Raw genomic sequence first — 144,179 nt, 5'->3', positions numbered from 1 at the left:
CGATTACCCATTAAATGACAAAACACGGGTATAAGTTTCAGTTTATAAATGTTTTAAAATTTTCAAGAGTTATGTTTTATTAGTTTCGGCATATTTACAATTGGATGTGTGTCCAGCTATTCTTATTGCCCTAAATAATCTCGTTGTACTCTCTCATCTTTCCCTTTTATCTCTCGATTCTCACCGATCTCTCTTACGACTCTCTCCTCTCTCACCCTTCTCTCTTTTTAAACTCTTCTCTCCTTCATTTTTTATTTTTCTCTCGGCTGTTTGTGGGAAGTTTTATCGTTGGTTTTTGTTTTTCCGGCCAGTATCACCGTTTTTCCGATTGCTTGTGGTTCATGTTGAATTGCACACACACACACACATATATATACGTATATAGATATGTTGCGGTTTGCTGGTTGTTTCTCTCCCTTCCCCGTTCGTCTTGAGTCCCCTGTTGCCGCCTGTGTTTCTCTTGTTTCCGGATGTTACTGTATTACTTTTCCGGTTTTAGTCACACATGTATTGTGCTGGATTTAAAAAAAAATCTCTGCAGAATTGTATTGAATATTTTAATGAATTTAATTAAGATGCGCGCAAGAAATTAATAGTTATCGGTGAAAGTTTGCGATGGAAACCCGACTTATACGGGCACCCGCGAATTTTTTCCACAAGAAATAGGTACAAATGATTTGAAAACTGGATAAAATGATCAGAAATTGGATATATAGGGTCCATAGTGGCCTGTTGAGGTTGCGTGGGCTGCTAACTCGGTTGCGTGCACTAAAAAACCGATTACTCCAACAGGTCAAAGACCTAGCTAGTCTCCGAGTTCCGGAAGAGGTTTATGGGATGGTAGATGGAGCCGTATGGTGTTGATAGCCTGATCAGCTGTCTTCACATATCCACTATATATCTGATTTTGGTTTTTTAGTTCCCGTGGCAGAACAAATGGTTTTATGGGTCCAGGAATGGAACAGTAGTTTTGGAAATGAAAATAACATGCTAAAATTGGACTCTGGTATTTACACACAGCACACGACTGATATTATTATTTTACAGAGCATGCTAATTGTTGATATCAAGTTTATACATGTTTTACTTGTTTTGTAACAAGTTATGATTTATGTTCCTATAATTGTTTAATCATGAACTGTTTTACTTGTTATTCATATAGTGGTACTACTGAGCAATTGATTGCTCACCCTTGTAGAATATTTTGTAAATATACTCCAGATGCCTAGGAGTCCCTTCCGTCATAGTCAGGGCAGAGGTCTAGTTCCTTCCGTACCAGGCTCATCTGAGGTAGTTGTGCCAGACCAGATGCGGTCTGTTGAGTTGCTATATTAAGTTAGTTGTGTCAAGATTGTTTGAATTAAGTTGGTTTGTAATAAGTGTTGTAGCCTAAATCATATTTAAACCTGGAAAAGATTTTAGGAAGAAAGGGGTCGTGTTTATGTTTTAATATTGAGTTAGATTATTTTATGTTTGTTGATATTGTTTTTAGTGACGTCAAATCCTGACCCCGGGGTTGAGGCCGTCACAGGAAGCTGCTGTATAGACATTCTTCTTGAGTTGCTTTCCTAGTCTGCACTCTTGAAGTTGCATCACCAATAATAAGTTTAAATGGTGATATCTAGTCAATTTTCTCTGTTATGATAGATAGCTCTAGATGAAGAGGCCTAATTATTGTCTTGATGTGTGACCGAGTTTTGATTAGAAGAAACTCCCCCTGAGTTCGTGGATCTTTGGCTTGAAGTTGGGATCCTTTCTGAGTGTGATATGTATTGCCTTTCAACTCCTATTGATGGCTCAATGGATATTGAACTTTGCCTCTCAATGGATGATGAAAATTATCTCTCGACGGATGATGCACTTGGTCCTTCGATGGATGTTGAATTATGTGCTTTATTTATTGCTAACTTTTCTGCATTATCCTTAGAGATTATTTCTTGATCAATTTCATCTTCACTATCATCATAAATCATCTCAACATTGTCAAATTTGAGGCTTTCATGGAAACCTTCATCTTTCAGTCCTTCAATCTTCTTATCATCAAACACAATATGTACAGATTCCTTAACAATGTTGGTTCTGAGGTTGTAGACTCTGTATGCTTTTCCAACTGCATACCCAACAAAAATACCCTCATTTGCTTTGGAATCAAACTTTCCATGCTGCTCAGTTTGATTCTTTAGAATATAGCATTTGCAGCCAAAGACATGAAGAAATTTTAATGTTGGCTTCCTATTCTTGAACAATTGGTAGGGAGTCATGCATTTTACTTGATTGACCAAAGAAATATTTTGAGTGTAGCATGCAGTATTTACAGCTTCTGCCCAAAAATATTTGGGTAACTTTGATTCTTCTAGAATTATTCTTGCTGCTTCAATAAGAGATCTGTTCTTTTTTTCCACCACTCCATTTTGTTGTGGAGTTCTAGCTGCTGAAAATTCATGCATGATTCCATTTTCTTTATAAAATAACGTCATAACAAAATTATTGAACTCAGTTCCATAGTCATTCCTGATTCTTCTAACTTTGAGATCAGGATGATTGTTGACTTGTCTTATGTGATTGATAATTATTTCACTAGCTTCATCTTTAGATTTAAGAAAATATGTCCAAGTGAACTTTGAGAAATCATCAACAATAACCAGACAGTATCTTTTCTTTGAGATTGACAACACATTGACTAGTCCAAACAAATCCATATGCAATAGTTTTAGAGGTTCTTCAATTGTGGATTCAAGCTTCTTTTTGAATGATGCCTTGATTTTCTTTCATTTCTGGAAGGCGTCACACAATCCACCCTTTGATAATTCCACTTCAGGAATGCCTCTTACCAAATATTTCCTAACTTGTTCATTCATAGTCTTGAAGTTAAGATGGGATAGCTTCTTGTGCCATAGCCAACTTTCATCTTGACTGTCACGCCCCCCAACTTAAACAACAAATTAAATATAGCTATTACAAAATTTTAACAGAAATAACACAACCAAATCCAAGATCTTACAGTTTAGGGTTTGGAACAGCCCAACACTACCAACTATTACATCTGATCTTAAATACCGAGTCCTCACACAAACTACTATCACTTATCTGCCTGAGCTCGAACATAAGCATCAGCATCACAGGTCTTACGGGCAGTCTGCTTGAATCTAACCATAGCTGCTAGCTGTAATATCAGGGTAAATCAAGGAGTGAGCCAAATGCTCAACAAGTGCTAACAGTACGATACAAAACATAAATCGAGATATACATTAAAGAATGACAATGGAAAGACATAACCAATGATAACGAGAGATAAAACTATGTGTGATGGCATCATTTTGCTTGTATCAAAACAATTTTAAAATCATCTCTTAATCAAAATCATTTTATGACGCTACGGATTACAGCCGGTGATCAGCCGCGAAGTAATCCCGAACCTCGCTGGGTTCTAAAACATTAATGGGAATCCCTAGGCAACTTTGAAGCCTAATATAAGTGTGGAAAGGACTCGCATCTCAGTCCAGATCCACTATTCAAAGAAAACATTTATCCCCCTTTGGGACTGAAAACCCACATTTTATTTATTTCAAAAACTGATGCCGAATTATAACAAAATCTCTTTTAACAGTAAACATTTTTATCAAGGGATTATAGATCAACTTGAAACATGGGAAATATGGTACTAAATCTCAGGGCCATGATTCACCAAACTTTACTCTATTAGGGTAACTAAAAGGTTTTCATATGTCAAAATTTGGACAAGGAAATTTAGTGAGGCTAATGGATAATATGAAGGGGTAATGCCAAACTGGGCTTAAAGCAATGGTTTCTCGTCAAGGTACAGGTGTTGGATCATCAAGAAGATAAGCTTCATGAATACTAACGGTGTTAAGGTATGAAGAGATGATCTTTAGCTCAGGATATATCAGAATTGTCAAGCTTTAGCATAAGAAAGAGGGTATCAATCAATGAGGAATCACTTTGATAAATATCTGGCTTTCAGGATTCAAGGTAAGTTTCTATAGGGATTCAAGTATCAGGATGAGATATCAATACTTAGGAATCATCAGCATGTTAATCAAGAGGATCAATCAAGTAATATAACAACTCTTCATTTTATCATGGCATTCAACTATCATGAAAAGACTTTTAAATTACTTGCAATACGTACTCGAGGGTTCATGGCATCTCTATATAACTCAAAGATAAACAAAAGATACGCTTGATTTAAATATATCAAAATGACTCAGGATAATTGCATCGATATATATGAACTATTTACAGTGAACTCAAAAGACAGGTTGAATCACTTGCCTTGAGAAAGGCTGGTCTGGTCTGACTGGTAGGAGCAACAACTGGAGCTTCACTCGACCTTTATGGCAAGTTTTCCTTCGACTCGAGATCCTACAATAATAATGATAATCCTCATTATAATATATTCTCACCAACTTAATCTATTTACAACCCGAAATTTAACACGGATGGCACTTAGGCCTATATGCACTTAATTTTATATTCACTTTTAAATTACAAATGTTCACACATAGCCACATAATCACATATCATATATTAATACCAAATAACACCATATATACCATAATGTAACACTAGGCTTGGATGATCTCGACTCACAACTTAAGTCACTTAGTCGCTAAACTAGACAAAGTCTTCTAATTTTGGCTTCCTAACTCGATGTGCCTTTACCAAACTATCCAAAACCTATTGACCCTCACTTGTGCCTTTTATTCTTCTGACCTTATACTATCTTACAACTATGGGGTTCGACCTAATACTCACTCCTAAGTGTTCTAAAACTATGTGATAAGTGAAAGTGCTCACTGGTGCAAATTTCATAATGACAACTATGGTTTCTTGAGTGCATTAGACACTCTTAAACTACAAGTCATCAAGTTTTTGAAACAACAAGATATACATTTTTATAAAAGATAACCACGAATTATTACCATGCATCAAGGAGCATTAATCAATATTAACACCTTATTTCTACTGAGATTGAAGCTCACTAACAAAATCTTTCCAAATGATCAAAATCTTATAACATTCTAAGAGAAATCCACATGCATGCATGTGTTCGGGTTTTGCAAACCAATATAACATATTTTCTACATATATTCTATCATAAAATTGACATGCAAGCCTAGCATAAGATATACCTAGATGATCACTTAGCATGCAAAGAGTTTTATCAAATATTCACCATAAAATTTAAGCCATTATCACAAAAACATGCAAATATCGAATTAAGCAACAAGAATAGTCTTAAAGACCATTCATTCGGCTCCCATATGGTCATGGCCGAATGAAATGGAAGGGAATGGCCATTTAATCATCAAGAGTTTCCCCTCAAGACTTGGCACTTCTCCATTCCTTGTAGTCCTCTCAAAAACAACCTTAAATCTATAAGAATCAAGATTGTATTTTGAGTTCCAACTAAAACCTTTACATGCAACCTTTAAACTTAAAATTTCTACTCAAAACTCTTTGAAATATGAGTGATCATGGTATGGGAAGTAACATTTACTTGTATAGAGAGTGGAAGCTTGGTTGAGGATTGAAGAAAACAAAATGGGGAGGGGGGTTTCGGCTAAAAGCCGAGAGTGAAGGGGGAGGAGGGCCGAGAGTGAGAGAGGGAGGAGGGATGAGAAATTGTGGTGGTGAGTGGAGTGAATGATCATGTCTTTGCTTGTTTTATGGTTTTTGTGTTGCCAAAAGTGAGGGGAATTAAGAATTGACATGATTAGCCTTCCACTTAAACTTGGTTCAATTTGCATGCAAGGGTAAAGAAGGTATTTGGCTTAGGAAATAAGAGTTAGTGGGGTGGTTATTGACTCTTTAGCCCTTTTGGATTGAATAGAAGGGATTTGCATGCAAGGATAACTATGTAATTTGCTAATTATAACAATTAACATTTATAAAGATTTATTTTTATAAAATAAAACACAAGTTCAAAAATTATAAAATTTATACCATAAAATAACTTGGATTTTTGGAAATTTTATAAAACCACTTTTGAATTTTGTGAGCAAAATAACTTTTAAAAAGAAATTTACTCAAGGTTTAAAATATTCCTTATAAATCAAAAATAAAAGAAATAAATAAACTTTTGCTTTGAAAAATCATATACCACATAATGAAAATTTAAGACGCAGAAATTCTCATTCACACAAGCATACAATAGTTGAATATATTGACGCAGAAATTCTCATTCACACAAGCATACAATAGTTGAATATATTTGCATTCGGTTTTATAATTACCCCAAATTCACAATTAATATTACACAAAAATGCCGGTTGTAACATCCTCTCCCCCTTAAGGGATTCTGTCCCCAGAATCTAAGAGAACAGATGAGGATACCGGGAACGCATATCAGACTCTAACTCCCAAGTCGATTCTTCGACCTTAGGGTTCCTCCAAAGTACTTTCACTAGCTTTACTGACTTATTTCTAAGGCTCTTCTCTTGCCAGTCGAGTATTTTAACCGGTTGCTCCACAAATGACAGGTCTGCCTGAATTTCTACAGGTTTATATTCTATTATATGGCTAGCGTCAGGATTATACTTCTTAAGCAACGACACATGGAACACATTATGCACATGCTGATACTGAGGTGGTAAGGCCAACTCGTAGGCCACCTTCCCTACTTGATTCAAAATTTCAAAAGGACCTATATATCTAGGTGCTAACTTCCCTTTCTTTCCAAATCTCATCAATCCTTTTCTAGGTGACACCTTCAACAAAACAGCTTCGCCAATTTGGAATTGAACATCCTTACGCGCTGGATCCGCATACTTCCTATGTCTATCTTGAGCAGCAAGCAACCTTTTCTGAATTAACTTGACTGAATCATGCAACTGTTGTACCAATTCCGAGCCGAGAATTCTTCCTTCTCCTACTTCATCCCAACTTGTTGGTGATCTACATTTTCGCCCGTACAAAGCTTCGTATGGTGGCATGCCGATACTGGAATGATAGCTGTTGTTGTAAGAGAATTTAATCAACGGCAAGTGATCGTCCCAGCTTCCTGTAAAATCGATTGCACAACTGCGCAACATGTCTTCAATTGTTTGGATTGTCCTTTCGCTTTGTCCATCAGTCTGCGGGTGGTACGCCGTGCTCATATTCAATTTCTTGCCAAGACATTCCTGAAATTGCTTCCAGAATCTCGAGTTAAATCGGGGATCTCTGTCTGAAACTATTGATACGGGTACTCCATGCCTCAGTACGATTTCGCGCACATATAGATGAACCAACTTGTCCAGTGACGACTTCTCGTTAATTGGAAGGAAATGCGCTGACTTCGTAAGGTGATCAACTATAACCCATATTGCGTCATGCCCGGATTTCGTTCGCGGTAGTCCCACTATAAAGTCCATAGCAATATTTTCCCACTTCCATTCTGGAATCTTCAGGGGCTGAATTAATCCGCTCGGTCATTGATGTTCTGCATTCACTTTCTGACAAGTATAACACTTCGCAACCCATTCTGCCATGTCTCGCTTCATATTTGGCCACCAAAAGTTCTTCTTTAAGTCTCGATACATCTTGGTACTTCCCGGGTGGATTGAAAATTTCAAATTATGGGCTTCATGGAGGATCTCATTCTTTAATTCAGGTACATGAGGAATCCATATTCTGGAAAAGAACCTTAGTATCCCTTGCTCATCCCTTTGAGTATTAATCTCCTCTCCAGATAACTGATTCTTCTCTTTCTCCATTACTTCTTCTTGACATTTCTTTATCTTTTCCACTAGTGTTGGCTGAAAAGTCATTGCGTGACAAACTTCCTCAACTTTTCCACAATCACAAAGTTCCAGTTCAAATCTCTTGATTTCTTCATATAACTCCTTTGGTGTTGTCATCTTATTCAATCTCTCCTTCCTACTCAGAGCATCGGCCACAACATTCGCCTTTCCAGGATGTAATTTATCGAACAGTCATAGTCCTTGATCAATTCCAGCCATCTCCTCTGCCTCATATTGAGCTCTTTCTGAGTAAAAATGTACTTTAAACTCTTGTGATCCGTGTAGATTTCACACTTCTCTCCGTAGAGGTAATGTCTCCAAATCTTAAGTGCGAACACTATGGCGGCTAGTTCCAAGTCATGTGTCGGGTACTTTAACTCATGCGGTTTGAACTGTCTTGACGCATATGCGATCACTTTACTGTGTTGCATCAACACACAATCCAAACCCTTATGTGAAGCGTCGCTGAATATTACAAAGTTCCCTTGATCGTCTGGAAGTACTAACACCGGAGCTGTTACCAATTTCTGCTTCAACTCTTGAAAGCTATCCTCACATTCTGCACTCCATTCAAACTTTTGATTCTTTCTGGTTAACTTGGTCAATGTCGTGGCAATTTTCGAAAAATCATTGACAAACCTTTTGTAGTATCCTGCCAATCCTTGGAAAACTTCGCACTTCCGTAGGAGTCTTTGGCCTCTCCCAAATCATAATTGCCTCAATCTTTGCCGGATCTACTTTAACTCCTTCATTTCCAATGACATGCCCCAAAAATTGAACTTCTTTTAACCAAAACTCACATTTGGTAAACTTGGCATACAACTTCTCTTGAAGAAGTATTTCCAATGCTATCCAGAGGTGCTGCTTATGTTCTTCTTCCGACTTAGAATAAATAAGGATGTCATCAATGAATACCACGACAAATTTGTCCAAATTCTTCTTAAATACCCGATTCATCAGATCCATAAATGCGGCCGGAGCGTTGGTCAATCTAAACGGCATTACTAGGAATTCATAATGCCCATATCTGGTCCTAAATGCGGTCTTGGGAATATCTTCTTCCTTGATCTTTAATTGATGGTATCCCGATCTCAAATTAATCTTCGAAAAGCATTTTCCTCCCTTCAACTGGTCAAAAAGGTCATCTATTCTTGGTAGCGGGTAGCGGTTCTTGATTGTTGCCTTATTCAACTCCCGATAATCTATGCATAGTCGCATACTCCCATCTTTCTTCTTTACAAACAGAACAGGTGCTCCCCATGGCGACGTACTTCGCCGTATCACTCCCTTATCCAACAATTCTTGTAGCTGGCTCACCAACTCTTTCATTTATGTTGGTGCCATCCTATATGGGGCCTTTGAAACTGGTTCCGTTCCTGGAGCAAGGTTGATCTCGAACTCGATTTGTCGATCTGGTGGTAAGCCTGGTAGTTCGTCGGGAAACACATCGGGAAACTCGTTAACTACAGGAATATCTTCTAAGCTAGAGCTGCCTTTTTCTGAATCCACTACATACGCTAGGAACGACTCACAACCTTTTCTAAGTAGCTTCTTGGCCTGAACAATTGTAAGAAATAGTTGCTTTTGTCTCTGCCCCTTGAATACTACCTTCTTTCCATTCTTCGTCTTTAAATACACCTTCCTGGTCTTACAATTAATCTGAGCACTATTTTCCCCTAACCAATCCATTCCTAAAATTATATCAAACTCTCCCAACTTGAAGAGTATCAAGTCGGCTAAAAACTTATACCCCGAAATATCAATCTCACACTTTGGACAAAGTTGATTCACAGGAATCCTTTCTTGGTTCGCAATTACCACATTTACTACCTCACTCATAATCATTTTATCACAATGAAGCTTATCAACAAAAGATTCTGATATGAAAGATCTTGTTGCTCCCGAATCAATCAATACTTTAGCTTTGACATTATTGAGTAAAACTGTACCTGCTATCACCTCCGAATTCTGAACAGCATCCTTCATCTTCAGATCAAATGTCCTTGCTGTTGCTTGCGGGGTTGGTGTAGGTGGTGGAGGTAATGCCAATACCTCAGCTGGCACGCTTGCACTGGTACTTGCCACGTTCATTAAAGCTTTGACTGGTCCGGTTGCCTTGCACTCCCTAGCCATGTGTCCAGTCTTCCCACACTTGTAACACGTAACTCTTGGCTTCGGCATCTTGCACTCATTTTCCAAATGTCCCTTCTGATTGCACCTATAACATGTAATGCTCAACTTATTACATAATCCAGGGTGCCTTCTTCCACAGTGCTTGCATTCCGGTCTCTGGAACCTGTTTTCTCCAACTTGCCCTTGGCTTGCCTGATTGTTCCCCTTCGATTCTTGCCTTTTACCCAAATTTCCTTTCTTTTGAAAATTTCCGCCCTTCTGGAATCCGATCCTCTTTATATTCCGATCTTGTGAACTTCCCACTTCAGACTTTTCTCCATAAAATGGAACCTTCCTCTTCTTGTTATCCCTTTCCTTCCTTGACTGCGTCCCATTATTCTCAATCAGAGCAGCTTTCTGTACTACTCCCGCGTAAGTTTCAAGCTCAAACATAGCCACTCTATCTCTGATCCAAGGCTCCAATCCTTGTTGAAATTTCTTTGCTTTTTCCTCCTCAGTGCTGGTATACTTCGTCACAAACCTTGACAACTCAGTAAACTTCTTCTCATACTCCAGTACAGTCATGTTCCCTTGCTTCAACTCAAGAAATTTAAGTTCCATCTGATTCTGCATGTACTTAGGGTAATACTTGTCCAGAAATAATTTCTTAAATCTCTCCCAAGAAACCTGCTGAGTGACTTCCATAGCTTTTACTGATTCCCACCAATAGATGACTTCACCCTTCAAGAATTAAGTAGCATACGGCGTCTTCTGATCGTCTCCTAACTGTACCAACTCAAAAGCCCTTTCCATCTCCTTGATCCATGTGTTAGCTATCACTGGATCAGTGGTATCATGAAATGCAGGTGGGTTCACGTTCTGAAAAGCCTTGAAAGTGACAACTTGTCTAGGTGGTACTGGTGGTTCAGGTGGTTGGTGTGGTTCACGGTTATCTTGGTTTTCAATTCGTTGTTGAAGAGTTAGTTGTTGTTGAGCTATAGCATTGGTTTGCTGTTGCAAAGTTTCCAGTAGTCGAAGAATGTTTGGGTCTGTGCTGGATGTGGTTGTTGGGTTCTTCTTTTTGGGAGGCATGATCCTGAAATAAGAGTTATGTCAAAACAGATATGAATGATAAAATGATTCGAGGGTATCGCATGGCATTCTTGTTTACATATGGGGTCAAGTTTCCAAATTAAGCAGATATGGTGATGCATATAAAAACGTAAACTAACATTTGAGAGCAAATGGAACAATAGAACATAATTATTGAAAGTTAAAGGTCACAATACATCTGGATTAGGACAAAGTCTGATTCTAGGAATAACAGGCTTATTTAAAGGAAACAACGGAAACAACTGGGGGTTCCACAGAGTCTGATAGTACAATAACATGAAAGGTAAACAGAAAGGACTAAGGCTCCACTCCATCTGAATGGGGCTTGGTAGTCTTTTCCTCTCGAAGCGTCTTCATAATGCTCTAGAGCTCATCCGCCACCATCTGAATGACATATTGGCTGGTGCGGTCCCGGTGTGCTGGCATCTCCTCAAACTTAGTGTTGATGTACTGAACCAAGGTCTCAAGTCTTGCAGTCATCTGCTCCTTAGGCTTCCCTTCGTAGTTTCGGCTGTCCGGATACACGTTCTTCGGTCGGTCTATCAGTCGGTCGTACTTGCCCTGAAGCATGTCGAACTCGCGCCTCAACTCAGCATACACAGTGAAAGCAATAGTGTCGTCCGACCCAGAGGATGACGAGGAATGCACCCTTTGCTGACAACCAATAAGAGGAGTATTAATAATAAATTTACTTAACCTACTCTCTCGCATATTATCTATAACCTACACACATATCCTATAACCTATTTGGGCTGTCCAGGGACTCTAAACCGTAGCTCTGATACCAAAACCTGTCACGCCCCCCAATTTAAACAGCAAATTAAATATAGCTATTACAAAATTTTAACAGAAATAACACAACCAAATCCAAGATCTTACAGTTTAGGGTTTGGAACAGCCCAACACTACCAACTATTACATCTGATCTTAAATACCGAGTCCTCACACAAACTACTATCACTTATTCTACCTGAGCTCGAACATAAGCATCAGCATCACAGGTCTTACGGGCAGTCTGCTTGAATCTAACCATAGCTGCTAGCTGTAATGTCAGGGTAAAGCAAGGAGTGAGCCAAATGCTTAACAAGTGCTAACAGTACGATACAAAACATAAATCGAGATATACATTAAAGAATGATAATGGAAAGACATAACCAATGATAACGAGAGATAAAACTACGTGTGATGGCATCATTTTGCTTGTATCAAAACAATTTTAAAATCATGTCTTAATTAAAATCATTTTATGACGCTACGGATTATAGCTGGTGATCAGCCGCGAAGTAATCCCGAACCTCGCTGGGTTCTAAAACATTAATGGGAATCCCTAGGCAACTTTTAAGCCTAATATAAGTGTGGAAAGGACTCGCGTCTCAGTCCAGATCCACTATTCAAAGAAAACATTTATCCCCCTTTGGGACTGAAAACCCACATTTTATTTATTTCAAAAACTGATGCCGAATTATAACAAAATCTCTTTTAATAGTAAACATTTTTATCAAGGGATTATAGATCAAGTCGAAACACGGGAAATATGGTATTAAATCTCAGGGCCATGATTCACCAAACTTTACTCTATTAGGGTAACTAAAAGGTTTTCATATGTCAAAACTTGGACAAGGAAATTTAGTGAGGCTAATGGATAATATGAAGGGGTAATGCCAAAGTGGGCTTAAAGCAATGGTTTCTCGTCAAGGTACAGGTGTTGGATCATCAAGAAGATAAGCTTCATGAATACTAAGGGTGTTAAGGTATGAAGAGATGATCTTTAGCTCAGGATATATCAGAATTTTCAAGCTATAGGATAAGAAAGAGGGTATCAATCAATGAGGAATCACTTTGATAAATATCTGGCTTTCAGGATTCAAGGTAAGTTTCTATAGGGATTCAAGTATCAGGATGAGATATCAATACTTAGGAATCATCAGCATATTAATCAAGAGGATCAATCAAGTAATATAACAACTCTTCATTTTATCATGGCATTCAACTATCATGAAAAGACTTTTAAATTACTTGCAATACGTACTCGAGGGTTCATGGCATCTCTATATAACTCAAAGATAAACAAAAGATACGCTTGATTTAAATATATCAAAATGACTCAGGATAATTGCATCGATATATATGAACTATTTACAGTGAACTCAAAAGACAGGTTGAATCACTTGCCTTGAGAAAGGCTGGTCTGGTCTGACTGGTAGGAGCAACAACTGGAGCTTCACTCGACCTTTATGGCAAGTTTTCCTTCGACTCGAGATCCTACAATAATAATGATAATCCTCATTATAATATATTCTCACCAACTTAATCTATTTACAACCCGAAATTTAACACAGATGGCACTTAGGCCTATATGCACTTAATTTTATATTCACTTTTAAATTACAAATGTTCACACATAGCCACATAATCACATATCATATATTAATACCATATAACACCATATATACCATAATGCAACACTAGGCTTGGATGATCTTGACTCACAACTTAAGTCACTTGGTTGCTAAACTAGACGAAGTCTTCTAATTTTGGCTTCCTAACTCGATGTGCCTTTACTAAACTATCCAAAACCTATTGACCCTCACTTGTGCCTTTTATTCTTCTGACCTTATACTATCTTAAAACTACGGGGGTCGACCTAATACTCACTCCTAAGTGTTCTAAAACTATGTGATAAGTGAAAGTGCTCACTGGTGCAAATTTCAGAATGACAACTATGGTTTCTTGAGTGCATTAGACACTCTTAAACTACAAGTCATCAAGTTTTCGAAACAACAAGATATACATTTTTATAAAAGATGACCACGAATTATTACCATGCATCAAGGAGCATTAATCAATATTAACACCTTATTTCTACTGAGATTGAAGCTCACTAACAAAATCTTTCCAAATGACCAAAATCTTATAACATTCTAAGAGAAATCCACATGCATGCATGTCTTCGGGTTTTGCAAACAAAAACAACATATTTTCTACATATATTCTATCATAAAATTGACATGCAAGCCTAGCATAAGATATACCTAGATGATCACTTAGCATGCAAAGAGTTTTATCAAATATTCACCATAAAATTCAAGCCATTATCACATAAACATGCAAAAATCGAATTAAGCAACAAGAATAGTCTTAAGGACCATTCATTCGGCTCCCATATGGTCATGGCCGAATGAAATGGAAGGGAATGGCCATTTAATCATCAAGAGTTTCCCCTCAAGACTTGGCACTTCTCCATTCCTTGTAGTCCTCTCAAAAACAACCTTAAATCCATAAGAATCAAGATTGTATTTTGAGTTCCAACTAAAACCTTTACATGCAACCTTTAAACTTAAACTTTCTACTCAAAACTCTTTGAAATATGAGTGATCATAATATGGGAAGTAAAATTTACTTGTATAGAGAGTGGAAGCTTGGTTGAGGATTGAAGAAAAAAAAATGGGAAGGGGGTTTTGGCTAAAAGCCGAGAGTGAAGGGGGAGGAGGGCCGAGAGTGAGAGAGGGAGGAGGGAGGGAGGAGAAATTGTGGTGGTGAGTGGAGTGAATGATCATGTCTTTGCTTGTTTTATGGTTTTTATGTTGCCAAAAGTGAGTGGAATTAAAAATTGACATGATTACCCTTCCACTTGAACTTGGTTCAATTTGCATGCAAGGGTAAAGAAGGTATTTGGCTTAGGAAATAAGAGTTAATGGGGTGGTTATTGACTTTTAGCCCTTTTGGATTGAATAGAAGGGATTTGCATGCAAGGATAACTATGTAATTTGCTAATTATAACAATTAACATTTATAATGATTTATTTTTATAGAATAAAACACAAGTTCAAAAATTATAAAATTTATACCATAAAATAACTTGGATTTTTAGAAATTTTATAAAACCGCTTTTGAATTTTGTGAGCAAAATAACTTTTAAAACGAAATTTACTCAAGGTTTAAAATATTCTTTATAAATCAAAAATAAAAGAAATAAATAAACTTTTGCTTTGAAAAATCATATACCATATAATGAAAATTTAAGACGCAGAAATTCTCATTCACACAAGCATACAATAGTTGAATATATTTGCATTCGGTTTTATAATTACACCAAATTCACAATTAATATTACACAAAAATGCCGGTTGTAACATTGACTTGCCTTGCTGAGAAGAAAAGTGACATATTTTGCATTTGATGAGTTGAAGTCATCTAGATACACATTTCTTTTTCTCACTCCAGTGAGAACCACTTTGTTGCTTTTCTTGTTGGTCACAACACAAGCTTCAAAGTTGAATGTTACTGAGTTGCCCTTATCACAAAGCTGGCTGATACTCAACAAATTATGCTTGAGTCCATCCACTATGGCAACTTCCTCAATGATGACATTTTCTTTAGAAATCAAGCCATATCCCAAAGTATACCCTTTGTTGTCATTTCCAAAAGTGATACTTGGGACAGCTCTTTCCTTGAACTTAGTGAGCAGGGTGGATCACTAGTCATCTGTCTTGAGCACCCACTATCTAGATACCAGAGATTCCTTCTATTTCCCTACACACATCAAAATCAAATCAACTTGATTTTTCCTTTTTCTTAGGTTTCTTACGTTTATCCTCCTTTTAATTAGGTATCTGAGATTCATCCTTAGACATTTGAGTAGAACCCTTAAAACCATTCATCATGACAGAATTATCATGCACATGCTGGTTAACGTGGAAGGGCATATTTTGTGCAAACATGTTATTCCATTAAGGCATGTTAAATGGCATTTGAGGTATACTAAATGCAACATAGTAAGGATTTTGTGCAAATGGCATATTAGCAAATTGTGTATTCAAATTGTGTGCAGACATAACATTCATAGGCATTGTGGGCATGTTAGGAATCGATGGAGGTGTAGACATGGGTGCAGGCATAGCAAGTTTGTAATTAACAGACAAATGATAAACACCACAACACTTCACACAGATTTTTCTAGGTGCATATTTATCAGGTTTGTAGTTGTTATGTTTGTTAATTCCTACTTTCCCATTCCTATTACTTTTCCTTTTAGATTCTGCTTTAACCTCAATCAATCCAATTTGTCATTCAATTGCTTGATTGACAGATGTCCTACATTAACCCTCTTGTTTCCCTTGACTGGACTTGTTTCTCCTGTAACGAAGTTCTTGGAAACGGATCCATATTTCTCATTTAACTTAGCTAGCTTCGATTTTCTAACTAGATTTCTTTCACTCGACGGATGTGGTTCTTTGTCTTTAGATAGATAATTCTTTTGATCATTGGACGGATAATCTTCATTATCCATCGAATCCACATATGTTGAAAGTCCTTCTTCCAAGTTAGGATTTAGTTTCTCCTTGCTCTTTTTCCAGGCTTCATCACAGAAAGACTCTATACCTTGAACTTAAGTAATTTGAGCATGGAAATCTCTAGATGATTTCCACGCCTTAATTACTTCATGTTCTCATTCAAGCTACTTTCTTAAAATCTCCTCTTTCTTTAAGGATTCAGTCAGTTCATCTTTTGCAATCTTGCATTCTATTTTCAGTTTCTCAAACTCAACAAATTGAGCTTCTAGCACATTGTTTCTTTCACTCAAAAACAAATAGTTCTCTTTAATATTCGTGTTTTCTTTAGTGAGTGATTTGAGTGTAACACGCAGATTATATAATTCAGTAGACATGTCATTTATAGCACCATTACACTTAGCTTTAGATAAATGTGCTAGATTAGTGGTGATTACCAGATTTCTGGATTAATTGACCTATGTTTCATCTGATTTGGCCATAAGTGCTGATTGACATAGTTAGTATCTTCATCCTCATTTAATCCATCAGCAGCCCATTCATTTTCCTGAGTAAGAAAAGCCCTTTCCTTCTGCTTGAGCAACTTAAAATATTTCTTCTTATAATCCACAGGCTCAAACTTCTTTCTAACAAAATCAGGCTTTTTGCATTCTCTTGCAAAATGACCACTCAAGCCACACTTGAAACATTTACATTTTGACTTGTCAACCATGTTTCTTTTTGGCTTGGATGCTCCAAAATTCTTCTTAAATTTAAGCTTGGAAAACCTTCTGGATAGAAAATCCAGATGCTCATCTATGTCATCCATATCATCTTGACTAAAATGGTCTTCATGTTCAGCTACTAGCCCTTTTCCTTTTCCTTCATAAACTCTAGGGTTTGGTGCAGATTCCACAACTTCTACCTTCATCTCTTTCTCTCTCTCTTGCTCAGCAAAAAATGCAATGGATCCCCCTTTCTTCCTTCCTTTTTCCTAGTGCTCATCCTGCTCTATCTCAAGCTCCTAGGTCTTTAGAATGCTATATAGTCTTTCCAAGGTGAATTTCTTGTAATCTTGGGAATTTCTAAGAGAGACTGTCATAGGCTTCCATTCCTTTGGTATAGATATAAGGAATTTGAGATTGGAATCCTTTGTTTGGTAGATTCTTCCATGCATCTTTAGAGCATTTGGCAGCTTTCGAAATCTACTAAAAATGTCAGTTAATGTTTCACTATCTTCACAATGAAAGTACTCATACTACTGAATCAGGAGTTACATTTTTTCCCTTACTTGCTCAGTTCCATCACATATAACTTGAATTGTATCCCAAACATCCTTAGCAGCTTTGCAATTGATGATGTTGTCAAATATGTCACCATCCACACCATTAAACAAAATCTTCATGGCCTTTTTGTCCTTATCGACTTGCTCAACATCTGGATCTGACCATTTGGCTCTAGGCTTTGAGATAGATGGCTCATTTCCTGTGGCAGCTCTCATAAGGACATGAGAGCCTTTCTCAATACAATCCATATATTCTTCATCTTGAGAGAGGAGATGCAGATGCACTTTCACCTTCCAGCGGTGATAGTTGTCTTTGTCTAGAAATGGAATTTTTACTCCAACATCTTTTCTGCTCATTTTGTTAGTTGTTGTGATCTTTAAACTTTTTTTTTCTTCAAGAGCTTGCTCTGATACCTATTGTTATTCCCAAACAATCTAACAAAGAATTACATAAGGGGGTTGAATGTAATTCTGATTTCTTTTTCGATTTCAAGAACTATTCTATCTCAAATATGTAATAGTGTTTGATTAAGCAAAAGTGCGGAATGAAAATATTAATGCAATCAAACATAAAGTAATTAAACACAAGTATTTAAAAACTTTCTGGTGGATTGAACTTTTCCACCAGAGATATATATATCTCGAGAACTCTGTGATACAAATATTGTACACAGCTGCTTACAAGTAGAATTACAAAGAATAGAGAAATTTTTCACAGATACAGCTTTTTCTATATCTCTTGTTGATTTCTTACTTACTTAATTTTCTACTTGCTACTCTTGGTTTATATATCACCAAGTTACATTATAAAAAGACAAACTAATAAGAAAAAAATGTCTTGGTCTAATTACATGCTTCTTCATTTCTCCATCTAGCATCTTTGAATATCTTCAAGTTAGCATTGAAATGGAAATGCTTCTTTATTCTCTAAGACCTGTAAATAGGCTTCCACATTTCATTTGCATCTAATTAACCCATGCGACTGTCAAGTCACTATCAAATACAATTTGAATTTAAACATCGGTTGAAATATCATTGGATCATCTTTGAAAGTGTGTTGGATTATCGGTCGAAACATCAGTAGATCATCCATTGAATGTGACTTGGGTCATCCGTCGAAACCTTGTAGAATTATCCGTTGAAAGTCTTCCATAGCAGGTAACTCCATTTCACTTATGCAAGATTACAAGGCATTTAATATATACAATTAGCCAACCTACTTTGTATATCAATCTAGTAGTCAACATGACTTTGAATATCCTACAACTTCTAGATCTCTAAGATATTGTAGTATACAGAAATGTGTTACAAAACTTATTAATACATAAGCTACTCTCTCAATGGATGTTAAAGTGATCATCCGTCGAGAGCTACAAGAACACTAAATAAAATCTACTAAGTTATTTTGGTGAACCTATCATCAAGCCTATGACATATTCCTAAAAACAACAATTATGATCCTTTACCAAAATTCAATAATATTTTTGTTTTAAATAGAACTGCTAAATTGAATATGCATACATATTATAGAGTTAAAGGTGTTAAGACAAATCCTGATGGAGTAAATTCTGAGGGATCAAATCCTGATAAAAATTCTTCTACTACAAAAATACATAAGATGTCCAAAAGGATCCAACAACTATGGGTTCTTAAAAATTCTAACTGATTTCCATATTTCTGATTATAGGGAAACAAGAAGAATATGCTTGTCTTGGACAGTGGATGTTTAACACATATAACTGGAAATAAATCCATGTTATCAGAATATGAGGAGAAGGCTGGCCCAATGGTTTCCTACGGTGATTGAAATGTAGGAAAAACAATGGGATATGGAAATATAATCATTGGAAATGTCATCATCTCAAACGTAGCTCTGGTAAATGGACTAAGCACAATTTGTTGAGCATCAGTCAAATTATTGACATAGGTTTCTATGATGTGTTCTATGATACTCACTGTGAAGTAGTTTATAAGATCACAAAGAAGAATATTTTCAAAGCTTACATACATGGAAACATTTAAGAAGCCAAACTTTATGCAAATACTGATGGTCCTGAAACTTGTTTGGTAAACAAAGCATTAGTAGATATTATGAAAAGATTGCACTTGTGGTCAAAAAGCTTAAATCAAGAAAGAAGGCAAATCCTGATGATATTATGTCAAGGTTGTGACAAAACATAAGTTGAGGGGGAGCAACGTAAATCTATCAGGAACTGAAAGTACTGGTATAGGGGGAGTCTTGCATGGAACTAACGTTGTAATTACATTACTAATAATTTGTTAATTTCTAATAGATTGATCAATGGTGAAGAGATTCTTAATTTTGCTATTAAATTTATTAATGCAAATGTAGTTGAGGTAGCTTTGAATTTGCATGCGCTGAATGGAAGGACACCAGTTATGACTAATATTGCAACTCTCTTTGAATGGATCAGAGAGATTGATCATAGCATTGATTTCACTAAGGCTCAGAAGATGTTCAGAACAAAGCTAAGAAAAGAATGGAAAATCTATTTTGAGTTTATAAATAAGGTATCTAACTTTGATGCCCTTCCATTATCTTCACTATAGATAGGTTACTCATTGATGTATGGTCATGCCTTTTGTTAGGTAATGAATACAACACTAGGGGGTGAATGTGTTTTAGAAAATTTTAGTGGCTTTTTGTTTTTCTTAAGCTTGGTGAACAAAGCAGGTATAGAAATGTAACTTGTAAAGATAGTATGATTTAAGTGAGATAATAATGCATGCAAAGGAAGACACTATCTTTCAAAACTTTACTTAATTTTATATTAAAATCAAGTATGTGTTTTGCTACAAATTTATGGGTTCTTGTTATATAAAGAACCCAACTTCTCTCTTGAGAGTTACAAGAAATTTCAGATCTATTTGTTACCACTGAAACAAAGCAACCAGTGTTTACTTTATAGAACAGTAAACACTGGTTATTACACAGCATGCATTAGCATGTACTAAACCCTATTTTTGGATAATCAAATCTTTATATTTCTGGCTTAGTGTATCTTTGCTAATTTTGCATGCCTGTGACTTTACTCTGTCAGTTAATCTTGGCCTTTGATCTTGTACTCTTCAAACTGCTTTTTGTAGACTTGTCAATCCAACTGATTGGATTGTTTGTTTATTGTTAATCTTGGATATTGAATTGTCTGCTCTTTGTACTTTGAGTTTTACCTCGAGATCTCCAGTTTGATATATAGAGAACTTGACATCTCGATAAGTATAATGGCTTATCGAGATCTCTCATTACTCTATAGTTTTTCGACTTATAGAGGTCTCTGAGTTCTCTATAGGAGAATTTAGCTTTTCGAGATCTCTCATCTTCATGTCTTCACTTTGGCTTATCGATATCTCTGAGTTCTCTAGTGACTAATTGACTTGTCGATAACTCAGAGTTCTCTAGTGATATCTTGACTTGTCGATATCTCAAAGTTCTCTAGTTGATATTTTGACTTATCGATATCTGAGAGTTCTCTAGTGATATTTGACTTGTCGATATCTCAGAGTTCTCTAGTGAAGAAATGACTTGTCGATATCTCCAATCTTCATGTCTTCAATTCGCGTCTTGTTGATATCTCTGAGTTCTCTAGTAGCTTTCCTGACTTCTCTATAAGTGATTCTAGAGTTCTCGAATGACTTCTCAATAACACTAATCTGTGAACTGTAGAGATCTTGACTTAAAACATTTTTCTCAAAACTGATTTATTCAACTCCAAGCTTCTTCATAATTCTTCTGAGGCATGATCTTCTTAATCTTCTTACAGATAGAATTCTTAGGCTTGACACTGTTTACAGAAAAAGACTCAAGTCTGCTCTTTGACATTTTTTACAGACTTTAAATGTTACAATACAAAATGTAAACTAAGAGTACAATATAATTTACTTAGGGCTGTCCATTTGACTTAGTCTTGTTATAGTACATGCATGTCTTGCACAACAATCTCCCCTAATTTTTGAGAAGATTGCTTAACACAAATTCATGCCTGTTAACAAGACTAACACCAAGCTACAATGGAAAATAAGACTAATACATAAAAAATTGACACAATTACACATTTATATATTAGGTAAAGACTGTTTTTGCTTCTGTTTCTTCTCTAATAAGGTCTTTTAAGTAAACAAGAATTTCAAGTTCTTCTATTATTGGTGTCCCTTCTAGAGCTTCCAGAAGCTTGAGTGTGTCTCGCTTTGGATAACCATTCAGCAAATCAATCCTAAATTTTGTGAATTTGACAGCTTTTACATTTAGAAATTTTCCACCCTTAGAAATTCTGCTTATTCCTTTTGCATTGAGTTCTTTCCGCCCTTACAATCAACCATTCAGCCAAAACAGATCTACATGCTCTTGTAGCAGTATCCTTATCCTTAGTAAACTTATCACTCTCTTGACTTCTGTGGAAGAGAGAGAGAGTCCATTAAGCTGCATCCAAGAAATGTGAAAGACCCATCTTCATAATAGATTCTTACTTCCCTTAGAGTTACAACCCAGACTCTAACTATTTCCTCAGCTAGTTATTGAAAACAATCTTCATCTGAGATGCACCAATTTAAAGGTAGAAAGTGTAACGACCGAGAAATTACGCTTGTATTATATTCTAATAAAAATAATTTATGTGTATTATTATGTGATTAAGTGTGTTTAGTCATAAAACCCTAACTGTTATGTGCTACGTGCTGTCTGTTTTGATTGGAATGTGTTTCGGGCATTTATTTAGTGTTTTATTGTAAGTTATAGGTTCTATATCAAAAACCGTAGAGCTCATACAGTGTTTTAAAAGCCCATATTTCAAATAAAATCCTTGGCCCTATTTTGCCAAGAACGGCTTATACCATATTGTTATTCTGAACATCTAGATGTTTTACAAATTTACCTCTTTCACGAAAAATGACTTTTTCGGACCTCTTCGGGAGTCAAAAACCCCACAAAAAATCACATTTTTATTTTTATATGATCATGAAATTATCAAAAATTATTTTTCTTTGCATTTTTGTAATATTCACAATTTTTGCGAATTTTTGGCATATATTTTTTATTTATTGGATATTTAAAAATTCATAATTGATACCCAAAAATTATAAAAATTGGGGCCAAATATTTTTATTAGATGTGTAATTAGACCCTTAATTTTATTTAGGGGTATTATTTTCCATAGTATAAATAGCTGGATTATTATTAATTTTTAGTTAATTAATTATTAAAAATCAGAATATTCAAGAAATTGAGTTTGTTGGTGAAGAGCAATCAGGGAATTAAACCACAAATTTGAAAGTAATTCTGTTATCCAATTTGATCATGTGAGTAACCAAAATGATCCCCTTGATCTCTACTCTCTATTCATATCATCAATTTCATGTGTTGTTGATTTGATTTTCAATTCATTTTTAGGGTTCATGTTCGAATTAAGGGTTTATGATACAGGAATTGTTTGATTGTTTTGATGATCCGGTTAGCTTTATCATAGTTTTAGGATTGATTTGGTATATTTATTTTGATTTTATAACCCCTGGAAGATAGTACCCGAGTTCATAGTTTTTAGTAAATTTTGATTTCGTTTTTGGTAAATTATAGACGTTTTTGTTGCTGTTAGTTGTTGGAATTAATTCAGGAACTTAAGAGCTTTGATTTCGTATAAAAATCATTGAATTTGGTGTACAAACGTGAAGGATCGTGTTTTCACCGGATTCTCGCCAGTTTTTGGTCGATTCTCGCCGGAGAAGACGACGCAGGCGGCGTTGGGGACAACAGGGTGCGAGGCTGAACTGCAGGAAGTATTTGGAATGAAGTTGCATCGAAAACGGAGCTTTTCCAGAAACCGGTCGGTGTTCTTCCCGACCCGGTTGGCTACCCATGACCCGAAATTTTAACCCATAATGACCCGGTTTTGATCCTCAAAACCTGAAACCTTTTCCTGATTCATGTTTCTGTAATTTTTATTATTTATTTATATTTGATAAAATCAAAAATCAGTTTTTAATAATTCCAAAAATCAATTAAACATCAGTTTTAAAAACTGAAAAAATGTTATAAATAATTTATGAATTATTTTATTAATTTAGAAACTCAAAATTAATTATTTATTTAATTATTTTATTATTTATCTAATTATTTTATTATCCATTATTTTATAATTAAGTAATTAATTAATAAATAAGGTTAAATGTATCGAATAATGTGATTAATAATTCGATAATTTATCGAATAATAGGAATAACTCGTAATTATACGGGTAGTAGTTCGATAAGTTGGAATTAGTATTCGAGCGTTCATTTATTTAGTTTGATTAGTTGGAATTAATTCTAAAAAATGGGGATTAATTATTTTAAAATATAATAATTCTTAAATAATTATTTAGAAATATAAATAAGGTTTAATTAGTTGTGATTAATTAATTATAATTGATTTATAATTAATTAAATCTTGTTTATTGCATAACAATTAAACAGTTAGTCCGATTCGAGTGAAACGAAGACTCTTAGACTCAGAAAAATGACCTGATTCCATTAAAAATAATTATAAATTATAATTTCTTTCAGAAGCGAGTCATCTTATGGTAATTAATTGCTTGTATGCCCTATTAGGGGTAGAATCGAGCCTAATAAATCTCGAAAAATTATAAATTGAACCAGATAATGTTTATTAATGCGAGTTCAAGTCTAGTATTGATCCTAAAAATAATTATGAGTCTAAAATCAATTATATGCCTTATATGTTATGTGCTTTACGTGATTATGTGAACTTTATATGTTATATAATTATATGTAAGTCAGGTAGAATCGTATGGGTAGACGATTAGGGCTTCGTGGTATCAATTCGAGATATGCGTATGAGATAAGTTATCTAAACAAATATCTTTCCTTGATAGATTCAGTACCAACAAGGCGAATCAAGCAAGAAACAGAAGGCAGTGAATCGTATGAGGTGAAGTGCGCGTCAGGCAACTTTTTCCCCTATTCTAAGTTCAAAATAGTGAAATATATCCCACTTTTGATATTAATTATATCTTGATAATTCTTGTTCACATATAGTGATACATAATTATTGATTCTTGTTTTTATTTCATTTCGATTCTTGATTTCTCCCAATTTATTGAATCCTCTATTCATATTCCAATATTGATACCCTTACTTACATATACTCTGATATATCCTGATGTTGGGATACATCAAAAGCATACCGATTGTTTCAGATGCTAAGCTATGGACTAGATGGTTACGATGCAGGCCGAGTATTAACCGGACCCTTAATTATGAGGCCATAGTTTCCAGGGTACCCCTTATATTGGTTGGGTCTATGTAGTTGGGTATAGATTCGCACTGTATCCTGGCTGATCAGCAGGTTATAGTTCATACGTTGGTTCTTGTTTCCAGTCTCGTTCATTTGGCACTCGCCAGTAATGGAAATTTATTATTCTATACAGAAATAGATGGCTGTTCAAATCAGTACATTATCGGTTCATTTATTCTTCTCTCTTTATACTATATACATTATTGCAGGCTTGTTGAGCAATTTTGGCTCACCCCCTTTTTATTGTTATTCACCTTGTTTTTCAATTAAAGTAGAGAATGAAACCCATCAGAACCTGAGTAGTCAAGAAGCGAGTCAAAAGCGGGACCCTCTAATACCAAGGGTATTTGTCCCTATCCCAGAAAAGAGCTTTGAATTGCCAGATCAGGTGTAGCAGGATGAGTAATAGTTGTAGTTTGAATAAAAGATGCTTAGTTTAAAATGTGAAAAGAATAATATTTTGTATAAAAGAGAGTTCTTGAGACAGCTTGTTTAGTTTGGTTTGTAATAAAGTTGGTTTGTCGTTCTTATTTTCAATCCTTAACCTTGAAAAGATCCTGAGTAGTAGTAGTTCGAGGTAATTATTTTATTTATATCTTGCTTGTACAGGTTTAGTGAGTAGTTAGTGTTAATAATGCCCCAAATCTATACCCCGGATTTGAAGGGTGTTATAGAAAGTCACTTTGCTTGAAACAGTTCCGGATGGCCCTCTCAAAAACTTGTACTTTTTCAGCATGCTTGACTTTCTTAGGTTTCCTCCCAACAGACTTGAAGTAAGTTTTAAGTGATGGCTTGACAGAAGGTAGGTTTGTGATTTTCTTGAGAAATGTTTGGCTTGAGGTGATTGGTATTTTTAGAAAGGTGTTAGAAGTTTGTTTGTATATTAATTTAGGCTTAGAGGTTTGAGGTGGTTTGATGATTGCGATTGTTGGCTTTGAAGTTTGAGCTAGATTTGTTTGGATTTTTAGAGTTTGTTGTGGTTGTGATCCATCTTCCTTTCTCTTCTTCCTTCTTTCTTCTTGTCATCTTCTTTCTTCTCTTCCTGCTTCTTATCCTTGCTACCAGTTTCCCTTGAGGATTGACTTGGATTTGATCCAGAAGGTTTTTGTTTATCATGCTTCTTCTCATCATCATCCTTGTCTTCCTTTAAATTGTAGTCTGTTGTGGGCAACATGGTATTAACATTTTGCAGATATCTCCCCAAGATCCTGATTATTTCCTCATCTTCAGGCTTTTTTTGATTTTGGTCTTTAGATCAGTTTCAAGGGTCATGATCAATCTCAAGTTATTCCTTACACAGATTTTAGGAACTGTGAAGTATCTGCACTTTCTGATTTATGGACAGATGTAGGCAATCCCCCTGTTTGAATGGAGATAGGCTTCAGGAAAAGGAGCTATCTGAGCATTTTTTATTTCCTTTAGCAGCTGGGTGTCCTCTAGAATTACTCTGTGCACTTTGTCAATTATCACATCCATCTCAGATGCTCTTAGTTTTTGAATATTGGTGAGTGACACCTGAAGATATCTGTCCAGACCACAGTCATTTACATTTTCTATGATCCTCTTTTCCAGAATGTTGTCAACTTTGACAAGCACCACTCTAACAAAGTTTATATTGTTGGCCAAAGCATTTTTGTATGTAGCATAATTGTTATGGAGAGACACCCTCAAGAATGTCAGAAGTTCATTAAATTAATTATCTTGATAAGGTCCTTATGCACCTTTTAATAGTCTTTCTTTTCTAACAACGTGAGTGATTTGAGCTGTTGAAGAGCTTTGACCATGCTGAGTTGTAGAGGTCACTTCTTTTGACTTGCCAGGATCCTTGGATTTTTGAATCCTAGCTTCTATATCCCCCTTAGTCTTGGTGACAGGCATGATTAGGGGATTTAGAAATACTGGCCACACAGACTCAGAAAGTGCAGTCAGTGGAATGTTTAGCTTTCCTATAATGGCTCCCAAAGCAACAGAGTTCTGCATTTGTAGGTGCTTGTGGGAGTCCACCAATGTTTGAATATTTTCCTGTTGACTCTGCACTAGTGTAGTGAGAGCATTCACTTGAGCTGTGAGGTTGTCATCTGAGGTTTGTAGAGTGGAGACTTGATTTTGAAGTTCTTGAATTTGAAGGTTAGTGGATGTAGAGGCAGGTGGATGAGAGCTTGATGAAGTAGAGGGTCCAAAGGTGTTTATCACAGCCTGTTTGATACCCTCCATAAGTAATACAAAAGGCACATATCTTGTTTAGTGAAGCTGGTCCAGCTTGATTTTTGTATCATTTAAATTTGTGATTTGTTGTTGAACCACTTCATAAAGAGCAATGAAAGATTGTCTGAGATTTTTGACATCTTTTTCAATAGTAGTCAGATCCATCCTTACCATTTCAGCAAAAATGTTTGAACTTTGAAGTGAATTTGACTTATGATGGTATAATCTCATCCATATTCTTTTTCACTAGTTTCCGCATTTTGTCTTCATGACCAACCAACTTGAGTTCTAGTGCTTTTACAAAGAGATGGAAAGCTTTGAGTTGAGCCTTGGAAACTTCATTGATTGCATCATATACTTCACCAGGTGTCAGGGCTTTAGCATTGCTTCCCAAGATATAGTTAGATAGTCTTCCCTGAATTTAGCTAAAACACCCTCCATCTCCAAGTTATAGTCCTTGTTCAGCCAAGCATCACAGTTGCCATCCTGTTCAGCTTCATTAACAATTTTATCTTATTGTGCTTGGACATCTATTTGATAGGAGAGCATGATGGCTTCGTAATCATGGTTAGAAATACCTTAGGTAAAAAGTTGTTGAGATATCTATGCAAGTCCTGCTAGATGATCCACCCTGAAATCTTCTATAGTAGATGTAGATGTAATTTTTTGTAGCCGGTTGGAGAGAAGGTGTGGTTGTTGTGGATATGAGGTTGAGGGTTGTGGAGTTTGATCAGAACCACCTGTGACAAAAGTCACAGTTTGACTCACAGTAGGTACTGTGGTTATGACAAGTTATTGTTTCACACTTGTTGTGGGAACCTCCAATTGAATTGGAGGGGATTTGATTGGGTTACTGTCATGTGTAACAGTCTCAAACCCTTGTGTGTCTTGCACCACACTGTCACCTCAATGTGTTATTTTTTCCTCCTTTATGAAAGGATCATTGACAATTGTACTCCTAACATCAACTATTAATACAATTTCTGCTAGGGTTTTGAGGGGAGTTGTTCCTGCACCAGGAATCTCCAATTAAATTAGAGAGGATTTGGATAGCCCCCTTCAGAAATACTACCCTCAAACCTAACAGTTTATGAAGACTGATTTACACATGAAGGTGCATTTGTGATCTCCATGGGGTCTTCAGTAAAAACTGATGAATCCCCCATGTTTGTGTTGGTGTCATCAAGGTCTACCCCAACATGTAGCCTCTCATCAACTAAATGTTGGTGTAACACTTGAGGATTGGATTCAAGTGTTTCTGTGGAGGAAGAAAAATTTTAGAGATAAGTAAATTTTGTTCATGAGTGAGTGTTGGAAGCTCCCCTTGAGTAAATGAGGGAGCTTCAATAGATGTGCTCTTACTATGTGTACCATCCTTATTTCTCCTACCATACACTTAAATTTGTTCAAATGTTGGCTGTACAAACTCTGTACAAGGTGCATTGGGGAGAATGCTCTTTTAAATAGAAACACCCTATTGAGAGGATGTTTCTAGAATTTGTTTTGGCCCCATACAACTGCATCCTTTTGGGAGGATACAGAGGTGGCTTGAGTGGATAGCTCAGTTTTCTTAGCCTTCTTTGTTTTTCTGATCAAAGGTAACTCAGGTTATACTTGTACCTCACTACTCTCATTCATAACAGTTAGTGTTATCTCCTTTCTCTTCTTTTTACTCACTTCACCCTTTTGAGAGGATGAAGTGGTTGGTTTCCTAGCTTCTTTAGGTATAAAAAAAAGGGTCTCAATGTTGGAAGGTCCCTGTTGGTGTTCCTGTGTTTGTACTTTTACAGGTTCAGGGACCATTGTTGTACTAGATTGAGCATTAGCCTCATGCCAGGCATGGGGTAAGGGTAAGTCCTAAATCTCTCCATCATGAATGGAGTGATTTTACGACTTACAGGTACCTTGTTCTTAGTAGTAAGTGATCTAAATAGAATTTTGGACACTTGCTTACAATTGCCTATCTGTGATCTATCTACAACATTTATCAAATGCATGTCATTCACTTTATAGTTCAAAGCAGACATAATGAATCTAGGAAGAAAAATTTCCTTACCTCTTGACTCCAATGGTATGGTTAGCCCGGTGCTCAACTCTTCCAGTATGTAGTGTCCTACATTGATCTGTTTGTTGTAAACCATTGAGTAGACCAACTTTTGGACAACACTAGATATGTTGTCAAACCCTGACTTCCTGCAAGTGAAAGCCCTTATCACTGAATCAAACAGGAAGGACCATTCTCTCCTCAGGTACTTTTTGTTCATGCTTGATAGATTGATCTTCTCAGAATAGTTGATGAAGTCCATTAATTCATACAGCTCATCCTGAGTTGGAGCCTCCACCAGCTTGTCAGTAGGTATTCCCAATGCCATATTGACATCATCCTCAAAGATCTCCAGCTGTTGGCCCTTGATTGTGCAGTTTATTACAATTGATACAGCCTGGTTCTCATGCCTAATTATCCTTGTTACTGCTGTGTTCCAAAAATCCCCTAACACATCCAAGTAAAGCACATGATTAGCAGTTTGAGCCCCTACAAAGTAAGTCTCAGACAAGAACTTGACAAAACTTTTGAAAGTTTCAAGCGCTTGGTTTGCATCTAAGAATGCAAGGAAGTTAGTCTCCTTTGGGATGAAGCATACAATATTATTTTCTGCCATTGTTATCAGTATGAAGTTTAGTGGGTAAGAAAAATTAGTGAGTAAGGAGTTGAACCAAGTTGAAATGAGAGAGAAATCGGTTTTGGATTGAAAAAGCTTGGTCACTTAGAGTTCTCGAAGGTGTAAGTATGTATATATATCGAGATATCTGGGTATTTATAGTAAAAGCAAATGACTTGTCGAGAAGTCAAAAATAAACGTTTGGAGTATACTTATCCAGAAGTCATTTTGAGATGTGAAAAACATATCGATAAGTCATTTTATTTATTCTTGTGGAGAACTGAAAATTAATTTATCGAGATGTCAAATAAATACCCAGTTTGTCCAAAATGGACTGAATTGTTTCCAATTTTTATTTGAATAAATCAAAATAAAATTAGAATAAATTTTCCAAAAGTATTTTACCAAAATAATTTATTAAATTAAATTATTTCAGTTCTGAGTTATTGATAAGTCTAAAAGTTATACTTGTAAAGAACTCTGTGAGTTCACACTACTAGAGAACTCTACAATGACTTGTCGATAAATCATAATAAAGCTTATCGAGAAGTCACTCGAGAAGTCAGTAAATTGACTTATCGAGAACACTTGAGAAGGCTTAAAATGACTTGTCGATAAGTCAGTTAGACTTATCGAGAACTCAGTTCTCTATATACTTTTGATCACTTTGATTCTGCCTTGTGTTAATTTCACATATTGAAAATGTAAATTAACAATTAGACAGTTTTCTTGGAATTGAAAAATTCCAAGTTGAATTTTTATTTTGAAAAATAAATATGCAGAGATTTCTGAAATATTTATAATTCATATTTCAGTTAATTTGTAATTAAATCAAATTAATTTTGATTCACTAGAAATTAATCTGCTGCAAAACATTAGCTGAGTTCTTTCCTTAGGATGAAGAATTAAGCATCCCAATTTCACCTACAAGTCTAGTGAAAGTTGCTTCATCCAAAGGTTTAGTAAAAATGTCAGCTAATTGTTTTTCTGTTGGAACAAAAATTAGGTCAATGGTACCATTTGCAGCATGTTCTCTGATAAAATGGTACCTTACATCAATGTACTTTGTTCTAGAATGATTAACTGGATTAGCCACTATAGATATAGCACTAGTATTATCACACATAATTGGAATTTTGTGTAACAGTAGGCCATAATCCATTAGCTGATTTCTAATCCAAAATAATTGAGCACATCAACTTTCAGCAGCTATGTATTCAGCTTCAGTTGTGCAAGTTGACACAGATTGTTGTTTCTTGTTATACCAAGATACAAGTCTTTGTCCAAGAAATTGACAGCTTCCACTAGTACTCTTTCTGTCAACCCTGCATCCAGCAAAATCTTCATCTGTATATCCAACAGCTTCAAAACCAATTCCCTTAGGATACTATAATCCCAAGTTTGGAGTTCCTTTCAAGTATCTGAAAATACTTTTCACAGCTATCAAATGTGTAATAACCCTAATTTTTGGAATTTTTGAAACCCTTATGAATAGTGTTTTTGCTGATTATGCTGAATAAGAAAACTTTTCATGCCACACTATGTAGGGGTTCTTTTATTGATATTCTGAGATCTTATTAGCACTCTATATGGTATATAAGTGTATGTAAAGATCGTCAGAATCCAAATTCGAACACTTTGATTTTTTCCCGAAAATCCACCAAATACAGAAAGAATTGAGTATAAGGTAACAGAATTAACAAGATTTTAATTCAAGGATTATAAGAGGAGATCATAAAAGGAATATAATGTATTGAGAAGGTTAAGGGAACCTAAGTAATAAGATCCCGGGTATGATCCAGATAATTAACAAAACAAAAAGGGAAAGCAACCAAAAAGAAGCGTTTCTTCTCCCCCCTCATTCTTGCTCTCGGCTTTTCCATGAAAAGCAAAGGAGATTTTTCAAAACTCAAGCTACACACCTTCAAAAATCAAGAGGTTTGTTTCTTTAGCTTCCATAATTTATAACTTAGATGAGCCATAAGTTTAAGCTCAAGATTCCATGTTTAACATAGCTAATCAATTCATCAAAGTTCTTGGTGAATAGTTTTTTCAAGAAACTAACTTTGTGTTTTCTTATGTTTTCTTCAAGATCCAAGCTTAGTAGATATAGTTAGTGGTTATTTAAGGCTTCCTAAGTGATTCTCCACTCTCCAAAGAAGGTATAACCCCTCCAAACCCTAACTTTACTTTGAGTATTAGGTTGGGTTTTGTTTGTTATAGTTCATGAGAGCATGATTCTTGTATGTTTAGAGTTTGGTTGGAATTATAATGATTTTGGGTTATAAATCTTGGTTGTTGGTTGATGAACCTTAAGTATAGTTAGTAGCTCTTGTTTGAGATTGAATAAGTTGGAAAAATCATGAGGTTATGGACTGAGTTAGTAAGGTTTGGATGAAGTTTGGTGGTATTGGTGGTTATGGGTTGATTTGTGGTTGAATTTTGGTTGATTGGAGTAGTTTAAACTTTGATAATCGCGTAAACATAGCCGTCGTAATGCCCGATTTACTTTAGACTGTTTTTGTTCTTAACATCAGGACCTGTGAACTCACTGTTAGGTTTTTACCATTGCCATTATTATATAGTTCATGTTACGAGCTTCGTTTTGATATGTGGTTCGCTTGAATCTGATGTACGGTTTAGGAGAAACGACCGTTTTAAGTAACGGCATTTCGCTAACGAACCATTACCCCTCGCCTTACTTTGAAACCTTGGTTAAGGATCTTAAATGACTAATTGGGATATGAAACAGTTATGTAAAGTGGATTAGGCAGTTGGTAGAGTACTCGCGAAAGAATCGCCTTAAAACCCTTAATGGTTAATTTATTAAAAATGGTGGAGCCGAGGGTACTCGAACGACTTATGTGATTTGTTAAGCGTAGAAATGACCATAAGCAAACGTTAGAGTTCAATTGGTTAAAATCTAGTTTCTTAAGCGACCGTGGTTTAATTCCGGCTTATGTTGTTGTTCATAGGTTACCGGACCCACTCTAAGCTTAAGTCTACCCCGGAGCACTCAGACAAGTTTTCTACCCGTTATAATGTTGTTGTGATGTATACATATGCATATGCATTATCTTGTGATAGATGCATGATGGTTAATTAGCAAATCTTGCGATATATTGAAGCATGTGATATGGCATATATGCATGTCTGTTTCGTAATCTTGATATACATCTGTTGATTCAAATGCTTATTAGTTGCATAATACCTATGCTAGAGATAAGCAGTAATTGTGTATACCCTTAGTATAGGGGGACCCAAAGGTGAACATTTTCTAAAACCGGGAGTCGATTTTCCCGAGTATATTATATATATTTATATATATATAGATATAGTTTACATAACTATGAATCGAATAAGGTTTATTCGATAACTTTATTTTTATTAATGAATATTATTTTGAATATTCATTCGAGGACGTATGACTCCGTTTATTTTATTAATGAATATTATTTTGAATATTCATTCGAGGACATATGACTCCGTTTATTTTATTAATGAATATTATTTTGAATATTCATTCGAGGACATATGACTCCGTTTATTTCATTTAATGAATATTATTTTGAATATTCATTCGAGGACTTATGACTCCTATTATTTACTAATTAATATTCTTTATTTTATTAAAGAATAATGTGTCGATAATCAAACTTATTTTTGATTATTCAATTAAAGATAGTATTTTCGTATAAGTATATCTTTGGTTATTTAATATTCATTTAAAGTATAAGTTTTAAAACTTCTACTTCAATTATTTTTATAAAGATTATTCTTTATGGGAATATTATTTAAATAATAATATTCAGATATTTTCTAATATATTGGGACTGATTTATTTTATTAAATCAACATCACTCCAAACATTCTTAAAAATGTTTTCGAGTCTTCAAAATGATTTTTAAAGGTTAGGGCGGATCCCAAAACTCATTTTTATATTTAAGATCCTCCTTTCGAAGGGGATTTAAATACTCGCTCAAAACCTGAGGGATCCGGCTCTGTGGTGTATTTTATATTCACAACAAGGTTGCTATTCTGATAAAAGAGTTTTTGATTACTTACCCAACACTCGGGAAGTAAAATTCTTGGAACAAGTTAATCCATTAACAGGCATCGCCTGGGAAATGTCGGTGAGTTTTCCTTTCCATCTAGATATGACTTCTTAGTGGAGCCGTATAAACAAGTTTCTACTTGGGGAAAGGGATAACGAGCTTTACGTTTCAGGGTCATGGATTTCATCTGAACTAGGAGTGGCATAAGTGGTCGAGTAGCGCCGGCCCAACCTTATTATATTGGCCCAAATGGCCCGGAAGTTCCGCTAAGACGGTCCATTCCTTAGGAGTCCAGTGTTCGGTTGACAAGTAAATCCGACAGGTTATCCTCTACATGTAGAAAATGGTGGGGTTACACTACTACGACTGATCATCGTAAGTGGTCTTCCTGGCGCGGCAAACTCCCGTAATGAGTTCATGATCCAATTGGATATTTCTGCAACACTACCCAGAGCACTTCGATAGAAACGCTACGCTTGGGCGATTGTTGAGTGTTGGCAGGGTCAAGCTTTCAAAATGATGTTTGCATCAAATGAAGTATCTCGTAACTTCATTTTATTTTGATGATATTTTAAAGATTGATTCTATACAAGTTTTGTCTTGTAGCTTAATCTATGGGATGAACTAATTATAACTTGAACGGTGGTAGTTCAAGTAGTATTCGGAAAAGATATAAGTATATTGGAGTATCTTGTAACTTCATCTTTTAACCTTATATCTAGTAAATGATTATCTTATGCATGTCAAATATTTACAGAAAAACATTGAGACAAGGGTAGATATATGAGATCACCTTGCAACGATATATTTATACAGTTATAAACAGGAGCCATGTGTGTATTATGCATGGAAGATTTTGAAAAGTATATATGTATATACTGAAAATTTTACGACTTGGTCGCGTTAAGATATCAGCTTGGTTCATTTCTTCTTGACCAAGACTTTCATGAGTACTATGAGAATGCTCATATATTGTTAATTATTATACATATTATTTCGGTGGGCTTGTTGCTCGCCCTTGCTTTCTTCTTTCATCACACAATAACAGATAGAAAAGATGAATAGGACCAAGCTTCCAATTCGCAAGCGGTTAGGAAACGTTCCGTAGTTTTCTGGAAGCGTTGATGCCGCTGTAGCTGAGGTAGAAATTACCAATAGGCTAGACTTTCAACTTCTGATGTACCAGACTTATGTATCTATATGAATTGTAATAATGGCAAAGAAATGTAAATTTATTCAGAAACCCTTTTAAGGTGTAACGGTTTATAATTGTGGAATAAAATGACTTGTGTTATTTTTGGTATTCATCTCTGAGACTATAACTTGTGGTGTGTGTGTGTGTGTGTATTGTGGAGTCACAGTACTCAGTAGTTGGTTGACTGTTAAGATTAAGTATTGATAAGGGAAATGGAACTCGTGACAACCCGAATCCCCGACCCCGGATTTGGGGGTGTTACAGAAATGGTATCAGAGCCAAGCGTTATAAACCTCAGAGATGATGTGGCGTTATGATAATAAGTTCACTAAGATAATAAGAACTCTTGCCAAGTTCATAGTCGGGCTACCTAATGTAGTACTGACAGTTAAAACCCTTATGGGAACCCTTATAAATATCATGGTAGTAACATAGTTCGTTCTCGTATAGGGCAGTGGGGCACCGAACCCTGAGGTTCAGGAGCATCAACATGAGGATGTTTTATTACATGCTGGAGATCAAATTGTGAATCCGATAGAGTACCCTAACGAGGGACCAGATGAGATTCATATTGAGAATGTTGCGGTTGAGGATGTTATCCCAGAAGGGATTATTGCTGAGGAGGATCTCGTGGAGGATCCTGACGAGAATGAAGAGAGGACCGCTGAGGAATTGATGACCGTAGTCAGGGCGACTACCAGAGCAAGAATGGCCGCGAGGGTGGCACTAGAGGATGAAGAGTTACCAAGGGCACAAAGGTTAATGAGGGCAGGAGGAGTGGGGCCTTCCACGGAACCAATTACACCTGTATCAGACCCTCTTCCAGAGGTTCCTCTAGACAACCATGAGGTTCCACCAATTCATGTTCCTTCCCCTGTCCAGAGCCCAGCACCTACTGAGGAAATGCCACCTTTATCTCCTGCACCATTGTCACCTGATACCGTGCTTGGTTATCCATTTGGATCCCCTGGGCCTGCACCACCTGCACCCCATGAACTGCTAGATGCTACCACTCAGGCTTCTCTTATCGCCGATTATTATATGACTTTGGGTGGTCTGTCTGAGGCCCGTAATGTTAAAAGTGATCTGTTGGACCGACTTACTGCACCAAGAATTGAGGGCGGGGTACTTCTGGCAGGATTAGCTTATAGCATGGAAAAGATTCAGGCTACCACCCGAATTATAGCTAGAGGCCATCTTGAGGGTCAGATTGAACCAGCTCTACTTGAGACTATCTTAGACCTCATCACCGCCTTAATGGAGCAGGTTAGGGATGTCGTGCGTGCCCGCATTTCATGATCCATAATAGTGTGCAGGGTCTGGGCAATCAGACAGGGGTTTCATGTAGCACCGCTTTTGGAGGATTAGCCTAAGTTATGAATGATTAGTTTTAATGACTAGATGATTATCTATGGTAGTACTTTTGGGATAGAAGCGATCAGATCAAATGATGTAATTCTCTTTAATGTGTTTAGTTGTTGTACCCTCGAACAAATGGTTAAGTATATATTCTTTAATTTCAGTTCAGATCAGTTTTTTTGTGATAAGTTCATATTTTTAATTACGATGTTAACACTTAAGAGAGTGTCATGAAGTTTATAGAACTTGAGAATTCATAATTTACAATCATGCAAGGACTGAACGAGGGAAAGATTTAAGCAAAGTAAGTAAGACAAATATCCAGAGATTCTCAAAAAATTTCCAAGCATCATGCCCCCACGAGGAATAAGATTAGGGGCAAACCTTGAATGTGATAATCAGGGAGGTCGTAATTAAGATATAAGGAACCCAGAATATAATGAAGTGGAAATGAGGATTTTAAATTAAAAGATGACCCCAATTATGGGGAGTAGGAAGAAATATTTAGACTGAGAAAATAGAAGTCGAGCAAGATAGGAAGAACCATGATGGTACTCCTATTGGGCAATCCATGGACCTGCCTATAACAAAACTTATACTTTTACCCCTAACTACCACCTTGAGGAAACAATGTGGTGGGAAATTCTTTCAGGACCTTTAAGTCGCTAAGCTCTTAGAATTCCCAGGAACAAGCGAACCCAGTAGAGGCGAGAGCCCGACTAAAGGAAATATAGGAATCATTTGAGATTCTAAATGAGTGTTGAAGCACAAAAGAGTGTTTCTGTCACTTACCCTCCTAAGAGAGAGACCACCCGCTGGTGAAAGACCAAGAAAGGCACGAAGCCAGAAGTTATAATAAACTGATTAAAGTTCAGACAATTGTTTTCGGGAAAGTACTTCCCAAGGTTATGGAGGTAGTGTAAAAGCTTTAGAGCCAGAACAAAAGCGGACGAGTATGATGAATTATGAATCTAAGTTGTAAAAGTTGTAAAGATTCGTTCGGAGGACAAGAATCCCAGAACGACGTGATGTTTGAAGTAAATAATTAGTGGGTTCATGAAATGATTGTAAGAGAAAGGAAAATAAAAAGAAATTGAAGTGGAAAGGAATATAAAGGCAATAGAGTTTGAGGAATGATAAGGGAGTTGGGTATGAGGAAACCCTAAAGAATCATAGTAATAAAAATAGAAAAGTATGTGATCGTCAGGATGATTCACTATGAGTTAAAGTTGATGGTTGAAGGCATAAGAGATGTACATATTGTACCCCCTTTAAGTTGGGAGAATTCGAGGAAACCTTGAGATAGTTCGAAGGATAAATAATGAGACGCGGATAGACTGAGGAGACAAGAAAGAAGGAAATTAGGAAAATTGGATGAAGAAGTGACCTTCAAGAATGTGAAGTGTAAGACCGGTGGCATGATACCCAGAAAGGGAAACGCCAGGTATGAAAGACATCCCAACATTGAGATGACTGTTGAGATAAATAACAAAAGAAAATGAGGATTTATTAAGAAAATGTTCATGTTGAACACGACCAATATATTCCAGAACATCCATGTTATCATTACCAAATTAGGAAAGAAAAGCGGGTAACCATTGTTATCTTTTGAAGGCCATATGTGTTGACCTCAGTTTGAATAAGGATGCTATTGTGAAATTGGTATAGACTATCTAGGTGGGAATGATTGAATAAGACACCCTTATCAGGGATATATGACTTGATTTATCCATGGAAGGATGCATGTACCTTTTTAAAGGTGGAATTAAGGATAGAACATCTGTAACTTAGAATGAATCCTAGGGGAATGCATAAAGGTTGACATTTCACCCTTAATAGGGATAGTATGAGTTTTGACAGTATAAATTGGAAAGGATTAAGGTAACAACAACCTTTAAGGATTAGTGGAGAAATTTTTCAGAACTATATAGACAATAATTCTGATATTAGTAAATGGTATCTTGATATGCCCTGTGCCTAGGGTGTACCTGATGAAGGATTTAAGGATAACCTTAGAGGTTTTACAAGGAAAAAGGTAATTTCAAAGTTCTCAAGAATAGAAATTTTGATAAAGAAAATATGACATAATTATAATAATGCCAGGTGGGCACGTGTTGAACCATAAGAAGTATAGATTGAATCAATGAAGGTCAGAATTATTAAAGCAAGAAGGGCCCAAGATAAAAGACGTCATAAGTATGATCGAGAGTCAGCCATGATAATGTTTACATCTAAAGACTAAGGCAATGACTTATGGAAAAATGGTGATTTTTTTTTCTCACCAGGACTTAAGAGAAGCATTTTCACATAAGCAGTGATTGAAGTGAGGTAGAAAATTTAGTTGGCGGTGGTTAAAAAGACATTGATTGTAAGGAAATTTTACTATCTGGAAAGGCCAAAGAGGTGGCCGACACTTTAAATGTAAGAGGATAATTATAGGCGCTCGTGCCAGAGGAATACAATGATGATGGTTGAAGCCGTGAAGGTTGTATTATGGTTTGGAAGATTGACATTCCTTTTGATGATTGTGCGATACTCAACCATGATAGTAGTTTGATAAAGATTTAATTTATGTAATCGCCGTGAGCGGGCTATCTATCTTAGAAGGTACTATCTTGAGATAGGCCAGGACCATGTTTCAAGTAGGACTAAACGAACCTTTGAGTTAAGTATTCTATTGAAGGCATATGATTAAGAATGGTATTAACCTGCTATCGTTGCTTTTATTGAAACTCTTTTGTAATTTTATCTGCTTCATGTCATACGTACGCCAAGTTCAGGAGTGTTCTTCATGAATCATGAAATGGTGATTATGTTTCCTCCTTAGAAGAATTCTATATGATATGTATGGACTCCGTATGGATTAGCTATTAAGATTTCATAGAAAATGAATGACTAAAGTGGGTCAGTGGTGGACCATAGTAATGCAGCAATGATTCTGCGAGTAATAAGCCGATTACAACCGTGAGAGTTGTAGTGTAATGAATGTTGAGATTGGGTACCACTAATCGGGTTGTGGTGATGTATAAGTTTTTTTTGATATAGACTAATTAAGTCGATCATCTACCTATTAAATTCTTATTCCTTCTTATCAATAGAGAGTCATATTACTATACGAGGAAGGTTGTGATGCAAGCATAGAATTCTAATAACGATGATGTCTAGAATGAAATCCCAGATTCGATTTTTGATGTCGACGGAGTTTCAAAGGTGATTGTTTATAAGCTCGAGCAAGAGCACGGGACCATAGAACGATGGACGGGATAGTAGATATTCGGGAGCGTGAAATGCGATGCTATAATACTTGATGTTGTTATGATATATATACACATATGTTTTGTTCTCCTATGACAAACCTCTATAGTTCAGAGGTAGATTCCAAGCCAGATATTTATGGCAGTATTTTTCATATCCAATTCTCTTCAATTCGTTCTTTTCTCTCCTTTTCATTTTGTATAAGCTGAGAAGAACAACCCTTCCAGAAGGGGAGGTATTGCCGAATGACTATCTATCTCTGTGATAGAAGCCTAGTAGGATACCACATGTTGTTTAATTGCTTGTCAAGTACTAAAGGCTGGCCACCTTCTGTACTAACTATGCAATAGAACAAGTGTTCATGATCATAGTGATCTCTAAATAAATTCTTTTACTTCTATACGATGGATCAAGCTTTCGAAGATGGAAGCAGCTAGAAAGGAAGTAGTATTAGTGCGGTGGTATTCTGAATCTAACGCGTTCGTGATACTAAGGTTGACGCAATTATTGAAAGGTTATAGAACGCTAACGAGCAAAAGTGTAATCAGTATAAAATTTGGTACGGAAGATAGTAACGATTACGAACTGGAAAAGAGTGGGTATTGAGAAGCAAAAGCTGTAGATCTAGATGAGATAATGAGAGTCTGTATAATAGACTTGAAAGAAATTTGGAATGGTCACTTAGCACAGATTGAGTTTTCTTACGACAATAGATCGTATGTCAGTATCGGGATATCGCCTTATGAGATCCTTGAGGGAAGACAATGTCGATCTCCCTTATGTTAGGATGAAGATTGTAGAGCGCAAGATGCTCGGACCCGCAGTAGTCCAAAGGACCAAGGATAAAATAGATCTAATCAGAGGACGGCTGATAGTAGCCCAAGATGGACATAAGAAGTATGTTAATTTGACACGAAAGGACAAAGAATAGGAAATAGGGGACCTAGTAATGTTAAAGGTATCCCTTGGAAAGGATTGATGAGGTTCAAAAGGAAAGGAAAGCTAAGCCTACGAATTGTTGGACCCTTTGAGGTATTAAGACGTATTGGGAAGTTAGCATATGAGCTAGCCCTACCCCCGAACATGTAGCACGTTCATAACGTGTTCCACGTATCAATGTTAAGGAAGTGTAATTCGGATGCCAGACAAATAGGGGCATATGCGCGCATAAACATGTAACCAGACGTAACCTATATGGAGCAACCAGGAAGGGTTATAGATCAAAAAGGGACAAGTGCTTAGGAGAAGGGATTATCAAGCTAGTCAGAGTTGGTGGTAGAACCATAATGTGGGAGAATTTACTTGAGAGTTAGAAAGTGCAATGCTAAGAAAGTATCCCTATTCATTTTTATCTGATTCCGGGATAGAATTCTTTTAAGGAGGGGAGACTGTAATAACCCCAATTTTTGGAATTTTTGAAACCCTTATGAATAGTATTTTTGCTGATTATGCTGAATAAGAAAACTTTTCATGCCACACTATGTAGGGGTTCTTTTATTGATATTCTGAGATCTTATTAGCACTCTATATGGTATATAAGTGTATGTAAAGATCGTCAGAATCCAAATTCGAACACTTTGATTTTTTCCCGAAAATCCACCAGATACAGAAAGAATTGAGTATAAGGTAACAGGATTAAAAGGATTTTAATTCAAGGATTATAAGAGGAGATCATTAAAGGAATATAATGTATTGAGAAAGGTTAAGGGAACCTAAGTAATAAGATCCCGGGTATGATCCCTCAAACGATAAACAAGAACGAAAGTTAAGCGAACCGTATAACAGATCAGCGGTCATTAGGCAAGTAATTAGGAGTTAATCAAAGAGGTTAGTGATGATGATGTCATCAAACCAATAAGAAGAGGACAAGCATGGGAAGATGACATAAGAATGATGACCTAATCATGACAAAAAGAAGTGTGTTGTTGGTTGATTTTAAGCCATTCATTTTTTTTACCATGGTAAAAGGTAATTAACAAAACAAAAAGGGAAAGCAACCAAACAAGAAGCATTTCTTCTGCCTCCTCATTCTTGATCTCGGCTTTTCCATGAAATGCAAAGGAGAATTTTCAAAACTCAAGCTACACACCTTCAAAAATCAAGAGGTTTGTTTCTTTAGCTTCCATAATTCATAACTTAGATGAGCCATAAGTTTAAGCTCAAGATTCCATGTTTAACATAGCTAATCAATTCATCAAAGTTCCTGGTGAATAGTGTTTTCAAGAAACTAACTTTGTGTTTTCTTATGTTTTCTTCAAGATCCAAGCTTAGTAGAGATAGTTAGTGGTTATTTACGGCTTCCTAAGTGATTCTCCACTCTCCAAGGAAGGTATAACCCCTCCAAACCCTAACTTTACTTTGAGTATTAGGTTGGGTTTTGTTTGTTATAGTTCATGAGAGCATGATTCTTGTATGTTTAGAGTTTAGTTGGAATTATAATGATTTTGGGTTATAAATCTTGGTTGTTGGTTGATGAACCTTAAGTATAGTTAGTAGCTCTTGTTTGAGATTGAATAAGTTGGAAAAATCATGAGGTTATGGACTGAGTTAGTAAGGTTTGGATGAAGTTTGGTGGTATTGGTGGTTATGGGTTGATTTGTGGTTGAATTGTGGTTGATTGGAGTAGTTTAAACTTTGGTAATCGCGTAAACATAGCCGTCGTAATGCCCAATTTACTTTAGACTGTTCTTGTTCTTAACATCAGGACCCGTGAACTCACTGTTAGGTTTTGACCATTGCCATGATTAGATAGTTCATTTTACGAGCTTCGTTTTGATATGTGGTTCGCTTGAATCTGATGTACGGTTTAGGAGAAACGACCGTTTTAAGTAACGACGTTTCGCGAACGAACCATTACCCCTCGCCTTACTTTGAAACCTTGGTAAAGGACCTTAAATGACTAATTGGGGTATGAAACAAGTATGTAAAGTGGATTAGGCAGTTGGTAGAGTACTCGCGAAAGAATCTCCTTATGTGATTTGTTAAGCGTATAAATGACCATAAGCAAACGTTAGGGTTCAATTGGTTAAAGTCTAGTTTCTTAAGCGACCGTGGTTTAATTCCGGCTTATGTTGTTGTTCATAGGTTACCGGACCCACTCTAAGCTTAAGTCTACCCCGGAGCACTCAGGCAAGTTTTCTACCCGTTATACCGTTGTTGTGATGTATACATATGTATATGCATTATCTTATGATAGATGCATGATGGTTAATTAGCAAATCTTGCGATATATTGGAGCATGTGATATGGCATATATGCATGTTTGTTTCGTAATCTTGATATATATCTGTTGATTCAAATGCTTATTAGTTGCATAATACATATGCTAGAGATAAGCAGTAATTGCGTATACCCTTAGTATAGGGGGACCCAAAGGTGAACATTTTCTAAAACCGGGAGTCGATGTTCCCGAGTATATTATATATATTTATATATATATATAGATATAGTTTACAAAACTATGAATCGAATAAGGTTTATTCGATAACTTTATTTATATTAATGAATATTATTTTGAATATTCATTCGAGGACGTATGACTCCGTTAATTTTATTAATGAATATTATTTTGAATATTCATTCGAGGACATATGACTCCGTTTATTTTATTAATGAATATTATTTTGAATATTCATTCGAGGACATATGACTCCGTTTATTTCATTTAATGAATATTATTTTGAATATTCATTCGAGGACTTATGACTCCGATTATTTACTAATTAATATTCTTTATTTTATTAAAGAATAATGTGTCGATAATCAAACTTATTTTTGATTATTCAATTAAAGATAGTACTTTCGTATAAGTATATCTTTTGTTATTTAATATTCATTTAAAGTATAAGTTTTAAAACTTCTACTTCAATTATTTTTATAAAGATTATTCTTTATGGGAATATTATTTAAATAATAATATTCAGGTATTTTCTAATATATTGGGACTGATTTATTTTATTAAATCAGCATCACTCCAAAAATTCTTAAAAATGTTTTCGAGTCTTCAAAATGATTTTTAAAGGTTAGGGCGGATCCCAAAACTCATTTTTATATTTAAGATCCTCCTTTCGAAGGGGATTTAAATACTCGCTCAAAACCTGAGGGATCCGGCTCTGTGGTGTATTTTATATTCACAACAAGGTTGCTATTCTGATAAAAGAGTTTTTGATTACTTACCCAACACTCGGGAAGTAAAATTCTTGGAACAAGTTAATCCATTAACAGGCATTGCCTGGGAAATATCGGTGAGTTTTCATTTCCATCTAGATACGACTTCTTAGTGGAGCCGTATCAACAAGTTTCTACTTGGGGAAAGGGAGAATGAGCTTTACGTTTCAGGGTCATGGATTTCATCTGAACTAGGAGTGGCGTAAGTGGTCGAGTAGCGCCGGCCCAGCCTTATTTTATTGGCCCAAATGGCCCGGAAGTTCCGCTAAGATGGTCCATTCCTTAGGAGTCCAATGTTCGGTTGACAAGTAAATCCGACAGGTTCTCCTCTACATGTAGAAAATGGTGGGGTTGCACTACTACGACTGATCATCGTAAGTGGTCTTCCTGGCGCGGCAAACTCCCGTAATGAGTTCATGATCCAATTGGATATTTCTGCAACACTACCCAGAGCACTTCGATAGAAAGGCTATGCTTGGGCGATTGTTGAGTGTTGGCAGGGTCAAGCTTTCAAAATGATATTTGCATCAAATGAAGTATCTCGTAACTTCATTTTATTTTGATGATATTTTAAAGATTGATTCTATACAAGTTTTGTCTTGTAGCTTAATCTATGGGATGAAATAATTATAACTTGAACGGTGGTAGTTCAAGTAGTATTCGGAAAAGATATAAGTATATTGGAGTATCTTGTAACTTCATCTTTTAAACTTATATCTAGTAAATGATTATCTTATGCATGTAAATGATTTTCAGAAAAACGTTGAGACAAGGGTAGATATATGCGATCACCTTGTAACGATATTTTTATACAGTTATAAACTGGAGCCATGTGTGTATTATGCATGGCAGAGTATTCGAAGATTTTGAAAAGTATATATGTATATACTGAATATTTTGCGACTTGGTCGCGTTAAGATATCAGCTTGGTTCATTTCTTCTTGACCAAGACTTTCATGAGTACTATGAGAATGCTCATATATTGTTAATTATTATACATATTGTTTCGGCGGGCTTGTTGTTGACCCTTGCTTTCTTCTTTCATCACACAACAACAGATAGAAAAGATGAACAGGACCAAGCTTCCAATTCGCAAGCGGTTAGGAAACGTTCCGCAGTTTTCTAGAAGCGTTGATGCCGCTGTAGCTGAGGTAGAAATTACCAATAGGCTAGAGTTTCAACTTCTGATGTACCAGACTTATGTATCTATATGAATTGTAATAATGGCAAAGAAATGTAAATTTATTCAGAAACCCTTTTAAGGTGTAACGGTTTATAATTGTGGAATAAAATGACTTGTGTTATTTTTGGTATTCATCTCTGAGACTATAACTTGTGGTGTGTGTGTGTGTATATTATGGGGTCACAGTACTCAGTAGTTGGTTGACTGTTAAGATTAAGTATTGATAAGGGAAATGGAACTCGTGACAACCCGAATCCCTGACCCCGGATTTGGGGGTGTTACAAAATGTGATTCTTTTGGATTGTATTGAAATCTTGCACTCGGAGATGTAGTAAACATGATGTCTAGTCTACTTACAGTTAAATAAAGCAATAATCCAATCATTCCTTTATAGCTTGAAATATCTACACTTTTGCCCTTTTTATCTTCATTCAGCTTTGTTGCTGTAGGCATAGGTGTAGATGCAGGTGAACAATCAACCATGCCAAACTTTTTCAAGAAAGTTTGGCTGATGAAGATTTCATCACTTCTTTGACATGCTTAGTTTGGCCGATGAAGATTCCATCACTTCTTTGACTGACTTGAAGTCCAAGAAAGTAACTTAATTACCCCATCATACTCAATTCATATTCACTCTACATAAGCTTGGAGAATCTTTGACAAAGCTTTTCATTGGTAGAACCAAAGATGATATCATCCACATAAATCTGAACTAGGATCATATCATCACCATGCTTCTTGTAGAAGAGAGTCTTGTCTATGGTACCTCTAATGAATCCATATTTAATCAAAAATTCTGATAGTGTGTCATACCAAGCTCTAGGTGCTTATTTGAGTCTATAGAGAGCCTTAAGTAGCTTGTATACAAAATTTGGAAATTCTGGATCTTCAAAACTAGGTGGGTGTTGCACATACACCTCTTCTTCCAACTCACCATTAAGGAATGCACTCTTCACATCCATTTGATATACCTTGAAATTTGAATGTGCAGCAAATGCTAAGAAAATCCTTATTGCTTCAAGTCTTGCAACTGGAGCAAAAGTTTCATCATAATCAATTCCTTCCTCCTGTGTGAAGCCTTTTACAACCAACCTTACTTTATTTCTAGTAACAATTCCATTTTCATCCATCTTGTTACTGAACACCTATTTTGTTCCAATAATACTTCAGTTCTTTGTTGCAGGAACCAATTTCTAAACTTTATTTCTTTCAAACTAATTTATCTCTTCTTGCATTGCAGATATTAAATCAAGATCAAGAAGGGCTTCTTCAGTTTTCTTTGGCTTAACTTGTGACAGAAAACATGCATGAAGACATTCATTTGCAGTTGCACTTCTAGTCCTCACTCCAGAAGTTGGATCATTAATAATTGCTTCTCTAGTATGACTTCTATCCCACTTCCTTGGGTGAGTTTGTTGACTTCTGCGTTCTGCTTCTTCTTCATTACTGGCATGACTTCTAGAAGTTTCTCCTCTTTCTCCCCCTGAGTTTGGGCTGTCAAATTCAGGTGTTTGAGATGAGCTTCTATTCTCATGATTCACTTGATTATCTGACTCTTCTATAATTCTGTGATTTGCGTTAATTTCAGCTTCATCATCAGAGTCACTATTAATGTTGAGATTTTCAAACTTAAGGGCTTCATCTTCATCTTCATCAAGACATTCCAAGCCTGGGCACTTGTCATCATAAAAAGTAACATCTATGTTTTTCATAATTTTCTTAGGTTCAATCACATAGACTTTGTATGCAGTTCTCTCCAATGAATATCCCAGAAAAATTGTCTCAAAAACTTTAGAGTCAAATTTTCCCACATATTCAGAGTTGTCCTTTAGCACATAGTACTTGCTTCCAAACACATGAAGATGTTTCACAGTAGGCTTTCTTTTAGACAAGATTGAGTAAGGTGATTTTCCAAGATTCTTATTAATGAGATATCTGTTCTGAGTATAGCATGCAGTGATCACAACTTCTTCCCAAAAACTAGTTGGCAATTTTGCATCTTACAACATTGTTCTAGCAACCTCTACTAGTGTTTTATTCTTCCTTTCAACTACCCCATTTTGATGAGGTGTTCTTGCAGCTGAGAACTCTTGAGCAATGCCCTTGTCTTTGTAGAATTTAGTTAAGGTTGCATTCCTGAATTCTGTTCCATTGTCACTCCTCAACCTTTTCAAACAAACTGATCTTCAGCCTGCTTCTTAATCTTCTTTATGTTCTCAAGTATGATGTGTGGAGTCTCATCTTTAGAATGTATAAATTCTACCCATGTATATTTGAGTAGTCATCCACCATCACAAGTGTAATATCCGGGACATGACGTGTAATTATTTTTATCAATAAATAATTTTTATGTGATTTTTGGTGAATTACTTGATGATTGGTGTGGTTATGTGGATGTTTATATGTGGTAAAGTCTAGGTATGTTAATTTTATTATGTCCATAATAAAATATTGATAATTAAGGTATTTTTCTGGTAATTTTTGGAGTATTATATGATTTTATATTGATTTATGAATTTATTAAATATTTTCTGAATAATTACAAAATTATTTTATAAAGCCGGGATTCATCCAACCACAACCGTTTTTACGTTTTTATAACCCGAAACTCTTTCAAAAACTCTTTCCTAACCTAATTTGGTAATTCCGTACATTTTCCATGTTTTGACTTTTTCGATCTGGATTACGGTTTGACCCGTTCCCGGCCCGGCGCAATATTTTCGATACGCTAACTCTTTTCGATAACATTATCTTCGTAGAAATCGTTTTATAAAAGCCCGGTTTTGATAATTATCCGAAATAGGATAATGCTTATCTAAAACAGGATAGTGCTTATCTAAAACAGGATAGTGCTTATCCAAAACAGGATAATGTTTATCCAAAACTATCGTATTTATAGTTACTTAGTGGCAAAGTAACGTATTTATCGATCCAACACGATCCTGAACATACTAATATTCCGTAAATATAAATAGCCCTTTTCTTATTTCATTTTACGCGTAAAATCATAATAAGACAGTACAAACCCCTGAAAACCAGAGAAAACCCTATTAAAATACCATATTCTTGAAAATCAATCGCACAAACGAAGGCGTTATCGAACTCCTATTGGGGCGTGCAATATATCAAAACGAAGCACTCGAAAATCTTTTTCTGAATCAATCATCTATTTTTGCACTGAAATCAAGGTATTTTTCTTATTTAGTTGTTTTAATTTGATGGCATAACCATGTAGGTCTTTTCTTCCTGGTCATTTTGGTATATTATATGTCAAATTTAGAGTTCAGTAACATGTAGAAAAGTGTGTTTGATTCTGGAAAACTGAAATTAGGGTTTATGTGTTTGAATGTTCTTAATTGGAATTTAGGCGTTTTTGATTCAAGGGTTATGGGTTGAAATTGATTACACCATGCTGTAGATCATTTAAAAACAAATCGAATGATATATAGCTAGCTAACAAATGATTCATGGATTGTCCCAATCGAGCCTCGCCGGAAAACTGCTCCCAGACGGCGGCGGCATTTTCAGGCAATGATTGCGGCCGTTTTGTTGATTGTTAGAATGATTTCATTGCATATTTGTGTTTCTGGCATCTCAAAGATCATCCCCCGTTAATTTGAAGCTATTCTGGACTGTATTGTTGTCGCCGGAAAAGCTCGATTCGTGGTTAATGGCGTCCGGGCCGGTAACCGGCGACGAGGACGACCAAATTACAGATTGACTCCTGTAGTTTGCCCCGGTTTGCATTTTAGTCCCTAATGTTTTAAGAATTTATAAAAAGTTGATTTCTGTTTTATTTATTTTCAAAAATTATATTATCTTTTTATATTTATTTTCAGAACATTTTTTTATTTATTTTAAAATGTTAAAAATTATTATTTTAATTCCAAAAATTATTTTTAATTCAAAAATAAATCTGAATTAATTAGTTAATTAATTTTAGTTAATAATTAATTAGTTAATTGGTCAATTAATTAGAAAATTAATTGATTACTTGATTTAATTAATTATTAATTGATTTTGATTAATTATTTAATTATATTTAATTATTTATTTTAATTTAAAAATTCTGAAAAATAGTTTCGAGCTATAAAATAATATTTTAAATTATTTTCAAAGCTCGATAATTATTATAAAATTATTTTAAAGTAAAATTCAGGAGTTCGAACCCTATTATTTAATTATAAAATGACTCGGAGTCCAATTTTAATTCCCAAAAATGTTCAAAAATTCGTATTAGATAATTGAAAAATCATTTTGACCCCGAATCTTCTTTGAAAAATTATTTCGATCAAATATCTTACGTGCTATGTGCCCTGTGTGCCCTATGTGACCTGATTGCTGTATAAAATGATTGTTTGTGCATTGTTTGACTATTTTTGCTATAACTTTTAATCCGTACATCGGATTTGGGTGAAGCGAAGGGTAGATAGAACTTGTATCGAATAGCATGAGATGAGAAGTAGTGTTGATAAGTATGTGTGATGTCTAACAGAGGAAGCGAGACATAGAAAAGGAAAGCAAGTGGTTAGTAAGTGGGAACCAATTGATAAGTGTTAGTGAAGTGAAAGCGAATTGATAAGGCAAGTGTCCCTGAACTTTCTTGTAGTATACTTGTGAATACTTTTGAACTCTTTTCATTATGTTACAATTATTCCCAGTAATTCCTATTCTATATTGCAAGTACTTTGCAGTACTTAACCCTAAACCCAGATTCTTATTGATCTTGAGCCGCGAGCCTGATTTCTTGTAAACCATTGATTGTTGAATTCTGAAATATGAACCACGCATATCCGATACTACTCCACAAATACATATCTACCACATACTGATCCTTGATATGAGATTGCTTAACAAACGAACCTTTATGCCTTGTATAACAGAAGACCATTCCTTATAACCTTTGAACCCTTTGTCTTCTATACTCTGATTCTTTCCCTGGATTGAAAGTCAATCTTCTTATTTACCTTTTTATACCTTCATGGTGTTGTGAATCACCTTATGCTTCAAGATAAATGTTGCTTTGGAATCTTAGTTGACCATGGGCTTCTTTTCAGCTTTGGAAATTGGAGTTGTTTCTGTATTTTTCTTCTCATTATCTTCACAAGCAATTTCTTTCTTTATAATCAACTATTCTTCACTGAAATTAACTTCATATGCCTTGAACATAGGTGAAACAACCTTTTTCTGCATAGCTGGAACATCTTCATTTTCTGTTGTTTTTCCTGTGTCACTTATATCTTTCTTCTTGCTGTTCAAGGCATCATAATCAAGACCAATAGCTATATTAGCACATGGCTTGTTTTTCTCATGGTATTGTCCAACCAACTCAGATGCATTTCTGAAAGATTTTAACATGACTTAATTCTTTTCCAGCTTTTCCCTCAACACAACTTCAATTTCAACAGCACACCTTAGCTTATTTTTCAGATTATCATTTTCTTGCTTGACTGACTCAAGCTCCACAAGCAGTAGATCCATCTTTTGTCTTTCAATCTCAAGCTTTTCATTATCCTTTGTTAGCCTACTGACTTCCTTAGTAGCTGCTACTAGACTAGTGTGTATATGAAACATGTCCACACTCATCTTTTCCACAGTCTCCTTATATTGACTAGCATTTAAATCAATAGTGGTTAGAGTTGGTACCTTTGATTTTGAAGTGGATTCTTCTCCTTGCTCAAAAGTCATAAGTGCATAGTTTCCAACTTCTTCATCCTCATCATCAATATTAGTATCTCCCTACTCTTTTCTTCGACAATATAAGCTTTTCCAGACTATTTCTTCAAGAGAGCTTCATAATTTGCTTCCAACTCAAGATAGGCCTTGTCTTTCTTCACCTTCTTAGGCTTTCTGCATTCAGTAGCAAAGTGACCCAACTCATCACAGTTGAAGCACCTTATCCTTGATATGTTAACATATCTTGTTTTATAGCCACTTTTGTCAACTGAATTGAACTGAGTTTTTTGTTTCCAATTGTTACTGTTGGAAGATTGTCCCTTGCTTCTCAAAAACCTTGGCTTCTTAACTTTAATATTTGAAAATTTTCTAGCCAAGTAAGCTATGGACTGATCCATTTTATCTAATTCATCCAAGGTGTAATATTCATCTTCCTCCAGTTCCAACACAACTTGCTTCTGAGGACCTTTGTTCTTCTGTTCTATAGCTTGACTAACTGAAACTTGATCATCTTTCTCATCTTCAGTTTCTTCTCTGTCATTTACAATTAAAGCACTTAAACCATCAACAACATGTCCATGATGTGATTTTAATGACTTCCTTTGCATCATTTCAAGTTCATAAGTCTTCAAGATTCCATATAGAAATTCCGAAGTTATTCTGCTCAAATATCTTCCTTCTTTAATAGCTAAAATTTTCTGTTCAAGATGGTAAGGAAGAGCTAGCAAGAACTTTAGGTTAACCTCCTCAACTTCATAATATTTATCATGTAGATGCAAGTCATTTATCAATTTATTCAACCTTTCAGAAACTTCAGTAATTCCTTCTTTAGGTTTAGCCATAAACCCCTCATATTGAGAAACCAGAATCCTCCTTTGGTTTGATCTAACCTCCTCTGTTCCTTCACACAAGATCTCAATTTTCTCCCATATTTGCTTAGTTGTGTCACATTTGACAATGTTATTGTACATTACATTGTCAAGTGACTCTATTAAGATTAGTTGCAAGCCACTGTCTAGCGAGACTTTCTCTTTCTCAGGCTCAGTGTACTCTAAAGGATCTTTAGGAGTATAATGTTCCAGAATGACCATGTCTCCATTTGTAGATTCCTCAACTCTTACCATGGGAGTCAAAGGACCATTTTTGAGGATCTGAATATCTAGTGGATTCGCCATCATGATAAATAGCAGCATTTTCTTTTCCATAATGTATAGTTAGATCTGTCAAAGGTGGAGATTTTGATGCTACTAAGTTTTTGTGTATTCATTCTTCCAAGATCTCTAATCTGTTTACTTTCAAATTTTGCTCTGATACCACTTGTTAGGTAATGAATACAACACGGGGGGGGGGGGGGTGAATGTGTTTTAGACAATTTTAGTGGCTTTTTGTTTTTCTTAAGCTTGGTGAACAAAGCAGATGTAGAAATGTAACTTGTAAAGATAGTATGATTTAAATAAGATAATAACGCATGCATAGGAACACACTAACTTTCAGAACATCACTTAATTTTATATTAAAATTAAGTTTTTGTTTTTCTACAAATTTCTGGGTTTTTGTTATATTAAGAACTCAGCTTCTCTCTTGAGAGTTATAATAAATTTCAGATCTATTTGTTACCACCGAAACAAAGAAACCAGTGTTTACTTTATAGAACATTAAACACTGGTTATTACACAGCATGCATTAGCATGTACTAAACCCTATTTTTGGATAATCAAATCTTTCTATTTCTGGCTTAGTGTATCTTTGCTACTCTTGCACGCCTGTGACTTTACTCTGTCGGTTAATTTTGGCCTTTGATCTTGTACTCTTCAAACTACTTTTTGTAGACTTATCAATCCAAATGATTGGATTTTTGTTGATTGTGAATCTTGGATATTGAATTGGTCTGCACTTTGTACTTTGAATTTTACCTCGAGATCTTCAATTTGATATATAGAGAACTTGACATCTCGACAAGTATAATGGCTTATCGAGATCTCTCATTACTCTATAGTTGTTTTGACTTGTATAGGTCTCTGAGTTCTCTATAGGAGAATTTAGGTTGTCGAGATCTCTCATCTTCATGCCTTCACTTTGGCTTATCGATATCTCTGAGTTCTCTAGTGACTAATTGACTTGTCGATAACTCAGAGTTCTCTAGTGATATCTTGACCTGTCGATATTTTAGAGTTCTCTAGTTAATATTTTAACTTGTCGATATCTCAGAATTCTCTAGTGATATTTGACTTGTCAATATCTCAGAGTTTTATAGTGAAGAAATGACTTGTCGATATCTCCAATCTTCATGTCTTCAATTTGGCTTTTCGATGTCTTGCACAACATGTTTGATTATGGTAACACTATTATGCAATTCCTGATAGCTAGATTTAGTGATAAAGCTGGTGGTGTCGGTTATAATAGGTTCTTACAATTGATTTTTACATATCTTTTACCTGGTAAAAGATTTGAAAAAGAAAAACTATTGATGATCTTTCAAGTCAATTTTAAATCTCTAACTGATTTAGAAAAAAGGAAAGATAATTTCAGGAGAAGTACAGTTTTACCAAAAGAATTATAGGTATTTTTGTCTAACAAGATGCCTCACAAGTAGAGTTTTTTAAATTCTGAAACTGTGGAACAGGGCACATCCAACCCTATTCCTAACCAAAGTGTATATTTTTCTTCACTTTAATCGAAGCACTTTATCACCTCTAGTTCTTCTAAAAAAGAATCAGTTGCAAAATTAAAGACAATTGCTAAGACTGTTGTGTCTCAGAGATAATCAAGTCTAAAGATTGTTTCGCATTCACCTAAATCATCAAAGAAACTAGGTGGAGTAAGGAAGAAAAATGTTTCATCATTGACAAGTAACAAGGAGAATGTAGGAAGAAAGAAAAGAAAGACTATAGCTTGTGTTAAGCTGGTAGATGAGCCATCGGACACTGAAAGTGACAATGATGGACCAATTATGTTCAAGATGCTTGCTATACCAGTGGAGGTTACTGGTACTATTACAGTAGAAGACCAAATTTCAATTACAGCTGTTAAGCTTAAGAAAAGGAGACTGATCAAGGCAGTAGAAAGAGATCAAAAGCAAATAGATGGTCTTCATGTATTGGCTGATATTGCTCTGGATCAGGAATCTACAAATCCTGATAAGTCAATAACAAATCCTGACAGGTCTCAAGCAATTCCTGATAAGATAGTGTTAAATCCTGATTAGACAATTACTGGTTCTCAAACAGTCAAAGTTGTTAAAATTTTTAAGGAATTTGGTCTGCAGAAGTCTATCAAGAGAAAAGCAAAGACTTCAACAGTTTATGTTAGCAAAAAACACCAAGCTTCAATCACCACAGAAGGGGTATAGTACACAAGAACCATCTTCTCAAAGTGAAGATGCACATGTTAATGCCCCTGCTACACAAGAACCACCTGCTCAAAGTGTAGGTGCAAGCACTTCTATTCATTTGACTATTCCTAACATTCCTCAAGGAAGTCATATTTATGTGGCTGACGATATTCAGAAGACAATATAGGATATGGAAGCTCATCAAACGCTCATTGCTCAATTGGATGTTGTTATCAATGATCCTATTTTCGAGGGAGTCACACAAGAACCTTCAGTTCAAAGGATTGAAAAAGCTTCTACACCTCATGTCACACAATAACCAACAGTTCAAAGTTTTGTTATAGACTTATTTACAAATCCTGATATGGGGTCAATTCCTAACAAGCAACACATTCATGACTCAAGGATAATTCCTGATGAAGCTGTTCCTGACTCTACACATCCTGCTATACTGGTTTATCTATAGAAAGAACTAAATCCATTTTGGTACAACCATTCAAGGCCATACCAATGGTTTCTACTGCTCAAGGTACAAATTATTTACAGTCTTCTTTATCTGATAGAATGATTATAAATAGACCTATTAATAGGGATAACTCTATTTATATGACTACAGACCACTCCTCTTTGTCACCTCTTATTTCTTCTTTTTCTACAGAGTTGAGCCTTTCTAGTGAGTTTGTGATAAAAGATTTAGAGAAAAATAGAATTTTTGAGAGGCAGTCTCCTGAACTGGCAAAAGGAGAGGTATAAAAGAGTGAAAACAGTGAGCTAAATATTACTATTGAAAGTAATATATGTTTGAGAAGTGATGAGATCACTTTAAAAGAAAAGAGAGATTTAGATACTTATGGTTATTTTCTTTCAGGATCTACACAGATTACTAAGCCTTCTAAGTCAAATCTTGATTTAAAGCTCAAAGGCATAGTTTCTGATACTGATTCTGATGATCCTGAGAAATTTTCTGGAGATAATGCATGTTATTCCCTAACAATACAACAAGAATTACAGAAGGTGGGATTGATTATAATTATGGCTACTTTTGAGATTTTAAAAATGTTCTAACTTAATATATATTACAGTGTTTGATTTGCAGTAATGCAAAATTAAAGAGTAATAGAAATCAAAACACTAAGTAATAAAATGCAAGCTTTAAAAATTTCTGGTGGATTTGAAAGTATCCACCATATATATATATATCAGATTGAGAACTTTGTGATGCTTTGAATAACACACAGCTGCTTTACAAGTTGAACAAACAAACTACAGAGAAATTCTTAACAAATACAGCTTTTTCTATCTCTCTGAAAAATATGCTTGCTTGGTTGTTTATTCTAATTGCTACACTTAGTTATATATCACCAAGTTTACATGACAGTAAGACAAGATAATAAAACAAAACTATATCTAGTCTAACTCCATGCTACTTCATTACTCTTTTCCAGTATCTTTGAATATCTTCTTAGTTGCATGAAAATGGTAATGCTTCTTTGTTCTCTGAAACCAGTAATTAGGCTGCCACATTCCTTTTGCATACAATCAACGCCTGTGACTGTCAAGTCACTATCAATTGCTCTTTGAATTTGAACATCCGTTGGAACTTCATTGGATCATCCGTTGAAGCTGCAGTTGATCATCCGTTGATACTTTGGTTGTTCATCCGTTGAAGCTTTGTAGATTATCCGTTGAAGCTTTATCTGAGCATCCGTTGAAGCTTTGTGAAACATCCGTTGAGACTATTTTCTTGAGAGTTAACTCTATTTCACTTATACAAGATTACAAGGCATCATCTATTTATAATTAACCAACCTATCTTGCATATCAATCTAGTAGTTAACATGACCTAAACATTTCTCAGAAATCTAGTACACTAAGCTTATACAAGTATGCAGAAATGTGCTACTACACATATTTACATAAGCTACTCTTTCAACGGATAGTGAAAGTGATCATCCGTTAAAAGCTCCAATTTCACTAAGTTAAATCTACTAAGGTGTTTTGTTTATCTTATCATCAGGTTCACAACATATTCCTAACAATCTCCCCTATTTATGTCTACTAGAATTGTAGCCATAGATTAAGAGAAACTTGATAATAACAAAAACACCCTAAATGTATAGATTGAGATATAGTAGATAAAACTGATAAGTGCTACAATTTTTATTGAAAATTGAACAAAGCAAGGTTTTCAAAGAGTTCTCACAATCACTATCAAGTGATTCTATTTCCTTGATTGTCTGGATTTCTTCCCAAGCTTCCTGTTATTCTCTTCTGTTTGATTCTGGAGTTGTCTGTGGAATTCAAGTTTATCAGCTTCAGATAGATTCAGCTTTTCTTACATTTTCAATAGAGTCTCATTGCTAGAGATACTCAATTGGTCATCCAGTCTGAAGAATCTTCTAACACCCTTGTCATCCATGAATTCCATCAGCCAATAAGGCCTCAAATGCACTATATTTCCTGTGAAGGGAATTGATAGAGTTTTTTGGGAGTTCATATTTGGCTTTATTACTCCTTATATCTTATATCTTCTTTAGGACCAGGTTCCTTGCAGTTACATTGAAATTAAAGTTTTTCTTGAAAGATGAGAAGACCTTTATCAGTACAAATTGGCTTTCTTGAAGAATCCTGTGAGGAGGCTATGTGATCTCTTTCCCTCCCTTGTACTTTAACACCAGTCTTTCAGGACGATGTCTATGAGCATCAATCCCTCTTACTTCTTCTAATTCATCCAAGTAAAGGTTTAAATCTGAAAACTCTTTGATGTCACAGATATATAAAAGATCTCCCTTGTTGACTATTAGTAGAGTTTTGGCTAAGGTTTTGGTTCTGAGAGTCACAGGCTTGACCTTCTTGGTTACTCTTATCTTTGTTTTCTTTGGCTTGTTGAAGATAGGTAAATTGTGTTCAGGAATTGGCAAACTTTCCCAGCCTATTGGCTCATCCTTGGGAATTATAGGCTCACCATGAAAATTCATTGTTGGATCCACCTTGAATTCCTCATGTACCACTGAGAGCTTGGATGTTTGAGTTGAAGTTGTAGACTGTTTGGGAATGTAGTCTTCCATCTCCTCATCACTGAAGTCCAATTTTCTTTTGGAATGGAGCTTGTATATGAATTTCCTTTTCTGTTGAGGTTCATTTTGCATTTGCTGATCTTGAGCTTCAGTAATCACATGTGCTTTTTCAGAGATTTCAGTTGCAGCTTTCATAGCATGAAGCTTGGCTACTATAGCAGCTTTCTCTTGCTTCTGTTTGAGATTCTTAGCATCTAAAAGGCTTTCCTCTTTTCTTGCTTAATTCTTCCTTTTTCTTCCTTTTTTTGCTGCAAACTGAGGATGTCCAGCCATCACACAGATCTCTTTTCTATTCCTGTAAATTTTCGCAATTCTCTTCTTTTGTACTGAATCAGATGGATCTTTGTAAAATTCTATGGACCTTGCCAACAGCTTCTTTTAATCTGGTTTTGGAGTCTAAAACATGAGATCTAAGGGATTCTTGTCTGATGACTTTGGATATTTCTTTTTAGGCTTCAAAATCAGATTGGCTTTCAGATATTTGATGCATGAAGTTTGGCCTTTTTCCAAGCTACCTAGACTCATTTTATTCAATGAGATTTGCTTGACTTGAGAGTGGTGTTAAAAAGTCTTGTCTGGAATCTGTATCTGACCAAATTTCCTCTGAATTTCTTCATCTATTTTCTTCCACTTGTTATCCAATTCCTTCTCAACAGCTGCAACATCAAGCATCTTGAAATTTGTCTTTGAATCAAGCTTAGCAGCTGCTATTTGGATCAGATCAATGTTGTCCAATACTAGTGGCTTTGGCAACATAATTTCTGGAACTATTACTTGACTGATTTGAACATTTATCACATGCTCCCCCTCACTGGTTGGCCCTCCTTGACTAACTGGGATGATTGAATCTTTCTCCCCCTTTTTGTTATCATCAAGTAGAGTGGAGGTGGAAGTTTGTGTAGCCACCAGCTTTTGTATCAACTGAGTTTGTTGTGCTTGAAGTAGATGAATAGTTGTGAGAGAAGCTTCAACTACTTTCAGTCTAGTGTCCATGGAATCCACTTTAGCTGCAAGATTAGAATTGCTCCTCAACTGTCTGTTGATGTCAAGCATTGTTGTATTTGAAAATGTAACATCCAATCTTTCAGAGACACTCTTCTTGACTTGGTCAATCTCTGTTTTGATTGAAGTAACATCTTGATTGTGTTGAAGAGCTTGTATTTGATGTAGTTGTAGAGAGTTGAGGTGTGCCTGTAGAAACTTCTTAGTGCTAGCAGTAGTAGTGGCTTGAAGAGCAGTGTGTGTCTGTTGAATGATGTGAAAAAGAGTTGTCTTGAAATGTTGTTCATCACACTCTTTAGAAAACACCCAAGGTGGAATGCTTGATCTAGAGCTAGGGCATGCTTCTCCCCCTATGTCCATGAACTCTTCTTCATCACCATCTTCATCTCCAAAGAACTCTTCAGACTCACCAGTTCGATAATCAACATCATCAGCTGTGGGAGGCATGGTTGTGATGGCATCCTTTGCTCTTTGCATTGAAGCAGATGTATGCACCAAGTTAAGCATCTTTTCTACATTCTCATTGCCTTGTCCAACCAAAAGTTGATATGCTGTGACAGGCTGAGTAAATGTCTCAGCATCCAAAGAGATGGAATCTATGATAACTTGATCATGCTTAAATAGTTTCTCTTTGTCTGCATCACTGGCATTCATTGACTCACTAACAATGATGTCCATCCTTATTTCTCCTATACATACGTATCTCTCATTTTCTTTAAGTTCTTGCATCAAGGGCTCCCCTTGGCTCACCACCCTCACACCCTCACCTTCACCTACTAAGGTGGGACTCCTCTCACTTTCTTTTTCCAGGCTGGAAGAAATAGCCTGCATTTGTTCACTCTTTTCCTCTCCTTTTGCCTGGGAGCAACCCAGCCTCTTACTCAAGTTACTTCCTTCCCTCAGTCGTAAGAGTGATTGTATTACTACTAAGTCATCTGCACTTATGACAATTGTTGAGATTTGAAGTGGTGCAGTAACTGTCAATGGATGAGAAACATCCGTCGAAGCAGTAGTTTTAAGTGGTAACGGATGACTGCAGTTAAGCACATCCGTCGAAGGACAATCACTTGTCAGCGAATGAACAATATCCATCGAGATAGAAGAAATGAATGAGTTTGGAGTGGAGAGTATTGTTGCATCTGTTGTTATTGATTTGAGATTTTGCACAGATGTTTCAGTAGACTCAGAAAGAAATGGTAAGTGAGCCAACAAATCATCTAAAAGTTGATGCTCACTTTCTTGGATTTTTGGCTTCTCCAAGAGAGTTAAATATGGAGAATTTGGAAGTGATGTATGAATCATATCTACATCCAGTGAGTGTGTGAGTGAATTTTGTGTATTAGGTGCTTCTATAATTAAATAATTTGGTTGTGACTCCACATTTGTTGGAGCCACATCAAGTTGACTTTGTGGTGGTGCATGTACTGAGTCTTTGACTGCAGTAGACACTGTGTGTGCACCATGTGTATCCCCATTTGGTTTAGATTTCTTCTTTCTGGCATATGTTTGGGGTGAGCTAGTGTCCCTTACCCTCTTGGCCTATGCTCTTGGTTGAGAGCTTTGTTCAATAGTTACATCCTTTGGGGATGATGCAACTAGCAATGAGCTTAAGTCTTTTTTAAGCAGTGTGGCTAGGTTGGGAAACACTCACCTCTCCAACCTTATTCTTAGGGATTCTTTGATGTTCTCCCTGTCCCTCACCCAACTCACTCTCCTTCACACTCCCCTCTTTGCAACTGGTTTCTTTTGAGAGAAACCAGAGGGGGCTTTCTTTGATTTTGATTTAGAAATTTTTTGTTTGGTGGCTTGGGTAGGCATCTGTTTGTTCACATTCACAGATGTCATTGCCACAGCTGAAGGCAAAGAAATAGGTTGAGAAGTAGTGGAGACATGGGTGTTTACCTCCCTTACCTGAGGTTGTTCCATGATGGGCATGTATACAAGTGGAACATCTTTGTGATGATTGGTCCTGTTAAGATCAGCTATAACTCTTCTCTCTTGGATCCAAAAAGCTACCTTGTATATTGGGTTCTCAATTGAGAGATTCTCAGAAAAATCTAGCATAATAGATATTTGTAGACCTCTTCCTAATATCCCCTAACTTACTCCATATCTCAAACATGACAGAAGTGCTAAAGTTGAAGTACTTATCATTAATAAGCATATAAAGCATGTGCACAAGTGAATTAGATACAACATCAAAATTCCTTATTTTACCAGAAAATACTTTGATAAAAGAGTCACACAAGAAACTCCATTCTTTTTCAAGGCCTAATCTTCTAACTTCACCTAACTCAGTTGCAATTAGAGCATAACCCATAGAGACTAGCATGTTACTGACATCACTGTCTATGTGTGGATCAAGTGTGTTATTTTCAGGAAATTTAAAACACCTTTCAATTACATCACAGTTGATACAGTTTTCATTACCTTTGAGAGTGAAGGTAATAGTCTTGTCATTGGAGCTGAATACTGTAGTAGTCCAGATTTCCTCAACAACTTCACAGTAGATGGTTGGGGATTTAAGTATTCCGTAATTCAATTTGCAGTTTAGCATGAAGTCCATCATCTTGTGATAATCTTCAGATGTCGGAATCTGCTTGTTCACCAAAGCTACAAAGATGTTCTTTTCATAGATAAATCTAGTTGAGGACATAAACTTGACTACAGGTTCCATTGTTGTGATTGAGTTTAGTTGCAGATAGAGTATTTGCTTTGGAGATGAAGAGAGTTAGAGAAATTGCTTTGAGAATGATAAAAGAAAAGAATAAAAATGATTTTTGCTTTTATACTATCTCAGAAATGAACTATCAAAAGTAATAAAGTAAAATAAAGTACCCAACCAAAATAGCCCAAAATAGCCGTTTAAAAATTATAAAACTGTCAAAATTCTAGGATTATCCGTTGAAATATACATACAAGCTGTAAGTAATTTCGATGGATAATGTTCAGAATCAACGGCTAAGATTGACACACTTTGATGGATAATAATAAATTACCCAGAGTAATAATTGATACTTCGACGGACGTTGTTTCAACGGATATTCATTCGCAACGGATAATGAACATCCATCGAGATACAAATTCTGACTTAGTCAAAATTTTATCAAGAAAGGAAACAACAATTTTAACTCTGGCTACATTATAACTTGCAAAATTATCAAATATGATGTTATTCCCTAACAATACAACAAGAATTACGGAAGGGGGGTTTAATGTAATTCTGGCTTCTTTTTCAAGATTTTAAAAAACTGTTCTTGCTTGATAATATATAAGTGTTTGATTTGCAGAGTGCGGAATAAATGATTTCTATGAATCAAAACACAAAGTAATGAAAACATAAGCTTTTAAAACTTTCTGGTTGATTTGAAAGTATCCACCAGATATATATATATATATATATAGAGAGAGAGAGAGTGAGAACCCTGTGAAGCTTGAATAGCTCACAGCTGCTTACAAGTATGAACAACTAAACTTGTAAAGAAATGCTACAGGATACAGCTTGAAAATGTTTCTCTGAAAATGTGTGTGCTTAGTTAGTTAGTTGTTGCTCTACTAGCTACACTTGGTTTATATACCAACTTCGAGTCTCCACAGACTTTTAAGTTCTTGACTCTCAGTGTCCCTGCTAGGCCGATGCCAGCTATCAGAGCTTCATATTCTACTTCATTATTTGTAGTCGGGAAGTCTAACTTCATAGCATATTCAATCAAGAACCCATCGGGGCTTTGTAAAACTAGCCCTGCTCCGCTTGAATTTGATTTTGATGCTTCATCAAAATAGAGAACCCAATATTCCTTATCCTTAATGGCCTTTTCTTTGCCTCCTTTATCACCTTCTGTGTCTTGAGGTATAGTATCTTCCTGCCCCCCAACTTCTTAGTTGGGTATGGTACATTCCACCACGAAGTCAACCAATATCTGGGCTTTTATTGTCGTTCATGGATTGTACTTGATGTCAAATTCTCCCAACTCTATTGCCCATTTAATCATCCTTCCACTAGCTTTGGGACTATGAATAATATTTCTCAAACGCTGATTTCTTAGCACTTCAATTTTATAAGCCTGGAAGTAAGGGCGCAATTTTCTTGAGGCCATTACCAAATCTAAAGCAAACTTCTCAATGGTTGAATAATTCAACTCAGCTCCATGCAGAATCTTGCTAACATAGTATATGGGTTTCTGGACTTTAAGTTCCTCTTTAACCAATACAGCGCTCAAGGCATTTTCTGAAACAACCAAGTACAAGTACAAAGTTTCATTCAGATCAGGCTTGGCCAACAACATGGCCAGGGCCATATATTTCTTTAATTCTTCGAATTCCTTCTAGCTTTCCTTATTCCATACGAAATCCTTAACCTTCTTCAAGGACTTGAAGAACGACAAGCACTTGTCCCCAGATTTGGTGATGAACCGCCCTAATACAGCAACTCTTCCAGTGAGCTTTTGGACATCTTTGGTGGCTCCATGTCCAAAATTGCCCTTATTTTATCCGGATTAGCCTCAATTCATCTCTTATAGACCATCAGTTCCAAAAACTTTCCAGATCCCACTCTGAAAGCACACTTCGCAGGATTTAACATCATTTTGTGATATCTCAGGACCTCAAAAGCTTCCCTCAAATGGGTTATATGGCCAGTTTTCACTAGACTCTTGACTAACATGTCATCTACATAAACCTCAATGGTCTTGTCAATAAGATCCTTGAAAATCTTATTTACCAACCTTTGATAGGTGGCTCATGCATTCTTGAGACCAAACACCATAACAAGATAACAATAAACACCAAATTCAGTATTGAACGATACCTTTGGGATGTCGTCCTTGTGCATCTTGATCTGATTGTGTCCACTAAATCCATCCATGAAGCTCAGCATCTCATGTCCAACAGTAGCATCTATTAATGTATCTATCCTTGGTAATGTGAAACAGTCCTTAGGGCACGCGTCATTCAGATCAGTGAAGTCAACACACATCCTCCATTTCCCATTAGCCTTCTTTACCATCACAGGGTTAGCTAACCATTCCAGAAACTGTATCTCCTCAATGAAACAAGCCTCTAAGAGCTTCTCTACTTCTTGTTTAATAACTTCTTGCCTATCTGGAGCAAATCTTCTTTTCTTTTGCTTCACTGTCTTTCGATTTGGATCCACGTTCAGCTTGTGAGTGATCAGTTCCGGGTCTATGCCTGGCATATCAGCTTCCAAACATGCAAACACATCACTATTTTCTTGTAAAAATTTCACCAACTTCCCTTTAAGGGGCCCCTCTAATGTTGCTCAAATGAAAGTCACTTTCTTAAGATCCTCGGGAGTCAAAAGAATCAGAACTAAGTCTTCTGCTGGCTTCCCTCTTTTCTCATCATTCTCATAGATATCGAGGTCTTCAATAGGAAGAACCTGCCCCCCAACTCCATCTGCCCTAAGAGAGGCCACATAACAACTTTTTGCCATATATTGATCTCCTCTCTCTTCTCCAATCCCATTCCGGGTGGAAAACTTCATTACTGAATGATAGGAAGAAGGGACTACCTTGAAGGCATGTATGCCCATTCTTCCCATGATCATGTTGTAAGTTGAACTAGACTTCACCACCACAAACTCCAACATCCGTGTCGTTTGTCTTGGTTCCTGACCTATGGTAGTTGGCAACTTAATTATCCCTTCCACGGGGCACTCCACTCCTTTGAATCCATATATTGGCATATCAGTTGGGGTTTATTGAGAATCATTGTAACCCATCCTTAAAAAGGTATCATGGAGTAAAATATCCACCAAGGCACCGTTATCTACAAGGACCTTCTTCACCGGGCTGTTCCCTATTATCGGTGTTATGACCAGCGGGTCGTAATGAGGAAATTTCACACCTTCCAAGTCAGAATCATCAAATGCCATTATCACTGCTGTCCTAGCCCTTTTCAGGGCTTCCTCAACAAAATGCATAACTTCTCTAGAATATACTTTCCTTGAGTTCTTGGATAAACCAGCAACAGTTGGTCCTCCAAAGATTGTATTTATCACAAGTCCCCGGGGTCGCAGTCCTCCAAAGATTGCATTTATCACCGGTCCCCTAGGATGGGGATTTCACCCCTGATCGTCTTGGTCTCTCCTACGATCACCAAAGTTGTTTCTCCCATTGTTATTCCTATCTCCTCCATTTGCAGTGTACTTGATTAATCTTCCTTTTCGAATGAGGAACTCTATTTCATCTTTCAATTGTCTACACTCATCAGTGTCATGACCAGCATCCTTGTGAAATCTGTAATATTTACTCTTATCTAGCTTGGTAGGATCAGCTTTCAGGGGTTTAGGCAAACGAATGTCTCTATCTTTCTCAATTTTCATCAAGATCTGGCTTCTAGGAGCATTCAACTTAGCATATTCGGTTAACTTTTGCCCAGGTCCCCCCCTCTTCGGGGTCGAATCAGTGTTTTGTTCAGTTCTAGGATACTTGTCCTTAGCAATATACTCCAGATCAGTCTTTCGCTTCTTGCCACGAGCGGGCTCGTTATTCACTACTATATTCCTCATGCTCTCCTCCACTTTGATCTATTTCCTGGCCTTATCTTGGAGCTGCAACATGCTTTCAGGGGGCGGTTGGCCAATGATATCTTGAAGAACATGTCCCTAGTTTCTTGTTGCAGTGCTATCATAGCTACCTTGTCATCGAGGTCAGGGACTTTCAAAACTTCCTTGGTGAAGCGATTCAGATAGTCCCTCAAGGACTCTTTTGCTCCCTGCACAATGCCCATGAGGGATGATGAACTTTTCTCATGCACTCTCCCACTGATGAATTGCTTAATAAAAGCCTGACTTAGTTCTCTGAAGGACCCAATAGAATTTGGAGGCAAACGACTATACCGTATTTGAGCCATTCCCGATAGGGTTTGAGGAAAGGCTCGACAGTTAATAGCGTCGTTCACAAGTTGCAACAACATTGCATTAGAGAATGTCCTGACATGATTAGCGGGATCTCTAGTACCATCATAAACTTTGATGGTGGGCATCTTAAACTTCCTTGAGATATGAGCATTCATTATTTCTTCAGTCAATGGTGGAGTAGGGTCATCAGGATCTCCCAGGGGAAGAAGATTACTTGGATCAACCTTTGGGACAACAACCCTTCTCTGTAACGGACCATCCAGGTCTATAATTTCTTCCCCTTGGGGGTAACTGGGGTCTGGAGGTCTGGTGCACCTCCAAGTCATGCTTCAGCCTTTGAATCTCAGCCTCGTAAGCCCTGATTCTCTCCTGCACTTCTTGGGGATTCATCCCTCGGGTGCTCCTACGACGTTGGTTACAATCAGGCATCGGATTTTTACCAACACGCCTCCTCCTTGGCCACATCATCATCCGAAGATTCAGAGTCTCTCTCAGTATAAGGACTAGAAAATTCTTGATCCTCCGTGGTAAGAGCCAAATCTCGTATATAGGGGGTGTTTGCCCCTGTGCTTCACTCCGTCCAACATGTCCACTTCCTCCAACCTCGGGGTACAGGGGCATCCCGTAGGGGGGATTAGTGGTAATAATAGTTGAATATTCATACCTTGCGGGCTGAGAGTTCACAGGTGCATGTATCTGCTGAAGTTGGGGATTCGTCCCTCGAGGAGCCGGAGGATTCGTCCCTTGTAGAGTCGGGGGATTCGCCCCTTGTGGTTGAGTTTTAGTTGCCCCTATCGGGGTTCCTCCTTGGGTGGAGGCATAGGATGAGTGGGGGGGGGTATCTCCACCATTGACGAAATCGTTTGAGTTGTCCCAACTGGTGTTCCTTCAGGGGCGTAGTGTCCACTCCGTATTCTTACCATGGTTGTTGTTATGGTTTCCCACAGACGGCGCCAAATGTTATGGATTAAAAACTAAGCCATATTAATTGTTGTATTTATTACTAAGGTTCGGGAGCTCAAGGCGTTTAATGGTTTCTCTCGTGTTTCGTAGCTTAACTATGCCTTTACGAGATGCCTACGTATCTCTGTGAGTTAGAGAATCAAACCAAAAACGTATTTCTGATTGGTGGGGGTGAGACCCCTTATATAGGTATTGGGAGTCCTTGAATTGGACTTGGGATAGGAGACTTGGTGGGAAAGTCTCAGAATTAGAATGGACATTGGAGTCCTAGGAAGTAGGAAACTGATTCCTTACCCTATTAGGTCCCTTGGAGGCTAATCCGCAAGGATTTATGTCCTCACTAGGACTCATCTTAAAAGCTGATTTCTCCTTTATTAATTAATTACGAAATAAATTAATATTCAGGGTTTTGGGCCCTCTCCAATTGGGTTTCATTATTGGACTGTATCTGGTCTAATTAATTTCAACACCAATTATATTCCTAGGCTATTTTTGGACCCCTATCAAGGGTCTTGGGCCCCTTCTAATGGGCTTAACAGCCAGCCCAATTCTGATACAATTAACACAATATTAATTACGCAATCAGGGTTTATTTATTCCCTACCAAAGATCAAATGTATAAGAAGATGACAGCTCTAGTTTAATAACCTCAAAAATTTTGGACTTTTTATAACCCTTATGAATAGTGATTTACTGATTATGCTGATTAAGAAAACTTTTCATGCCACACTATGTAGGAGTTCTTTTATTGATATTCTGAGATCTTATTAGTACTCTATATGGTATATAAGTATATGTAAAGATCGTCAGAATCCAAATTCAAACACTTTAATTTTTCCTGAAAATCAACCAGATACCGAAAGAATTGAGTATAAGGTTGTTAGATATATTTGATAATGTCATGGCTAATATGATTTATGTTTAGTTTTCAGATCTTACTTAAACAGGATAAATCAGTACTTACTGGAAGTCAGGACTTAAGGATATCGGTACTTATATTATCGGGAGATAATCATCAGAAGATGGATATCAGAACTTAAGTACTGAAGGACGTTCAGATAAGGACAGCAGCTGATTAAAGGAAAGAAGATCGAGATAAACATAAGAAGAGATATGCATGAAGAAGGAATTCTATGAAGAATAGAATACTTGGAAGAAAAGATATCTGATTGATATATTTTAGGAAGCAGAATTATATTCCATATCAATTAGCGATTATCTTGTAACTGTGTAGTATATAAACACAGATATAGGGTTTACACTAAAAGTGTTATCATATTCGAGAAGATTATTCATTGTAACCCTAGCAGCTCTCGTGATATTTGTTCATCACTGAGAGGTAACAGTTCCATACTGTAACAGAGTTTATTGTTTCAATAAAGTTTGTATTCTGTTACTTGAGTTATAAATGTTCGATTTTATTGTATTATACACTGTATTCACCCCCTCTACAATGTGTGTGTGACCTAACAAGTGGTATCAGAGCCTGTCTGTTAACACACAAACAATTTAAGATCCAAACACAATCATGTCTGAAACAGAAACTCCAACTAAGCCCACCAAAACTGAAGAACCTCCAAAGACACAAATTCAAAGTCGGTATGAGACCATCAGAGTTCCCATATTGAGACCATCTGAATATGCCATATGGAAGGTGAGGATGACCATGTTTCTGGAAGCTACAGATCCAGAATATCTTGATAGAATCAAGGAAGGACCTCACAAACCAACCAAGCTCGTTGTTGCAGTTGCAGGTGAAGCAGCAAAGACTTTACCAAAGGAGAAGAGTGAGTACACTGCTGAAGATATCGCATCAATTGCTAAGGATGCTAAGGTACGAAACTTACTGCATAGTGCCATTGATAATGTAATGTCAAACAGGGTAATAAACTGCAAGACTGCAAAGGAGATATGGGATGCTCTGGAAACAAGGTGTCAGGGAACTGATACGATTAAGAAGAACATGAAGACAATACTCACTCAAGAGTATGAACACTTTGACTCAAACGCTAATGAGTCATTGACTGATTTATATGATAGATTTGTCAAACTCTTGAATGATCTGTCACTGGTTGATAAGGAGTATGATCTTGAAGATTCAAACATTAAATTCCTGTTAGCTCTTCCTGAATGCTGGGATTTGAAGGCAATAACAATAAGAGACAACTACAATCTTGATGAAACAACTCTTGATGAAATTTATGGAATGCTCAAGACTCATGAACTTGAGATGGAACAAAGAAGCAAGAGGAAAGGTGGAAAGTCAAGAACAGTTGCTCTTAAGGCTGAAGAAGAATCCCCCAAGGCAGCTACCTCAAGGAAAGACAAGGGTAAAGCTCTTTTCACAAAGTCTGATACTGAGTCATCAAGTTCTGAAAGTGATGATGACTCAGAATCTGAAAGTTTGACTGAGATGGATGCTGATGAGGAGATGATGAAGCTGTGTGCTCTTATGGTGAAAGGGATCACAAAGATTGCATACAGAAAGTTCAGGAAGGGAAAGAAGTTTTCCAGGAAAGGCACAAGTTCTGATAAGAAGAATTTCAGAAGATCTGAGAGCAGAGGAGGAAAGTCTGACTGAGGAGATTATGCAAATGTCAAATGCTACAACTGTGGTGAAAAATGTAACGACCGAGAATTTTGCGTCGTAATTAAGAAAGTAAAGTATGTGTTATGTGATGAGATTATGTGATTAAGTGGTGATTATTTGTCTTATCTGTATACTAGAGTTAAAGAGCGTGGATAAAAACGTTCCATTTTAAAGAGTCAGCTTAGAAGTCGAGCTGTGGTTTCGGGCCGTCAGGTAGAACGGAACCCGTCCTAGTATGAAAATTAAATAATATGAAATGTGAATTATATGAGAAGTGAATGAATAAAGTATTTTGTCTTAAGAAACGTGTTGATTGGCAAAGATAATGAGAAGCGTAATCGAAACGCTGAGCGTCGGGCCGTCACGCTGAACGTGACCCGGTACGCGTAAAAGAGGATAAAGATTTATGAGTGATATATTCTATTATCAGACCTGAGTCGTTATGTGACTATATGCGTGTGATTGCTTGACTGTGTGCATGATTATATGTTCTGTGTCAATTTTTGTGAATTTTAAAGAAATTATGTGATTTAAGTAAATGTTTAATTAACCTTCGTGCATTTTTATAAAATCATCTGAGATGGATAAAAACATGGGAATTGTTCTGTTATCTTCATAGAGGTCCTAGAGACTTTTTAAAAATAATAAGTAAATTTAATTGTTGGACCTTGCATTTTTAAATCGATTTTATGTGGAAAAGGTATTTATTAAAGCGAGTTTGCGAAATTCATATAAAATCAACTGCTCGCTCAAATTCTTATTATGAGTAATGGATAAAAAGCTAATTTCGAGGGCTACGCGTTAAAAATGTCATTTTCAATAATTCTTGACTTTCCGAGAGAGAAATATTTTTATTTTGAATTTCGTTGCAATTAAGTAAAAAGAGAAACAAAATGCAAATTAAAAAGGGGGTTAGTAGATTACTATTTTACCCTTATTTGGTGGAGTATAAAACACTCCTTTCCCCCCCCCCATTTTCTTCTTCTTGCCGTGCACTCACTCTTTTCTCTCCTCTTTTTCTTTCACTCTCTCTCTCTCACTCGAACAACTCTATCTCGGCTCTCTCATCAATTTCTCTCGGTATCCTTCCTTTTTCCTTGATCAAACTCATCAATCATCCCTAATTCTTCATGATAAACACTTATGTGTAGGTAGAAGTATGTGCATGTGTGTATTGGTGCTTGCATGCCGAATTGTGTGTGTTTTGGGTTCGGTTTCAAGCCAAGAACCGAGGGCTTGCTTGATTAGTTCATGTTCTGTGATTAACGTGCTGAAATTAGATTGCATGTGGTGTTGTTGCATTGGTTTTGGTTAAGAAATCGGGGGCTCATGGTTGGACACCCTCGAATGAGGGCACCACCGAGATGCAACCGCCACCGGTGATGAACTCCGGTGAACCGGTGGTGAGCTATGATGTTAAAAAAAACTGAGCTCTAGAACCTTAAGATCAATTCTTTATGTTTGCATGTGGTGTTTTGATTGAAAAAGGCCGAATGTCCATTATAATTTTAAAGAAATCAAGTTGATTGTGGTTAATTGCATGATTTAATGAATTGATGTTAAGAAATAGGATGATTTGTGATTCAAGGAGTAAGAATATCAAGTTGCATGTTTTGTTTTTGAAAAAGGCCGAATTGACTTAATCTTTAAAGTTGTTTGATTTGAGTAAACTTGTTTAAAGTAATAATGGATTGTTATTAGCTTGAAAAGGAATGAAATTATTGATGCATGCTAAGTTAGGTTCGAATTTTTATGTTAATAAGAAAGGAAATTGATTTTTTGTGAGATAATCTTGGTAAACACTAAGTATGAATAGCCTAAAAGTGATTGCATGTTAGTCTTAAAAAGGATCAAGATGTGCATGTCCTTGTTTGGTTCTTGGATTGTGAATTTTGAATTTTTGCCGAATAGAAAAAGGGTTTAGAAGAGATTGATTTGTGATTAAGTGAATGCATGCATGTTGATTGAATAATTTGATTAAAGTTGAGTCATTAGGTGATGTTTGGCTTTGTGCTTCAGAAATCTTGATGAAAATGAGTTAAATGACTAAGTTAAGGTTTAAAACAAGTTAAAAATGTAATATAAGACTTTGCATGTCAAGATTGATCTTTGCATGTGTGTTTTCTTGATAAACCCGAATCGGTCTTAGGCTTAAAAAGAGAATTGAGTTGATTTTTGCTAAAAAAATCTTAGTGACTAATGAGAACTTGCTTGCATGACCATGATTGAGTGGTGTTTATGTTCGAAATTTGTTAATAAAGAAAATGGTGCTAGTTTAAATGTTGGATCATGCTAAAACTAAAGTTGTATGGTGTGATTTTTGAGAAATTTGATTGTATATGTATAATTATGGTTCGGATTTTTATTATTAAAAGAAAGGAGAGTGGTTCTTTAAAGGTTGTTGAATGAGATACGTGTTTATGTGAGTTAAAGTGAGTATTTGATTGATTTTATGGTGGGTATTTGCAATAAGGCCGAATAGGCCATAAGAAATAAAGGTCAAAACTTGATTTTGGTAATTGAAAGAATGATTGAGTGTTTATATGTGAAAATCTTTAATTTTGCTTGATTGAATTGTTGTTTTTGTTCGAATTAAGGAATAAAAGAAAAGGGAATTAAGTCGATTGATATAAGTAATAGTATGCATGTAAATGTTTGGTTGTAAATGGGTCTAGTACTCGTAAAAGAGTCGTGTTAGTATGATTTGAGAAATAGCCTAGGTCAAGCGAGTATGCTTTGATTTCTAGGAATATAAGGATATAAAAACTACGAGAAAGGATTGTGCTATGTGCTGTGTGCTTATTTGTATAAGCTATACTCGTATAGTTCGAGTCAAAGATATAATCGAGTTATCGTATAGAGAGATCGTTCCGGGAACGAGAGTTGGGAATCTAATTAAGATTTCTGGTTTTTATTGTAGATTCGGAGCGTGAGGGCATTCGGTCTAGGAAAGGGAAAAGTATACTAGGTGGCAGTAGTTCAACCCTCAGGAAAGCAATTTCAGGCAAGTAACTCTGATTACTTGTATAAATGATTGTAAAGGAAATGTTGTTCATACCATGTAGAGTATTGAACTGTTAAAGTATGAAACCCTTACTTTATGAAACCCTGATATTGATTTGAAGTACCATTTGTTCTTGATAACCTGTTATTGATAATCCTATTGATTTCACCCGTTGATAATCTGCCTTTCTGTTTAAGTTTCCTATAATGCCATGATCATATTGAACCTTAAAATTATCTTGAATAACTCTGTTAATGATACCCTGTTTCTCTTGATCGCCCTAATGATCCCTAAGTTATTACTGATCCTTCAAATTTAGTACCTTATTATCCTTGATACAGAATTCTTGAGAATTGTTCCTTGCGTATCTTTAATTCACTCCCTGAACTTTGTTTCTTTAAAATCTGAATTAAGAATGAGTTTCGACTTGAAAGAGTCCGAATGATTTCAAAGGCTTGGTAATGATAGAATGAATTTTAGTAAACCTATTATTTTCCAACTCAAGGTTTTCCAAATGAATTCCTGATGGATTGGATTGAGACGTAAGAGGGTAGTGGGACTAGTCCAGTCATGGTAAGAGGCTAGTGGGACTAGTCCAATTTAAGGCTGAAATTATGCTGAATGGTACCTTAAAGACCAGAATGGAGGTCGATACGGGCTGATCACCCGTATATAATGAAATGGAAAGATAAGTGATCCAATCAAGGGTTCTAAATGATTATTTAAAAAGGGAACTGAAACTTTTATTCAGTAAATTGATTTTTGGAAATGAAAATGGTTTATACTGTTTTGAAAAGAGTTGATTATGTTATTGTGGAGCTTAAAGCTCAGAACCCTGATTCCTGAAATTGTTGATCATATGAATGATTCTATACCTTGAAATACTGTTGCTTTCCTCTATCGAAAGATCTATTTTGATCCTATAATGAATTGTGATGAATGTCGGCTTTTGTCCTGTTTCGAGCTTTATTTCCTTGGAAGCCCAACTATTCTTCGGATACCCTTTCCTTATCTCAAAGAAAACAAAAATAAATATATGGAAATCTGCCACCTAGATTAGCTAAAGTAGAATGCCCTAGTTTGTTCAAAGTATATTGAGAATTGATATTGTAGAACTGCTGTATAGTTACTTGCTGAGTTTTCTACTCACTTGTTTTGTCTTAATCTAACCATGGCAGTTAAGCAAGAAGATGGCCAGGCTTAGGCGCACTGCTCGTAAGAGCGTACCTGGTGGTCCCTACCGTGTTGAGGGCTTCCAGTTGCCAGAGCAGGTAGTACAGGTTATGAGTGAGCTCGCGCCTAGTAAGAGGTGTTTAAAGATACAATGGGTTATCTGTCGGTTCCCAGCCGGAATCGATACTGATTATTTAATAATATTTTGGGTTTGTAAGTTATATTCTGTGATTGGTAGTTGTAATCTTGTCTCATACTTTATCCTGTTGATCATGTTAGTAGTTAATCGGGGTTTATGCATATTTAATAAGTAGATTAGAGGTGTGTGAGTCCTCATTTCCTAACCCCGAGATTAAGGTCGTCATAAAAAATGCCACATATCTCCTAATTGCAAGAAAGTGAAGAGTGACAAAGGCAAGGCTCTTGTCACAAAGAAGAAAAGCTGGACAGACACCTCAAATTCTGAAAGTGAGGAGAATTATGCCTTGATGGAAAATGCTGATAAGGCAAATGCTGATAAGGTAAGTGTTGAAAGCAGTTCTGAAGCTGCTGAATCAAAGATACCTCAAACTACTTATGCCTTTCATACTGATGATATTAATGAGTTGAGAAGATATCTTAAAACCATGTTTGTTAGTTATAGAGATCAAACTTTAACATGTGAAAGATTAACTTCTGAAAATCTTGCTTTTAAGAAAAGAAATGATTTCTTAGAAAAGGAGTTAGTTATATTTCATCAAACTCAGAAAGATAGAGATGATGCCATTTTATGTTAGGGATGAAGTGCTAAAAATGAATGAATCTCTAAAAACTGAGTTAGAAAAGGAAAGAGAGGTTATCAGGACTTGGACTAACTCTGGAAGAACAACTCAGAATTTGTTAAGTAGTGAAAACTGGAAAGAAGACTTAGGTTATGGAGAGGAAAAGAATGATAAAGGAACTGTAGAAATTAAGCCTGTTGCTGTTAAGCAAAAGCCAAAGTTAAAACCTGTTAAGTTTGTAGCTGTAAAGTCTGATAATGAGAAATCAGAAGTTAAAAAGGAATTAACTTCTGACAAACTAAAACAGGAAAAGACAGCTGAAGTAAACATAGGCTTAATGACTAAGAAGCAGCTTAAGCATAAGCTGAAAGATGTTAAGAATGCAAACAAGGTAAAATCACCTAGGAAAAATAGGAATGGAAAGGAAGGTGTGAATAAAAGCAATGAATATAAGCATGTTCCTGATGCTCCTAGAAAAATGTGTCATAACTGTGGAAGTTCTAACCATCTGGCTTCTTTTTGCAGGAAGAATAAGAACATAAACTCCTTACCTTCAAAGTCAGGAGTTGAGAGTCAGTCTATTAGATATAAGCCACAAAATCCTTGTTTTCATTGTGGTAGTTTATGGCATTCCATTTATACTTATAAGGAATATCATAGTTTGTACTATGATTATTATCAAATAAAACCTTCTTTAAAGAAAGTTTCCATTGTTCCTTCTAGTGTAAGTTCTGATTAAAAGTCTGATAGTGCAAATTCTGATAAGAAAAATGTTAACATAAACTCTGATGCTAAATCTGCTGCAAATGTTAACAAACTTAATAAGGCCAAAGGATCCAAGCAAGTCTGGGTCCTTAAAACTAATCATTAGTGGTCTTTGTGATTGCAGGGTAACAGGAAAAACATCTTAGTTCTGGACAGTGGATGTTCAGGACATATGACTGGAAATAAAGCCCTGCTATCAGACTTTGTGGAAAAAGCTGGCCCAAGTGTTTCTTATGGAGATGGCAATATTGGATAAAATATTGGGATATGGCAATATCAATCTTGGGAATGTCATCATTAAAGAAGTAGCTTGGTCTCAGGACTTAAACATAATCTACTGAGTATAAGTCAAATATGTGACAGAGGTTATTATGTGGATTTCTTTGAAGAACACTGTGAAGTTGAAAGTAAATCTACCGGCAAAGTTGTTCTGAAAGGATACAGGCGTGGTAACATTTATGAAGCCAAGCTTTCAACAAGTACTGATGGTTATGCAACCTGTCTGATGAGTAGAGCATCAATTGAAGAAAGTTGGAATTGGCACAAGAAACTCTCTCATTTAAATTTCAACAATATAAATGAGTTGATCAAGAAAGATCTTGTGAGAAGACTGCCAAAGTCAGTATTTGCTCCTGATGGCCTTTGTGATTATTGTCAGAAGGCTAAACAAAGAAAATCCTCATTCAAGAGCAAGACTGAATCATCAATTCTTGAGCCTTATCACCTACTACATGTTGATCTATTTGGTCCAGTAAATGTCATGTCTATTGCAAAGAAGAAATATGCTTTGGTCATAGGGGACCCGAAGGTGAACATTTTTCTAAACCGGGAGTCGATTTTCCCGAGTATAATATATATATAACTAGCTATCTAGCAATGATGCTCAGATAGACTATAAGGGGAAGAAAGTTAAGTTGAATATCCCATGGAAGAAATGAGTCATATTTAGAGGGAAGAGGTTGACACATAAATTTTTTACCATGGCCCAGGCCAATAAGATGCTACGAAAAAGAAATGGGCCTTACCTAGCCTATGTGGTGGACACGCAGAAGGAAGTGCCCAACTTGCAAGAAATTCCGGTAGTCAACGAATTTGAAGATGTATTCCCACAAGACCTTCCGGGACTACCTCCCGATAGAGTGATTGAATTTTCTATTGAGTTGGCCCCAGGGACGGCGCCAGTTTTAAAGGCACCATACCGGTTAGCCCCATTAGAAATGAAGGAACTGGCTACCCAATTACAGGAACTTTTGGATAAGGGTATGATAAGATCCAGTGTGTCTCCGTGGGGAGCACCAGTATTATTTGTTAAGAAGAAAGATGGGAGCATGAGACTGTGCATCGACTACCGAAAGTTGAACAAGCTAACCATAAAGAACAGGTACCCGTTACCCAGAATAGACGATCTGTTCGACCAGCTAAAGGATGTTGTCTACTTTTCCAAGATTGACCTGAGAACTGGATATCACCAACTAAAGATTAAACTCGAAGATATTCCAAAGACTGTGTTTTGTACCAGGTATAGGCACTATGAGTTCTTGGTAATGTCCTTTAGATTAACCAATGCCCCAGCGGCTTTCATGGATTTAATGAATAGAGTATTCACGAAGTACCTGGACAAGTGCGTGATAGTTTTTATCGATGATATTATAATCTACTCAAGGACTGAGGCATAACATGCAGAGTATTTGAGGATAGCTCTAGGAATACTCAGAGAAGAATAATTATTTGCCAAATTCTCGAAGTGTGAATTCCTGCAGAATGAAGTACAGTTTTTAGGACATTTGATCAATAAGGAAGGCGTATTGGTCAACCCCTCCAAGATAGAGGCGGTCTCAAATTGGGAAAGGTCAACCACACCCACAGAGGTAAGGAGTTTCGTAGGATTAGCCGGCTACTATCGTAGAATTGTACAGGATTTTGCGAAGATCGCAGCCCCTTTGACGCGACTTACTCGTAAGACAGAGAAGTTCGAATGGACAGAGAAATGCGAGAACAGTTTTCAAGAATTGAAGAGAAGATTGTGACGGCCCCTGTGTTGGCGTTTCCAGACAGAAAGGGAGATTTTGTGATATATAGTGACGCGTCGCACAAAGGATTAGGGTGTGTGCTTATGCAGCACGGTAAGGTGATCGCGTATGCGTCAAGAAAACTGAAAGAATACGAGATTAGATATCCTACTCATGACCTTGAGCTCGCGCTAATAGTTTTTGCCTTAAAGATTTGGAGGCACTACTTGTATGGAGAGAAGTGCGAGATTTTCACAGACCATAAGAGCCTCATGTACATATTCACGCAGAAAGAGCTCAACATACGTTTGAGAAGATGGTTAGAGCTAATCAAAGACTATGATTGTGAGATTCTCTATCATCCATGGAAAGCCAATGTGGTGGCTGACGCCCTTAGTAGGAAGGAAAGACTCAAAATGATGATGTCTTCGGAGGTATTGATAAGGAATTTCGAGATAATGGAAATAGAAGTAAAGGTAACCGGCGCCGGAACTAAAAAGCTGTTCGAGATTGCGATGCAGCCAGAGTTATTGGAAAAGATTAGATTGTGCCAAGAAAAAGTAATAAATCAAGGCAGAGAGTCAATAACTGGAGAAGAGATCCATACCGAGAGAGATTATAAGGGGATAATGAGGTATTCCTACAGGATCTGGGTTCCGAATGTTCAAGAGCTTAAAAATGAGATTTTGGATGAAAGCCATAGTTCAAGGTATTCTATTCACCAGGGGAGCACCAAGATTTATAGGGATTTAGAAGAATATTACTGGTGGCCCAACATGAAAAGGGACGTAACAGAATGGCCGTAAGCAAGTGTTTGACTTGCCAAAGAGTAAAAGTGGAGCACCAGAGACCTAGTGGACTTTTACGACTCTTGGAGATTCCCGAAGGGAAATGCGAACAGATGGAGATGGATTTTGTTGTAGGCTTACCAAGGACGAAAGCCAATCAAGATGCCATATGGGTAATTATAGACCGACTGACAAAGTCAGCTCACTTCATTCCTATCAATGAGAGATACACAGTCGATAGATTGGTGGACATTTACCTTAAAGAAATAGTGACGCGACATGGAGTCCCCACGTCCATTGTCTCAGAACGAGACCCCAGATTCAACTCCAGATTTTGGAGGAGCTTTCAAGAATTTGCGGGAACCAAATTAAACATGAGTACCGCTTACCATCCCCAAACGGACGGGCAAAGTGAAAGGACCATCCAGACACTAGAGGATATGTTGAGAGTCTGTGCAATAGATTTAAAGGAAGTTGGGATGATCACTTGGCGTTGATCGAGTTTTCTTATAACAATAACTTTCATGCCAGCATCGGAATGCCGCCTTACGAGGCCCTGTACGGAAGAAGGTGTCGATCTCCCTTATACTGGGATGAAGTGGGAGAGCGAAAGATGCTCGGACCCGAAGTGGTCCAAAGGACCAAAGACATAGTGGATCTAATCAGAGGACGGCTTGTAGCAGCCCAAGACCGACAGAAGACGAAGTAGGAAACTGATTCCTTATCCTATTAGGTCCCTTGGATGCTAATCTGCAAGGATTTATGTATTCACTAGGACTCATCTTAAAAGCTGATTTCTCCTTTATTAATTAATTATGACATTAATTAATATTCAGGGTTTTGGGCCCTCTCCAATTGGGCTTCGTTATTGGACCGTATCTGGTCTAATTAATTTCAACACCAATTATATTCCTAGGCTATTTTTGGGCCCCTATCAAGGGTCTTGGGCCTCTTCTAATAAGATTAACAGCCAGCCCAATTCTGATACAATTAATACGATATTAATTACGTAATCAGGGTTTGTTTCATTCCCTATCAAAGATCAAATGTATGAGAAGATGACAGCTCTAGTGTAATAACCCCAAAAATTTTGGACTTTTTGTAACCCTTATGAATAGTGATTTTGCTGATTATGTTGATTAAGAAAACTTTTCATGCCACACTATGTAAGAGTTCTTTTATTGATATTCTAAGATCTTATTAGTACTCTATATGGTATATAAGTGTATGTAAAGATCGTCAGAATCCAAATTCAAACACTTTGATTTTTCCCGAAAATCCACCAGATACCGAAAAAATTGAGTATAAGGTAACATGATTAAAAAGATTTAAATTCAAGGATTATAAGAGAGGATCATAAAAGGAATATAAAATATTGAGAAAGGTTTAGGGAACCCAAGTAATAAGATCCCGGATATGATCCCTCAAACGATAAACGAGAACGAAAGTTAAGCGAACCGTATAACAGATAAGCGGTCATTAGCCAATTAATTAAGGGTTAATCAAAGAGGTTAGTGGATGATGATGTCATCACACCACAAAGGGAAGACAGCTGTTAAAAAGATGACACAAGCTTGATGACATAAGCATGACAAAAGGGTTTTGTTTTGTTGGTTGATTTTGGGCCATGTAAAATTTACCATGGTAAAAAGCTAAAACAATTTTCAAGACAAAAATAGAAGCAACCAAGCATAATTTCATAAAACAAAAAGAAGAGGAGTTGACTTTTCTTAATAGCTCTCGGCTTCTTCATTTTAAGGAAGAGAAAAATTGCAAAACCCAAGCTTCACTTCATAAACAAATCCAAGGTAATTTCCTTAGCTTCTTGATGATTAGATAAGTATATCCTAGGAGTTTAAGCTTCCAATTCCTCATGAAGCTCTTCCATTATATCAAAGAAGAAGATGGTGAATAGTAACTTTCAATAAATAACTTTAGTTTTCTTGATTTTTTATGAAAGTTTAATGTTATACAAGCAAGGATCAAGGTTCTTTTAGGCCTTCAAAGCTCTTGTGTTGTGTTAGGAAGCTTCAAGAAGGTATAAACTTCAAACCCTAGCTTCACTTTTGAGTATTTAGGAATGGTTTTGATTGATATAGTATATGAGAAGCATGATGCTTGTTTGCTTAAAGTTTGGTTGGGTTTGTAGTGATTTTGATGATTGAATCTTGTTTATAGTTAATGAACCTTAAGTATAGTTAGTAGCTCTTGTTTGTGATTGAATGAGTAGGGTAATCATGAGGTTATGGACAGATGTAGTAAGGGTTGGATGAAGGTTGGTTGTATTGGTGGTTAGGAGTTGATTTGTGATTGATTGGAGTAGTTTAAACTTTGGTAATCGCGTAAACATAGCCATCGTAATGCCCATTTTCATACAACTGTTTGTTCTTAGTGTTCGGGACAGAGAGCTAATTGTTTAATCTGTAAATTTTCCATGTTTAGCGAGATCATGTCGTAATCTTTGTTTTGATATCTGGTTCACTTTAATCCGATATACGGTTTTGGAGAAACGACCGTTTTAAGTAACGGCGTTTCGCGAATGAACCGTTACCCCTCGCCTTACTTTGAAACCTTGGTTAAGGTCCTTAAATGACTAATTGGAGTATGAAACAATTATGAAAGGTTAATAGGTTAGTTGGTAAAGTATTCGCGAAAGAGTTGCCTTAAAATTCGTAACGGTTAATTTATTAAAAATGGTGGAGCCGAGGGTACTCGAGCGACTTATGTGAATCGTTAAACGCAAAAGCGAACGTTGGGGTCTAATTGGTTAAAGACTAGTTTCTTAAACGACCGTGGTTTAATTCCAACTTATATGTTGTTTATAGGTTACCAGACTCGCCTCAGGCCTTTTACCACCCCCAGTCGCTCAGACAAATTTTCTACCCGTTATACTGTTGTTGTGATGTATATGTGTATATGCATTATCTTGTGATAAGTACATGATTGTTATTAGAAAATCTTGCGATATATTGCAGCATGTTGATATGATATATATGCATTACTGTTTTGTAATCTTGATATTCTATTATCAATTCAAATGCTTATAAACTACATAATACCTATGCTAGAGATAAGCGGTAGTTGCGTATACCCTTAGTATAGGGGACCCGAAGATGAACATTTTTCTAAACCGGGAGTCGATGTTCCCGAGTATAATATATATATATTTATATTTATATTTATAAATATATTTATATTTATATTTATATATATATATAGTTTCTATAACTACTAATCGTATAAGGTATATTCGATAGTTTTGAATAATAATCAAACTTATTTTCGATTATTCAAATAAAGATCGTACTTTCGTATAAGTATATCTTTTGTTATTTATTATTCATTTCAAGTATGAGTTTTAAAACTTCTAATTCAATTATTTTTATAAAGATTATCCTTATGGGAATATTATTAAATAATACTCCCTCTGTCCCTTTCAATTGTTTATATTTTTTAGAGAGTGTCCGACACGTATTTTAAGGTGCATATAAAGTATAGTTCTGTAATTTTTTTTTACAATTCTGTTTTTCTGAATAAAAATTAAAACATTCAACTTTTATTCAGAAAAAGAAAATTGTAAAAATAAGTTACATAACTATACTTTTTATGCACCTTAAAATGCGTGCCAGACACTTTCTCAGAAATGTAAACAGTTGGAAGGGACTGAGGGAGTAATATTCAGATATTTTCTAACATATCGGGAAAGATTTATTATATTAAATCACCTTTACTCTAAACATTCTTTAAAATGTTTTTGAGTCTTCAAAATGATTTTAAAAGGTAGAGCGGATCCCAAAATTCATTTTCAGATTTTAGATCTTCCTTTCGAAGGGGATTTAAATACTCGCTCAAAACCTAAGGGATCTGTCACACCCCCAACTTAACCAACAAAATTAAATATAATTATTACAATATTTAGAAGAAAGTAAACATAACCAAATCCAAGATCTTACAGTTTAGGGTTTGGAACAGCCCAACACTACCATCTATTACAACTGATTTTAATTTCGAGTCCTCACACAAAACTATCCCTTATTCTACCTGAGCTCAAACATACGCATCAGCGTTACAGGTCTTACGTGCTGTCTGCTTGAATCTAACCATAGCTGCTAGCTGTAATATCAGGGTAAAGCAAGGAGTGAGCCAAATGCTCAACAAGCGCTAAAGAATACGATGCGAAACATAAATCGAGATATATATTAAAGAATGACAATGTAAAGACATAACCAATAATAACAAGAGATAAAACTTTGGGTGATGGCATCATTTGCTTGTATCAAAACATTTTCAAAATCATATCTTAAACAAAATCATTTTATGACGCTACGGATTACAGCCGGTGATCAGCCGCGAAGTAATCCCGAACCTCGATGGGTTCTAAAACATTAATGGGATCCCTAGGCAACTTTTAAGCCTACATTATAAGTGTGGAAAGGACTCGCGTCTCAGTCCAGATCCACTATTCAAAGAAAACATTTATCCCCCTTTGGGACTGAAAATCCACATTTTATTCATTTCAAAAACTGATGCCGATTTATGACAAAATCTCTTTTAACAGTAAACATTTTTATCAAGGGATTATAGATCAACTCGAAACACTGGAAATATGGTACTAAATCGCAGGGCCATAATCCATTAGACTTTACTCTATTAGGGTAACCGAAAGGATTCCATATACAAAACTTGGGCAAGAAAATTTAGCGAGGCTATTGGATATTATGAAGGGGTAATGCCAAGCTAGGCTTAAAGCAATAGTTTTTCGACAAGGTACAAGTGCTAGAACATCAAGAAGATAAGCTTCATGAATAATAAGGGTGTTAAGGTATGAAGAAATGATCTTTAGCTCAGGGTATATCAGGATTGTTAAACTTTAGGGTAATAAAGAGAGGTATCAATCAATTATAGACAACTTTGATAAATATCTGGCTTTTAGGTATCAAGGTAAAGTTCTATAGGGATTCAAGCATCAGGGTGATATATCAATACTCTAGGAATCATTAGCATGATAATCAAGAGGATCAATCAAGTGTTATAACAACTCTTTATTTTATCATGGCATTCGAATTACTTTAATATACTATTATGATAAGACTTTTGAAATACTTGCAATACGTACTTCAGGGTTCATGGCATTTCTATATAATTCAAAGATAACTTAAGATACGCTTGGTTCAAGTATATCAAAATGACTCAGGATAATCGCATCAATATATATATGAACTAATTGTTACACATTTGCAGTGAATACGAAAGACAGGTTGAATCACTTGCCTTGAGAAAGGCTAGTCTGGTCTGGCTGGTAGGAGCAACTGAAAGCTTCACTCGACCTTTATGGCAAGTTTACCCTCGTCTCAAGATCCTACATAATAATAATCCTCATTATAATATATTTTCACCAACTTAACCTATTTAGAACCCGAAATTAAACACGAATGGCACTTAGGCCTATATGCACTTAATTTATATTCACCTTATAAATATAATTGTACACATAGCCATATATATTCACATATCATATTTTAATACCAAATAATACCACATACACCATAATGCAACACTAGGCTTGGATGATCTCGATCCCCAACTTAAGTCACTTGGTCACTATACTTAGACAAAGTCTCCAAATTTTGGCTTCCTAACCCGATGTGCCTTTACTAAACTATCCAAAACCTATTGACCCTCACTTGGGCCTTTTGTTCTACTGACTTTATACTATCTTACAACCATGGTGGTCAACCTAGATCTCACTCCTAAGTGTTCTTAAACTATGCGATAAGTGAAAGTGCTCACTGGAGTAAATTTCAGAATGACATCTATGGTTTCTTGAGTGCATTAGACACCCTTAAACTACAAGTTTTCCTCCAAAACTCTTACAATAGACTCTTCTGACCATAAGGCATCTCCCAAACTTGATGTGGCTCAAGGGCCTAGCTTGGGCCTCCTTGGGCCTAAGCTTAAAGTCCATGATTCCCCTGTTTTTCTGGGCAGAAAACGCCCTGACTTGAACTAACTTGTGACACATGGTTCTAACTCCTATTTTATGAACTATGGCTGGAAAAACTTCTCTGACACTCGCTCTAACTAAGGCCCAATAGGGACTAATGAGGGCCTACCCATGACATGGTCAAAACTTCCTATTTCTAAGTTGCAACAAAACTGTCGCCTGCTGGACAGATTTTGTGATTTCACTTGTGCACCTAACCAAACGACTTATAAACCTCCAACCAACACCTAAAACCTTTTATATACTCCTAATAATAGCTTCTGGTGTCTTGGGCCTCAAAGTGCACATCAATGACATGGTCAAAACTCACTCTAAACTTCAGGGTACTAAACTGATTTTCTGCAGAAACTAAGACTCTCCTTTCTCCAAGGTTTTTACTTGACAAACTCAACCACCAACAACTCAAATACCCAAACCATGACTTAACTATGGTGATCTACTGAACTAACTCTCTTACACTCAAAATAATTTTGGTGGAGATCATCCTTACCTAGGGTGCAACATGGCAAAACAAAGGAAATCACATTACATAATTTACAAGTCATCAAGTTTTTGAAAATAACAAGTTATCTATTCTTATAAGTTATATACACGAATTATTACCATGCATCAAGGAGCACTAATCAAGATTAACACCTTATCCCTACTGAAATTAAATCTTACTAACAAAATCTTTCCAAATGATCAAAATCTTCCAATATTCCAAAAGAAATCTACATACATGCATGACTTTGAGTTTTACAAACCAAAACAACATATTTTCTAAATATATTCTATCATGAAATCGACATGCAAGCCCAACAATAGCTTTATCTAGATGATCACTTAGCATGCAAAGGGTTTTATCAAGTTTTTGATACAAAATTTATGTTATCACTACCAAAAACATATAGAAATGAATCAAGGCAACAAGAATGATCTCAAGGACCATTCATTCGGCTCCCTTAAGGTCATGGCCGAATGAAATGGAAGGGAAATGGCCATTCAACATCAAGAATCTCTTTCTCAAGACTTGGCATTTCACCATTCCTTGTAGTCCTCTCAAAAAACAACCTTAAATCCATAAGAATCAAGATTGTACTTTGAGTTCCAACTAAAACCTTGACATGCAAACTTAAAACTTAAACTTTTTACTCAAAACTCTTTGAATTATATATGATCATGATATGAGAAGTAATATTTACTTGTATGGAAGGTGGGAGCTTGAATAAGGAATGAAGAAAAGAGGAGGGGGTAGGTTTTCGGCTAAAACCCGAGATGAGAGGGGGAGGGCCGAGAGGAGAGGGAGAAGGGAGGGAGGAGAGAGTGAGGTGAGGGTGGAGTGTGAAATGATCATGACAACTTGTGCTTGTTTTTATGGTTTTGATTTGAACAAATATAAGTGGAATTGGTAATTGACAAAAGTAGCCCTCTTGCAAGGTTAGGTCATTTTGCATGCAAGGACAAAGAAATAATTTGGCTAGTAAGATGAGAGTTAGTGGGGTTGGAATTGTCTTTTTAGCCCTGTAAGTTGAATAGAAAAGGATTTGTATGCAAGGGCAACCATGTAATTTGATAATTAATAAGCAACTTATTTTCAAAGATTAATTTTTATATAATAAAATAAAGGTTCAAAAATTATAAAATTTATACCATAAAATAATTTGGATTTTTAGAAATTTTATAAAATCACTTTCAAAATTTGTGAACAAAATATCTTTTAAAAGAAAATTTCTCCAAGGCTTAGAATATTCCTTATAAATCAAGAATAAAGGAAATAAATAAACTTTTACTTTGAAAAATCATGAACTACATTTAAAAATTTTATAATGCAGAAATTCTCACTAACACAAACGCGCAATCATTGAACATATTTACTTTCGACTTTAATATTATACCAAAACCACAAATAATATTACACGAAAATGCCGGTCGTAACAGGATCCGGCTCCGTGGTGTATTTTTGGAGCAACGAAGTTGCTAACTTGATAAAATAGTTGATTACTTTCCCAATATTTGGGAAGTAAGCTCAATCGAAATACGTCGGCATAAGCAACATGGGCTCAGTGGGGGACCATGAAAGTGTAAGTGGCTCAGTAGGAGTCCATCAATGCGTATGTGGCTAAGTGGTAGTCTAACATAGGTTCTAATGCAGCCAGGGTGATGACCAGTGGAGAATTCGTCCATCTACAAGTAGAAAAGGTGACTTAATTGGTATATTTGCCTGATCAGCATAATATCAGGTTTATACCAAAGTTTCTTCTTTCTAAAATTCTTGGTAATGACAACTATGCTTATACTTCCATAGTAGAAGAGTGTATGAAATGTATATATATAGGTGTATATATATATCGGGACTAATGAAGTATCTCGTAACTTCATTCTTTCAAATAATATTTCAAAGATTGAATCTACTCAAGTCTTATCTTGTACTGTAACCTATGTGACGAACTTCGAAAACTTATTATACTTTGAACAGTGGTAGTTCAAGTAGTTTTCTAAAATGATATAAGTATAGTGAAGTATTTGGTAACTTCATCTTCCTTTAAGCTTATATCCAGTAAGTAATTATCTTACACTTGATAAAGTTTTCCAGTAAGTTATCTATTTAGATACTTGCATTATTGATTACACTATATATTATCTTGCGAGTTGTAATGCTCACTCTTACTTCATTTATTCATCACACAACAACAATTAGGAAAGATGGCCAGGCTCCAGCGGACCCAGCGCAAGAGCGTGGGAAGCGTCCCACGTCTTCCCGTTGATATCATAGTTGCTATAGCTGCAGAGGTAGATCTATCTGTAGACCAGACATTCTACTTTTGGGAATCAGTTATGTATAATTATAACTTGTGGCAGATAATGGCAATTAATTGTAAACTTATTAAGTAATCATTTTGGGTTGTAATAATTTTTAATTTGTGGATTCAAGGACTTGTACTAAATTCAATTTCATCTCTGAGACTATAACATGTTGTGGTGTGTGGTATTGTGGGGTCACATCATGAGGTTATTTATTTTAATTAAGTTAAGTGACAATTATGGAAAGAAAGACCGTGACAACTCGGATCCCCGACCTCGGATCTGGGGGTGTTACATCTAGAAGCAAGTTAGAATGCAACAAATTCTAAGTTGGATGATATTCTCTCTCTTCTACAAAGCCTAGATGCCAAAAAGGGGGAGATAGTACCAAAGATAAAGTGTCAACCGGAATTAGTTTAAAGGAGAAATACCAATTATGATGATGATGGTGATAAGAAAGCAAATAAGACCTCTGATGTTGTGATAGTTCAAACTGGAATTCAAAATCAAACTACACAATTAACTCAAACCTTTAAGGGTAGATCACATGGATCTAATCTAGAAGCTGCTCTTGTTACTCCAGGTTTAATTCCTGATAACAAAGATACAAGTTCTAATTATTTTCCTAACACTGACAGAGTGATAGTAATTTTTGATTTTATTAAAATTGAAGAAGAAAAAATTCTATTTTTGATTGATTTACAGATTCGTTCTGCTTATGTTGAAGCCTTTAATGCTGGAAACTTCAAGGAAGAAGAAATGGCTTATGAAAGAGAAGAATGGGCACAAAAAGGAAAAATCAAAATTGTTGTTGACAAAGCAAGTCAAGCATACAGGAATATGCTTAGAAGATCTAAGGGATAGATGGAGGAGTACAGATATGAAGATGTTACATAAAAGATTAGAAAGGAAAGCTCAAGTATTTCCAAATATCAAGAACAAATACAAATGGAGAAAAATTGTTGATCTTATTTATAAAGATAAACCGAGCTTTACTCCTGGAGGAATAAGGATAGATGGTTTACCTGGTTCTAATACCATGGGAGATAAATAATCTTGGTTAGTACAAGCCAAGAATCTCAAGTTTATTGAACCATTCATAAGAGATGGAATAGGACATCATAAAGATAAAATTGTCAATTTAAAGTTGTTGAACTTTATTTTTGTTAATAGTCCTGGTTAGGAAGTAATTGCTGATCATCTAGATAGACTTGAAGCTGTGAAAATTATACTTGACAAACATGACGGTTATGTACCTAAACAGAAGATCTTACTCTTATTGCAAAATGATCAAGTTTATGTTCTTTCACTTGATGAACTGTTGATCATGTCAACAAAGGAATTGAAATATATTCACTATTTGCTAAGAGTTGAAGATGAAACTTCATGGTTATGGTCAAAAATGATTCTTACCAATATCAGAAAAAGGATAATGGATGATGGTCAATGATACTTTGGATCATATATTCCTATATACATAAATTTCAAAGGGCAAGAAGTTAACATGAAGAAAGGAGAAGCTGTGATTGAAAATGTTCTTACACAGAGACATATAACCATGAATCTTGATGGTTCTAAAGCTTGCTATGTGACATTGGAGGAGTTAATGATTGAAAGAACTCCTATCAGAAACTTAAGAGCTACTATCTATCAACTGTCAGATAAATCTAGGTATGAGTAGAACTTGAAGATCATATTTGAAGAGATATTGTTAAAGAAGATTGATGATAGAGTTAAAACTTTTGTTCAGAGATACTGAGAGTATATCAAGAAATATGAAGATTAAAGTCTGAAATAAAGTATGCTTTGTACTCTACAATTTATCTCTTTGGTTTTTGGCACTAGACAATAATTTAGAATTTATGCTTATTCTGCAAAGAATAAATTGGGGGAGATTGTTAGGAACTGTCTATGTCAGGAATCAGGATATATCAAGGCATCAGGACCTGACAGAGGAATCAGGATATGATCAATTATCAGGATATAATTATCTGTTGAAAGCTTCATTATCATCTGTTGAAAATCTATTCATTCATCCGTTGATATCTACATATGAATATCCGTCAAAGCTACAGTAAATATCCGTTGATCAGGTTATCTGTTGAGAATGACTTGGATGATAAGTCAGAACTGAGAGATAAATCAGATGGTGCTGATTTATAGGATCGTAGTTGATTCAAATATGTATAGAAAGTGATAGAATTATACTCTAACTTATCTTGTGATTGATAAGAATTTGATTGTAGATGTGTAGTATATAAGCACATGATAGGTTAAAACTTTATATGTGGTGCTTAACTTGAGTATTCGCATAACCTAGCAGCTCTTAAGAATATTGTTCTTGAGAGAGTTTTGTAACAATTTATTAAGATCAATATAAACTGTTATTTGATACATACGTTCTTACTTTACTTTCAGGATACATCGATTTATTTAGTAATTGTATCCAACCCCCCTTAAACAATTACTTTATTGGGCAACATGTACATATTCCCTAGGCGGGAGCTTTCATTCTGCGATCCGCGAAATGTGAGTTGACTAGGATCGAGCATATGTCTTGCGCGAGGATCTGAGGACTTCATGGAGATAGACATGGCAGGATATCCAGGAGGCAGGCATATTACATTGTTCATCGTGCGATGGAGATAGTGCGGGAGTTGACCCACTCTTGTGATTGATTCAGAAGCAGTAAAGTAGTAGTCTAGTCATCTAGTTGCTAGAGGCTATAGTAGAGTGCCAAATTTTCCGGTACAGTTGACTTGTAGATAGTATCCTTTTCTCTGACTAAACCAGATACTCGTGTATTTCATTTTTGGGGCAGATACCTATAGCACTGTTATAACTTTGACCAGATCAGACTATGTATTTCTCGCATTGTGTATATATTTGTTTCCTTTCAGTTCAGTTCAATTCCTTGGTGATAAGATCATTGTTTTATCTTTATTATTTATGCACTTCTTGCGATTAGAATTATCATATTTATATAGAACTATGAGATACATTCTCCATATGTAGTGACCGTGTGTGGTACATTATTATGTGTATGATTGTGACCTAACATTGAATTTTGCAAAAAAATTTAGTATTATGCTGCCAAGAAGAACTGGAACTAGGGAAAACCCTGGGTTTGAGGACCATGGGAGCCATAACTAAAATGGTAGAAACCAAGAACACAGTGAAGAGAAAGACGAGGATTATGTTGAATAAGGATGACTCCAAGTATAGAGCAGAGGAGGAAACACTAGATATTAGAGAATTGGAAATAGAGGCTGACGAAGGAGAAGCTGAGGTTGAGCAGCAGGTAGAGAACCTAAGCATGGATCCAATGGGGCAGTTCATGCAACTACTGAGGCAGAACTTGGAACGTTAGCCGAACCCACCACCTCAAGGAAATAACAATGTTTTGGAAAACTCATTCAGGGCTTTTAAGTCCCTTAAGCCCCCCGAGTTCCACGAATTAGCCGACCCAGTTGAGGCAAGAGCATTGCTAAAGGAAATAGAATATCCTTTAAAATACTGAGTATTGATTAGGCACAGAAGATTGTATTTTCTACTTACCTTATGAAAGGAGAGGCCAACTACTGGTAGGAGGCCAAGAAAAACATGGAGACAGATGTTATTATAACCTGGTAGAGGTTCAGTTAATTATTTCTGTGGAAGTATTTCCCGAGGTTTATGCAGAGCCAGATGGAACTCAAGTTCTTAGAGCTAAAGCAGAATAACTTCTCTGTAGCAGATTACGAGGCTAAATTCACCGAGTTGTCAAAGTTTGTGCCGGAGTTTGTAAACACCAAGGAGAAGAAATCTAGGAGATTTCAGCAGGGACTGAAATAGTGGATTCAGAATAGGGTGACAATCCTTGAGCTTACAGACTATGCCATTCTGGTGCAAAAGGAAACAATTGCAAAGGCAGGAATTTAACAGATACAGAATGAAAGAGAGAAGGGAAAGATGAAAAGAAAGAGTATGGGTGTGGCAGAGGCTCCACAGGAGGAGACATCCCAAGTAAGTTTAACCGGGAAGCAGTGTCCCTGCCAGGGAGGAGTACTGGATTTAGACGACCCGCAAGTAGAAATGTGAGCCACAACGGCCAAAAATCAGGAGTGTCCTATTCCAATCAATCTCGACCCCTATTGCCATCTTGTAACACTTGTGGAAGGATGCATTTCGGGGTGTATAGGGTGGAAGCAATCACATGTTTTAAGTGTGACCGGGAGGGTCACTACTCTAACAATTATACTTGAGCAACCCCCGTGTTCAGCAAGGCTATCACATGTTTCCAATATGGACGCCCAGGTCACTGGAGAAAGGATTTCCCAATGAACAAACCAGCGACTTCAGGAGTGAGCAGGGCTGCCTCCAATAAGCCACCTACTGCAGGGACCTTTTAACATGACAGTTCAGGATGCCATGAGAGACTCGGATGTGATAGAAACCAAATCTTTTATATCAAGGGATTTGCACATAAATTAAGACTTAAGGATAAACCTCCGAGGGAATCATTACAAGTAGAAATAGCCAACTATGAGATTATCCATGTAAATCAGATTCACCTCACCTACGAATTAGGCATTAGGGAGCAATCTTTTAATGTTAATCTGATTACTTTTAAATTAGGGGAATTTGTTGTAATTTTGGGAATGGACTGGCTATCTAGCAATGATGCTCAGATAGACTGTAGAGGGAAGAAGATTGAATTGAATATTCCGGGAAAGAAGAAAGTCATATTCAGGGGAAAGAGACAGACGCAGAATTTTTTTACCATGGCCCAGACCAAGAAGATGATATGGAAAGGATGTGAGGCTTACTTAGCCTATGTGGTGGACACCCAGAAGGAGGTGCCCAACTTGCAAGATATCCTGATAGTCAACGAGCTCGAAGATGTTTTTCTGCAAGATCTTCCAGGACTACCACCTGATAGAGTGATTGAATTTGCTATTGAGTTCGCCCCAGGGACGGCGCCAATTTCAAAGGCACCATACCGGTTAGCCCTGTTAGAAATGAAGGAATTAGCTACCCAATTGCAAGAACTATTGGAGAAGGGTATGATAAGACCTAGTGTATCCCCTTGGGGAACACCATTATTGTCCGTTAAGAAAAAGGAAGGGAGTATAAAGCTGTGCATCGACTTTCGGGAGTTGAACAAGCTAACCATAAAGAATAGGTACCCATTACCTCGAATAGATGATTCGTTCGACCAGCTGAAGGATGTTGTTTACTTTTCTAAGATTGACCTGAGAGCTGGATATCATCAACTAAAGATTAAATATGAAGGTATTCCAAAGACTACATTCCGCACTATGACCGAGGAAGAGCATGCAGAGCATTTGAGGATAGCTGTGGGAATACTCAGGGAGGAACATTTGTATGCCAAATTCTCGAAGTGCAAATTCTGGCAGAATGAAGTACGGTTTTTAGGACATGTGATCAACGAGGAAGGAGTCTTGGTTGACCCCTCCAAGACAGAGGTGGTCTCAAATTGGGAAAGGCAAACCACACCCACAGAGGTAAGAAGTTTCATAGGATTGGCCGGCTACTATCATAGGTTTGTTCAGGATTTTGCGAAGATCGTAGCTCCTTTAACCCGACTTACGCATAAGAATGAGAAGTTCGAATGGATAGAGAAATGCGAGATTAGCTTCCAAGAACTAAAAAAAGGTTGATGACGGCCCATGTTGTAATATCCGGGACATAGCGTGTAATTATTTTTATTAATAAATGATTATTATGTGATTTTTGGTGAATTATCTGATCATTGGTGTTTATATGTGAATATTTATACGTGGTAAAGTAGAAGTATGTTAATTTTATTATGACCAGAATAAAATATAGATAATTACAGTATTTTTCTGGTAATTTTTGGACTGTTAAATGATTTTACATTGATTTTTGAATTTATTAATAATCTTCTGAGTAATTAAAAAACTATTTAATAAAGCCGGGAATCGTTCAACCTCAACCGTTTTTACATTTTAAAAACCCAAAACTCTTCCGAAAACTCCTTCCTAACCTTATCTTGTAATTCCGGATTACAGTAAAAGCCGGGACTCCTTCCTCAACCGTGTTTTGACTTTTTCGATCCGGATTACAGTATGACCCTTGTGCGGCCTGGCACAAAATTTTCGATACAATAACCCTTTTCGATAACATTATCTTCGTACAAAGCGTTTTATAAAAGCCCTGTTTTGATAATTATCCAAAACCTTTGATGCTTATCCAAAACAGGATAATGCTTATCCAAAATAGGATAATACTTGAAATTGATTGCACTAAGTTGTAGATCGTTGAACAAAGATTCGATTGGTATATAGGAAATTTATAGACGATTCCTGGAACAGCTTAATCGACTTCTCCGGAAAAAGGTTCGACTTCGCCGCCGGCGAAGTTTCAGATGGATTTTCCGAGCAAACTATACGTTGTTTGTTGATTCCAAAATACGATATAGATGATATAGATTCCTGGCATGATACTCTATGATTCTGCATGTTTTTAGACTGATCTGGGCTCAAATGACATTTTTCGGCGAGCCCGGGGTCACCGGCAATGGATCGGGGACGACGGCAGAATTACAGAAATGCCCCTGAACTTTTGCAAAATTTATGTTTTAGTCCCTGTAGTTTCAAAACTTTATAAATATTAGATTCCTGTTAATAAAAATTATAAAAATGATATTCTACTTATTTTTATTTTCAGAAAATTGTTTTAATTATTTCAAAATTCAAAAAATTCATTATTTAATTTCTGAAAATTATTTTTATTTAAAAATAAATCTTAATTATTTAATTAATTAATTTTAGTTGATAATTAATTATTTAATTAGTCAATTAATTTCAATATTAATTGATTAATTAATTTAATTAGTTATTAATTAATTTTAATTGATTTAATTATTTATTTTGATTTAAAAATTCTGAAAAATAGTATCGAGCTTATAAATATTATTTTAAATTATTTTCAAGGCTCGATAATTGTTATTAAATGGTTTTAAAGTCCGATTCGGGTGTTCAAACCTTATTATTTAATTATAAATTGATTTGAAGGCCCATTTTAATTCCGAAAAATTTTCAAAAATTCGTATTAAATACCTGGAAAATCATTTTGACCCTTGAATCTTCTTTGAAAAATTATTTTAATCGAATATCTTGCGTGCTATGTACTATGTGCTATCTGATTGATGTGTTATATGCCTATGTGGTTATTGTTTGATGGTTTTTGCTATAATTTTCAATCCGTAAATCGGATTGGGTAGAATTAAGGGTAGATAAAAGTTTATGACGTCTATGTGACGATTAGAATGATATGAGATTGAGTATTGATAGATACCTGTGATGCCTAGCAGAGTATGCGAGGCATAGAAAAAGAAAGTCAGTGATCCGTAAATAGAATTGAAGCGTAGAAAGAGAAGGCAAGTGATTGACGAATGGAAGCAAGGCATAGAAAAAGAAGGAAATTGATTAAAAAGTAAAACTGTTAGATGAGTACAAGTAAAGTTGGAAATCATCTGTGATAAGGCAAGTCCTTCTGAACATTTCTTCGAGATATATTGTAAATATTTCTGAACTTTCTCATAACATGTTTCTAGTATTTAAAATAAATCCTGTTTTATATTGCAAGCGCTCTAAAATATTCAACCTTGAACCCTGATTCTTATTGATCTTGAGCCATAAGCCTTATTCTACATAAATCATTAATTGTTGAATTCTCAGATACAAGCCAGACATATACGATACTACTCCACAAATACATATCTACCACATACTGATTTTTGATATTGAATTTCTTGACATACCAACCCTGTTGCGTTGTTTAACGGAAGACCAATCCTTGTAACCCTTGAACCCTTGGTCTTCTACTTTCTGATTCTTTCCTTGATTGAAATCCAATCTTTTTGAATTCCTTGTTATACTTTTATGGTATTGTGAATCACCCTATGCTTTAAGATAAATGTTGTTTATAATTCAGCTTATTGAATGACATTGTTTATCATATTGTTATTCTAGAATTGGATTATTTTTAAATATGGACCAGATTCATCGTCGGACCAGATTCGTGGTCATAATAGGCCAATATGTGCCTTGGATCCAGTATATAGAGCAAAGCTGGGAGCCTTGCTCAGGGTTAGTGCGTGACTGATCAGCAGCCTAACCTTAGTTTTTAAAATAAAAGCGAATATCCAATTCTAATCATTACTTATCCAGATACTTGATTCTTATGAATCATTTTAATTGACCATTGTTGAACCTCAATTATTGCTATTATGACTTGCTGAGCTAGTTAGCTCACTCTTGCAAATCTGTTTATGTTATTTTACAGTTGAAAAAGAAATTATTGGTAACGAGGATTCCCAGTCCAGTGTGCGAGCTAGGATTCCAGGATAAGATGGAACGAGTTAGCAGAAGCTTTATAATGTAGATGAGTTATGTAATACTGTAAGAATGATATCATTATCAGTTATAAGCGGAACTAGTTGGGATTTGGTACAATGTAATAAAAGTTAAGGTTGTGGCTTGTTTTCATACTTTAAACTGTTGCGATGTATGGTTATGGTAAGTAGGGTCTTTATATATATTACTTTCATAAGCAGGTATAAATATTGAGTGTGTGTGTGTGTGTTGTGCACCCCAAACTTCTGACCCGGGTTTGGAGGGCGTCACACATGTGTTGGCGTTGCCATATGGAAAAGGGAATTTTGTGATTTATAGTGACGCTTCGCACAAGGGATTAGGGTGCATGCTTATGCAGCATGGCAAGGTAATCGCGTACGCGTTGAGACAACTGAAGAAATACGAAATTCGATATCCTATCCAAGATCTTGAGCTCGCGGCAATAGTTTTTTTCTTAAATATTTGGAGGCACTACTTGTCTGGAGAGAAGTGGGAGATCTTCACAGACCATAAGGCCTCAAGTACATTTTCATGCCAAAAGAGCTCAACATGCGCCAGAGAAGATGGTTAGAGCTAATCAAGGATTATGACTGTGAGATTATTTATCATCCAAGGAAGGCCAATGTGGTGGATGTCACCATTAGCAGGAAGGATACATTCAAGATGATAATGTCTTTAGAAGAGTTGATAAGAGATTTTGAGAAAATAGAGATAAAGGTGAATGTAACCGGAGCTGGTACCGAAAAGCTGTTTGAGATTACCATGCAGTTAGAATTATTTGAGAAGATCAGATTTTGCCAAGAAAAAATAATAAACACAGGAAGAGAGTCAATTACTGGAGAAGTGATTAATACCGAGAAAGATGATAAGGGAATATTGAGATATTACTACAGGATTTGGGTTCCAAATGTTCAAGAGCTTAAGGACGAGATCCTAGATGAAAGTCATAGTTCGAGGTATTCCATCCACCCGGGGAGCACCAAGATGTATAGGGATTTGAAAGAGTATTATTGGTGGCCCAACATGAAAAGAGACGTAGCGGAATGGGTGAGCAAATGTTTGACTTGCCAAAGAGTAAAGGCATAACACCAGAGACCTAGTGGACTTTTACGACTCCTAGAGATTCCCGAACAGAAATGGGAATTAATAGCCATGGATTTTATTGTAAGATTTCCAAGTACCAAAGCCAATCATGATGCCATATGGGTGATTATAGACCGACTGACGAAGTCGATTCACTTCATTCCAATCAATGAGAGGTACACAGTTGATAAATTGGTAGACATTTACCTTATGGAAATAGTGACATGACATGGAGTTCCAGCATCCATTGTCTCAGACCGAGACCCTAGATTCAACTCCAGATTTTGGAGGAGCTTTCAGGATTGTGCAGGAACCATTCCCAAATAGATAGGCAAAGTGAGAGGACCATCCAGACTCTATAAGATGTGTTGAGAGTCTGTGCCATAGACTTTAAAGGAAGTAGGATGCTCACTTGCCCTTGATAAAGTTTTTTTACAATATTAGCTTCCATGCCAGCATTGGAATGCCACCTTACGAGGCCCTGTACGGAAGAAAGTGTCGATCTCCTTTTTACTGGGATGAAGTTGGAGAGCGCAAGATGCTCGGACCCAAAGTGGTCCGAAGGACCAAAGGTATAGTGGATCTAATCAGAGGACGGTTGGTAGAAGTCCATGACCGACAAAAGAAGTATGCAGATTTGGCCCGAAAGGATAAGGAATATGAAGTCGGGGACCTAGTGATGTTAATGGTATCCCCTTAAAAAGGGCTGATGAGGTTCAGATAGAAAAGAAAGCTAAACTCAAGATATTGGACCTTTAGAGATATTAAGACGTATTGGGAAGTTAGCTTACAAGATAGCCCTACCCCCGAACCTACAACAAGTTCATAATGTATTCCACGTGTTAATGTTAAGGAAGTATCATCAGGATGCTAGGCACATAGTGGAATACGAGCATGTGGACATGCAACCAGACTTGACTTATGTGGAACAAGCAGTGAGGATCACGGACCAAAAAGAGCAGGTACTTCAAAATAAGGTGATCAAACTACACAAAGTTCTGTGGCAGAGTCATAATGTGGAGGAATCAACGTGGGATCTAGAAAGTGTAATGCTAGAAAAGTACCCCCATTTGTTTTCTATCTGATTCCAGAACGGAATCCTTGTAAGGAGGGGAGATTGTAATAACCCCAAATTTTTGGAATTTTTGTAATCCTTATGAATAGTAAATTTTGCTAAAATTTTTGATTGATAGAAATTTTCATGACATACTATATAGATGTTCTTTTATGGATATTCTGAGATCATATTAGTACTCCATAATGTAAATGAGTGTATGTAAAGATCGTCAGAATTCGAGTCCGGATACTTTGATTTTCCCATAAATCCACCAGATACTGAAAGAATTAAGTATAAGGTAACATGATTGAAAGGATTTAAATTCAAGGATTATAAGAGAGGATCATTAAAGGAACATAAAATATTAAGAAAGGCTTAGGGAAGCCTAAGTAATACGATCTTGGATATGATCCCTCAAACGATTTACGAGAACGAAAGTTAAGCGAACCGTAAAATGAATAAGCGACCAAGGATCAAGCTTATGCCAATAACAAGGAGATTACCAAGAAATTAAGTGTTAATCAAGGAGGTTAGTGGAACATGATGTCATCAAGCCATAGGAAGTTGACAAGTGTCAAGAATGTGACGTAAGGAAGGTGATGTCATCAAAGTAGTAGATATTTTTAATGGGTTGATTTATAGCCTGGTAAATTAACCTTGCTTAAGCCAAGGTTAAGCTTAACCAAGGCTAATCCACCACACAAATAACCAAGGCAAGCTAGAAGCATTTCTCTCTTCAATTTCCACCATCTTTCTCTCGGCTTCTTCTTGCAATAAAGGAAGAAAAAATTCAAGCTCAAGCTCCACTTCTTGATCAATTACAAGGTAATTATCTAAGCTTCCTTATGATTAGATATAGATTTCCTAGGAGTTTAAGATCTTGATTCCTTTCCAATCGTTTCTAATAAATCATCCAAAGTGGTGATTATTAGTGTTTTTCCAAGAACTAATTTGTTTGATCTTGCTTTCTTGGATGATTTAAGCTATATTAAGCATATACAAAATCATACAAAGCTTAATAGCCACTCATACACTCCATGGAAGTTATAATTTCTAAAACCCTAGCTTTAAATTTGAGTTTAATGAGTTTTATGGTTGTATTAGTGAATGAGAAGCATGATCCGAGAATGTTAGTTAGTTTTAATTAATTTGTGATGGTGGTTGTTATTAATCTATGTTAATGGTTTAATGGGTGGATGATCTTGAGAAGTTTTGACTGAGTTGGTATTGTTTAATTGAAATCTTGGTGTATTGGTGATTGTGATGGTTTGGTGTGGATTTAGTATAGTAAAATTTTGGAAAACTCGTAAACATAGTCGTCGTAATGCCTATTTTCTTTTAAATTATTTGTGCATAGCATTCGGAGCCAAACACTCATTGTCAAAACTATATATTTGCCATGTTTAGCTAGATCATGTTGTAAGATTCGTTTTGACATGTCCATCGCTTAAATCCGATTTACGGTTTAGGAAAAAGTACCATTTTAAGTAACGACATTTCGCGAACGAACCCTTACCCCTCACATAACTTTGAGATCTTATTTAAGGCCCTTAAATTACTATTTGTAATACGAAACATATATGTAAGGTTTATTAAACAGTTGGTAGAGTACTCGTGTTAGAGTCACCTTAAAATGTTTAACGGTTAATTTTATAAAAATGGTAGAGCCGAGGGTACTTGATCGACTAATGTAAATCCTTAAGCGTAGGAGCGAGCATTAGAGTATAAATGGATGACGTCTAGTTTCTTAAGCGACCGTGGATTAATTTCGGCTTATATGTTGTTTATAGGTTATCGAACACATCCCACACCCATTACCACCCTAGATCGCTCAGACAAGTTTTCTACCGGTATAACTATTGTTGTGATGTTATATATATGCATTATCTTGAGATAAGTGCGTGATTATTATTATTAGAAGATCTTGTGATATATTAAAGCATGTTTATATGATATATATATATGCATGCCTTCTTTGAAATCTTGATATTCCATTGTCAATTCATTTGTTTATAAACTGCATAATACTTATGCTAGAGATAGCTACACTTTGCGTATACCCTTAGTCTAGGGCTTACGAGCGACGATGTTCCCGAGTATATTATATAGTTTTCAAAATTATTGATCAAATGACAATTATTCGATAGTTTTTAAATTATAAATGAATATTATTTCGAATATTCATTTAAGATCTTATTTATGATAAAATATTATTAATAAATATTACTTTGATTATTCGATTAAAGTTCTGACTTACAAATTTTTTATTATTTATTAAATGAATATTATTTTCGAATATTAATTTCAGGATTTATTTTAATTATTTTATTTAATTATATCCTTTAATCAATGATTATTTGAGGAATATTATTTGAATATTTTTTCTACATTTTCAAATGAGTTTGATAAACGATCTAATTTACTAAAATCATTCATTTTCTAAAACTGTTTTCGAAAAATGTTTTTCAAACTATACCAAATGATTTCAAAAGTATAGAGCGGATCTCAAACCCGTTTTCAAATTTAAATCTTTCCTTTCGAGGAGGATTTAAATACTCGCTCAAAATATAAGGGATCTGACTCAGTGTTGTATTTCATTTTCACAACAAGGTTGCTGAATTGATAAAGAAAGTTTTGATACTTTCCCATATTCGGGAAGTAGTTAATTATATAATATTGTACCTAATAATGAGCTATTATACGCTCGGGGAATGTCGATCAATTTCGGATTCCAATTTGAAGGATAAGATTCCAAATTTGAAGGATTCAATATCGTCCTTATGTGGACAGGGTGATGAGCCAACAGAATTCATCCTTCTACTAGTAGAGAATTATAGAGAGTGGTACATTGCCTGATCAGCAAAGGTATCATGCTATTTCAGTGGTTTCCTTCTTTTAAATGTATTTGAACAAAACCTCGTGTCTACTTTCACACAAGGGTTCGAAAGAGTTTTTTTTGAACAAATGGGTGTTATACAAGTCTTTCCTTGTATCTTCATTGATATATAATGAACTAACTGTTGAAACTGGTTTTTCCTTGAACAATAGTGGTTTTCAAGTGAGTTTTATGAGATAAATATATAAATATATTTTGGAGTATCTTGTAACTTCATATTTTAAACTTATATATAATATATGATCATCTTATGCATGATAGATCTTCCGAAAGTCATCTATTAAGATACTTTGCTTTATCAAACACTATATTCTATATTGTGAGCTGTATCGCTCACTCTTGCTTCATTTCTTCATCATACACCAACAGCTAGGAAGGATGGCCAGACTCAAGCAGACCCAACATAAGAGCATGAGAAGCGTCCCGCGTCTACCCGCTGATATCTTAGCTGCATTGCTGCAGCGGTAGATCTATCTGTAATTTAGGCACTCAGCTTTTAGGAAACAAATTATTTTTATTTATAACTTATGTTGGATAATGGAAAAGAACTATAAACTCTTTAAGTAATCATTTTGGGTTTGTACTAACTTTTAACTTGTGGATTTTAACGACTGTTACTTATTTTAGTTTCATCTATGAGACTAAAATATGTTGTAGAGTGTGTGTATTATTGTGGGGTCATAGCATGTAATTATTTATTTTGATTCAAGTTAAAGAGTTTTTAATGGAAATAAAGACTGTGACGACCCGGATCCCCAACCCCGGATCTGGGGGTGTTACACATCTTTACCAAGCCACTTGATGAATCAACTTTCTGTAGGTTGGTGAGTGAGTTAGGTATGCTTAATTACTCTTAATTTCTTTTGATGTCTTTGCAATTTTCCATGCAGGCAGAAATAAGTTTGACGTTATTAAAGTTACAAATCAGGATTTGCAAGTTGTCAGATCCTGACACCAAAATCAGGATTTTCTAAGGGTAAATAGTGATGGAATTCAACGGATAAAAATTATTCATTGAAAGTCAAAATATTTCTAGGTACTTTATCCCTCGATGGATAAAGGCACATCGTGTATCCATTAAATTGCCTCAATCATAGTCGTTAATTCTAAACCCTAGTCGTCGACTTTACTTATAGTGTGATGTAAATATCGATGGATAAGTTTTGGAATTTCTACAGTTTGCTTTATTTTTAAATGGTTATTTTTGGCAATTATCATTGGATACTTTAATTTATTTTTAATGATTTGTTTATCTTTTTCTAAGATAGTATAAAAGCCCATTCCATTTCTATATTTCACTTTTATCTTTCTCTAAATTACATAGCAAGTTTTATTATCTTCATCTCTAAAACCCATTTCTCTCTCTGTAACTGCATACTAAGAAACAATGGCACCAGTAGTCAAAATCATATCTCAATCTGGGTTCATCTATGAGAAAAACAACTTTATAGCACTTGTGGACAAGAGTGTTGGTTCTGAAGACTTTCACAAGATGATGGACTTCATTAGCAACTGCAAATTGAAGTAATATATGCTCGAGTGCCCAGTGATTTACTGCGAAGTTGTGGAGGAAGTTTGGACCACAACCATTTTTAACTCTACAAACATGACCATTAACTTCAGTCTCAAAAGTAATGATTATTGTGTTAATTGTGATGAAGTTCAAGCTTGTTTTAAATTGCCTGAAAATAACACATCTGTTCCATACACAGACACTAATGTGACTAACATGCTTAAGTCTATGGGTTATTCTATTGATTTTGCTAATTTAGGTGGAATCAGAAGAAAGGGCCTTAGAAAATAATGGAGTTTTTCGTGTGACTCTTTTATAAAAGTATTTTCTGGAAAATGAGCAACTTTGATGCAATTACTTCTTCCATGCTTGACATGCTTTACATGCTCTTAAATGACAAGTATTTTAATTTTAGTAATTATGTCATGCTAGAGTTAGGGTGGTATAAGTGAGGAGATATTAAGAAAAGACCAAAGAATGTGTACAATGCTAGATTTCGTATGATGCTAGCTAATCATATATCTAAGGATCTTTGAGAACCGAAACAAGAAGCTTACTTGTTGGATCCAAGAAAAGAGAGTACTTGATGATTTATGCAGGAAAAATCTCAATTAGGATATGCCTCTTCACTACATTCCAATCCTGGAGGCACCTCATGTGACGCCCTCCAAACCCGGGTCAGAAGTTTTGGGTCCACAACACACACACACACCAAATTTAAACCTGTTTACGAATATAATAATATATGCAATGACCCTACTTACCATATTCACGGATCACAACAGTTTAAAGTATGTCCACCAGCTACAATCTTATTTATTACAAACGTACCAAAACCCAAATTTATTTATCTTACATCTGAAGTCAAACTTTATTACAAACTGTTAGCACACGCTAAACCACACAACTTCTGCTAACTTATTCCACTTCAACCTGTAAACCTAGTTGGCACACTCGACTGAGGATCCTCGCCATTATCAGTTTCCTTCTTAACTGGAAAAGAACATAAACAGATTCGCAAGAGTGAGCTAACTAGCGTAGCAAGTCATAATGACAACACTGAGAATTAAATAATGATCAATTGAAATGATATGGGGAATCAAGTTTCCTGATAAGCAATGATTAGAATTGGATATTCACTTTTATTTTAAAAACCAAGGTCATGCTACTGATCAGTCACGCACTAACCCCGGGCAAGGCTCCCAGCTTTGTTCCATATACTGGATCCAAGGCACACATTGGCCTATTATGACCACGAATCTAGTCTAACCATGAATCTGGTCCATCTTTAAAAATAATCCAATTCTATAATAATAACATGATAAATAATGTAATTCAATAAACTGAATCATAAGCAACATTTATCTTGAAGCATAAGGTGATTCACAACAACATGAAGGTATAACAAGCTAAACAGGAAGATTGACTTTCAATCCAGGGAAAGAATCAGAGTATAGAAAACCAAGGGTTTAAAGGTTACAAGGAAATGGTGTTCTGTTATACATGGCATAAAGGTTCGTTTTTTTAGCAATCGCATATCAAGGATCAGTATGTGGTAGATATGTATTTGTGGAGTAGTATCGGATATGCGGGGTTCGTATTCAAGAATTCAATAATCAATGGTTTATAAGAAATCAGGCTCGCGGCTCAAGATCAATAAGAATCAGGGTTTAGGGTTAAGTACTGCAAAGTAATTGCAATATAGAATAGGAATTACTGGGAATAATTGTAATATAATGAAAAGAGTTCAAAAGTATTTGCAAGTATACTACAAGAAAGTTCAGGGACACTTGCCTTATCAATTCGCTTTCACTTCACTAACACTTGTCAATTGGTTCCCACTCACTAACCACTTGTTCTCCTTTTCTACGTCTCGCTTCGTCTGTTAGACATCACATATACTTATCAACACTACTTCTCATCTCATTATATTCGATACAAGCTTCTATCTACCCTTCTTTTCACCCAAATCCGATGTACGGATTAAAAGTTACAGCAAAAATAGTCAACCAATGCACAAACAATCATTTTATACAGCAATCAGGTCACATAGCGCACATAGCACGTAAGATATTTGATCGAAATAATTTTTCAAAGAAGATTCGGGGTCAAAATGATTTTCCAGGTATTTAATACGAATTTTTGAACATTTTTCAAAATTAAAATTGGACTCCGAATCATTTTATTATTAAATAATAGGGTTCAAATACCCGAATTTGACTTTAAAATAATTTTATAATAATTATCGAGCTTTGAAAATAATTTAAAATAATATTTTAAAGCTCGAAATTTTTCAGAATTCTTAAATCAAAAAAAATAATTAAATCTAATTAAATAATTAATTAAAATCAATTAATAATTAATTAAATCAATTAATTAATTAATTTAATTGACCAATTAACTAATTAATTATTGACTAAAATTAATTAACTAATTAATTCAGATTTATTTTTGAATTAAAAATAATTTTTGGAATTAAAATAATAATTTTTAACATTTTAAAATAAATAAAACAATTTTATGAAAATAAATATAAAAAGACAATACAATTTTTGAAAATACATAAAACATAAATTGCATTTTTATAAAATTTTAAAACGTTAGGGACTAAAATGCAAACCAGGGCAAACTAAGGGGTCAATCTGTAATTTGGTTGTCCCCGTCGCCGGTTACCGGCCGGACGCCATTAACGCCGATCCGAGCTTTTCCGGCGACAACAATACAGTCAAGAACAGCTTCAAATTAACAGGGGATGATCTTTGTGATGCCAGAAACACAAATATTCAATTAAATCATTCTAACAATCAACAAAACGGCCGGAATCATCGCCTGAAAATTCCGCCGCCTCCTGGGAGCAGTTTTCCGGTGAGGCTCGATTTGGACAATCCATGAATCATTTGTTAGCTAGCTATATATCATTCAATTTTTTTTAAACGACCTATAGCATGGTGTAATCAATTTCAACCCGTAACCCTTGAATCAAAAACGCCTAAATTTCAATTAAGAACATTCAAACACATAAACCCTAATTTCAGTTTTCCAGAATCAAACAGACTTTTCTACATGTTATAGAACACCAAATTTGACATATAATATACCAAAATGACCAGGAAGAAAAGATCTACATAATTATGACATCAAATCATATCAAAAACATCAAGAACAAAAATTCCTAATTTAATCCATAAATAATTCGAATTAAAACAATTAAATAAGAAAAATACCTTGATTTCAGTGAAAAACAGATGATTGATTCACAAAGAGGTTTCGAGAGCTTCGTTTTGATATATTGCACGCCCGAATCGGAGTTCGATAACGCCTTCATTTGTGCGATTGATTTTCAAGAATATGGTATTTCAATAGGGTTTTCTCTGGTTTTCAGGGGTTTGTACTGTTTGATTATGATTTTACGCGTAAAATAAAATAAGAAAAGGGCTATTTATATTTACAGAATATTAGTACGTTCTGGATTGTGTTGGATCGATAAATACGTTACTTTGCCACTAAGTAACTATAAATACGATAGTTTTGGATACACATTATCCTGTTTTGGATAAGCACTATCATGTTTTAGATAAGGACTATCCTGTTTTGGATAAGCATTATCCTATTTCAGATAATTATCAAAACAGGGCTTTTATAAAATGATTTGTACGAAGATAATGTTATCGAAAAGGGTTAGCGTATCGAAAATATTGCGCTAGGCCGCGCACGGGTCAAACCGTAATCCGGATCGAAAAAGTCAAAACATGGAAAATGTCCGAAATTACCAGATTAGGTTAGGAATGAGTTTTTGGAAGAGTTTCGGGTTATAAAAACGTAAAAACGGTTGAGGTTGGATGAATCCCAGCTTTATAAAATAATTTTGTAATTATTCAGAAAATAATTAATAAATTCATAAATTAATTTAAAATCATATAATACTCCAAAAAATACTAGAAAAATACCTTAATTATCTATATTTTATTATGGACATAATAAAATTAAGATACCTAGACTTTACCACATATAAACATCTACATAACCATACCAATCATCAAATAATTCACCAAAAATCACATAAAATCACATAAAAAAATATTTATTGATAAAAATAATTACACGTCATGTCCCGGTTATTACATCCTCCCCCCTAAAAGGATTCTGTCCTCAGAATCTCCTAATTAAACAACTGAGGGTACTTTTCTCGCATATCACTTTCTAACTCCCAGGTTGATTCTTCAACCTTAGAGTTTCTCCACAATACTCATACTATATTCACAACTTTATTTCTCAATACATTTTCTCTCTTTTCTAGAATCTCTATTGGATTCTCTACATATGATAAATCTACCTGAAATTCTACCGGCTCATACTCTATTGCATGCCTAGAGTCTGGATTATACTTCTTACGCATCGATACGTGAAAAACATTATGAATATGTTCCATGTGCGAGGGTAACGCCAATTCGTATGCAACCTTGCCGACACGTTTCAAAACTTCAAATGATCCAACATATCTATGACTCAACTTCCCTTTCTTTCCAAATCTCGATAATCCTTTCCACAGTGACACCTTCAATAACACTAGATTTCCTTCTTCGAATTCCATATCCGTTCTGGATTAGTCTGCATATTTCCTTTGACGATCTTGTGCTACAATTAGCCTTCTCTGAATAACCTCAACGACTTTCTTGGTCTGCTGTACCAACTCGGGTCCAAGTATCTTACGTTCTCCGACTTCGTCCCAATATACTGGTGATTGATATTTGCGTCCATAAAGAGCTTCATATGGAGGTATTCCGATACTGTCATGATAATTATTATTGTAAGATAACTCCACTAAGGGCAAATGCTCATCCTAATTTCCTTTGAAATCAATGGCACATACACGTAATATGTCTTCAATTGTTTGGATTGTTCTCTCGCTTTGGCCGTCCATCTGTGGAAGATAAGCCGTACTCATATTCAACTTAGTTCCCAAACACTCTTGAAAATTTATCCAAAATCTTGAATTGAATCGTGGATCTCGATTAGACACAATAGACACAGGGACTCCATGACGCATTACTATTTCTTTCAAATACATGTGAACCAACTTATCTAGTGAAATCTTTCATTGATAGGCAAGAAATACGCTGATTTGGTTAGTCTGTCCACTATAACCCAAATAGCATCATAATTCGCTTTCCTTCTTGGTAAGCCAACTATAAAATCCATAGTAATGTGCTCCCACTACCACTCTGGAATCTCTAGTGGCTGTAATAATCCATCTGGTCTCTGGTGCTCCACCTTAACTCTCTGACACGTGTAACATTTGCTAACCCATTCTGCAATTTCTCTTTTCATGTCTGGCCACCAATAATTTTCCTTTAAATCTATGTACATCTTGGTACTTCCCGGATGAATGGAATACTTTGAATTGTGAGCTCCTTGTAGAATTTCATTCTTCAATTCTACCACTGGTGGTATCCAAATTCTGGATGAAAATCTGAGAATACATTGGTCGTCCTTCTGAGTGCATAACTCCTCTCCAACCAACCGATTGATATCCTGATCCATTATTTCCTCTTGGTACTTTCTTATCTTCTCTAACAATTCTGGTTGAAAAGTCATACTGTACAGCTTTGCTTCATCAAGTTTGCAAATTCCGACTTCCAAATCCAATTTCTGAAATTCCTTATATAATTATTCAGGTATCATCAACATGTTCAGTCTTTTTTTTCCGCTTAATGCGTCTGCCACCACATTCGCTTTTCCTGGATGATAGTTAATCGTGCAATCATAGATTTTGATCAACTCCAACCATCTCCTCTGTCTCATGTTAAGCTCCTTTTGCGTGAATATGTACTTCAAACTCTTATGATCCGTATAAATCTCGCATCTTTCTCCATATAAGTAATGTCTCCAAATCTTTAAGGCGAATACTATCGTTGCTAGTTCCAAGTCATGAGTAGGATACTTGTGCTCATGAGGTTTTAGTTGTCTAGACGCGTACGCAATGACTTTATCATGTTGCATCTAAACACAACCTAATCCCTTATGAGAAGCATCACTATAGATTACAAAATTCCTTTGATCATCTGGAAGTGACAAAACAGCTACCCTGATTAGCCTCTTTTTCAATTCTTGAAAACTTTCTTCGCACTTCTCATTCCATACAAATTTCTCATTTTTCCTGGTAAGGTTCGTCAAAGGCATCGAAATCTTCAAAAAATATTAAACAAATCATCGATAATATCTTTCCAGTCCTAAGAAACTTCTCACCTCTATTGGTGTTTTAGGCCTTTCCCAATTCATAACAGATTCAACCTTCGCTGGATCCACTTTGATCCCTTCATGACTTACCACGTGTCCTAAAAATTGAACTTCTTGCAACCAAAACTCACACTTTGAAAACTTTGCATACAATTTCTTCTCTCTCAAAATTCCTAAAGTTGTCCTTAGATGTTCCGCGTGGTCTTCTGTTGACTTTGAGTAAATCGAAATATCATCAATAAACACAATGACAAACTTGTCTAGATATTTTTTGAAAATTCTGTTCATCAAAACCATAAATGTTGCGGGGGCATTGGTCAATCCAAAAACATTACTAAGAATTCATAATGACCGTACCTTGTTCCAAAAGCTATCTTTGGTATATTTTCAGGTTTGATCTTCAATTGGTGATATCCGGATCTCAAATCAATCTTAGAGAAGTACTTGGCTCCTTTTAGCTAATCAAACAAATCATCGATTCGTGGTAATGGATACTTGTTCTTGATCGTAAGATTATTGAGTTCTCGATAGTCGATGCATAACCTCATGCTTCCATCTTTCTTCTTAACAAATAGTACCAGTGCACCTCATGGGGATACACTGGGTCTAATCACTCCTTTCTCCAATAATTCTTATAATTGCTTTGCCAATTCCTTCATTTCAACTAGCGCCATTCTATATGAGGCCTTAGATACTGGTTCCGTTCCAGGTGCCAAGTCGATTGCAAATTCAATTTCTCTATATGGAGGAAGTCCTGGTAATTCATTTGGAAATACATCTGGAAATTCATTTACCACTGGAATGTCTTCAAGTTTTGCTGGCTCCTGACTTTTATCTATCACATACGCAATGAAGTGCTCGCATCCTTGTCGTAGTAACTTCTTAGCTTGAATCATCATCAAGAATTTCTTCGCTTGTATCCGGCCTCTAAACGTCACTACTTTTTTGTCTGGCTTCTTCAATATTACTTTCTTATTATGACAGTCTATCTGAGCATCATGCTTAGATAGCCAGTCCATTCCTAAAATAATGTCAAACTCTCCTAACTTAAAAGGAATCAAGTCAACATCAAACTTATGGCCAGAAATCTCAATCTCACAGCTCTTACACACTTGGTTAATAGATACACGCTCCTGATTTGCTAATTCTACCGTCATAATCTCACTTAACAATTTGACTGGAAAATTCAACTTATCAACAAAACCTTGAGAAGTAAATGATCGAGTTGCTCCCGAATCTACTAGCACTTTAGCACATAAGGAGTTCACAGTAAGCGTACTTGCCACAACATCAGTATCCATGATAGCATCCTTCACAGACATGTCATAAAATCTAGCTCTTGGAGGTTAATTCATTATTGGAGTAGCTCCCATAATACGCAATGTGTTGTTGACTGGAATTGGTGCCTTGCAATCCCTTGTGATATGTCCTGGCTTCCCGCACTTGAAACAAGTAAATCCAATTGCTAGAACCTTGCCTGCCTGATTCTTGGTAGGCTGGTACTTGTTGACTGACTCTCTGGCTGGCTGGTTATGGCACTCCCTTGAATAGTGCCCCTTCTGGTTGCATCTGTAGCAAACCACACTCAACTTATTACAAACTTCAACATTTTTCTTTCCACAGACTTGACAGTCTGGTATAGCTGGCCTCTGCTGGGTTGGCTAGTTCTCAATGGCCAGACGGTTACCTTGGCCTCCGTTGCCTGCATTCTGTTTGTTAAAATTTCTTCCGGGCAGGAACTTGCCCTTCCTCTGATTAAAATTTGGAAACTTCCCTGCTTGGGACTGTCCTTCACTTCCCTCAAACTTCCTTTTCTTACTCTCCTTCTCCTTCTGAGACATCTCACTCTCTGTCTTCGCAATCATAGCCTTCTGCACAACTCCCGCATACGTGTCCAACTCAAATATAGCCACCTTCGCTCGAATCCATGGCTTGAGTCCTTGATGAAATCTCTTAGCCTTCTTCCTATCAGTGTCCACATACGATGGCATAAACCTAGACAACTCCTCAAACTTACTTTCATAATCTGCCACTGACATATTTCCCTGTTTTAGCTCTAGAAACTTCAACTCCATTTGATCCTGAACAAATTGAGGGAAATATTTTTCTAAAAACAGCTCCTTGAATCTATCCCACGTAACATCATTTTACCTTCCAACATCTTAGTAGTTTCCCACCAGTAGGTGGCTTTATTCTTCAGGTAGTAACTTGCAAACTCAGTCTTATACTCTTCTCTCACTTTGACTAAGGCAAACGCCTTCTCAATTTCCTTCAACCAGACTCTTGCCTCAATATGATCTACAAAACCCATAAACTATGGTGGATTCGCCGCCTGAAAGGTCTTAAAGGTTACATGAGGGTTGGTCTACCTCTACTGTTGTTGATTCAGGTGAACTGTTTGTTGAGTCAAGATATTAAGAATCTGGGCTACAGTTGGGTCTATGGGACCTGAATTGGCATTCTGATTATTGATGTCTTGGGTGTTATTGTTGTTGTTGGTTTCTTTATTTTGGTTGGTCGAACGGGTATTTCTTCGGGGAGACATTTTCTATAAAGAATCAAACAATTTATTTAGCCTTTAAAACATAATCCTTTTTGTGAAAAGATTTTGTAAAACAGAAATATCTCTTTTGAAAACATTTTCAATAGTTGAACTAAGTAAATTGCATGCTTCTTTACAGAATGTAAACAATTAAGGGAAATAGGGTACACGTTATCACAAGAGTTTTATAACTGGTACAGTAATATAAAACAGGTAGGGTAAAGTAAATGATAATGCTGGAAAGGAAAGGTACTGATATGTATCAAAGTTTGGTGGTACAAGCGCAAAACATTTTATTAAATGCAAAGGTACAACAGGCCTATTCCTTATTCAGCAGGTCTAGTTTATTCGCACTCCTACCCAAGTCCGATAATGCACACTATACACTATTATACATATATCACTTATCATATCATTCCTGTCATTTAGTGTTATAGAAACTCTGGTCCACCAAGTCTTTCAAAATCCTCAAATGCTTCTCTAGCCTACCCTATAAGTGAAAGAGATATGTCCTAAGTCCAATCATGTATGAGGATTTAGGAATAACTTTTATATAATTTGTTTTGATTTCATTGATATTAATAAAAGACTTATTTTGTTTTTATTGCGGGCTCTATCTATTTAAGTGTTTAAATAAGATATACCACAGTTTAGAGTAAAGCTTTTTATGGATTGTGATGAGATCATAATAATGAGACCTAAAAGATGATAACTCTAAACTTAAATAGATCCTGGTCATAGGATTACTAACTGGTAATTAATAATCCGCAAAGATCGGTACATACTATGCTTGCTTCATTATGAAGGATGTCTGTTCTCATAGACATTTGTGTGGTGACACTATAGCTAGTATGTAGGTGCTTTTTATAGAATAAGTTCACTGAACATGACTCACACAGATGAACAACTGATGGAGTTCACTCACGTGTCAGCAGTTGTTCACATAGTGATAGTTGTACAAGTATCCTTAGACTTGAGGTCATCATAGTGATCTTGTGTACACTGAACTATGCTTTGGTTTAGTTCTTAGTCTCCAGGGACAATTATAAGGGCTCTACTGGGTATAGGAATTTGTACACGAAGATAGTGTATGATCAATAAAGGATCTACCCCTTCCACTGAAGGAAAAGAATGTTCAATGCTGATCCACTTATGCTAGTTCAGGAATCTCTGGCCAGAGTGAATGAAATTAGAAATGAGTTTCTAATTTACATTAAATAGAACTAAGCATAGTGAATGGGAAAGCAAGTGATTAAATAAGATAAGCTTGACACAAGTTCCATGCCTTATATTTAATCGTGATATTATAGGGTAGAAGGAATTAATTGTACGGTAACTATTCACTGAATAGGTTCTTGGTATTCTAAGCAGTGAATTCGTATTATCCGGATAATCGCGATATGCTGAGAAGTATCCCTCACGAAGTAGAATAAATATGATTAATTAATCATATTTAATGAATTAGAGAATTTATATAAATAATGATAAAATAGTTTTATTATTATTTATTTCTACTACCGGCTTAATATTGAACCTACAGGGTCACACCATAAAAGAGAATGATTTAATGGTGGACGAATTAATTAATAATGGCTGATAATTATTTATTTATGAAATAAATAATTAATTGGCAAATTTAATAATTGATTAAATGAGATTTAATTGATTATAAATTAATTAAGAAAAGGTTCTTAATATTATTAATTAAGAATTTAATTTTTGAAAATTAAATTAAGTGAGAGAATTATTTTTAAAGTGTTTAAAAAAGGATTAATAATTAAAAGGTGTTTTAATTATTAGTGAGAATAATAAAGGGTTAATAATAATAATATATTATGGGAAAATTTTCAGCTGAAAATTTTGCCTATAAATATACTATTATAAACCCTATTTTTGCCTCAACCTAAAAAATTTACCTAACCCTAATTCTCTCCACCTCCTCCTCCTTCATTATATCGATTTCTTGGTGGATATCGGGGGAGTGCTTCACACTTGAGGAGCAGCTGCTAAGGATCTCCGCTCGTGATTCTTGGATCGCTTTTAAAGGTTAGAAACAATCCCTCGATTTAAATCATGATCTGTATGCCTATTATATGGATTTTATATCAATAAAAATGTTTTACCATGCTTCCGTGATAGTTAAATCCTACAATGGTATCAGAGCATAGGTTCTATGCATATAGATCTGTGATAAAAATTTCAGAATTTTATGTGCTTGTATGAATTAATTATGATTTTTACAAGTTATATCATGGATTAATTATGACTGATTAGAAATTGTTTCTCAGAATTATTTTGACTGTAGATCTGGGTTCTACAAGTGTTGTAGATCGTCTGGGTATTTTTTCATAATTTTATGATGTATGGATTAATTGTTATGAATTTTTGAAGTTGTTTCAATTAAATTCGTAATTAAATATATATATATATAATCTGTAAAGTATACATATATATATATATGTTTATGCTGCTGTGCTTTTAAAAGAGCACTGTTATGGTGTCTTGATGGTGGCACGGAAAAAGGAACGGCACAGTGTTCGAAGAAAGGCGGCGGCGGCGACTGTTCAAAACAGGGGGAGGACCGCGCGTCTGGCGCGCGCACGTGGGGCTCACGCGCTCGTGTTTCACGCGCGGCACGTGTCAGACACGCGCGGCTCAACGGTCAGCCCTGTGCTGACGTCATGCTGACGTCATCAGATGACGTCATGCTGACGTCAACTTAAGGTTTGAAGCGCGTGAGGCGCGTGGGGCGCGTGGAAGACGGTCAGACACGCGCCTGACAGCGCGTGTGCGCGTGGGGGCGCGTGGGTTTGCTTCTCGGAGCGCGTGTGGGAGCGTGGAGTGTCAGAATGAGGCGTTTTTGGTGTCGTTGGATTCGTCTTTTCGAGACGCATCTAATGGTATATTATATGATATTTTCTGAAATTGTTTCGGACTGTTTATAGCTAACAGTAGTGTTTTAAAGCTGTTTTTGACTGTTTTAATTGCTTTTAAATGCCTCATGTGATACATAGAGATGTATAATGCTTAGACCAATATGCTACATGATGTAACATGTCTACCTTTACGTTTATTCATGCTTATATATGTGATATATGCTTAGTTTATCATGCGATGATAGATTTAGGTGAACTTAATTAACATAAGGCGTTTGTTAGACAATCTAGTATAGTGAAATTGTTTCATGACCTTAATATAAATATTATGAATACGATCATGAGATTCTTGTGTTTATGAAACACGTAATTGAATATGAATTTTCAGTATTGAGAGAAAGGATGATTCTGTTAACAACATATTTCTATCTGTAAGAAAGGGTTATTAAGTGACGCCTCTTGACAATGCTCCACCCGATCTGGGAATCATCTGATTATCGATTATTGATTTAAAATATTTAATTTAAAAGGAAGAATCTCTTTATAATATGATTATGATTTTAACGTAATATAATCCCTCTAAAATTGAATAATATCAAGTAGTAATTGGCCAATGACACAATGGGCTTGTGTAGGTCATAGCCTTCCAACATGATAGAAAGTGGTTCTTATTTTTAAATCATTGTCGTTTCGTGCTACAGCCGAGGGCTTTGATTTCGAAATAAGAAATACTTGTCTATTACATAGAGATGTGTACATTGAATTAGAATCAAAAGGTCGTTACGTGCTACAGCTGTGGCCGTTGGAGACTGATTCAATTGTATGAAATGTTGGGTTAGACTTGACTTAGAATATTGAGTTTGTCGTGCCACAGCCGTGACTCAATTATTCAAGAAGCTAAAGTTATATTAGGGAATAACATAAGATGTAATTGACAAGAGTTGTCTGCCTATTGAACATCACATGACGTTTCGTGCTACAGCCGAGGTTGTGTGATGGAATGTAGGATCCCTATTACCACTAGCATTATGAATGCTTAATTTTCACTTTGGGGTTGAATAAATTAGATAAACTAGTGGGAGACACTTATGAATAAATACCCGATTGATATAGTATTTTGAAATGAAATTGAATATTTGCTAAGTGTTGTTATGTGATTATCATTTACAGATTTACTATATTCATCATGTCTTCTGCACTATAACTCCGGAGCATACTAGATGCTCACAAGTTGACTGGTTCTAATTTAGCTGTTTGCTTTCACTGTAACAAGTTGGGGCACTGGAAGAGGAACTGCAATGTTTACCTTACAGAATTGAAGAAGAAGAAGGGTAGTGAGACTACCGCTTCTGATTCAGGCATGTTCATGATCGAAGTTAATATATCACTAGGTCAAATTTCTACTTGGGTATTAGATACCGCCTGTGGTTCTCATATTTGCAATTCGTTGCAAGGACTAAAGGGAAGTAGGACTCTTGAAAAAGATGAAGTGATTCTACGTATGGGCAATGGAGCAAGAGTTGCGGCCATATCTGTAGGATCATTTAGTTTACATATGCCTACGGGAAAGACTATTATTTTGAATAATTGTTATTACGTTCCCTCTATTGTGAGGAATATTGTTTCTATTCCTATGTTGGATTTGGATGGTTTTTCATTTATTATTAAGAATAATGAATGTTCTATTCTTAGAGATAATGTTCTTTATGGACGTGGTATTTTAAATAATGGTCTGTATGTATGTGACGTAGAGCATGATTTACTTCAGATTGAACAAACTAACAAAAGAAAATGAGATGATGAAAATCTGACCTATTTATGGCACTGTAGGCTAGGTCATATTAGTGAAAATAGACTACGGACATTGCATAAGGAAGGGTTACTTGACCCCTTTGATTTTGAATCATATCCTACATGTGAGTCTTGTCTATTGGGTAAAATGACCAAATCTCCATTTAGTGGACATGGAGAGAGGGCTGCAGATTTGCTAGGATTGGTACACACAGATGTATGTGGACCAATGTCTACGCAAGCCATGGGTGGATTTTCATACTTCATTACTTTCATAGATGATGGATCTAGATTCAGATATGTGTATTTGATGAAACACAAGTCTGAAGCCTTTGAAAAGTTCAAAGAATATAAACATGAAGTGGAGAAACAAACCAAACACAGTATTATAACTCTTCGATCAGATCGAGGTGGTGAATACTTGAATGGAGAGTTTCTAGATTATCTCAAAGAAAATGGTATAATCTCCCAGTGGACTCCTCCATATACTCCACAGTTAAATGAGGTATCTGAAAGGAGAAATCGAACTTTGTTAGACATGGTTCGGTCCATGATGAGCTACGTGAATCTTCCAGTATTCCTATGGGGTTATGCATTGGAAACCTCAGCATATTTACTGAATAAGGTGCCTTCCAAATATGTTCCTCAAACTCCATATGAGATATGGAAAGAAAGGAAACTGAGTCTTAAACACGTTAAGATCTGGGGATGTCCAGCTTATGTCAAGAAAGTTGACCCAGATAAACTAGAATCTCGATTCGTAAAATGTAATTTTGTGGGATATCCTAAAGAGACTTTGGGGTATTACTTTTACACCGATCATCGGGTGTTTGTCTCCAGACATGCTACCATCTTGGAAAAGCAGTTTATCATTGAAGGAAACATTGGGAGCAAAATTGAACTTGATAAAGTTCAAGAAGCACAAACTACCACGGATCTAGTGGAAACACCTGTTCAGACTGAACAACCTTCTGTCGAACAGCCCATTCGTAGAACAGGGAGAGTGTCTCACCAACCTGAGAGGTATTATGGCCTTGTCATTGAGAATGGCAATGAGTTGTCAATCATTGATGATGACGACCCTGTGACCTATAATGAGGCTATGAGTAGTGTTGACTTAGAGAAATGGCATAGTGCCATGAAATTCGAAATGGAATCTATGTATACAAACCAAGTATGGACTCTGGTTGAGGCGCCTGAAGGTGTTATGCCTATTGGGTGCAAGTGGGTATACAAAAGAAAGATTGGAGCAGATGGCCAGGTGGAGACCTATAAGGCCAGGCTCGTGGCAAAAGGATTCAAACAAAGGCAAGGGATTGACTTTGATGAAACTTTTTCGCCTGTAGCCCTGTTAAAATTTCGGATTTTCTTGCGATTGCTGCTTACTATGACTATGAGATCTGGAAAATGGACGTGAAAACGGCTTTCCTCAATGGGGAACTTGAGGAGGAAGTGTATATGACACAGCCAGAGGGTTTTCTTTCCAAGGGAAATGAACACCTAGTGTTTAAGCTGCTGCGAACCATATATGGTGTAAGGCAAGCTTCTCGTAGATGAAACATCCATTTTGATGAGACAATCAAAGAGTTTGGTTTTATCAAAAACATAGATGAACCATGTGTCTACAAGAAGGTTAGTGGGAGTGCGATAACATTTCTTGTATTGTATGTAGATGACATACTTCTTATAGGAAATGATATACTGATGCTGCAATCAGTCAAAGTATGGCTATCAAAGAACTTCACCATGAAGGACTTGGGAGAAGCATCCTATATTCTATGTATGAAGATCTATAGAGATAGATCTAGAAGAATGATAGGTCTTACCCAGGGTACATACATCCAGAAAGTGCTTAAAATATTTAGCATGGAAAACTCCAAAAGAGGTCTCATACCGATGAGCCATGGAGTGTCCCTTTCCGAGAAAATGTCTCCTAAGACACCTGAGGAAAGAGAGCGTATGAGTATGATTCCTTATGCTTTAACAATAGGATCTATCATGTACGCGATGTTGTGTACTAGGCCTGATGTTGCTTATTCAATTAGTGTGACGAGCAGATATCAGTCCAATCCAGGTGAAGACCACTGGAAAGCAGTGAAAAACATCCTTAAGTACTTGCGAAGGACTTAGGACATTTTTCTTGTTTTTGGTGGTGAATCTGAGTTGAAAATAAAGGGTTATACTGACTCTAGTTTTCAATCAGAAAGTGATAGCAAATCCATGTCAGGGTACGTGTTTACTCTGAATGGTGGTGCGATTAGTTGGAAGAGTTCCAAACAGTCTACAACGGCTGACTCCACAGCGGAAGCAGAATATATAGCTGCAAGTGAGGCTGCAAAAGAAGCCGTTTGGATGAGGAAATTTGTTTCTGAGTTGGGAGTTGTTCCTAGTGTTGAAGAGCCTATTGTGTTGTATTGTGATAACAACGCAGCAATAGCACAAGCCAAGGAACCTAGGTCTCATAAAAATTCCAAACATGTCCTGCAGCGCTTTCATCTGATTGGGAGATTGTTGAAAGAGGAGATTTCAATGTCGAGAGAGTTGACACACATAACAACATAGCAGACCCTTTAACAAAGCCACTTTTTAAAAGTCACTTTGATCGTCATAAAGACAAGATGGGTATTAGATACCAGAGGGATTGGCTTTAGTACAAGTGGGAGATTGAAAGAGATATGTCCTAAGTCCAATCATGTATTAGGATTTAGGAATAACTTTTATGTAATCTGTTTTGATTTCATTGATATTAATAAAAGACTTGTTTTGTTTTTATTGCGGGCTCTATCTATTTAAGTGTTTAAATAAGATATACCACTGTTTAGAGTAAAGCTTTTTATGGATTGTGATGAGATCATAATAATGAGACCTAAAAGATGATAACTCTAAACTTAAATAGTTCCTGGTCGTAGGATTAATAACTGGTAATTAATAATCCGCAAAGATCGGTATATACTATGCTTGCTTCATTATGAAGGATGTCTGTTCTCATAGACATTTGTGTGGTGACACTATAGCTAGTATGTAGGTGCTTATTATAGAATAAGTTCACTGAACATGACTTACACAGCTGAACAACTGATGGAGTTCACTCACGTGTCAGAAGTTGTTCACATAGTGATAGTTATACAAGTATCCTTAGACTTGAGGTCATCATAGTCATCTTGTGTACACTGAACTATGCTTTGGTTTAGTTCATAGTCTCCAGGGACAATTATAAGGTTTCTACTGGGTATAGGAATTTGTACACGAAGATAGTGTATGATCAATAAAGGATCTACCCCTTCCAGTGAAGGAAGAGAATGTTCAATGTTGATCCACTTATGCTAGTTTAGGAATCTCTGGCCAGAGTGAATGAAATTAGAAAGGAGTTTCTAATTTACATTAAATAGAACTAAGCATAGTGAATGGGAAAGCAAGTGATTAAATAAGATAGGCTTGACATAAGTTCCATGCCTTATATTTAATCGTGACATTGCAGGGTAGAAGGAATTAATTGTACGGTAACTATTCACTGAATAGGTTCTTGGTATTCTAAGCAGTGAATTCGTATTATCCGGATAGTCGCGATATGCTGAGAAGTATCCCTCACGATGTAGAATAAATATGATTAATTAATAATATTTAATGAATTAGAGAATTTATATAAATAATGATTAAATAGTTTTATTATTATTTATTTCTACTAGCGGCTTAACATTGAACGTACAAGGTCACACCATAAAAGAGAATGATTTAATGGTGGAAGAATTAATTAATAATGGCTGATAATTATTTTGTCACACCCCCAACTTAAATAGCGAAATAAATATAGCTATTACATCTTTTTAATGAAGAATACACAACCAAAATCCAAGATCTTACAGTTTAGGGTTTGGAACAGCCCAACACTACCAACTATTACATCTGATTACAAATACCGAGTCCTCACACAACTATTATTACTTATTCTACCTGAGCTCGAACATAAGCATCAGTATCACAGGTCTTACGGGCAGTCTGCTTGAATCTAACCATAGCTGCTAGCTGTAATATAAGGGTAAAGCAAGAAGTGAGCCAAAAGCTCAACAAGTGCTAATAGTACAACGCAAAACATAAATCGAGATATACCTTTAGGAATGACAATGGAAAGACATAATCAATTATAACGAGAGATAAAACTTATGTGAGTTGGCATCATTTTGCTTGCATCAAAACAAATTTTAAAAATCATTCTTAATCAAAATCATTTTATGACCCTACGGATTACAGCCGGTGATCAGCCGCGAAGTAATCCCGAACCTCGCTGGGTTCTAAAACATTATTGGGAATCCCTAGGCAACTTTTAAGCCTAATATAGGTGTGGAAAGGACTCGCGTCTCAGTCCAGATCCACCATTCAAAGAAAACATTTATCCCCCTTTGGGACTGAAAAATCCACATTTTAATCATTTTAAAAACTGATGCCGATTTATGACAAAATCTCTTTCGACTGTAATCATTTTTATCAAGGGATTATAGATAAACTTGAAACACTGGAAATATGACACTAAATCTCAGGGCCATGATCCACTAGACTTTACTATTTTAGGGTAATTGAGAGGTTTCCATAAACAAGAACTTTGACAAGGAAATTGAGCAAGGCTATTGGATAATATGAAAGAGTAATGCCAAACTAGGCTTAAAGCAATGGTTGTAGACAAGGTATAGGTATTAGAACATCAAGAAGATAAGCATCACTGGTTCCAATAGGATAGAGGTGTTAAAATATAAAGAAAGTGATCATCAGCTCAAGATATAACAGGGTATCAAGCTTTTAGGGTAAGGATAGGGTTATCAAACAATCATGAATGAATTTAAGAAATGATTGGCTTTTAGGTATCAAGATAAAGTTTCTATCGAGGTTATTTCAAGAGTTGAATCAAAGCATCAGGGTGCAATATCAAGATTTCTCAGGGATCAATAGCATGATAATCAAAAGGATCAATAAGGTATTATAACAAATCTCTATTTTATCATGGCATTAAACTATCATGAACTACTTGCAATACGTACTCGAGGGTTCATGGCATCTCTATGTAACTCAAAGATAAACAAAAGATACGCTTGATTTAAATATATCAAAATGACTCAGGATAATTGCATCGATATATATATGAACTGTTTACAGTAAATACGAAGGTCAAGTTGAATCACTTGCCTTGAGATAGACTGGTCTGGTCTGACTGGTAGGAGCAACAACTGGAGCTTTACTCGACTTTTATGGCAAGTTTTCCCTCGTCTCGAGATCCTACATAAATAATAATAATCCTCATTATAATATATTCTTACCATCTTAACCTATTTACAACCCGAAATTAAACATGGATGGCACTTAGGCCTATACGCACTTAATTCATATCCACCATTATATTTTCAAATGTACACACGTAGCCACATAATCACATATCGTATATTAATACCAAATAACATCATATACACCATAATGCCACACTAGGCTTGGATGATCTCGACTCACCACTTAAGTCACTTGGTCGCTAACTAAACAAAGTCTTCAAATTTGGGCTTCCTAACTCAATGTGCCTTTCCTAAATTATCCAAAACCTATTGACCCTCACTTGTGCCTTTTTCTCTACTGACCTTATACTATCTTACAACTATGGTGGTTGACCTAATACTCACTTCTAAGTGTTCTAAAACTATGTGATAAGTGAAAGTGCTCACTGGTGTAAATTTCAGAATGGTAACTAAGGTTTCTTGAGTGCATTAGACACTCTTAAACTACAAGTTTTTCTTCAAAATTTTTACACAAGACTCTCCTGACCTAAGGGCATCTCACAAGCTTGATGTGGCTCAAAGGCCTGGCTTGGGCCTTCTTGGGCCTAAGCTAAAAGTCCAAGGTTCCCCTGTTTTTCTGGGCAGAAAATGCCCTGACTTGAATTAACTTGTGACACATGGTTCTAGCTCATATCCTATGAACTATGGTTGGAAAAACTTCTCTGACATACCCTCTAACTAAGGCCCAATTGGGCCTAATGAGGGCCTACCCATGACATGGCCAAATCTCCCTATTTCTAAGTTGCAACAAAACTGTCCCCTGCTGGACAGATTTTGTTATTCTACTTGTGCACCTAACCAAATGACATGCAAACCTCCAACCAACTCCTAAAACCTATTATATACTTCCCATAGTAACTTCTGGTAGCTTGGGCCTCAAAGTGCACATCAATGACATTGTCAAAACTCACTCTAAACCTCAGGGTATTAAACTGATTTTTCTGCAGAAACTATAACTCTCATTTTTCCAAGGTTTTGACTTGACAACTCAACTAACAAAAACTCAATACTTAAACCAAGACTTATACATGGTAATCTACTGAACTAACTCCTTTATTCTCAAAATAACATTGGGTGAGATCATCCATGCCTAAAAACAACAACATGCAACTAAATATATAACATGCAACTCATGGAAAGCACATAACAAGATTTCGGCTAGGCATAAAGTTGTAAATGCTTGCAAAATCGACTTGCACCTAATACTTATCCTTAATAATTATGAAATATAACTCCTTTTAAGTATTAATAAGAAATTCATCATGGAAACAATCTATTTAAGCACATCTATTTCGAATTTTATAGATAACAACATGATTTCGAAAAGAATAGCATGCAAAACATGGTTGATCATCATTTTAATGTCTTAAAACTAGCATGCATGGCTAAACATAAATTTATAATGAGATTTCAGTAGCATGCAAAGGATTTTAAAGCATGATATCTCCATAAAACACTTAGTTAGCACATATACATACTATATCTCATAGAGAGCTCTTGAATTCACAAGAATCAAGAGTTTCTCTTTGGAGATCACACAAAACTACACATGCAACCATGAAACTTCATCTTCCAAATCACAAAACTCTTGGGAAGTATATAAAATAAATGTAGGTGAAAGAATTACACTAGGGAAGATGAGAAATGGAATGAAAAATGGAAGGGAGTGGGGGAAATGGGGTTCGGCCGAGAGCAAAAGGGAGGGAGGGGAAGAGAGAAATTTTTGTGGTGTGTTGGAGTGTGAAATGATGAATGACTTCTCTCCACTTTGATTTGTTTGTTTTATGCTATTTGGTTGACAAGTAATGAGTGGAAGTGAGAACTTACAAAAATGTCCCTTGGCTAAAGTTAGGCCATTTTGCATGCAAGGCTAAGGTAGTAATTTGGTAATAATCAAATGAGTTAGTGGGGTTGGAAAAGTCTTATTTGCCCTTTGAGAGAATAGAAAGAGAGTTTGCATGCAAGGTTATTCACGTAATTTGATAATTATAACAAACAAAATTTGTAAAGATTTATTTTTATAAAATAAAATACAAGTTCAAAAATTATAAAATTTATACCATAAAATAACTTGTATTTTTAGAGACTTTATAAAATTATTTTCAAAATTTGTGATCAAAATGCCTTTTAAAAGAAGATTTTTCCAAAGCTTAGAATATTCCTTATAAATCAAAAATAAAGAAATTAAATAAACTCTTGCTTTGAAAAATCATATACTACCCAAAGCAAATTTATAATGCAGAAATTTTCACTCACACAAACGTACAATCATTGAATATATTTTCATTTGACTTAATATTATACCAAATTCACAAATAATATTACATAAAATGCCGGTCGTAACATATTTATTTATGAAATAAATAATTAATTGGCAAATTTAATAATTGATTAAATGAGATTTAATTGATTATAAATTAATTAAGAAAAGGTTCTTAATATTATTAATTAAGAATTTAATTTTTGGAAATTAAATCAAGTGAGAGAATTATTTCTAAAGTGTTTAGAAAAAAGATTAATAATTAAAAGGTGTTTTAATTATTACTGAGAATAATAAAGGGTTAATAATAATAATATTTTTTGGAAAATTTTCAGCTGAAAATTTTTCCTATAAATATACTATTATAAACCCTATTTTTGCCTCAACCTAAAAAATTTACCTAACCCTAATTCTCTCCACCTCCTCCTCCTTCATTATATCGATTTCTTGGTGGATACCGGTGGAGTGCTTCACACTTGAGGAATAGCTGCTAAGGATCTCCGCTCGTGGTTCTTGGATCGCTTTTAAAGGTTAGAAACGATCCCTCGATATAAATCATGATCTGTATATGTATTATATGGATTTTATATCAATAAAAATGTTTTACCATGCTTCCGTGATAGATAAAATCCTACAATAAGAGCATCTGGGGTTGCATACTCACAAGTAGCTCTATGAAGTCTAGCCTCAAGTATTTTACGAGTCACCTAAATCTCATTCTGAAGCTCCTTTACTTTCCTGTCAACATCTATAGTTCTTATGATATGCTGTAATTCCTGAATCTAGGCCCACAAGGCCTCTCGTTCTAATAGAAGAACCTTATACTTATAGTAGGGAACAGGGTGTGGAGTAAACTGAAAAGATGCACCCGCCATCGAAAATCTGGTAGAATCATAATCAGCAGGTGGGGATCCTCACATAGGTGGTCTCACGCTAGGAAGTAGAATAGCTTGTAACGGCGCAACCATCACAACATATACTATAACTAACACTGGTGGAAGAGCAGGGCGTTGATCAGCTGGCGGTCCTCCAACTGACGGCTCCGAGTGATCAGATGATATTGAAAGAAACGAATCTTCCATCGCCGCTATTTGAAAATTACGCTTCTAGATAAGAATCTCGAATCTCACCACGAATTATACTAAAACCTACTATTTAGCTACACTCAACCTCTCAACGTTCTATTTTTTTATTTCCTAATACTAATCTTAACCCTCTTCCCATTCCCGAAAATCTAGGCTTGTGACAGTGACTTTAAACCTTAGCTCTGATGCCAAACCTGTGACGCCCTCCAAACCCGGGTCAGAAGTTTGAGGTCCACAACACACACACACACAACAAATTTAAACCTATTTATGAATATAATAATATATGCAATTAGCCTACATACCATATCCACGGATCACAACAGTTTAAAGTATGTCCACAAGCCACAATCTTTTTATTATAAACTTACCAAAACCTAAATTTATTTATCTTACATCTGAAGTCAAACTTTATTATAAACTTTTAGCACACACTAAACCACACAACTTCCGCTAGCTTATTCCACTTCAACCTGTAAACCTAGCTGGCACACTCGACTGGGGATCCTCACCATTAAATAATGATCAATTGAAATGATATAGGGAATCAAGTTTCCTGATAAGAAATGATTAGAATTAGATATTCACTTTTATTTTAAAAACCAAGGTCAGGCTGCTGATCAGTCACACACTAACCCCGAGCAAGGCTCCCAGCTTTGCTCTATATATTGGATCCAAGGCACACATTGGCCTATTATGACCACGAATCTGGTCTGACCATGAATATGGTCTATCTTTAAAAACAATCCAATTCTATAATAATTACATGATAAACAATGTAATTCAATAAATTGAATCATAAGCAACATTTATCTTGAAGCATAAGGTGATTCACAACACCATGAAGGTATAACAAGGTAAACAGGAAGATTGACTTTCAATCTAGGGAAAGAATCAAAGTATAGAAGACCAAGGGTTCAAAGGTTACAAGGAATGGTATTCTGTTATACAAGGCATAAAGTTTCGTTGGTTAAGCAATCTCATATCAAGGATCAGTATATGGTAGATATGTATTTATGGAGTAGTATCGGATATGCGGGGTTCATATTAAAGAATTCAACAATCAATGGTTTACAAGAAATCAGGCTCGCGGCTCAAGATCAATAAGAATCAGGGTTTAGGGTTAAGTACTGCAAAGTACTTGCAATATAGAAAAGGAATTACTGGGAATAAGTGCAATATAATGAAAATAGTTCAAAAGTATTCGCAAGTATACTACAAGAAAGTTCAGGGACACTTTCCTTATCAATTTGCTTTCACTTCACTAACACTTGTCAATTGGTTCCCACTCATTAATCACTTGCTTTCCTTTTCTACATCCCGCTTCCTCTGTTAGACATCACATATACTTATCAACACTACTTCTCATCTCATTCTATTCGATACAAGCTTCTATCTACCCTTCGTTTCACCCAAATTCGATGTACGAATTAAAAGTTACAACAAAAATAGTCAAACAATGCGCAAACAATCATTTTATACGGCAATCAGGTCACATAGGGCACATAGCACGAAAGATATTTGATCGAAATAATTTTTCAAAGAAGATTCGGGGTTAAAATGAGATCCCCGGTATTTAATATGAATTTTTGAACATTTTTCGGAATTAAAATTAGACTCTGAATCATTTTATAATTAAATAATATGGTTCGAACACCCGAATTTGACTTTAAAATAATTTTATAATAATTATCGAGCTTTGAAAATAATTTAAAATAATATTTTAAAGCTTGAAACTATTTTTCAGAATTTTTAAATCAAAATAAATAATTAAATATTATTAAATAATTATTTAAAATCAGTAAATAATTAATTAAATCAATTAATTAATTAATTTTCGAATTAATTGACCAATTAACTAATTAATTATTAACTAAAATTAATTAACTAATTAATTCAGATTTATTTTTGAATTGAAAATAATATTTGGAATTAAAATAATAATTTTTAACATTTTAAAATAAATAAAACAATTTTCTGAAAATAAATATAAAAGGATAATACAATTTTTGAAAATAAATAAAACAGAAATCAAATTATTATAAATTTTTAAAACGTCAGGGGTCAATCTGTAATTTGGTCGTCCCCGTCGCCGGTTACCGGCCAGACGCCATTAATGGCGATCCGAGCTTTTCCCGCGACACCAATAAAGTCCAGAACAGCTTCAAATTAACGGGGGATGATCTTTGAGATGCCAAAAACACAAATATGCAATCAAATCATTCTAACAATCAACAAAATGGCCGGAATTATCACCTGAAAATTCCGCCACCGCCTAGGAGCAGTTTTCCGGCGAGGCTCGATTGGGACAATCCATGAATCATTTGTTAGCTAGCTATATATCATTCGATTTGTTTTTAAATGATCTACAGCATGGTGTAATTAATTTCAACCCATAACTCTTGAACCAAAAACGCCTAAATTCCAATTAAGAACATTCAAACACATAAACCCTAATTTCAGTTTTCCGGAATCAAACACACTTTTCTACATGTTATTGATCTCCAAATTTGACATATAATATACCAAAATGACCAGGAAGAAAAGATCTACATGATTATCCTATCAAATCATATCAAAAACATCAAGAACAAAAATTCCTAATTTAATCCATAATTAATTCGAATTAATACAATTAAATAAGAAAAATACCTTGACTTTAGTGCCAAAACAGATGATTGATTGAGAAAGAGGTTTTCGAGAGTTTCATTTTGATATAATGCACGCACGAATCGGAGTTCGATAACGCCTTCATTTGTGCGATTGATTTTTAAGAATACGATATTTTAATAGGGTTTTCTCTGGTTTTCAGGGGTTTGTACTGTCTGATTGTGATTTTACGCGTAAAATGAAATAAGAAAAGGGCTATTTATATTTACAGAATATTAGTACGTTCTGGATCATGTTGGATCGATATATATGTTATTTAGCCACTAAGTAACAATAAATACGATAATTTTGGATCCACATTATCCTGTTTTAGATAAGCACTATCCTGTTTTGGATAAGCACTATCCTGTTTTGGATAAGCATTATCCTATTTCGGATAATTATCAAAACCGGGCTTTTATAAAACGATTTTTACGAAATAATGTTATCGAAAAGGGTTAGCGTATCTAAAATATTGTACCGGGCCGCGCACGGGTCAAACCGTAATTTAGATCGAAAAAGTCAAAACATGAAAAATGTTCGAAATTACTAGATTAGGTTTGGAAGGAGTTTTCGGAAGAGTTTCGGGTTATAAAAACGTAAAAACGGTTGAGGTTGGATGAATCCCGGCTTTATAGAATAATTTTGTAATTACTCAGAAAATAATTAATAAATTCATAAATCAATATAAAATCATATAATACTCCAAAAATTACCAGAAAAATACCTTAATTATCTATATTTTATTATGGACATAATAAAATTAACATACCTAGACTTTACCACATATAAACATCCACATAACCACACCAATCATCAAATAATTCACCAAAAATCACATTAAATCACATAAAAAATTATTTTTTGATAAAAATAATTACACGTCATGTCCCGGATATTACATCTCAGGTAAGTGAGGTAAATGTTCATGTCTCTAACTCTTCCCAAACTGCTATTTCTTTAAGTTCAACTGTGGTTATGGCATCTGTGACTGTGACCAAACAGATGTCTGCCCAACCACAAAACCAAAATCTTCTAAATCCAAATCAAAGAAGCCACACTTTAGTTTCTCTCAAAAGAAATTAGTTTTAAAAACTACCAGAACACCTAAGGGGAGTGTGAAGGGTAGTGAGCAAGGTGAGGGAAAGGGTGAAAATCAAAGAAGCCCTAAGGATAAGGTGGGTGAGGAAAGTGTGACCCAAACCAGCCACATCACAGTCTCCCAACAGATTGTGGTGATTAATAAGGAAATAAGCTCTTTACTAGTTGCATCCTCTCAAAAGGATGTAGCTATTGAAACAAGCTCTCAACCAAGAGTACATGCCAAAAAGGGAAGGGACACATCTGACCAAACACAAACCTATATCAGAAGGAAGAAGTTGAAACCTTTGGGGGAGTCACGGGGTGCGCACACAGTTCCAACTGCAGTGAAAGCCTCAGTTAAAATACCATCTCAAAGACGGGATGTTGTGGCTCCAATAAATGTGGAGTCACAGCCAAATTCTCTCACTATCAATGACCACTCACACACAATTTTCCCACAAACTCACTGGATGTTGCCATAATAAACAAATCAATTTATGATTATCCATCTTTAAAATTCATGGAGGAGCCAAAATCTACAGCAAGCAAGCATCATCTAATTGATGATCTGTTGGATCACTTGCCCTTTCTTTCTAAAACTAATGATGAGACTGTGCATAAAAATCTAAAATCAATTTCCACAGACTCCGCCATAAATTAAACTCCTAACTCTTTTACTTCTACCTCTCCGACGGATATTCCTCATCCGTTGATAAGTGATTGTCCCTCGACGGATAAGCTTAAGAGCAATTATCCGTCGACACTCACAACTGCTACTTCGACGAATATCACTTATTCTTTAAAAGTCTCTACATAACTTAATATTTCCAAAACTGTGACAAGTGTAGATGACTTAGTAGCTATACAATCACTCCTAGGTTTGAGGGAAGGGAGTGACTTGAGTGAGAGGCTGAGTTGCTCTTAGGAAAAAGGAGAGGAAATGAGTAAACTTCCACATACTATTTCTTCTAGCATGGTAAAATTGAGTGAGAGGAGTCCCACCTTAGATGGTGAAGGTGAGGGTGTGAGGTTGGGGAGCCAAAGGGAGCCCTTGATTCAAAAAGAGATAAAATGAGAGAAAAGCAGGTACAAAATGAATAGGGTTGGAAACCATTGTAAGTGAGTCAATGAATGTCAATGAAGCTAAAAGGAAAAGACTATATCAACAAGAATACCGAGCTGCTATAGATTGCATTTCCCTAGATGCTGAGACATTTACTCATCCGGTTACAGCCTACCAAACATTGGTTATTCAGGGCAATGAGGAAGTAGAGAGGACACTTAATCTGGTACATACTACATCTTCAATGCTAAGAGCAAAGGATGCAATCAACTCTCTTCTTCCTACAATTGGTGATGAATTTAAGCATGATTCTGATGACTCTTATGGTGATTAGTCAAATAGGGAAGATATTGATGCAGCTGGCATGGACTTAGGGGGAGATGCCGGCCCTAGTTCATCTACAAACATTCCAACTTGGATGCTAACAAAGGATTGCACTTACCATCATTTTAACTGCATAATGTTCAAGCTTATTTCTCAAACTCAATCAGCCATTCAAGCCACCATTAATGCTAGTACCAGATGTCTTTTAGAAGCCCATCTTGAATCTCTACAGTTGTACAAAATTCAGACTTTTAAACGAAATCAAGATGTGGATGAGCTCAAGAACGCAATTGATGCAGTTAAGAAAGACCTCAATGAGAAGATAGAGATCAAGCTTCTGGAGTAAAAAATGAAGTATATTAAATAGAAACTCATAAAGGATAGTGATCTAAATAGGAAGGTTGAGGCACTGAGTTCAAGAATGACAACTGTTGAGAGCTCAGTGGCCATGATATTATCAAACCAAGAAGCTCAAACTCAATTACTTAAACAGTTGGTGGCTGCTCAAACATCAAACTTATTTTACTTGATAATAACAAAAATAGGGAGAATGATGTGCTTATTCAAGTCAGTAAGGTGATAGTAGCAGTTATTACTATATCTAACCTACCAGCTTCAGACATCATTGATTTAATCAATCTTGCAGCAGTTGTGCTCAAGATCAAAGAGAAAAGGAAAAAGATTGATGACAGAATTAAAAAGATTTTTGGCTCAACTGCTACTTAGGATCAATCTGTAAAGCATTTCACTCAGTTGAAGCCAATCACCATGTATAATATATAGCTAGGAAAAGGAGATAAGGGTGAACCCACAACAAATAATGAGTTCAACAACCTTGTAGTGCTAAAGCCTAAGCAAGCAAGTGTGATAATATCAACAAAGCACCCAATGTTGGTTGATTATTCTCTTCTTAATCCAGATGAAGATAAATTAATGGGTGCATCAATTGCAAGCTTCAAGTTCACCAAAGATGCCATGTTAAGACCAAGAATTGCAAGAACCTATAGATATGGAAAGATGATTTGTGTGAAGGCTGGGCATCCTCAGTTTGGGGATGTTAAAGAAGAAGAAGAAAATAGAAGACTAGGAGCCCAGATAAGTAGAAATAAGAAGGCCATTAAAGGGGTACAAAGAAAACTGGAAATGTCTACTAAATCAACTGAAACTGAGAAAATTTTAGCTGATGAACCAAAGCATGAAGAATCAAGACCATTGTGGGCAAAATGGAATAGAAAGAAAGCTAAAGCAAAAAGGCTAGCTAGTGCTACTAAAACGGAAACTGAGCCAATTTAATCTACAACTACAAGTCAACCAACTGTGCCCACTGAGGAGCCTATTGAATTCAAGGTTCATCTAGGCACCAAATTTCATGGTGAGCCTATCTTACCTAGGGATGAAGCCATAGATTGGGACAGTTTGCCTTTACCTGAACTCAATATACCATTACCCGCCTAAAAAAGAAATCCAAGGATGAAAAATGTAGGAGTTAAGTTAAACCCAACTCAACTAAAAGTGGTTTCTAAGCCTAAGCCCAAAGTCAATAAGGATGATCAACTATTCATCTATGACATCAAAGAATTCTCAGATATCAATCTTTTCTTGGATGAGTTAGATGAAGTAAGGGGAATTGATGCTTACAACAAGCTTCCAGAAATATTGGTGTTTAAATACAAGGGAGGAAAGGAGATCACTTGGCTTTTACACAGAATTCTCAATGAAGGCTATAATGTCCTAGTGAAGGTGTTCTATTAAATGAGGAAGGATTTTGGCTTCACCAAAGATGCCAAATCAGAAGTACTTAGCAATATCATTTAAATCAGACAAAGTTGGAGAGATCCAAATGCATTGCCTAGAGTTTTAACTATTCCATAAAATGGTGATACAGTGCATTTGAGACCTTATTGGATGATGGAGTTCAGAGATGAAGACTACCTACAAATATCAAGAAATGATACACTTAAAGAAAATACAGGAGATGCGGGATGTCAATGATGGCAATGAAGTTGAATTCTTTAGACAACTTCAATACCAAATTGAGGAGAATGACAAGAGGCCGAGAAAGAGGACTAGGGAATCAAGTAAGAAGAAATAATCAGCTCAAACTAAAGGAGCACCTTGAAATGACATGTAACTATTCTCAACTTCCTTTATTCAATTCTTAATTGAAGTATTTTGCAATTTATCTACTGCTTATAGTCTTAATTTTAATTACGGTGTTTTGTTATCATCAATATTAATCGGAATTTATGCTTATAATTTTATTAGACATAAATTCGGGGATATTGTTAGGAATATGTTGTAGGATTGATGAGAACTTAACAAAACACTGTAAGTAGATAAGTTAAATGATTAAGTAACCATCAATTGATGGAGTAGCTTGTATTAAACAAGTTTGTAGCACGTTTCCGTATGCAACATGTAGCTTAAAAGTTAAGAAGATGTAGTGAATTATGAGTCATGTTGACTACTAGAAAGATATATAAAATAGGTTGGCTAATTGTAAATAAAAAATGCCTTGTAATTTTGTATAAGTGAAAGAATGTCAACTGATGAGGAATTCATCATCAACGGATAAACTTAAAGCTTCAACGGATGACTCAAGACATTTTCAATAGATAATCCATTAGAGACTCAGTGGATGACTCAAGTGAAGTATCAACGGTTAATGTTGAAGTCTCAATGGATAATAGATTCAAATAGCAGTTGAAAGCAACTTCATAGTCACATAGGTTGATTGTATACAAAAAGAATGTGGAAGCCTGTTTGCAGGTTTTAGAGAACAAAGAAAATTTTCCATTTCCATGCTTAACTGATGATATTCAAAGATGTTGGATAGAGAAATGAACATGTGAATAGGCCTAGATTCTTGTTTTTACTATTTTTCTTATTCATTTGTAACTTGGTAGTATATAAACCAGGTGTAGCAAGTGTTTATGTTCGATCGAACGAGTGAAACATAGGAGTTGAACAGAGAAATAGATAAAGCTACATCTGGTAAGAATTCTCTCTGTTAATCTTTATAAAACACTTGTAAGCAGTTGTGTGCATTCTTGTATCACAGAGTTCTCGAATTTATATGTATATCTCTAGTGGAAAGTTTAATCCACCAGAAAGTTTTTGAACTATCTTGCTTAATGACTTTGTGTTTAAATACTTAAAATCTTTTAATCGGCAATAATGCATATTCATTCACAACTATATATATATTTAAAAGAGATTTTAAATTTCCAAAAGAAAGTAGAATTCCATTCAACCCCCGTCTGTAGTTATGTTGTTAGATTGTTAGGGACCAACATGTAGATTATAATTCAGATTCATCTGGCGAGTCTAACAATGATGGGGATTTGGGAACTCCCATTACACGAAATGTGACCTTCTTAAGTATGGCTAAAGTAATTTTCCTTGCAGGTACTGGTTGATTTTGGAATTATGAGAGGAGTGATACATTTGTGAGAATGAGTGTAAACATGAATGAAGAGAAGAGTGAAACACTTGTGAGGTACACAAAACAGAATCACACGCTCATAGTGAGGAAGAAAGAGAAATACCAAATCCCATTCCCTTTCCCTAAAAATGGTTTGTAATTTTCGATCTTTCGGAAGATGATTCCTAGGGATGCAACTCTGTACTTCAGGGACTCAAATTTGTTCATCATTGGGACCTCACACTTAGGGACCTAACATTTATATATTGGAATCGAATAGTTGGGGCCTAATAATTGTGATCTAACAGTTGGGAGGTATAAGGATGTTGGGAAGTTTGGTTAACATGATGATCAATGGTAAAACCATTATTGTAGTATTAAGGCACATGGTTGATCAGACAATAACTTGATTCTTCTTTTCTAACCAAGTTCTATACGAGAACTCCTTCAGATAACAGAATACCTCCTTCTCTTGCTCAAAGGGAAGAAGTGTTACATGAGAAATCTTGGAGGATTCCTCAACTAAGGGGGAGAAGTGGCAGGAAAAGGAAAAGGGTAAAACAAATATGCACCACACCATTGTTCTATACTACGGATGTCCTATTTAATGGGAGAAGTGGTAAATAAAAGTGATTTTCTAGTGATCAGAAGAAGTGGTATTGGTTCATCAATGTTCTTCATAAGGGGAGAAGCTAGTATCCTTTGGGGGAGTAGTTATGTCTCATAGGGGGAGAAGTATGAGAGATATACGTTTTTCAAACAAGGAAATATGGTGGTACAACAGAAGTTGTTGATGATTACTTCAAGACTGAGAAGAGTTATCTACCAGAGATTTGAAGAACCAATGAAATAAACATGACACTACTTGAAGATCATTTCAGTGCTAGAGGAACAAGCATCTTTCATTTAATTTACTCAAGAAATCTGGAAATGCGGAATTTAATCCAGAAAACTAGTAGCATTATTTACAAGTCCTGGTACTTTACTATTTCTAGTTGTTAGTTGAGTTATCCTCTCCATTAATTTATTTATTAGGTTTAACAATCGAATAGAGGAAGATTGTTGGTGAGACTGTGAAGATGTATAAATAGTGGACGTGATAACTCAAAACTAGAACATGACATCTAAATAATAGTACGTCTACGCAAGATATCAGGAAGAAATGAAGAAAAGGAAAATATAAAGAATCAAACCATTCAAAATCTATTTACAGGTCACTGAAAGAAGTTCTTTAACATGTTCATGACTCAGTGAATAATAAAGGTTAAAGACTTTTAGGGTTCAGAAGTGTTGAAGATTCAGTGTAAAAGTGCCACCGGAAGATTTCTCTGTATTAGCATTGACTGAAGATAGACAGTGTTCGAAGCATGGGAATTTGAAGAATTAAAGACAAGGTAAAGACAAAGGTTAAAGAAGACAACTACAATCTTGAAGTTATACTCACTAAAAGGAGTTCATTTATATGTTCAAGTATTATTGAAGAATAGTGAATACAGTATTCAAGATTCTAGTAACAATGAAGATGTTGTCTGAGTACCATAAAAGATTCTAGTGAAAGTACATTTGTTTGTCAGTGTTCAAAGCGATAAAGTTACTGCAAGCTTAACAATATAATCAAAGCCATAATATGAAGACCTGAATCGAAGTTAGTCATCTCTAAACTAGACCAATTACCTTTGGTGTCAATGGTTCATGAAAGGAATCTGAGTATTATCATTAGAAGAATTTTTAAGTAAGGATTCGTATCCAAATATGAAGGTTTTATGGTTGATAAGTAGACTCGGAGAGAAAGTGTGCAGGATGTACAACTAAAATGTTAAACATCGCTCTACATAAACAAAGTCAAAGTCACCACTACCTTGCAGTAGGAGTCACCATGACCACTCTATTGCTTAGCAGGAGCAAGAACTTTGAAGTATGGCTCAAAAACTAACAGATTTGGTTTTGACCTAGTAGGATCAAGTGAGAATAATTGAGAAAAGAAACTAAGTTAAAAGTGCTCTTCATTCACTCTAGGCTCAAGTGGAGGCATTAGTCTTAAAAAACTAAGGTTAATCTCCCTCTATTCCCTAGTAGGAGCAAGTGGAGCTCCATGGTACCCTAGGAGGCACAAGTGAGCTTAAAAAACTAACTAAGAAAGCTGTTAGGGATATGTTGTAGGCTTGATGATATTTCACGAAAACATCTTAGTAGATTTCACTAAGTGTGTTTGTAACTTTCAATGGATAATCTTACTTTGTCATTCGTTGAAAGAGTAGCTTATGTTTAAATAGGTTTTTATAGCACAGTCCTGTATATTGTAATATCTTAGAGAATTAGAGGTTGTAGGGTATTCTAAGTCGTGTTGACTACTAGAATGATATGCAAAATAGTTGGCTAATTGTAAATATTAGATGCCTTGTAATTTTGCATAAATAAAATGGTGTCAACTGCTATGGAAATACTTTCAACTGCTGATTTTGTAAGGCTTCGACGGATGACCAAGATACTCTCAACGAATGATCCAATAGAGACTCAACGGATAATCTACAAAGTCTCGACAGATAACAAATTCAAATAGTAGTTGATAGTGACTTGACAGTCACATGGGTTGATTGTATAAAAAAGAAATATGGTTGCCTATTTGCAGGTTTATGGGAACAAAGAAGCATTTTCATTTCCATGCTTAGTTGAAGAAATACAAAGATGCTGGATAGAGAGATGAAGAAACATGTGATTAGACATAAAATTTTTATTTTATATATTTTTCTTTTTCATATGTAACTTGGAGATATAGAAACCAAGAGTAGCAAGTAGATTAAAAAGATCGATTGAACTGAGAAATAGAAAAATCTATATATGTTAGGAATTTCTCTGTTCTTTCTTTGTAACTTTACTTGTAAGGAGCTGTGTGCATTCTTGCATCACAGAGTTCTCAATCAATATATATCTCTGGTGGAAAAGATCAGTCCACCAGCAAGTTTTTAAATCTTTTTGTTTAATTACTTTATGTCTTGAACACATATATATTTCATTTCCACACATTTGCATATTCAAACACATATATATATATTGGTAAAGATTTTTCTTAGTTTTCAAAAGAAACCATGAATTACATTCAACCCCCCTTCTGTAATTTTATTGTTAGATTGTTTGGGAATAACAATTGGTATTAGAGCGAGCTCTTGACACAATAAGAGTTTAAAGATCAAAACAACTAACAACATGAGTAGGAAGGATATTGGAGTGAAAATCCCTTTTCTGGATAAAGAAAACTATCACCATTGGATGGTGTAAATGCACCTACATCTTATCTATCAAGATGAAAGGTATGTTGATTGCATTGAGAAAGGCCATCATGTTCCTCGAAGAGCTGCTCAGATGTTGAAGGAGTTATATGCAATGAGCAAAGAATTCCAAATCCACAATCAGAATGGACAGATGAAGATATTGAGAAAATGCATAAAGATAAAAAGGCTATGAACATTCTGTTCAATGGTCTTGATGGAGATATATTTGACAATATCACCAACTGTAAATCTGCTAAGGACATTTGGGATACAATTCAAATCATATGTGATGGAACTGGACAAGTGAGGGAAAACAAGATGCAACTTCTAATCAAGCGGTATGAGCACTTTCATTGTGAAGACAGTGAATCTTTAAGTGACATTTTTAGTAGGTTTCAAAAACTACTAAATGCACTGAAGTTGCATGGAAGAATCTACCATAAAAAACATTCAAACCTGAAATTCCTTAGATCTTTACCAAAAGACTGGAAGCCTATGACTATCTCTCTTAGAAACTCTCAAGATTATAAGCAGTTTACTTTGGAGAAACTTTATGGAATTTTAAAAACTTATGAGCTTGAGTTGGAACAAGATGAGCAGTTAGAGAAAGGAAGGAAGAATGGAAAATATATTGCATTGGTAGCTGAACAAGAGAGAGCGAAAGAGATGAAGGTTGAAGTTGTGGAATCTGCACCAAACTCAAGGGTTTGTGAAGGAAAAGGAAAGGGGCTAATGGTTGAGCATGAAGATCATCTTAGTCAGGATTAAATGGTGGACATAGATGAACATCTAGCTTTCCTATCAAGAAGATTTTCCAAGCTCAAATTCAAAAAGAACTTTGGAGCAACCAAGCCAAATAGAAGCATGGTGGATAAATCTGAATTCAAGTGTTTCAAATGTGTCTTTAGTGGTCATTTTACAAATAAATGCAGAAAGCCTAATTCTGAGAAAAGAAAGTTTAAGCCTGTGGATTACAAAAAGAAATATTTTGATTTTCTAAAATAAAAGGAAAGGGTTTTCCTTACTTAAGAAAATGACTGGGCGGCTGATGGGATAGATGAAGATGACAAAACAAGTTATGTCAATCTAGCTCTAATCAGATGAAGCATAGGTCAGTTCTTCAAGTAATCAGATAATCATTAATAATCTAGCACACCTTTCTAAAGATGAGTGTAATGATGCTATAAATGACATGTCAACATAATTATATCATTTGTGTGTTACATTTAAATCACTCACTAAAGAAAACACTAGAATCAAAGATAATAATTTATTTTTAAGTGAGAGAAATGTTATGTTAGAAACTCAATTTCTTGAGTTTGAGAACTGAAGATAGAGTGTAAGATTGTAAAAGATGAATTGACTAAATCTTTGAAGAAAGAGGAAATTATAAAAAAATAGCTTGAACGAGAGTAAGAGTTAATCAAGGTTTGGAAGTCATTAAAAAATGTAAGTGACCAAATTGCTAAGGTTCAAGGAATAGAATCATTATGTGAAGAATCCTGGAAGAAGAACAAGGAGAAGCTACATCCTATGATGGTAGAAGGATTATCATGGATGTGGAATCATCGAATGATGAAGTTTATCCGTCAAAAGCTAAAAAGGATTATCCATCGAAAGACAAAGAACCACATCCATCGATAGAAAAGAATAGCTAAGTAAAATGAGAAATATGGGTTGGTTTCCAAGAACTTTGTTATAGGAGAATTGTTATTCCCAGTGGACTAACAATGAGATTTACAGAAGGGGGTTGAATGTAAATCTCAAAACTTTTTCAAGTTTTGAGCAGTTTCTAAGGCTAAGTATTTTAGTGAGCAAATGTGTGTGAATTGCTTGAAGCTAATATAGAAAGATATATATTCAAACACAAATGTAAAGAACACAAAGAACTTAAAAACTTTTCTGGTGGATTTGTTGTTCCACCAGATATGTGTTATTTCATAAAATCTGTGATTCAAAGAATTAAATCACAGCTGCGTCCTAGTACAAACTAGTTGATTTTCTCTCTGGATTTTTCTAAACAGCTCTGGAAAATTCACACACTAATTACTAGCTGCTACTTGGTTTATATATCACCAAATTTACAAGTGAAGAAAAAACTGTAAAATATAATTAAAAGATTCTTTACATGTTTCTTCTTCATTTCTCTATCCAATGCAATTTAGGTTTAGCTGTGAGTCTTTGAATACTTCCTTGTTTGCACCAGAATGGAAATGCTGCATTTTCTTGATTCCTCCTAGAGGCTGCCACATTCCAGTTTGTCTGTCAACCCATGTGCCTCTGTCAGCTTATGATTTGTCATTATCAAATGCCATTGAACTAAGCATCCGTTGAAGCTTTCATCCGTTGATGACTTTATCGGTTGAAGCTTTATCCGTTGATGCATTAGAAGTTGAAGCTTTATCCGTTGAAGCACTCATCCGTTGATGGATGTTATCCATTAAAGCTTTAGAGACATCCGTTGAAGCTTTGTTTCTCATCCGTTGAAGGCCTTTAATATCAGTTGATACTACCTCACTTATACAAAATTATAAGGCATGAAATATTTACAATTAGCCCTCCTATTTGCATATCCACTAGTAGTCAACATGACTGATAATTTCCCACAACATCTAAGAATTACAACTTAAATACAGAGAATGAAATGTGCTACAATACTAAACTTATTTCTAAGCAACTCCTTCAACGGATAGCCAAAATGGTCTTATCCGTTGAGGCTACTAACACTAGATTTCTACTTAAGTGTTTTGTTTAACTTATCATCAAACTAATACACATATTCCTAACAATCTCCCCCTATTTATGTCTACTAGAACTGTAGGCATAAATTTGGGTTTAACTTGATGATAACAAAACACTTATCAAACATATGAACTGAAATAAAGTAGAAATTCAAAAGTGCTGCAAAAGTGTGCATACTGAGATAGAATTGAAGAATTACATTGTTTCCAAGGGTGCTCCTTTAGCCTGGGTAAATTAATTTCTTTTCCTTCGATCCCTTGTTTTCTTCCCTAGCCTCCTGTCATTCTCCTCTATTTGGAGTTGGAGTTGTCTGTAGAATTCAGCTTCATCTTCTTCATTGATGTCCAACTTAGATTGCATATCCTTGAGAGTTTCATTACTGGCAATCTTGAGCTGATCTTCAAGTCTGAAAAATCTTCTGACTCCTTTATTGTCTCTGAACTCCATCAACCAATGAGGTGATTTATGAAGTGTAATTCCTCTCTCTGGGATGAGTAATGTTCTAGGAAAGGCATTGGGCTCCCACCAAGTTTTCCTTATGCTGGCAATCTTGTTGAGAATCTCAGTTTTGGCAGTCCTGGTAAAGCCAGAATCCCTTTTTATAGCTGAGTAGACTCTAACCAAGGTAGAATAGCCTTCATTCAGAATTCTATAAAGAGGCCAAGTCCTTTCCCCACTTCCTTTATATTTGAACACTAGTCTTTCTAGAAGCTGTCTGTAGGCATCTATTCCCCTTACTTCCTCCAGCTCATCCAGATAGAGTTCAATGTCTGTAAATTCCTTTATGTCACAAATGTGAACATAATCATCCTTTGAGGCTTGTGGCTTAGGCTTAGGCTTCTGAGTGAATTTGATTGAGGTTAGAGGAGGTGTTAATTTGATTTTTCTTTTCTGTTTCTTTGATGGTGGAGAAGTGGTTAAGAAAGTGGGCAATTTGATAGTGTCCCAATCAATTGGTTCCTCCTTAGGAGTGATTGTTTCACCATGGATGTTTATGAAGGGGTCAGGCATAATGGGTTCAGGAATAGAAGGTAGTGGTTTGGATTTTGATTGGGTTTCTTCAGTTTCATCTACAATCTTCCTTTTTGCATTGGCCTTCTTTTTGTTTCCTTTCTGCCATTACTTTATTTCCTTACTTCTTTCTTCCACATCATCATTAAGCATGTCCCCCATACCTACATCTTCACCCTTGTCTTTAATTTCTTTCTTTTCTTCAGCTTGACTTGACTTTAGCTGTTTTTCAAGCTTTGTTTGTGCTCTTTTGTCATCCTTTAGCTTTTTAGCTTCTTCCTTCAACCTTCTGGCTTCTTCCCTCTCGGCTATTGAGAATTTGGGATGTCCTTGTATCACACAGATACTCTTTCCCTCTCTAAAGATAATAGCCATGTTCATTCTTTCAACCACATCCTTGGTCTCCTTGTGCTTCATGATATTACCACCCAAAACCTTGTCTTCATCAGGCTTTGGAAGAGGAAAATCCACTCCTTTCAACCACATTCTCCCAACAGAATGTTATCTATTAAAAATTCACCTATCAGCCAGGGCATCTATATGAGAGTCACTACTACTTTATTAAAATAATTTCAATGCACATGTGAGATTCACACATATAAGTAAGATATTGACACAACAATCGTTGTCAAACCATATCAAGGTTAATGGAAATGGTTGAAATCATGGATCATGTTTCTACTCTTTATCTCTGATCTTGGATGAAAATATATGATCCTATAAGTTGCTCGATCTTAATTCTCAGATGCTAGTCTATGATATGTGAAATGATCTTGGACTCTGATCTTTTGGGTTAAGATCTTGGAGACTATGATAAGTCTTCACAAACTTTAGAAGAAATCTTTGATCCCTAGTGGCATATCATTGATCATTGGTGTAACGGCCTCAACCCCGGGTTAGGAGTTGACGTCACTAACAAAATGAAACTATAATTATAAGACAACTACTTACTTTATTTCAATATAAACAACTCTTCCACAAGACCTTTTCCAGGTTCAAGTATAACTTAGGTTACACACCTATTACAAACCATCTTATTAAAAACAACCTGCCATCTGTGACTATTATTCTATAGCAACTCACAGACCACACTTCCCAGACACAACCTATTCAGAGGAGCTCGACACAGGAGGAGTTGGAAACTGGCCCTTAGCAAAACAGCAACATCCCCTAAGCATCTGCAATGCGAAAATATACAAACACATTTGCAAGAGTGAGCGATCAACCGCTCAGCAGTACCACTATATGATTACTAACTAAAACAGTTTATAATAAACAATTGTAGGAACAGAAATTACAACTTGATAGTGGAAAACAAGTAAAACAAGTGTAAATAGATAAAAACTGATAAACTGTTGAAACTGGATCTTTAATAGCTAGCATGCTCTCTAAACATTTTATTAATAGTGCTGTGTAAATAGCAGGATTAAATTTAGCATGCTACTTACATTTCCAAATCATTTGTCCCATCGCAGGACCTATAAAACTAATTGTTCCTTTACGGGAACCATAAAACTTGTCCCTTTCCGGGAACCTCAAAATCGCTTGCTCAGATATATATGCATTGGATGATTCCTGGTGAGACAGCTGATCAGGCTATCATATGAAACTTGTTCCGGAACTCAGAGACTAGCTAGGTCTCTGTCACGCTGGGCTGGTGGTTATAATAGGGTGCGCAACCACTTCGCCTCTTACGCTAACTTCCAGGCCGTTACGGGCCTTCTGCGCATACTCATCCAATTATCTGATCATTTTTATCCAGTTTTCCAATTCACTTACCTATCTCTTGTTAAAACAATTACAACACAGCACATTTTCCCAAAACATTTCCATTTTATTCAAAGCTTAGAGATAGGTATTTTCAGAAGTTACTTTTCCCCCAAAACACAAGTTAATAAAATAATTTGAAACCCAGGGAATACGTAACTTACATCATTCTGTTCCAGTACGAGAATAAGACAACATTATATTCATATATACTGAACCATAAAGATATGATCAGGGGTACTTTCCTTAATACGCTTTAACACTAATTTCTGACTGGCTTTGCACTGACCGGGATGCTAAGGATTTCAACTGGAATCTACAGGAACCAAAATACCCTAATTTAGACGTCCGAATAAGCTTGACTATCCTTGCTAACAATCTACCCATATGTTAACAAACCCAACTCGTAACATTTTCAATATAATATTACACGTATCAATTAGGGTTCACGTCTTCAAAAGCCGGTTCAGTGCTCGTGTTCGTAATATAGGTATATTTGTCCTTTTACGATATTAGGGTTATCGGTTTCGAAAAGTATTCCATCGCAACACATAATCAGGTTTTGTACAAAATAGTTACATATAATCGATCGACGTTCCGATAGCCATTGGGTACGGCCTCGTATTTTCGTAATTTAATTTTCCAAAAATCGGGCAGCACCCCTTTATTTATCGGACTACCCGTCGAACATCCCGACGTCCAAACAAACACAACTACAATCAATCGCAATTTAAAACCAACCACCGATTTCAGTCATCAATATCAGTCCAAAATTCTCAGTTACCAATTAAATATAATTATTAATTATTAGCCGTGTTTTTATGGTTTAATAGTATTTTATTCGCAATTCGCACCTTAGATCGTATTTTGTATTTTAAATTGTAGGACTCAGATCGAATCATCATAGTCCACCGTCGGCTCGCCGAAGCTCATCGCCGACGGCGATAAAATTTACGGGTTCCCGTTTATACCGGGTATCCTACGTAAATTCCATCGATTAATCTATAATCCTCGCATATAAATTATTTATTTCACGAAATCAATCAAATAATCTTTCCTGCAAAGAAAAAAAATAAAATAAAATAAAATAAAATTTTTAATCAGAATAATTCGAACCAAGGCAACACAGGGCAACACACTCGCGTGCTAAGCACGCGCCACCACAACAGAAATGGGGAAGAACACGGCCAGAACATGCCAGAAAATATCACACAACACACACACTCTGACAGCCTGAAACACACACGATTTCACACACACAGAAATGTATACATACAGCAAGTATGTATATACATAAACATGAAGCAATCGGTGAATCAATAGAAAGAAGGGCGACGATCTCGCCGGAAAACAGAATGGCGCGGTGACTTACCGGAAGCAAGCAGCGAGAGGAAGAAAATAAATCGAGGAGAACAAAGAACGAGAGGGATTAAGGGAGGAAAGAAATTCAGAAGAGAAGAGATTAGAGACGGAGTGAAATCGAGAGGCGAGAGAGACAAGAAGCTTATGTTTAGAAAGAGAGGAACTAGGGATTAACTGGGAAAGGGAATGAAATCGGGTTTATTTACCCGGTTTCTTTTCCTTAATACCGCAACTGACACACCGATCTATTTAATCACGATACACTTCCCGAACAGAACGAATTGAAATAGTCTTAAAATAAACCTCAAAATTCCAACAATATTTAAAATTGATAATACACAACATTTTTATAATTTTTTTAAAATCATTTTGAAATCGCACACCAGACCCGCATTTAACAATCTAACGAGTTCACGCACGGTTAAATAAAAGCCAAAAATTTACCGGAATAATTTTAAAATTCTTGAAATAATTAAAAAGTAATAAAATAAAATTTTCATAATTTTTGAAGAATTCAAAAATTATAAACTGATTTTTACAATTAAAAACATTCATAAAATCATTTAAGGGTAAATAATCAATAAAATATTGATTTCTCAATTTTAAAAACTCCTAGAAATAATTAATAAAGTTATGAAGCCATAAAAATAATTTTAGAGATAATCCCCATATTTATGAAAATAAATCTTGAATATAACCACTTTTAACCATAAAACAAATAACACAACGCCACAACTAATTACACCAACGATCCTCAAACACCCATAATCACACATAATTAATAAAATATTAATAAAAATAATATTCAACTGACAGATCCTATACACATAACTTATTTAATAATTACACATTTAAATATTACAAAAATGTACGAGTCGTTATATTCTTTCCCCCTTAAAAAGATTATGTCCTCAGAAACTGATCTAATTAAACAAATGAGGATGTTTGTCAAGCATATCTGACTCTAATTCCCAAGTGGACTCTTCTACTCGAGGATTCCGCCACAGTACTTTAACTATAGGAATAGACTTATTTCTAAGAACTCGCTCTTTACGATCTAGGATCTGGATCGGCCGTTCCTCGTAGGATAAATCTGGTTGAAGATCGATTGGTTCATATTCAATAACTTGATTTGAATCAGGGATATAACGCTTCAGCATGGACACATGGAATACATTGTGGATATGTTGTAATTGTGGTGGCAATGCCAACTCATAGGCAACCTTACCAACTTTCCTCAGTATTTCAAAAGGTCCAATATATCTAGGACTTAACTTACCTTTCTGTCCAAATCTAACCAATCCTTTCCAGGGCGACACTTTTAGCAATACCAACGATCCTATTTCCATCTCCACGTCTTTTCGATGAAGGTCTGCGTTCTTTTTCTGTCTATCTTGAGCTGCTTCTAACCTTTTTCGAATTAATATAATTGCAGCCTTAGTCTGTTGAACCAATTCAGGGCCTAATAATTTCTTTTCTCCTACTTTATCCCAATAAAGAGGGGACCTACATTTATGTCCATACAGGGCTTCGTAGGGCGGCATTCTTATACTGGCATGATAACTGTTATTATAAGAAAACTCAATCAGTGGCAAGTGTTCGTCCCAATTTCCTTTAAAATCCAAAGCACAAACCCTTAACATGTCTTCTATCGTCTGAATGGTTCTTTCACTTTGGCCATCTGTCTGGGGATGGTAGGCGGTACTCATTTTCAATTTAGTCCCTAAACACTCCTGAAATTTCATCCAAAATCTGGAATTAAATCTTGGATCTCGATCAGATACGATTGAAACAGGAACTCCATGCTTGGTAACAATTTCATCCAAGTATAATTTAACTAGCCTGTCCAAAGGATACTTTTCATTGATCGGGAGAAAATGTGCAGACTTGGTCAATCTATCAATAATTACCCAAATTGCATCATGGTTCGATTTCGTCTTTGGTAGTCCTACTACAAAATCCATCGCGAGTTTTTCCCATTTCCACTGTGGAACATCCAACGGTTGTAACAATCCACTTGGTCTTTGATGTTCCGCCTTCACTGTCTGGCATACATGGCATTTATTAACCCAACTTGCAATTTCCTTTTTCATTCCTGGCCACCAAAAGTGCATCTTCAAATCTTGATACATTTTAGTGCTTCCCGGGTGAATGGAAAACTTGGAATTATGAGCTTCCCGCAATATCGCATTCCTTAGTTCAGTTACATTGGGAATCCATATCCTCGAGGAAAACCTATACATACCCTTGCTATCCTTTTGTGTGCAGAGTTCTTCTCCAGTTAAACTATCTAACTCTCGATTCATCATTTCTTCCTGACACTTCTGGATCTTGTCCATCAATTCTGGCCGAAAAGTGATCTCATACAATTATCCTTGATTTTTGTCTGTTACTCGAACCTCAATTTCCAGCTTCTCCAATTCTCTGGCGAGGTCCTCGGAAATTTTGATTGCATTCAATCTTTCCTTCCTGCTTAGGGCATCTGCCACTACATTGGCCTTGCCTGGGTGGTAATTAATAGAACAATCGTAATCCTTAATCAGTTCTAGCCATCTCCGTTGTCGCATGTTTAGATCCTTCTGAGTGAATATATACTTTAAACTTTTGTGATCTGTATAAATTTCGCATTTTTCTCCGTATAAGTAATGTCTCCACAGCTTCAACGCGAACACGATTGCGGCTAATTCCAAATCATGCACTGGATACTTTTGCTCATGAGGTTTTAACTGTCTGGA

This window comes from Apium graveolens, chromosome 6 (assembly GCF_009905375.1).
Source record: "Apium graveolens cultivar Ventura chromosome 6, ASM990537v1, whole genome shotgun sequence".
Taxonomy (NCBI): domain Eukaryota; kingdom Viridiplantae; phylum Streptophyta; class Magnoliopsida; order Apiales; family Apiaceae; genus Apium; species Apium graveolens.
Note: the sequence above shows the minus strand (reverse complement) of the source record.